This window comes from Anopheles coustani, chromosome 3 (assembly GCF_943734705.1).
Source record: "Anopheles coustani chromosome 3, idAnoCousDA_361_x.2, whole genome shotgun sequence".
Taxonomy (NCBI): Eukaryota; Metazoa; Arthropoda; class Insecta; order Diptera; family Culicidae; genus Anopheles; species Anopheles coustani.
In genome coordinates, this window is record NC_071288.1 from 82,267,193 (window position 1) to 82,382,993 (window position 115,801).

The window sequence follows — 115,801 nt, forward strand, 5'->3', positions numbered from 1 at the left end:
TAAAATAAATCTTTTTCGTCGACAAATGCACTGGCGAAGATTTTCTCTGTTTGCTACTTATGTTTGCATTGCCGCCCACCACCGAAGAAAATCTCGACCCTTTAAACAACTACGATCAAAGTAGGTTGCTCGAAAATTTTCATAAACACTAAATTTTCGAAGGAACAAAATCTTTCCGATACACTGTTTAGCTCACCACAATCTGCTCTCGACGAGCAGTTGGTCACGATTGACACTTCATCTGTTATAATCTGTTAGTGCTACCTCGATTTCTGTTATTTTGGGCAATAGAAAAATCGAACCATGAGCTCGAGATCCGGGTAATCACCAAACAAAAAACGGAGCTTGGTATCTCTCACTTATCGTGTGCACCGATAACACGAGAAAATTACGCGAGTCTTAGAAATCCGTGCGCAATGGCGTCGGGATTTTGAACGGAAACGGAACCAAAGGAAAAGCGACACACTCAAGAAGAGAACTGCAATGAACTACCGGAGAACCGAACGCGTTGCGCGTCGCTTTGCGAATGAAGGACCTCCGGTCGTTCGAGTCACTGCGTTGCTGAGTTCTGTTGCGCATGCAGTGAGTGCCGGGCTCCCGTGCGCGTACAGCTTGGCGTTAGAGCAGGAACACAATAGATCATGTGGATGTTGATACGAAAAGGTAAGCGACATGTATTGCATGGTGTGAGAACGGGAAAACTATAGAGCTCTCCGTTTTACAGCGTCTAATATCGTTGTTCCGTTTCTTCTCGCCTGGCGCCTAGTGAGATGCACTGAATGCATTATTGTGATTTCACTTTGATTTCATTCTGCTATGTTTTTCCCAACATTTATCCCGTTACAATTTCTAAGGAAATTTTACTTATTTTTTAAATGGACCCCGAATTCTAAAAGCATCAATCGCAAACAAGTATTTAAACGTGTAATCGGCAATATTCAAATAGTCTACAACACGAAAAAATCGTTTTCGATCGAGTAAAACAAACGTACTACATGTGCACCAGATAGCTGTGGAGTTGAGCCGGTTAGTACTCGACTCAAAAGGGAGTTTATTAATGTTTTTCCTTATATTATTACAATTTGAATTCCCACTAGAAACAGCGATTTGTCCCATCTAGCCATTTATGTTTTTTTTATATTAACAAGTTACATGTTTTTCAATGTAAGTAAAAAGGTTAACTAATGATTACGTACAACGGTTGAAACACTGGAACGAATCGACCGCTTTGTAAGAGGGCTAGCGATTTTACTTGTGTCTTCATTCTTAGTAACCTTAATGAGATTATTCTAACCATACCAGTTTTGCTAGTAAAAAACGAAAGAACAATCAACTAAGTAAGAAAACTGGTTCAATAGGTATAGAGGCTCATAATCAGCCTCAGCACGTACTTCTATCCAATTAATCCGATGGAATCGTGCTGCCAATTTTCATGCATTTTGCCCAAACCCAAATGTTCGGTTTCTTTCATATGATATGTTTGAAAAATTCATTCGATCATTCGATGATTCATTCGATGGAAGTACTTCTTAGGACTTAGCTAGGAGCGTCTAAAAGGAGGTATAACGTATAGGTTTCGCAAGGAGTAAACATATCCTTGCTTGTTTTATTGGACATAGCAATGAAAGATAGAAATTTTATTAAAGGTTCAAATATGTTGTTAATTTGCACGATTTAAAATAAATTTGCAACTGCATAACTTGGTTGTGTATTATATCATTCTGTTATAATGATTTTTTTGAAGGCCTCGTCACATATGATGCCAAAAATCCTCCTAAGTATCTTCCTCTCGAACTTGGCTAAGGGGATTTCGTCAGATTTGGTCACAGTCCATGTCTCGGAGGCGTATGTGAGCACTGGTACTATGTATGTCCGGTATAGTCCCAGCTTCGACTGTCTTGACAGCTATCGTGAGTGGAAGAGTTTTCTCAGACTGTAATATGACCTGATCATCACTGGGAGCTGCTAAGTTATGAGTTGTGTAATTAGGTAGGGGTTTACGTTTTATATGTTATTTTGTGGTGTATAAAATAGGTTACTTTAGATAGTTAAGAGGAATAGGGATGATATTGGCGAGGTGAGTATTGTTCAACCAACGACTTTAGTGGTGTATCTTATATCACTTTGAGCGTTGGGGAAATTTGAGAAGGCAAATATTGCAAATGAATAGCAAGAATTACATGAAGGTTATGGAATTACTTTAAAAATATTTCACTCGCCTGTTTTGCCCTAAAAAGTTGACTATTCAGCAAAATAATGCGGCAGTCCGTACTGGTAAAGTAATGAAAGATTGTTTCAATTACAGTAAAGTCAATCTCTTAGGCTCGCCAGCTCCTTCATCGGCATAGGGCATGCTATATCTATATAAAATTCAATCTTAATAAACTAAGAAAATTAACCGTGACATACCCAGCGTGAAAAGATGCATTGTGCTGATGTTTCTATTTTTTGATATAGTTTTATGATTCATGTGATTATTATAGTGAACCTTCAAATTTAAACCGAGGAGTTAACGATGTTGGCCCCTGCGCAACTAAGTGGCAACTGATAAGCATTATCAGCTGAGTCAGGATGGAAGTTTCGGAAGAAATTATGCGACTAATAAGAAAAAGCTCTTACACCAACTTTGACACTTTCTTTAATGTATACCGGGGCTATGCCAAGCTTAAGATTGATTACAATGTATTGAGTGTGTAGAATAATTTCCTATTCCGAACGGTACAACATGTTACGACCTAAAAATCAATTTAATCCTCACGAAAATTTTAAAATCATTAAAAACACCACCGCGTCCACGATGAAACCAACAATCATAGCTTTATAGGTTGATAGAAAGACCTTACCGGTGATAAACACGATCACAAACTGAACCCCGCCTAGCGTGCATCTTATCAGCCCGACAGAGGCTACAACACATTTCGGGGAATTCCCTGCATGATGTTACTTTTCGTACAAGGCTGAACACCCAAGCGACTTGAACTTTGAACACCCAAGGGACTTGAACACTTAACATTGCGATAGTTAATCGGTCCCAATTTTCGCAAGGACCCAATCCATGTAGTGCGATATGCTCATCGCTGTACTCGTTCTATTGTAGTGAATTCCACATTTGGGGCCCGAAGTGACCACACCGACCACGTACATCTTCTTATCATATAGCCACACAAGAGGAGCACCGGAGTCACCATTGCACACATCATGCCCTGCTGTCACACCAAGCGTACACATAGTTTTTGAGTTCACAGAGTTTTCACATTCACTCCCAGCAATGACATTCAGCCTGACTGCTCTTCTAGTGTGGGATAGTACATCTGGGTTGAGAAAGGAAAATTTCATAACAAGAATTCCATCAATTTTAGCGCCTCTGGACGACTTACCGCCACCAATGTCACCCCAACCGAATGAAAGTAGACTAACACCAGTTCCATCGTCTGTTCTCGTCGTATTTAATGTCTGTTCGTCGTATGCAATGTTATGAGGCAGACAGATTGGTTCTATTGCGCGGGCAGTCGTGTTCAACGGTTGATCAAACCGAATGATAGCAATGTCATTATTCTTTTCATTGCTGATATACTCATCGTGGATGATAAACTCGCTTGGTTTCCGCAGCAGACACGTATCCTCCTGTAGGCATTTGTCCTTCTTTTGCAAATCATATATCCCAAAGTACATGGTGACCCTGGAAATGATCGATCGATATAATCGGCGCAGAAGCAGGACTTCTCTATCAATTCTAACTTACTCATCCTTTAGCTTATTGTCCAGACAGTGCGCTGCCGTCAGCACGTGACGATCAGTGATCACCGACCCCACGCACCGGTCGCTACCTTTAGATCCCAAGTCCAAGAACACCGACCATCTATGGACAAGTCCCCGGTCCTCCACTCCACCCCGAACCTGATAGGTGAGCTTAGGTAGCCCTCCACATGAAGAAGGGAGTACATCGGGCTTGACAGTCGTCGTTGGAGTAGGTGTTGGAAGGGGGAATGCCGGCGATGCACAACATACCTTAAACAATAACAAAACATCAAACCATGAGCAAGCACTACACGACTACGCAAGCTTCACTCGGATAAGAAAACACCAATACTAACCAACGAGTCTGTGTTGGCTGTTTCTATGGAGCTTTCGCAACATTTCAAGTGGGCCAACAATTTTTGATAATCCTTCGAATACATTGTACCGGTACTGTTCGCTAAAGCGTACATTTCAGGACATTCTTCTAACGGAACACAACGTCCTGAATGGGAGTTTATCGTCGAGCACGGTTCATTCCTTAAGCTCGTACATTGCGCACACACCATCGACAATACAAAAATACATGCAATTGGTGGACCAACGTGCATTGCTACGTAAATGAAACGATCTATGGTTAGACCTATTTCAAACACATTCGAACTCAGACTGAACTTTTTGTCGGAGCCGCTTTAGAACTTACCCGGTTTAATCAGTAACTTTGGCGCAAACCACAACCAGTACCACACACTGATTCACGCATTATCAAATAAACTGCGATTGGATGAATATTTCTGTGTGATCGACTCACTGAAACAAATACTAACACACAGCAAAACAATCCTTATAAAGTGCTTTGTTCATTAATGTACGGATTCTCTTCATAAGATTCTGTATGAAAGTGTATATTGGAAAATAAAGTTCAAACATAGAATAAATGCTGTTCTATGTGCGAATTATATTTTATGGAATCTTTTTCTATAAATCTTGGTTGTGAGAGAAAGAAACCCAGACTTCCACAACATGAGTACCACAATCACTTTCAAAATGGGCTTATCGTCGAGTATACGGCGAGTACAACTATAATTTGGGAAAACCCAGCCGATAAACGTATTTCTCATATGTTCGGGTTTGCAGTTCATTTTCAATACACTAAGGGGTTTGGAATTTAGCTTACAACGCTAAATTCAACAGCCATTATTGTCCATGTACATGTGCAGTGATACTCAGACTTTCAATGTATTATTCTCGAACAACAAACAAAATTTGGATCAAACTGCGAACGGCTCTCAAAATTAACCCTGATCGTGAAACCTTGTAAAAGTTTAGCTATTCGTTTTCGGATTCTGTCCGTTAATTTTTGAAGGTTATCTATTTTGATTTAGGTTGCATAACCAGCACGCGAAAAACATTCTTTTTGTATTTGTCAAGGAACTTTAGACTATTCCGCTTAAGCAATAGTTGGCAATAGTTTCCAATAGATATAAGCCTCCAATTTCCCCAGGGCCATGTTTTCCACGCCTAGAGCAATGGACTCGGTGCAGTGCAAACTTAAGCGACTCAGAATCGATCCGACAGCTGACTTATCTGACACCACTATCACCTAAAAACCCGTGAGCGGACTTGCGGCATGCACGCAATCCTAGAAGTGCGATATACTCGGTTTTTAAGGTTGCATTCCACACATGGCACCAGAACTTACCACACCGACCAAGTACATGCGTTTATTATACAGCCACACAAGAAGAGCGCCGGAGTTTCCATCCTGTCCATTTATCACACCAAGCGTATACGTAGCCTTGGAGTTGATAAAAGCCTCGCATTCGTCACGAACATCCCAGCTAATTGCTCAGATAATTAGTTGCCGTAAGGACGTGATGATCTGTGATCAACGAGCCTACGCAGCGGACTCGCCTACCAGTACCTAAGTCCAAGAACACCGACCATCTATGAACAAGTGTGTCCATAGAGCAGAGTTCAAATTTTCTTAGCAAACCAAGGCAAAGCTTTCAAAAATTATACGTGACATACCCAGCGTGAAAAGATACATTGTGCTGATGTTTCTTCGTGTTCTATGCGGGATTACTCGATACATTATTGTTGTTACTGTGAATACTATTGCGATAAACGGCAACTGAGAAGCATTATCTAATACGAGTATTGAGAAAACACTCTTACTCCAACATGGACGCTTGCTTTAAGCTATAGTAGGGCTATGCCATGCCTAAGATTGGTTTCACTGTATTGCTCGGGAAGAATAAGTTCCTGTACCAAGCGGTAAAACATTGTATGACCGAAAAATCAGCCAAATTTAACCTTTTGATATAGTCACACAAGATGAGCACCGGAGTCACATGCCATGCAGTAAATCTCCAGTTTGTAGACTACAGGCACCTTATATCTAGGGGTATTCGTGGGAGCCGCTTTAGAGTTCAGCCGATCCAAACAGTAAACTTGGGATAATGTAGCAAACGAGGCAACCTCATGCACGACTCACCATAAACTGATGCATTATCAGCCATGGATTGTCTATAAAACATCGACTAAATAAATATTAATGTTGAATCGACGCAATGAAATAAATGCCAACACTAACACACAAACAAAAACAACACGACCACCACAAAGTCCCTCGATGACCACTGGTGGAGCGATTCATCAATAGCACAGCCGAGAGCAAGAAGCATCGCTTCGAGGAGTCGGATGAACAACTGATGGAGCAGCTACCTCAATCGGGGGAATCACCGATCTATAACACACCGTCTTTCGGTCACAGAAACTCTCTTCGTGTCACATAAAAAAAAAGTTGATGATGTGCTCCCACTATATTTGGACGAAGTCACTAGTCCCATCAAACATCAGAGACAAAACAAAGCAGCTGGTAGTAATGGGTTGGTAGCGGAACTATTCAAGATAGGTTCGGTAGAGCTTGCCGTCAGTATTCACCAGCTAATTGTGAAAATTTGGGATCAGGAAAGGATACCGGAGGATTGGAAGCTGGGTGTCATTAACCTAGTGTACAAGAAGCTTGACAGAATGGATTCGAGCCATCACAGTCCTTAATGCTGCCTCTAACATCCTATCCCAAATTCTTTGCAAACCCACTCCCTTTGCTACAGATTTCATCGAAAGCTACCTAGCTGGGTTTGTTGGAGGCAAATTCACCACCGACCAGATTTACACTCTACGGCAGATCGTCCAGAAGTGCTGAGAGCACCAGATCCCGATCCACCACCTCTTCATTGACTTCAAGGCGGCCAACGATATCATAGACAGGAAGGAGTTATGGAAGAGCATACGCAGACCATGATCATAGCTTTCCCCAAAAAGCTTGTACGGCTGGAGGCCACAATGGAGGAGGTGCTGTGTGAGGTAAGGATTTCGAACATACTATCAGATCCGTTGGAATCTCACCGGGATCTGAGGCAAGGTGATGATTGGGTTGATGATTGATTAATGAAAGGTACCTGCTCGACGGTGGCTGCGGAGCAATGTATCAGTGGACGGCGACGATCTTGAGGTATTGTAGAAGTTTTGCTACCTCGGCACTGTCGTAACTTCGGATAACAACGTGAGTCGTGAAATCCGGAGGCGCATTGTTCAGCGAAATCGTGCCTACTATGGGCTACACAAACTCCTGAGGTCCAGATGGCTTCTCCTACGCAAGAACTGTGCCATATACCGCACGCTGATAAGACCGGTCGTTCTCTGTGGGAATGAATTCTGGACCCTGTTCACGGACCGAAGATCCAACGAGCCCTGCACGACTAAGAGGCAACTATAAAGTATTATCTGCTAAACCAGGATGGAAGCTTCGGAAGAAAAAATACGTGTAATGAGGTAAAAAATATTCGTTTTTCATGTGGTATGTTTTTATGGTGGGCAAATCTTTGTGCCTCCTTCAAATCGTCCACGATTGTTTTTTTTTCTTTTTTAATAGGAGTTTCCCGTTGACAAAATATTTTGAACACTGGAAACTGATTACTAATCGAGCTGAATTTTACTCAAAATCCAATCCGTGTATTGCTGCACATTGGTGGAAACGACCGGAAACTTATTGCTGATCGCTCCAACGCCATAGCTGATGACACCGATCAAGAACCACCTCCCGCCCTTATGGTACATCAGAGGACCGCCGGAATAACCCGCGTAGGCATCGTGCCCCGAAATAGTAACGGTACAGATATTGCGCTCCGAAACATCAGCTATATCGGGTTGTCTCGAGGGCATATTGCTGAAACGCTCCAGGCAGTCTTCGAGGGAAATACGTTGCAAAGTTACCCAGAGCTTTGTGGTGCTCAATACTCCTGTGAACAAAAACAAAAACATCGCAGACCAAAGGGTTAGTCGTAAATAGCTTAGTGTTTAGATTGATCTGACTTACCTTCTGCGTTGTATCCCCAGCCGAAACATCGGAGCGCGTGTCCGACGGACGCAACCTCGTCGTTAACAGGGTCCATCGGTACACAGATTGGTTGTGGCAAGCTCTTACTCCCAAAAGGAACGCTTTCGTTGAGGCGCAGCAGGGCTATGTCATGGACGAGACTAGTTTCACTGTAATTCTCGTGCACTACTACTTCCTGAACGAAACTAGGTTCCACGTTGGTCAGGAGTTTCCCAGATGAGTCCTTTGACACGTTATATGCATTTACGAAAAGCGTATATTCAGCCGGGCTGCGCCAGAGAACCGGGAGTAAAACGAGAGTTAGATTTTCTTTTCCCACAGCTCAGTGTTTCGGATGAACCTACTTCTGGTCTGGGGCGCAGTGAGCTGCAGTGAGGACGTACTCGTGTGTAATCAAGCTTCCAACACACCTAAACTTCTTTCGCTTGCCGATCGCAATAAATACTCCGAACGAGGTGGTTAACGAAGATGCCCCCTGGAAGTCGTTTCCATTATCTAAACGATTTTGAAGGCACAACCCGTCGGAATACGGGGATTTCTCGGGGCTTGGAGTATGGATTATTGCTGGTGGAGCAGTCGTGGTGGACACTAGGACAATCTCAGAATTTGCACAGCAGAATAGCTAAAGGGGAGAAAACTGGTGATTTTCTAAATAATATAAGTTGTTTGTGCAGCAGTAATCACATACCCCTGTTGAACAGGCATTGGAAGCACTTATTAATTCATTTATATCTCTCGGACTGAGAACGGAGGCATCTGTTAGTGACTTTATTCGCGGGCAGATTTTATCAATAACACAGCGACCAGCTGTTCCGAATGACGTTATGCACGATTGTTCTTGAGATGCACTGTTCGCCATTGCCATAAGCACAAACAAACACACCAACATACACATCCATTTATGTACAGCTGCGTGCAACATGTTGATAGTAATTGGATCTCAAGGATTATGGGCAATATAATTCCTTAGAATCCGCACTTCTACTGACCCTGTAAGGTTTATCGGGATAGGCAACCGGAAGGTATAATATTATACGTTGGTTTTGCACCGGCCACTCCGCCTTTGATCACTTAAAATCACATCATATACTAAACCCTTGCGCAGTGGAACTGAACCTTATGTTTACTCCTGTGTGTATGCTGACCGTGTTGAAGCCCTGTTTCAATTGGGTGTATGTTGTACACCCCACAGCTTTTGAGTGAGCGGTCGTGTCTTTGAATTACACGACCACAAACACATTCCCGGTAAGCACGTTTCTTATCAGCTCTACACGGTAGAGCAAAGTCGGATTTCAAGGAATTCCCTGCGTGCCGTACATTTATTTTCGGAAAACATTTGGGCTCAACGCTGTGGTAGTCAATCTGTCAGTGATGCTGAGAGTGTTATCAATTTAACGCATTGCATTGTGGTAAACATGAGCTATTCGTCGATCGACGAGTTCTACCACAAGCCAAATAAATGTAACGAGTCATCAGCATAGTTCCATGTAGTGTACCCATGTAGCAATAATCGATGAGCTGAACATTTAAACGAAGAGCTGAACGCCAAAGCATGGATTCGGAATTGGACTTGTTTGGCGAGCGACCGTGGGTAGTTTCGGATTGAGCTTCGGCAGGACAAGACCGGTCAGCGATTGTAGCGCCACATAAGCCCAAGAACATTTATCATCGGTAATCCATAGCAGCGCTTCCTTCGATCAAACACCACCAATCGTATCGCTTAATGATATAAATAAATAAAAAAAAAATAATAATAATAAATAAATAAATAAATAAATAAATAAATAAATAAATAAATGAATAAATAAATTAATTAATAAATTAATTAATTAATTAATTAATAAATTAATTAATTATTTAATAAACAAACAAATAAATAAAAAAATCAATAAATTAATTAATTAATTAATAAATACATAAATAAATAAGCTATTAGACGAGGACTTTATCTGTCATAGTCCATTCTTTATGTCATTCCTCTTACGAGGACATACCTTCCTCAAAATCGGAATCGGGCACGAAGTGGCGATTTATTTACTTTTTGCACTGTTGTTTGTAACAGATTTTGTTCATTACTCTAGGATGAACAATATGCTGCATTCAAACATGAAAATGATCAAATAACTGTAAAACCCATTTTGTGGAACTTTGAGTTATTACACGAGCGGGTATAATTTTTATGTCAAACGCCCTGCCACAGCCTACTTTGACAGTAAAAGTCTGGGCAAAGATGGCAGATAAAATCCTTGTCTAATAAGGGCATTTGAAGTGGATTTTTACTGCCTGGAAATTTGCAAGGATCTTGCTTGGAAATCGTGATCCGTCCGAGAGTCATTAATGCGTTGCATCATCGGTTTATGGCAGTGACTTGGGTGGAAGCACGCGCCATTGATTTTATTTTATTTTTTTCTTTTTGTTTTAGGTTTGATTAGTTCTTACGTTTTGGTCTAATCCTTATTACTTCATTGGCTTACATCCAATGTGGTCGCATACTTTTGCCATCTTGAACGTAGGGATCAATCATCTTTGATCTATTACCGCTCAGAAGTTCAACGACCGGCCGAAGGGATGTTGTTTAACATCATTCACTTCTCTGGAGACCCTTTGCAGAGGTGGCTTGAATGGAAGGTGGAAATTGAACCGGGGCGAAGTTTTGCTCACTAGAAGAAGATGTTTTATTCCATCGCCAAATCGTATCGCCGCCCTTTATTCCACGAAGAGATCTCCCTTTTTTCTCGATCTAACGCGGTGCCAGCATGTCCCGGTTGAATCTGGGTGCGATTGCCAACGTTGATCCTCCAAAACTCCGACATGGATCAGCCGGGGCGTGGGCATCCTCCAGCGAGGTGCCGATCTCACGAACGATGGTCTCGCTTTGATTGTATGAAAGTATGTGCGTGAGAGTGTGTGTTTGTGTCTGTGTGTGGCCTATCTGCTATGACCGATCGCACCCATTCGCCCGGGGGTGCACGTAAGGATGGTTCCGTTTGTTTGTTTATTTCGTTAGTACAACCCGATCCATCTTTCATCCCATCATCGGAGGTAAGATACGGGACCTACACTGGCGCTCCAGCTCGAAGTTGCAGCCTACATTAACCGATTATCGGAAACCACTCTTGTTGCACACTTGCTCGCCTCGCCTGAGTCCCAGGTCCGGGGTGCTGGAACCGATCATCGGATCTTATCCCTCGTTTTAATGTGACTTTGCAAAGTTCATCTTCCGAGGACAGGAACGGGTAACGCAATTCATTAAAGAAGAGGCAGAGCTGGGGAAATGGACACACATGGCTTCGATGGACCGATCATTGTAGTCGTGTATTACTTTGCAATATCCCACTTCCATCGGGTACAAGCCAGCATTGCCAGAGGATCTATTATGTCTATTGGAGATCTTATCTAGTCGTGGGTGCGCTCGTCGTCTTCGTGGACAAGTTTATTCGCATTCGTTTGCTTTAAATACTTTTTGGCACAAGTTGTTCTCACTTATCTTCAAGCAAATAATTTCTTTTGATTACTTCAAATACCATAAGTACCACAATAATTTTCACCAAAGATAGGAACCCTTCTCTCGAGCGATCAGACGGAGCACATTCAACGACGCGAATAAAATCCTCCAACAGCCGTTCTTTCTCGATGGCTAGGGCACCTGATTTGAAAGTTCCGACTCGATTGCCTCAGGCTGTGCCTATATTTCCTTTTTTTCCTTCATTTAAACCAATCTCAAAAAGTGGGTGGAGACTGCAGATATGCACGATCGAAACCCGATCGAGTAGTGTGGGCAAATAAAACTGGAAGACTCAACAGAAAAAAAACGAAACCCGATCGGTTGGTATAATCTTCCGATCGCTTGGATTTTCTTCAGGCTGCGCAGAAGGCAAAAAGCGAAAAGGTGAACTACAGACACGTGGAACTGTTGACAATTTGGGATATGTGGGTAACTAACATATTCGTAAAAAATTCACACTTATCTTTGTAAAAATGTAATAATATAAAAAACAACAAAATTATGTTTGAACGCTGCAGGTAAAATATGCAAATTTATGCTTTTCTCTGTGAAAGATAACGTTGTTGGTGTTTTTGAAACCATATCTTTACAGACATCGAACGAAAATAAGATAAACTGCACCCACAAAAAAATCAGATCTAATATAGTATCCAATATGTTGCTGGTGTAAGGGCACCTGCAAGAAAAGTCCGACCCAAAGGCCCGTGAACCGATTGCGTGCTACTAATCGGCGCCCTGCTTTTTGTTGTATTTGCGCAACTTTGTTGGCCGCACGTAAACTCGCACGAAGGCACTGCAGCGCATAGGAATGTCGCTTTTGCACGCACGGGAAGCTGTACAAAGCCCTACAGCATCGACCTGGTCGGCTCCCCGGATTTATGGTGGCTTTCGTACCCTCCTTCCGTACGCTAATTAAGCGCAAACAGCCATCAAATTATCCCCACCTGGTCTGGGCTGGGCTAGACTCGCTCGGTTCGTGGGCTAGGATGGATCGGTGAAACAGAAAAACTGATATGCAACCCAATCCAACAATCCTACCAAACGCGTATGCCCTCACACTCTCGCAGAGCAAGTACATGTGACCTGAATTTGAAACGGTAACCAAATTTTCTAACCGTTGTTACGCTACCGAAACACATCGACCGGATAATAATCCTTGGGATTTTCGGTGCTGCGCGTTAGGTAATGTTTAAACGACGTTGTCTAGACCACAAAAGAAAACTCCTCGCATAAAACTCCTACGTAAAAGAAACAAAGTGTTTTAAAGAGGGTCTTTGGATTGTTTGATTAGCGTATTATTTGAGTTGAAGTTGATTTTGGATTATATTTGACTTACTCTATTTTAAATCAACCGATTTGTATGACCGAGTATAACTAGATTTTCAAATTGTGTCACGAATCTGCGTTGATGTTTTCGTTGTTTACGATGCCATATTTTGTTTTTTTACCTGTCTCAATCTATCTAAACTTTCTATATTTATTGGTTTACACTGTTGTAGAATCTCCGAATTGTGCTATTGAATAATATTTTCCATGATTGTAAATTCATCCTTGATTCAAAAACGCTACGTCTATCATTTATTATTCCAGTCCATTTATTTCTTCACACAATAAATCTTAAATGGAACATGCAATATACAAGATGTCCTTATCTTTACTTGACATTGTTTAAACATTTTTAACATTCCAGCATAATACATCAACGATCATTAAATCTATATAATAACTTCTTGATGATAAATTTCTCTCTAACCCTTCGAATTGTTCCACTTCTTAAGTCATTAGCATCGGTATTTTTTTAAATCTCTCATCGAAAAAACACACATGGAGGACCTTAGAGGTGCATCCATAACCGAGAGGCTGGCGGGTAGCAACATTACCGAATACCATTAGCGTAAACGTTACCAATTTTTCCCGTGGAAAAGTACCCCCGAAAGTGAAACTCCCTTCACCACGCGCAGACTTCACACCGGGGCATTTCTCCGGCAAATGGTTCGTTGCCGACGCTGACGACATGTGCGAGACCCGGTGCAGTGCGCGGCGCAGTGGGTTCCGGAGCGGAAAATTATGCTGAATGTCTGTTCTCAAACAAAAACATACACAACATAAAACATCCCCAGTTGCGCAAGAGAACCTCCAGCGACACTTCCAACGACATCGCAGGAGCACGTTGGCCCCGAAAGTGAAATCGGCCACGCGACATTGCGTTACTCTCGCGATGTACCTACCTAGTAATTTCTAATAATAAAACGAGTAATGACACCGCCTTATAAACGTCCTAGCAGCAATTGGTTGGACAATTGGCACTATTAGTAGCAAACAAGATGGGATATATTTATCGAATTTGTTTGAATAAAGCTTTGCTAAGTTAAAACTCGTCTTCACCTTAATATTGAAATGAGTCATGGGGTCCGGCCTAATAAATATCATATCTTCAATCTTAACGCTTTCCCAGCAAAAATTTGCAATAAGGTATGGTATATGAAATGAAAGCGATATTTGAAAATATTTTCAAGAGCAAAAGATATATAGATACCACCACGATAAATAGTTGGAATAATATACAAAGTTGGAATAAAGTACAAATTTAATGAAAGTTCGCCATCCAGGAGTTAAACAAAACAAAAAGAGAAATTAATGTGAATGATTTTCAATTCCTCACAATAATAAAATATGTTACTGTAATTCGTGAAAGGAGCAACCCTTTAGAAAATATATAAAAGCCAATAAGCATTGGAACGCAAATTTCCTCACGATTTAATCGACTCTTACTGAATCAAAACCACCTCCTGGGGCGTACAAAATGGATGGTTTCGATGAAAAACATCGGATCCGTTGAAGCTAGCATCCAACAAACCAATTAAATACAAGAAAAACCATGCTTGGGAAGCATTCCAATTATGAATTAAATTAATTGTCGAAGAATAAGCCCCGTCTTTCTAGCCGGGCCTGTTGGAATGAAGTTTTGGTGTATCCCGTAGCGCCAACAGAAGGAATTTACCCAAGGAACTGACGTGCGATAACGATGTTCCAATCGAAATCACCAAATTGATGCCATTGAGTGAAGGAATACATCGAGCTGCTCAGCAGACGGGAAGACGCCGTGTTCTTCGGAACCTCGGAGGAGGTCCTTTAACAAATGGAACGTTAAAAAAGGACATTTACACGGTCCTGCATGCCGAGCAGTTCTCACGGATCAAAGCGAATGCAAAAGACTGTCTTCGCGGCTCACTCCGTGCCATTCGACAATCGCGTCCTGGCGAGGACTCCAGCCGCGACAATCGCGAACTCTCCGTGGCATCACTCTTTCAAGTTGTATCCGTGGACCGGTCACGACTGCGTCACGAAACGTCAAACGATGTCCTTGGCGAAGGGAAACTTGGGAAGTAGAAGTTCCCCAGCCCGAGCGGACGTGAACAAGCCCTCGTCCCTCGGTGGGAATTCGATATATTAATTTTGCGTGTGAGTATCGAAGGCCAAAGACCACACCGAGCGCACGTAAACAGGGCTGGACGCCGTACGGAAAGGACAAAAAAAAGTTACGCTCGATGTGAACCGGCAAACGTAAACATAACCTCAACTGCATTGCATCGATTGATCGAAAGCATATCGTTCGATATCGTGAGCAAAACTGAGCGAACAGAAAACGAGGACCTCCCCGGTGCGTGAACGTCTTCCTGTGAAAGAAAAGGGGGAAAATGCGAAAACGCACCAGATCCGTACGGTTATTCTGGAGCGCAACCAAGGACGACGGGAAATCGATCGAATCTTGAAACGTTTCCCCTCGGACGGAAGCAAGTACGGATCCGCCGTCGGACTGCATCGGATGCACAGCAGGAGCCAGAGGGCTCATGAACTGGAACAAACTTAAGGCGGTTGCGTCACTTCCCATTCGGTGAGGGTCTGAAAAGGAAGCAGAATAAGCCAAACCCGCGTTGATGCTCGAGCTGGATCGATCGGTGCGCTGCTCTCCGTTCGCTACAGGACAGTGCGGGAAATCGATGGCACCGGACTCCCGGACCGACGTAAGACCGATTTCCCCCGGTGGACGGGAAAAGCAAAAGCAAAACCCCCGGTCACACACACACACGGGGACAATAGAATTTATTTTGCCCAAATGTCAACCGGGGCGATACGTCAAAGTCCTCAAGAAGTGAAACTTGAGAATCAACCCGAGTCATCGAGGACTTGGTGGTTAGATAAGCTTTAGAACTAGAACTCTCGACCTCGAACGCAAGGATCCTTGTTCGGGATCAAACCACCGCCAAGTGACCTTTCTCAGTTTTCATTTCTTCGGCGCATAGGTTGGTGCCTTGTTGGTGGGCAAAATTTTTGCGGTTAATGTTTGGGGTCCCGCATGTCGAACTTGAAGACATGAGTTTAATGGTCATACAAAGGAAGTACTGCCAGGGGATGGAAAAGATGAGGATGAGATGAGGAAACGATTTACTAGAAATCAACAAGAAGGGAATAGTAGGGATTTATTGGATTTTAATTTTTTCCCATTTAATTTCTAAACATGTTACAGTCATCTCCTTCAAGGAGTGAAAGGAACTTGAAATTTGCCTTTAATGCGATATAATTTGTTTCATTGGTAAGTCAAGTGGTGGTAAAAAAATGAACTATCGAAATTTTGCGCAATCATATTCCATAGACCGGATCCTTTGTGTACCGGGTGCCCATGTATTGATGGTATTGATTAACCATTTTCACATCAACGGAAAGATTTATCACAACACGTATTTGTTACTTATTTAAACTCTACGCCTCTTCAATATAATTTTTGTTACCTTTTCTTGATGTTCTACAACAAAAGTACGATAATTTTGAAATACATCCAGTACATATGTTTCGGGGTACATCCATCTATAGTTCTCTAATTTTTAATAATCTTCGCTGTCAGCATTCCTCGACGACTAATGAAGGCGTTCGTTGTCCATGTTTGACTTCTATCATAATCGCCGTTCCATCCCTTAATTAATTGACGTAATCACGTAACAACTCTACATTCTTGTTCGAATTCCACCTAGCTCTGAAAAAGATGTACAACTAGAAATCTAACACTAGTAACCGTTTCACCAGCGTTTTTCGTTCTATTTCTGGTGGTGGAATTGATGGCAGACATCTTGACTGGGACTTGCACTAATTGCAAAATTCTTCTTGCAAGCAGGCCTCCCAGCTTGGGAAAAAATGAAGCTCGCTCGAAACGCCGCCCGTCTTCAGATCCATATTGAGCGTATCACGGAACGGTGTCGACCTAAATTCTCCGAATGGGAAGTTGGAAGTATAAGGCTAGCAAAAATAAATAAATCCAACTCCGAAGAAATTACCACCCGGTAAGTGTTGCACTTGGTCTCGCCATCATCATCATCATCATCAGTGTGGTCATCTTCGATCTTTCCCGTCGGAAACGGAACCGGGTGGACAATTCGAATTCCGATCACGCCGCTTGATCGGCATTATTGACCGCGCGTTTAAGAGAAAGGGGTTCAGGAGGGTGGGAGTCTGGAAGGTAGCCACGACCATGGACACACCTCATTCGGTCCAGGGCCGATCCTTCCGTAGATGGACGACTCATCAGGAAGGGGGATTTATATTTTTTTCCCTGCACTTTGTCTGACCGCCAGGATGGTGATTAATCGTCGGTGAACGAAATTCCTGTGCGCTTCGACATCCAAAGCAACCGATCGATGATTAACGCCGCCCGATCGGGGCTTAATTCCTCTTTGCTATGTTGGATTAACACATGGTGGGGTGAGTGGAAAGGGATTGGTGAAAGCAGAATCAACAGAAACCATTGGACGTCTGGAGCGTGCCGGTATTTTTGCTTCGTTATAAATTAATTTAGCAAATATCGTTAATTGGGTGTGGAATAGTTAAGCACAGTGTAGAAACGCTCAATATACTGTGAAAGTGTGTGATTTAGACGGCCAGTCAGATTGTCTAGCAAACTCTTTGAAGAGATTTATGAGATGACTATTAATGTTTGTGAAGGCTTTATCGATATCAAGCTAACAAAATTGTGATTTGAATGAAATTATATTTTTGTGAATAGTTAGTTAAATATTACCAGCGTAAATTAAGTTTTTATCTTAAACACTTGAAAACCCATTTTATTCATCTGGAAAACTCTGCAGACTAAAATATTGTTGATTTTTTCATCACTTTCCATTACAATATCAAACATATTGAGCTTTGATATCAAAGCTGTGCTCAAGAATGAGCTTAGTAAAACCAATTATATTTTTTGTAAAAACTTCTCACTTGAAGTATAACAATAGTTGTAAACTTGTAGTAATTTTATTCCAACAGAAACATTTATCGAAATGTTGGTGTGGAAAGTACTTTTACAATAAAAAATAATAAAACATTAATTTAAATAATAACATGTTGAATATTATAAAACAAAATAATAGACTTCAAATGGTCTTATTGCTGAACTTGCACAAATAAAAAGCTTAATCTGAATAATGATATGACACAAATAATGAATTTAAAATGCAATAATCGTGTATGTATTAAAATTGCTTACAGTAACAATCAACAGGTTTGTACAACTAATCTTCCATGAACTCAAAATTAATAGTTTAAATTAAAAACAGACAGAAGTTATTTTAAATTCTGACTCTATCAACCAAACGTGATACGAAAATTATTTTAATTTAGCAGACTTGGAAAGAGAGAAGGTTCCTTAAAAGAGTATAACTTTCAACAAAATAATCTAAATCATCTCGTAAACAATGTATGCATAAACATCATACAACAATTATATCACTGATAAAACAAAAACTAACTACAAACTCGTGAACAACAAAATAGATGGTTTTATAAATCTTTAAACCAACATTTTCAAAAGATGTGCATTTCCTGCCGCCGTTCGTTAAGTTCTTGCAGACCACAGCCGGAGTAAAGATTACTGCCAGAAGATAGCGCTAAAGTAAATTGTTCATCTTGAGCTGGACCTATCGTTGGATTGACCAAGGACCACCGAGTGCGTGGGTGGCGTGGAGTTCGTTTGATCGCATCCCTTCGAGCCTCAACCAGGCTCACCAATCGGACTGCCCTAACGGAATCGATTACGCTATCTATCCATGGGGAAGGCAAAAAGACCCAACCCAAACCATGCACTTGAAAAACACCAGCCCGTTCTTTCCTGAGTCGGGCGGACGCTCGATTATCACCGTCAGTGCATCGGATATAAAATAATTACTTTGTTTACTCGAGCCCATCGAACCCGTGGCCCACGTCGCCCACTAAACGACTCTATCTCGGTCGACCGGTCTGCCGGGGTCGAGTTTTGGCTGGAAATCAATCGCTCATCGAACTCATCCGTCCGGTCCGGAACATGGTATGCTCGATATTCAACCGACATTTGAGAAGCCGCAGGAGAAGAACGCCGTCTCCGCCGAGAAACGCCCCGTTTGCAATGCAGAGTGGGTTGGTTTTGCAGCGCATCGGTTCTGAACCCTTGACTAGCTTTGCGCAAACCAAATCACTTTAAGACCGAAAACACATTTTACATTTTGTTTCTCGAGAGTGAAAATAATTCGCTGTGCATAAATACTACAGCACTGATGTTCAAAAACAGACACTTTTCTTAAGGGTTCATCCTATAGTTAATTGATTCGTCATTGAAGGGTTATAATACACCAACGATAACGAAGATGAGCACGCGCATTACCATGGCTCACCATAAACCAAGGGCTACCCTCTACCTCAACTTGTCCACACTTTCCTATCAACCCGGTGGTCGTCCTGGCCTACGCCTGGCGCCTGATGCCGGAAGATGGCGATAAGAAAGACGCCAGCAAATCGCCTCTCGACCCGCAGGAGAGGAAAAGAAATGGTCGAAAAAATCCTTCCTCACCATCCAGCCATAGCGCACCGGTAAAAAAACCGCTGGAGGAAAGATGAGCAGAAATTAATCTAGATAAATTACTTATAGCACTGCGAGGGAAAGCACAAGTTACCGAAACTTCCTCCCCGCGGCGAGAAAAGATATAAGCGTTGGTAGATGCAGCTAAAATTTAATAAAATCTGCCATCGAAAGTAAGAAAGAATGTTGTCGCACTGTATGCATTTTTTGCACATGACGAAACTCAAGGTTTTTGTGTCGCTCTGAATTATCGACTCACGGTAATGGAAATGAAAGGAAAAGAGAAAGTCTTCATTATACTGACCATAGCTATACATACATTTAATCCTGACTTTTCACAGGTCGTATTTCGAGGATGTGTTGTTTGAAAATGATAAAATAAGCACCACTGTCCTGCTTCAAAGTTCTACGATTTATACATTACGAAAAACTAAACATTTTCTCAGGAGGTAAAAATTTCGACAGGCATGTGATTTATTCGTATGTTCATATTATCATTTCTTCCGTACGTATAGCTGTGATGTCATAAAAATGTAAACTGCGGAAACATTTGTAAAAATAGTGTGTCAATTTATTAGCAGGAGGGAATCAAATTCCACAAAAGTTTATCAAACTTATCGTTGAAATTTTTTGTAAGGTCCGAAACTGCGTCATTGTAAATCAAACTCATCATTTTGCTAGTTGTTCAACGTTTCAGAACGGTACAAAAAAAAATTGACAGTGGAATAAAAATGAAGTCAAAGGAAATCCAACTCAATAATTTATCTCCCGTCACGACGCTCAAAGGAAGAAAATCCTCAATAAATCTCACCCAAAGGCCCCTTCATAGCAAGCCAGCAAATGGGACGGTTGCGAAGAGGTAGCACGTGAAAGGAAGCGATCGATGCATCTCATCATCATCGAAGATCGGAATCGCTTTGAATCCGTGAAATTTGAATCGTCCTGCTGGTTGCATGTCGTAAACTGTCAAAGCGACTACCGGACGGTCAAGAAACAGTTCTCGCTCCCTGTTAACGTCCTTTTGTTTTATTATTCCTGCGGTTGGCAAAAGAGTCCCCCCAAAAATCAAAGCCTTCCGAATACCGCTTTGATGAATGGGTTGAGTGTTGGAATGAAACGTTTATCATCCTACGATACCAACCGCAGATCGAGCACCGTTCCCGGTGGTTTGGTGCATTTTGTCGGAATTTGTTCGAACGCTATTGAACATCGATCTCCAGCGGATCAGGAATCGAGTTCAAAAATAAACCGCAAAGAAAAATATTACCGCCGTGCATATTCACCAGGCGCGGTTGACTTGTCGTAGTCTCAACGAAAGGCTAAAAGCAAATCCCATAAAGTTTTCTAAGGGTCGGTGGGTCTTTCAGGGTTCCTGCCTGCGCTGTCTTGTGGATGAATTGTTTTGTTTGAGGTTTTCATACTATGCATATCAATGCGTATAGCAAAACATTAAAAAGGCAAATATAACATGGTATGAAAGTGTTTATTTTGTAGTGCGAGTATCGCTACTTTATTGTACGTGTGCTTGTTAACCAAGTGCACCTGCTGTTTGTTGAGAGTTGTAGTAAATGTACTCCGGTCAAAGAACCCCCTGTCTTACGTTGAAAAAAGGTTTACCTTTTCTAGAAGTTATCGATCATTGTACATTGAATTTTTATTTCAAAACAATATTTGCTTTGAAATGCAAACGTACCAATAAGAGGTAGATTTTAGAGACCATCATCAAGTAGTTTTAATTGATTGCAATGCATTAAGAGGCAGCTTTACTTTCATGGGTGAAATACACTGCAGGTTGAATTATTTGGGCACCCTGCAGCGCAGAATATAAATGCAAGTGACAAAATTCACATTGGAGATGAAGTAAGTTTGCATTTGAAACGCAAAAATGTAACTAAAAACATAACTTACAGGGTTTTTGGAAATTTAAAAAATCTCAACTGCGAGAACTGTACAAAATTGATGTGCAAAATAGGCCTAAAATCTAACAAATAACAAACAAAACGTAATTTAGTCAAATATGAAAATTTCCTTGAGTTTGTTATTTTTTTTAATTTTAGCGCAACAAAATTGATATTTGAAAAATCGAACCCGTAGCATGTAAATTGTATTGAGAATAGGCGGGATGTTTAACGAAAACCAAACAATAAATCATTAACCAAATTTGAGTTGCTCAGGTTCCTTTTCAGATCGAAAGTTCCCAATTCACCTGATCAACCATCTCCGGATTGAAGAGTAAACCAAAACGTTTACATTTTAAGATTCATCGATTCTACTTGTTCTACTTGATTTCGGCTTTGCCTTTACCCCCATTCGGGTTTGTCGTCGCTGGTGAGTTAAATTAAAGCAACATATTATTTTTGCTCAGCTTGTTCGTTGCTTCTGGTTCTCCAGCAAATTTCTAGTATAATTTCATTCAGTGCTGCAAATGTGGTAAGAAAAGAAACGACAATTTTTGCGACAATGTTTCAAACATTCATTTGCCTAAAGCTGCCCCGCATCATCCCCTAACAGTAATAATAGAAATAGTAGTTCTAAAAGCGATACAAAACTGCCTCGGAAATGCATCCCCATGCGTTGTACAGTGGGAATGCGTTTCCGCGTCCATGTCAACCTATTTCATTTGCGCACCATCTATATCTTCTGTACTAACAAGCGTTCATGTCTTTTTATTGTACCTATTTTCATACCTACTGCTCCTCTTACGTCGCCCTATCTGAAATTTCTGGCAGGATAACGTTTCGTTCGTTCGTGCCTGGAGGGCTTCGATTCTGCTCCCTGCTAGTTCCCATACCTCCCACACCTGTGCCACGGTTTCCTTTCCCTAGTCTGGTCACAGTCATCGCCTACCGCTATTGTTAACATCGAATGTTGTTAAGTGCATCTGGTTGTGTTTGTTAAGTTTGTATAAAACAGCTAACATCGGTTAAAAACTAGGAAAGCACATCCATCTAAATAAGTCCACTCCGGGCGAACCACAGTGCCACGAAAGATAACCAACCACCCGGTCGCCCGGTGGTTCGTTCCGCCTCGAACGTCCTTCGTTGCGGTACGGGATTTCGTTAATGGACACCATTGCTGGTCTACGTTTTTCCCATCGTAGGAACAAACGTCCACTGCAGCCGGCCCGCTGAGCTTTCGTGAGTGTATTTGTGTATGTGTGGGTGTGCGGATGTGCTCGAATGTTTCGGTTTCTCTAACGGAACTGTCCTGCAGTCGTCGTCGAGCCGTGCGTCTTTCGTCGTACTGTTCATCTATGCATCCACCGCTCTAGTTCAGGCGCTCGAAGCTCACGATGAATCCTTTGGCCGCTAGCACACCGCGACACTTAATGTGAACCTGGTAGCGGGACGTCCAGCCAGCACAGTAACTGCCGAGTTCCAGGTCATTCAGAACATCTCGGGGTAAAAGTTCTAGAAAAAAGAAGATGAGATTGATTATACACGTCGGTTAGCTTTATTTTGTAAAACTAACTCACCTTGCGGGTCACTGTGCGTGAGGAGTTGAATCTCGTTCTGATTGCAGTACACTTGCAGTTCGGGCGGTACGACGCAGCACGCGGCCAGATTAATTTGAGCGATCGATGGATGTACCGTCGAGGCGTCGTACAACTCCTTCAACGAATCGGCGTCCAGATCGGCAATGCCCAGCTGGCCAATCTTCCCATCGCTTGCGTAACGCTCCAGGATGGCCCACAGCTTCTTGAGGTTACCGACCGCATTGTCGCTACCGACGGCCCACTCGATGACGCCCTCCTTCACTTCGACCTCCTGCTCTTCGTCCCCCGCTACATCACCATTGCCATTTGTGCCCGCGACACCAGTTGGATGGTACGCCAGTATCAGGTTGTCCAGGTAGGACACATTCAGCGTGGTGAACAGCTTCTCTACCGCCTCGGTTAGCGCCGGTTCCGAGAACCGGTTGAGGAAAATTTTCGCCCCGATCTTAATGTCCGCTCGCGGATGTTCGCGCACCTTCTCGAGCAGATCGTTGTTCCGGCGAGTGATCAGACGGCGGTGCTGGTCGTTTTTAGTACTTTCCGCCGGCTGCAATTCAACCACTTCCGCTTCGCCGAACGTTGACCGGAGGCAGTCGGTGAGCTGGAGAAGAAAAGGCCGGAGGACGGAAAGGGAGACATAGTTAAAATCTATCGAAAAAATATGCCCTGGCAAAGGGCCCAAACATGTCGGCCCTGTGTCAATCCCGGTGATGGAAGGTTGCCGGGGAAATTTATGTTTTATAAATAAACCGTAGGACACCTTAAAGAGAGATGCATTAGGCATGCATGCACGTGCTTTGGAGCGAAGCGCGCCAACTAGAACGACGGATGAGCGACAACCTTTTTTTCCCGCCCCGATCGAGCTATTAGTTGAAGCATGTGACTTCCCTTGATCGTATGGTTGCGTTATGTTGCCAAAGGGAAACGCCGCAAAATTGTTTTACGTCCCTGGACACTAAAAGGTTAAGCACCGATTGATCAATATCGAAAGTTATTTAAAAAATCCTCCAACTGGTCGGCGCAAAAGAAGTGTAAGAAAATCTACACGTACTTTGCGCTGACTGTGACTGACGCATGATATTTCACAACGACAAAACATTGCGCCATACGTGTATTTAAACCTTCGTTCGGAAACGCAAAGATCAAATATCAAATTGTCAGATGTAAGAAAAAGGGCACACGGTTCGAACCCAACCGGCAACCTAAATTGCAGCATAAGCAACAGATTTACCCGTCATTGCCGTTTTGCCACAAAACACGCCCCAGAACGGAGAGGTTCTACCAACGGTAATTGCTTTACATAAGAGTGGTGTAGGTTGTTTTTTTCATATTCAAAACCGATGCAATCAGCCTTAAACGATGGTTGAACTATTAACGAACAGTAAAGAGAAATAAATAAGTGCAAAATGCTTTAACCCGTAGACCGTATGTCGAATACAGCTACAATGTTGATCAACAAAACATTTTTCATAAGAAACCTTCAGTACATTTTTAACTTGGCGACATAAGACGGCAGTTCTAGTGTCTCCAAGAAACACATTACTTGCGAGACCTTGATTTAGATCGCCTCCTAACAACGCATCTAACCTCTGTCCGACCGCGAGCTGACCTCAACGCTGTTATCGCACACTGCTTAAAGAAACCATCTACAGAATTGGACCGGGTAGAATAGAATAAAAAAAAACAGCGGAATAATTTAGTGTACAAGCAAAGCACTCACGACCCAGTTAGGCCGAGGGTTGCGTTTTACACCACGCAAAAATTACTCATTTGGGAATTTCTTTTATTTTTACATCCTTCCGAAGCAACGGAACAGTAAGCCGACTTCTTCGTGCTGCCGTATAATTAGTACGCAGCGTTGCATTAGGAAAACAATATGTGAAGAAAAGTGGATACGGCACATGGCGACCACAACACGTCCCGTCGTCCCATGTCTTGCGTGTGCGAGATGCTGTCAATCTCGGAACGAAACAAAACACCGTATTTTTTTCGTTTCTCCTCACGGTAGTCCCCGGCACCAGGGGACATATTTTTCTTCACCCAATCATCTACTCAAGCATCAGTAAAAGTTAACCCTTCAAGGCCAACATAAATGCACTCAAAACATGTTCAAGTTTAAGTTTTTTTTATAGAACCAAAATTTCAGGACTTGTAGAAGATTTAGACAAACGTTGCACTCAATTTAGTTTTGACGTTTCATGTATCTAGATTTTCTTAAATTTGTTCGTTTACTAATCGAAAACCAGAAAGATTTATCGATTCTTCGATATGATTTTAATTTATAGAAAAAAAACGTAAAAAAATTCTAATTTTTAAGTAGCACTATAATTCGATCACGGTAAAACATGATTATCTAAGACATCACCGTTCTTATTGAACAAGACATTAAAATAAAATACAAAAGGCATAAAAATATTACACATTAAATGAATAGATTAACGTATTTTTCTCATTCCCCACTCAATTTATCACAACCTTTGTCACTAACGACAATAGATACGGAAATGCAATATAATCATTTTGTAGCATGACGACACATGCCGAAAAGATTACATTCAATACACACTCAGAATTTACCAGAACGGTTGCGGTTACGCTCATAATCCGGTCATCACTCGGTCCCCCACCGGGTGCATTACGTACAAGAGATGGTGGCTTACAAGTTGATGTCATTTTTAAATGGTACGATTATTTTTTTACCCGTTCCACCCTCTTATCATACCATTCTTCCTTATCTGAGTGTCCCGTTGTGCGATGGCACCATTCGACCGCCTCCGGTGGTACCATTTCCTTGTCTCATTGGAGGAGTGCAAATAGTCTACCACCGGAATGCATCGTCACGTTCCATGTAACTATAGAAATTGGCGACACGTGACGAACGCTAGATATCACCGGTGGAGGCGGTAGAGCTACAATGCTAGAATATTCTTTCACTGTCTCATGAAAATGTTTAACGCAGAGAAAAGTCTTTATCGATCCGTAATTTCTGGTTTTAGGTCGTTAGAAGGAACTAATGTGAGATACATAAAACTGTTGGTAGTTTGAAAAGCCCGCTAGGGTAAATAATCCAACCCGAGGATATTTATATGAAGTACACCATCCGTCCGATGCAAACAGCGTATTGTTCATGCTTGAGATTGCAGAATGAGAGCAGGTGCAAACATTGCAACGATGTAGATTGCTTGGTGTGGCATGTGCATATCATATTCATGAGCTTTACAGCTGAAGCAGGAGTGTGCTGCTCCATTTTAGACAATCCCATTTTTTCTCGTCATAGTAATTGGAACAAAATAATAGAAGTAATTTTTTCAGAACCTGTATCTATACAGTTTCGTTTCAAAATGGTTGGTAAATAAATGTCTCCTGGTACAAACGTGGTAAAGAATGGGCTTTGAGAACAAAAATGATTCTGTACTGCGGTACGAGAAAGATCCAAACTGTTCCCTTACATCCTTTGTACCATAACGGAAGCCTTGTGGTGACGTCCGGTGCAACCGGAAATTGATGCCAACCCTTGTGTTTTAGTAGAAGCATTCCTGGGAAAATAGTGCGACCATTCTGGAGAATGCAAGCATACATTCATTTTTAATGCCTGCTTTGATTCATATGCATTTTTTTAAGGTAACATCCCTTGTATTTTCCACATGACATGATGACGTCGCAAACAGCGATGACGACATGCCCGGCACCGACGAGGACGCCACAGTCATTCTATAGGACCATTAGAAATGGTTGGCAACGTGACATCATCGGTAGGGTTTCGAAAATCTGCAAGTCACGGTGAATCCATGGTTTCACCACTTTTCAACGGTTGTGCAATGGAGAACATCACAGACACAAAAACAACCATTGACCTTGATCGGTTGCGATTTCCTTTCTCGCCCAACCATGATTCTCTTGAAATAAAAAAAAACATGTGTAGTGTAATCGAACCCGAAATACCCACTAGAATAAACATCGATAAATCGAATCGTTTCAATACCACAAGTTCAAGCGGAACGAATGAGCTCACGATCTATTTCTTTCGCGCGATTATCAGGCGCCTCTGATGGCCATGATTTCATATCAGGGACTCGAATATTTCCATTCCTTCAAGTGTGTATCTTCACACCAAATGGAAAACGCAGATCGTTGTGAAAACGGGAATAATGTTATAGCAATATGCCACACTTCTTTTATAACTCATCAATGTCAAATCAATCAGTCAGTACTAATGATCATTGTACAAGCGTATCGATTGGACCTATTTCTGTAAATAACACAAACATTCCCGAGCTCTAATTGAAATGTAAATGTTTACAACGTTCAATCGTGAAATCAGTACTGAAATCAATGACCGAATGTGTTGGTGAAGAACGCGTGTGGTGTGGTAGCTTTAATTTATTTGTATTACAAACATTACTTGTTACAGTGATAACGATGAAACCTGGAGGAACAACAAAATGACTTAAATGTTTATCTCTTCTAAACTCACCTCATCGGTTGGTTTTTGGCCAGCTTTTTTGCGTAGTTCGCTCACATTCAACACGTTACCGGTGCTGACGATCACGTTCACGTCCTTCAGCAAGTGGGACAACATGTTGCACGTCTGCTGAACTTGGTTCTAGGGGTTAATTTTGTAATTTCCTTCCTTCCCGATGGGGAAAACCCGATGTATCAGAGGTACGAAACCGTAGAATGATTGCGAGGAGCCGTTCGTTCCTCGTATGTTAGTAGCAAGCAGTTATCAGCTAGACAAATCTATCATTCATTGATTTCCTCGCGACCGTGAAGCCAAAAACCACTAACTGATGGATGTGTGTTCTCGGTTGGCCTTGACCGATGATCGCTTTCCGAATACCAAGAACAGCTGTCCGACCACTTTGGCGGACGATGTTGATTGCACACACGCTTCCCCGGACTTGCGCTACAGCGCGATAGTACTTCCGATAAGGTGCTACGAGCACAAATAGAAACACAGGCGGGATCCGGGATGGTAAATCATAAAACAATGAGGAGCTGTTTGAGGTGAGGAGTGATTTACACAGTAAAAATGATGTTCAATTGTAACAACTAGCTTTAACACTAGGATCTGCGACGTTCGTGCGTTGTGCCCGTTTTATATGCAACCTCGTGACTGACCCGGCCTCGACGGTGGTTTAACAAACACTGCTGGGAAATGACATGTCAACTAGTGTTGGCAGAATCAGGATTCGGAAGATTTGAAGATTCGATCCCTAGACGGATTCCAAAGATTCGAATCCCATTTGACGGATTCTAAAGATTCGAATCCCATCTGGCAGATTCGATTAGGATTCGAATCAGATTTGATTGGTTTGGGACTCCATATTGATGCGATTCTGACTTGTTCCTAAACTGTTTGAATCGACTCACAATGATTTGAGTCGAATTAGTCACATAACTAGTCGATCTAGAGACAATGTAATTGATTTAAGTTTACTCAAATCGAACGCTGGGTAGAATGTCCAATGGACATCGATTGAGTTTTTTACGCGATTTACAAGTTGGGCTCTAGAAAAACTCTTGGAACCTATTTTTTACAAAGAAATACAGTAGAATGTCGATTATCCGAGTTGTTCTAACCAACCAAACCCATTTCTTCAGGACCAGACCATTTTTACCGGATTCTGAATCGGGGATTCAGATTAGGATACACAATTTCCAGACCGACATTGATTTGTTTACATGATGATGATGATGATGATGATGATGATGATGATGATGATAATGATGAGTCTCACCGCTTACCCCTATATAGGTTTGAGAGGGACGAAAGTATCTTGCGATATTAAATATAAATCATTAAACGAGAGGGAGCATTGGGGCATTTATCTCCAGAACAATCGCATCCAACTCTGCTCCATTCATGCAACGGTCACCATCGATTGCACAAGGGGGTGCATCTTAGATTTCCCAACTGGCAAAAGGGGGCCATTTTTCGGAGTAGGGCAGGTATTTTCGCTCAGTTTTGGTTAACACCGCCAGCTATCAATGGTTGATAATGTGGTGAAACCCACCAGTACTGCTTAAGGTCAACAGCGCTGACAATTGGACGTCGATGCAAGCTCTAACACCCTTGGGCGTCGATGCAAAATCCAACAGCTGCACTTTTCTACCAATCAATATATCATATATATCAAAACAATAAAACAAACAAAAATATTTTCCTGCATGAAAATAATTATTATGGGAACGAAAAGATATCCTGAACTCAGCTCATATAATCTATTACGAATGGGTATACGGTTTTTGCGCGTATAGTCAAAAATAGGTATTATGAACGCACAGTCACGGCAAAAGCGTTCTCTTTTGAGGCGTCCCGCAAGTATAAAGAGAGTTGTTTTACCCTTCTTTTCAGAAGTCGGTTTACGCCTAGATTGCATAGGAAATCTGCTGCAAAAGAAGGGGTAAAAGAATTCTGAAAAGAAAAGCGGGCAGTTCTGAAGCGAATTCTTTTACCCCAAAATAACACCAAAATTTCTCGTTGGGTATCCACTGCTTGGACTGTTCCGACTGTTTCTTGGATTGGGATTTGGATTTGGGGATTTGGTTTACCCACCACTAGAATAAAGCTGCAGCGCGCCAAAGTGATTACTATCCCCACCTTGGGACTAGGTGTGCTGCCCAAGATTGCCAAAACGAAGCAACACTTGCCAGTCGAACGAACATTGCTTGGCTTAAGTAACCTTGGTACGATTGAATAAAATGACAATCGACCAAACTCGTCGAACGTGTGTATCCAAATCGATGGAGCCATTACTTTCTGATAAAATAAAAATTAAAACAGTCCCAACAACTCAGATTGGGATGATTCAAAACACGGCGGTGGATGCAATAAAGGTATTGTAAATAATCTAAGATGCCTTTTAAATTTGTGAACATACAACTCACCTTCGTTAAGCTTGCGACAGTAACGGCACCAACACATTGAAAAATAAAAGCAGCGATTGGATATCAACGTTCAATTCTGCTTTTCGAACTGTAGATCAATCGAGGCACTCCGTAGCGGTCGATCTCTTCGGACCTCAGTTGTTAGCCGCGAACAAAGCAGAAGTATTGTTTCGTGTATGTTTTTTTTCTGACGCTTTGTGTTGGATTATTTGGTGAAGCTGCAAAAAAACGGAAAAACTTAATTCCTACATTGGAGCATTTTATTGGGTCGTGTGGCATAAGTTGGGCATCAACACTGAGACGAGTAAAATACAATGGCGACTGCTAGCATCGTTAAACTGCCGGATCTGATAAACAGATGGATCGAAGTACAGAAGAAAAGCTGTAGTTTGGAGCGCACGGAGGTAAGCTGAAAATATAATAAAGTGTTGAAATTTAAAACTATGATCGTGAACTCTGGTCGTTTTTTCTACGTTTGTGCTGGAACAAATCTTTGATCGCTGCGACAATGCATCTGATTAGTATTCCCTCACTGTGCTGTGCTTCCCTATAAGGAGACAGGTGTATAATGTCTTTACCAAATAACTGTTTCATGCTTTCCATTTTCAGCCACTAGACATTGACGCAATCAACTTGACGCTCTTGCTCAAATCGATGGGGCTGAGATTGCAGTACCTGGATTTTGAAGCCGACAAAGGCAGCACCGACAACTTGACGGTCACCATCAAGTGCAACCGATCCGGCATGCGGGCGGACCTGTCGTATGAGCTGGTTAACTGCAGCTGTCCGGAGAAAACAGATTGCGAAAGCTCCTTCTGGGAAGTGCAGGCAACTGGGCCGCAAGTTTTCTCAAAGTTTAAGAACAACACTTCCTCCAACCTGCTGCCGGACGTTTCAGAAAGCTGCGCGCTTGTCTCGAAGGCGATGCTATCGAATTTGCTTGACTTTTACCAGTCCAGCATTCGCCAAGTGAAGGAGGGAAAGGAGCAAGCAATGCTGCATTCTCCTCTTAAATCGCCCCGTGGGAAGGTATGCGTCACTAGTCCAGGTTTAACGGTGCAAAGTCCATTTTCAACACCACCGGCGGAGGGAAAATGTCTGTCGAGAATCGAAGCTACCAAAGAGTGCGGTTTTTCGAACCAAATTGATAAAATACCGCAATTGGACGTTGCAGAATGCAGCGACAAGCAGCAGCAGCAGCAGCAGAAAGATACCGAATCGAAAAACGAACCTACTCCGAGGAGGAGCGCGTCCTGTGGATTGTCAGAAGGACAATCTGAAGCAAAATCAAATTCCTCCGCCGAAAGTGTCGGCATTAACAATAAGACTCATGAAATAGCACACTCAGAATGTAACTCAGAAAAGCCCGTTGTGGAGGCTGCCCAAAGCCCCGAGCATACTAGCGTTCCGGACGAGAAAGCTTACGAAGCCATGAAAACCCTCGTCACTTCGAGTCCAAATGAAAAACGAGTTCACTCTACTCCTACTCAACTCGAACAGCAGCATGATCGTGATCTTAATGTAATTAACTATTTGAAGCAGGCGCGCTCGCAGATCGATATGGCACTGCTGCTGATGAAACTGAACACTACGCAGGACATTACTGATGGTTCGGCAATTACGATCACGCCGCAGCATACGACGGCAATTTCAAGAAAATCACTATTAACACCCAAATTTCTTCAGCCCCGATCTAGCTCCTTACTGAGCATCGAAAGACGACGCCCACCGGTGGACATCGGTGCAAAAAAGAAATCTTCCTCTAACAGCTCACTTAGTTCCACGGCCAAATCATCGATCAGTGGTAACTCGGGAGGTCGGGCCGATACGCCTAGGCCGTCGATCGCACAAGTTAAATCAGTTGCCACGCTTCGTAAAACCGTCTCCATGCCGCACTCGGGAGCTCTGGGATCGGCAGGACAACTACCTCCGACTGCTAGCAAAAAATCGACCGCGAGCACGCTAGGTACTCTTGCCGCTCAGCGTAAACTCCTTCAGCCAAGCACTCCAACTTCGACAGGCAGACAAATTCCTAAACCACCAATATCTGCTCGACCAATGTCTAGCTTGGCTTCCGGACTGATTCAACGTTCATCAAGCGCTTCAAATATAACGAAAAAGTAGTACCAGTTGTGTTCAACCGTTTTCAGTTTGTTGGCGGTGTAATGAATTACATAAAAAAATAATCAACTCTGTAATTTCGTAACGAATAAATATTTCTCTCACAATCCAAAGCTTATTTTAAATAGGTCAGAATTGTAAAATAAAAAATCATTTATGCAAATAACAATTATAGACCTCGCTCTTATTCACTACAAGCAGTCGATATTAACGCCATTTTTTTCAACCTCGAACATATGAAAAACGACGTTTTATGAAACAAAAAGTAAAAGGAGGTTTTCTTTAATTTTTCTTTATACAGTCTCTTACAGGTAAAATTTTGAGTAGTCACCAGCAATTTTTTAAGTTTTTTCAGAATTTTCGTTGTTGTTTAGTGCAGAAATTTTTTTACTTTTCATTTACTTTTCTGCTAAAAACGGTGCAAACAAACGATGCTAGTTTAAAGTTTTTGCCAAGGTTTTTTTAATCAAGCGCTACGTTATGTTGAAGCTTTGTTGGACAAATCTTGTTTGTTTGGTTAGATAGTTTTGTTGTTCTTTTTGTTGTTTAACGAACGAAAAGAATGTCAAAAAAGAATTGGCGCTAGACAGACCGGCTGTTCAGTGATAAAAGTAACCCCATAAATTCGTGCGCTTCAGATAGCGTAGCGCGTGGATATAAGATCTCAACAAAACGTTCCATAAGCGACAGGTTTTTGGTAGCAAAATGCCGAAAAACAAGAAAGCAAGTTCATCCGATTCCGAGTCGGGCCCAGCGGATGTAAGCACATGCACTTGAATTGATCTCATTGAGAATAGAAACGATAGCATTTTCGTTCGAATTTACTTGCAGCCTACTCCAGCGAAGAAAGTCAAACCTACCAATGAGTCCAAGGAAGAAGCCGAAGAGGGCTTCCCACTAAATGACAAGCGGCGGGTGACGGTCAACGAGTTCAAGGGTCGGGTGTACGTCAATATTCGCGAGTATTACGAAAAGGATGGTAAAATGTTTCCCGGCAAGAAAGGAATCAGTTTGACCGTGCCCGAATGGAAGAAACTGCTAGAACATGCCGATGCCATCAACGATAAGACGAAGAAGTTCTAGACTGGTCGTTGGATAAGAGCACCGTTTGCTTTCATTCTGACAAACATGTTTGTTTTGTTAATAAATACCCTCTCAGGGCAACAGGTGTTGTAAGTTGTCTTCATTCATTTATTTTGTACATCCACTGTATGCTAAATACTATCTTTCTAAATAATTCGTTTCAGCCTCGATTCATGCAGGTTACATGATGTCCATTGGTAAGATAAACGCAGTATATCCATAAAAGAAATGGATTTGACGTTGATACAGTTTTCGGTAAGTCTAGCAGAGTGTTAATTTCGATTATGCGCATTAATACCCCTGATACCGCGATACGATATTAACCGATTGTAATCTTGGAATACATGGCCACTAGCCCGCAAATGATAAGAATAATGATAAAGGGCAACCATGTCTTAAGAAAACCACGCACCCCTACATATTTGCCTCTGAAGAACATCCAGAACGCTAAAACCACCATGTTCCAGTTGGTGTACTCTTTGTATCGCATCAGGGCGAGTGCCATTCCGACGTGCGAGTGACAGTTGTCGCAAAACAGATTGTGCATCCGGGCACCATACGTTGCCGACGCTTTGATCACCGACTCGTCCCAGTTTTGTGAACCACCGAAAGCGTTTGAGGGATGAAGTCGCAAATATCGTGTCGGTCGTCCGAAGCCCATGTTGTCCTCGGACACGTAGTACGGTCCAGCGAAATCTCGTATTACACCGTTCGACATTGCAATTCCCATGTGGCCGATGAACGGGAAGAACCACGTGAGCACTGGTATCGGTGTCCATACGATACAGTACGGATATTTGTCTTCAGCAAAGTTGATTGAGGGCAAAACCATCCCGGTGGATCCTCGGGAGAGGGTTTCCGAGGTGTCACTGTCCAGGGACATATCTTGGTTGCAGCTCAGAGTCGGACCTTTTGTGGGCTGTAAAATAAAGCGCGAATGATGGTGTTAAAATGTATGTTAAAAATGGTGGAATTTTAAGATTCTACTACCTATATTTCGTCAACCAATACCGTATCGATAGAAAAGGGAATGAGATACAAAACAGAATTTGTTTATGTTCGTTTTGCAAATTTTCATCCACAATTGACGTTTCGATAGCGTCGTGTAAACAGGAAGGTTGGTTTCTTCATCGATTAAAATCGGGAGTCGCCATAAATTTATTAACGACAATTTAACGCGATCATCGATTAACATATTCGTAGGCCTATTCGAATTGTCGGTTGGTGCAGCTTAGTGCATATGAGAGCACACCAAAACAAAATTGAATACTTTAATGAAACATAATTGTGTTAAACAATATTCTTTGAATTATTCACTACAAAGCTGTTTAGTTTATTTCTTTATTTTTCTCTCACCCCTGCTGAAATGTGTATGTGAATGATTATCCAAAAAAGTAGTTCAAGTAAGATGACTCATCAAGGCTTTGATATAAAAATATTGACAGAATTGCTCAAGTTTTTAAATGAGTGCCTTTTACCCAATGTTACGAGTGGTTTCGAGTTGCCAATTGTAAGTATCGAGGCCCAACAATTGTAGTAATCAATAAAGCTCCACGAATAGATTAGCTCACATTGCTTATATACTATACTCGAGCTCATAGCGAATGTAATGGTTTTTTGGATCGTTGGCAACTCGTGGGTAGCAGGCGACGATCGCATCCTGTGCTTCGATATATAGCGAATTGTAAATCTTCCAATAGACATCGCGTACCTTTCGAGATGGATGGAACAGTCCCTGGAGCGTGTACTGAAGGATCCTTGTAGGGCCAATTGCAACCAGCAACCCTCCAACCGCTTCTCTGAACGCTTGCACCATATGCGGTGACGTTTCAAAGATGTTAGGCCACACATAGTTGAGCAGGTGGTTTAAGACGTCGTCGCATCCGAATCCGTACACACCAAGTGCCATGTGCTTGATGGTGGTACAGGCAGTCTGCCGATGTACCAGATCGCGTTCCATCAGTGCCTGTTCGAGCAACGGACAAACGGTATAGATGTAGTCCTTGGCCGTCTCGCCGATGTACTCGAAAAGGAAGGAGAGCGACTTCAGTACGCCGTTCTGCACGTTCAGTTCCGGCACGCGGTACTCGTTCATCAGTAACGGCAGCACGGTGAATGGTTGGCATATTTCGGCGACGATGGCAATAGCCACGGTTGTGCAAACGCGATTCTGACGCTCCTGCACTTTGAGGTTGTTGAGCAGCGTCACCAGAACGTCGTGTGGCCCGATTGCTTTCGTGATGTACCCAAACGTGTTGACTGCGGCACGCCGAATCGCCTTCTTGTGTGCCTTGAATAGGTCCAGCAGATCAAAGCAGGTGCGCATCCACTGGCGAGCCGAAACGTACTCCGCCCCGCGATCGGCGATACGTCCAACCAGATAGACGCAATTCTCCTGTACCTTCTCGTGGCGGTTCTTCAGGATCGGTGTGAGTCGTGGCAGCAGATCGTTGATCGGTGGCGTCATGTTCGACATGCCTATTAAATTCACGATTTCCTTCAGAGCGCCCAGAATCGATCCGAGAACCTCCGGGTACTCCTCTCCGAGGGATTCGTACAGCACCTTTCCGAGATGGCTCATTTGCTTATCTTCTTCGCACGTCTTCATCACGCCGGCGATTCGCGATATCATATCGGCGGCCAGCTTGCGCACTTTGACTGATTTGTTGTTCAGCAGCCAGAGGATAATGCCACAAATCTGCGGCAGGTACGGCTTAACCCGTTTGCCCAAGAGGTTCACGATCGTTTCGAATCCGTTTAGCATCACCACGTCCTCGGTCGTTTGCTCCTGAATCGCGTACAGGGTGCCATCGATAAGCTGCTCCTCCAAATGTGAATCAAGGTCAGCCGCACCAATTTCGGCTATTATCCTTGTGATCGTCTCCATCGCCATCTTTCGATACTGCTCGTTATCGTCCTTGAGATCGTTCACTATACGGTCGATTACCTTTGATGCACCGACCTTATTCGCGATCTCCACCGTCGTGTCAACTAGTTGGAGGTAGCTGCGGCGAGCGAGCGCCATCCGATGCTTCTTCCAGAAGTGTTCGAAGAAATGCGACAAGATTTCCTCGTTGATATACTGCGCATCGACACCGTCAGTGGCGCAGCACTGTTTCACCACCTTCAGGACGATTATTTTCACCTCCTCATCAGGCGATTGGAACTCGCGGATAAGAATGGGTATCACTTCGCGTGTGTAATAGTTCGCGTACTCAGCGTCCATTAGCGATATGAGATAGCCGATCACCTTCAAAAATGCCGCCAAACCCTTGCCACTCTCCTTTCGGATGCCTCTCCACAGCGGTTTCAGCACCGAATCGAATGACTCGATGCCGTACGGGGTGGCCGCTTCGGCGAGCGCCGACAATGCCAGCGCCGTGATGATGCGCACCTTCGGCTGCTTATCCACCAACCCATGCTCTATAATCTCGACCAAGGACTTCAGGTGGGGCAAGATGGCACAGCCCATCATGATGGCCATCTGCTGCACGATCCTCATACCGGTGTGACACGCTTGCCACGAATTCTTGCTCTTGCACACCGCCTTAAGAAAGGGCAGCAGCGAGGTAATACCGCATGCAGTGGCGACCACCGCGAAGGCGCGAGCCGTTGTGTTGCGCACATACTCGTCGATGTTGTCGATATCGGGACGCATGGTGGATATCATCGTCGCCAGACCTGCCGCCTTCGCCAGGTTGGAGATGATCTCGCGGCCCACGACGCGCGTGTAGTAGTCCTCGTCGATGAGCAGTGGCTCGATTACGACCAATATCTTGTGCACGTAGGGGCGCACCAGGTCGTCCAGCTTGTACAGAACGCGGTCTATTACTTTCACCAAGTAGTGGCGCTCCTGGTCCTCCAGGGTGGGGTTCATCAGCATCGGCAGAATCTGGTTGAATAATGGTCCGGCCCCAAACTCGCGCGCCTTGTCCGTTATCTGCCGTAGAGCGACCTTGCGAATAGGTGCTATTCCGTTCTTGATCTTCAGCAGCAGCTTTATGATCTTGCGCTCCTTCTGCTCTTGGAGCGTCAGTGTCTCCTCGTCTACCTCGAAAAGCAGTTTATCGAAGTGCTGTTCGTCCTCTGGCTTAATGTACGGTAGATTGCCTTTTGGCTGGTTGTCTATGAACTTGGCCGATTTGTTCTCGGTCTGAATAAAAAACCCGGTCAGCGTCGGTGTAGTAATAAGGTGGCGTTCCGGCGGAATGTAGCCAAAAGGTGGTGGCAAAATCTTGTAGTCTTCCGGGAACATCAAATCCAGCTCCTCGTCGGTGAAGGGCCAATTTCGTTCATCGATTTCCTTCTCCCAGCGATACACCTGCAACTGCTCGACCGTCATAGCTGCTAGGTGGCCAGGCGTCGGCGTTGCCATCGTCATCGCTTGGTCTCCCACTGGAGTAGAGCCGCCTGGTGTAAGAAGCGGCGTCGCGTACGCTCTGGGTGTCATCGCCAACGTAGACCTCATTGTGGAGGGTGTCTCGTCCCAACGTGAGGAGCGTTTTGAGGTGGGGGTAGTACCTTCCAGCAGTTCAGCTCCCTCCCCGCTCATGCGTTCAGCACGGGGTGTTTTACCCCACGAATGTTCGGCCGTTTCGCGCTCCGTTTTTGGGGTCTCTTCCCAACGGCTTTTTTTGCGACGGCTCGTGGGGTTCTCGGTAGACGTCTTCTGATCAGCAGCCGCAGCCACTACGTTCGCATGTACCGGAGTCGCATCCCAGACGCGCACCTCCTGCGTCCCACTCTTGTGTTCCGGCGTTTCATCCCAACGATGCCATGCAGGTGTTTTCTGTAAAAAGAAAAAAGTTATATAAGTATTCATATCTAGTAAACATTTTCTAAATGCGTCATGAGCCTCTTTTTTCACTACCAAAGTTTGAAAATCGTGGTTTTTCTGCATTTTCCAACAAAAGCTTGTTATTTCTATCTTTGTAGCTGTTCATTTGAGAACATGTATTTACATTCTAAAATGTAGAATAATATATCTATATTCTTAAAATGAACCTTTTCTGGATACTGAAATTGAAAAAAAATTGAATTCGTTTTAAACTGACGAAATCTCACGTATTCAAAATATTTTTTTAAAATACCCTTTTAAATTTTTTAACTTTGGCATGCCTTAAAAATGATAATAAGGCTTCTTTTTAGTTAAGTATCAATTTTTTTATGTGATTACCATTTAATGATAATCACTCATTAACATACACAAATTTTGATTTTTGCTAAAATGTTCGCCTCTTATCCCACCGTGCGTGGGTTCGAATCCTAACCGAGACCGAAACTTACCCTGTACAAGAGGACTGACTATCCGCGTACTTAAAAGAAAATAAAGTCTAATAAGCCATTAACGGATAGGCATGACCGAACGATCGGAACGGACGATCGTTTAGCCAACAAATAGAAGAAAATCCGGCTCGGTGAAAGGAAGAATATCTGGTACAAACTATATATTAGTGACGGCTGAAGACATCCATCTTCAAGAAATAAATACTTAACGACGATTGTTTCAAAAATGCCACCCAATCACCTAAATAAACTTACCTCGATTTCCCATGTCGCCGATATCGGCATAGAAGACTCCTTTTGCGGTATCGAATGCTCCTCCAACGCCTGATCCAACTGCGAATGTTGCTTATGAGGTCCTTTTGAACTAATTTTAAGCGTCCCGTCCTTCACTTTCTCTTGGATCTTCCTACGGAGCTGGCAAACGGTAAGCGAAAGGGAGTGTGGAATTAATTGAACTATAGATTTATCGTCCGAGTGCAAATATACCATACCTGTTCTTCTTCGCCTTTCATGATCTGCTCGCGCCTAATTTCCATATATGTTCGGCTTCCGACATCAAGCGTTTCTCCACCTGATAAAATCGAGGAAAAATCATAAGAATTTTAGAATCAGGTTTTCTAGTGTTCGCTCTTGCCCGCCAATATGTACCATTTGCAAACGGATCAACTCTCTCAGGCGAAATAACCAGACGTCGACGCTTCTGGTGGTATTCATCTTTACTTTCCGCTACCGTGGGTCTTCTGCGGTCTGCAAATGGGTCGTAGTCTTCGGCCTGCAAAAAAAATACGAGCAGCAGCGTGTATATACTTGTTTCCTGAAAATGCGTTTTGAGAAATAGAGAATGTCTTCTTACTTGTGCTGCAATTTCGTTGAGCAACGCCGGTGGAGCCGTAAGACCTTTGGCACCGTTATTCTTTCCAACTGCTAGTAGCTCGTCCTCTTCGTCGTCAATATCGTAATTCGGAGTGATCGATGGGACGTATTCGTCATAGTTGTTCTCTTTATAAAGATCCATCGCGTATAAATAGTTCTGTGCAGTTTCGTTAGCGAACTCCAAATGTTACTTCTGAAAATCTGAAGCGGAACACTGGAAACTGGTGAAAGATGTTGAAACTAGCACGATTTTTTGTTTATAGTAACAGGTTAAAATGCTATTGCACAAGCATTTGCCGTGTACCGCATTGAGCCGCCAAGTCGGCTCTATAAACTTTCATGCGGATTTGAAATATTTAAACTTATTTGAAACCGTTCGTTATGGTTTCTATCATTTGATAAAGGGTAGGTGGTATTAATATGCTTCAGTTTTTGCAGTTTTAATGTGTTATTGGAAATGTTGTGAAAACGGTTTTGTTATTATCGGTCCGTCAATTGCATTAAAAATTTTGAACAATAAGAAAAATACATTAGAATGAAATTTGTTTTAAAATCTATAAAACTACAAAAATTGTCTATCCAAAAAAAAAAAAATGCTTCTCCTGTTGATGATTCATATGGCTTTAGTCACACGAAGATGAAGACGGTCGGAAAGAATTCCCCACACAACAACCTTCACTGCACTCTTTTTCGTTGTCACGCACAGCCAAGCCGTGCTCGGCATGCGGATGGTTCCCAAACTAGCTTCTTCAACGCATTAAATTACAGCTCACCCTGCAAGTTGTATTGTAGACCTACAGTAGGAATTATTTTGATGAATTATCAATTCATCACAATGGCGAGAAAGGACACGATCGGCATAATATGGAACCGGCGTGGAGGTCAAGTTCTGCAAGTGGAGTTTGAGTTTGCCTGTTTGCTTGTGCAACACGACGCTGGCTGCAACTCGCAAACGGAACAGACCAACAGTAGTCTCCCGAGGTGGAAAGGAAATTAATTTTTCCTTTTTTCCAATTGAACACGATCGTATTATGATTAGAACGATAAAGTTTTATGTGAACCAAAAAAATGTTATTTTCGACGGAAAATTGGTTCTCGTAGATGATGATCTACGTGCGAGGGTAGCACCGAGTGGATATAAGTGGCGAGCATGCATATATTACTTTTATGGTGCTGTTGCACGTGATCTGCGCACATCCACCTTCCAACGATCAATGGTACTACCAGTCAAGTGTCGCCAGACGCACCCAAGGTGCATATTAAGCAGGAAGATATTGATTCGTCCACCACCGCGGTGTTTGAGTGAATCTTCGGACGAGTTCTTCCGAGCGACATTGAACGTCGGGTGCACACTGACCTACCCTCACCGATCGTCAGCTGATTGTATATGAATTTTTAAAATATAAAAGTCTAGTTGCCACCCAGAACGACCATCAGTCTTCGCCGGAACGTAACGTGAGCTGCAATCGGCATCGGAATGAATCGTTACTGCTTTCTGATAGTACTGCTTGTCGCCACGGCGGCAGCCCAGTACCCTGCATCCGGTTGGCGTCCGGAAGGGGCACAGTTCCGTCTTCCGGCAGAATACGGCGCTCCGTTGCTGCTTTTCCAACCACAGCCGCAACGAGTTCAGGTTCAAATCACTCGTGAAGATGTCCGTTTTGCCGGCCAGCAAGTTGCAGAAGAACAACCAAGCACCACCACCCCCACAACCACCACAACCACTACCACCGTGGAGCCCGTGACCCAATCTAACCCTTCCACGACCGCCACAACCGAGCAGGTAAATGCTTGTTGAATGTTTTCTATCCCTTTACTAACCGGATCGCCGCGGTGTTTGCTCCTCAGCCTGAATTGGACCCACTGAAGATTCAGGGTTTGCCGTCCGATCAACCAAGGGACTTCCAGCAACGTGCAAATCTTCGCCAACAGCCCGCCGCCATTCGTCAGCTCCCGACAAACTTTGGCCAACGTCAGTTCTTCCCTATTAGTGGCCAGCTGCGTGTCCTTCCCCCCGTCGGTACCAACGTATTTCAACAGCAGCAGCAAGTTGTCCAACCTCAGACCGTAGAGCAGCCGCAACAACAGGCCACTCCCGCTGAAACTTACGGACCACCGGAACAGGAACCAGAACAGCTCCCTGTTACAACCGAGCAACCGGACGTACAGCAAGAGGATGGCGAAGATGATTACGACGGCGATGAAGAACGCGGCCCAGTAGTTGCTGTTGCTAATGCCTTCTCCGGACAATACTATATCCTGGCGCCAGATAACACCCTGCAGCGTGTCGTGTACAGCACCATGCAAACAGATGAAGACCGTCTGGTGAATGGGTTTTCGGCTCAGCTGAAATACTCGCCAGTCGATCCGATTCGCGATCCGGTTTACACCTACAACGAACAGGGACAGTTGATTCGAATCTACAAGAAGTGAAAACGCAGCAGCTTATTTAGCAGTTGTATGATTTGGTTCTCTTGCGATTCGTCGATTTTCTGATATTATGTTAGGTCCCAAATTAACCTAGTGGCATATTTGTACATAAAACCTTCCGCAAAATTGTTGTATTTGTTACATCGTCGTTAATGTCTTGAAATAAAACATTACTATTCGCATACAAAGATTAACGAAAAATAGGTTCCCTGAACCGGCACTTTGAGCTCGATGCTATAAATTCTCTTTGCATTCGATTGATTCGCCAGGACTAGTAGTACTCGAAACTGTAATATAAACCACAAATGTCAAACAACTATCAAACCAAACATCGTCGCCCATGTGTACCTTCGTTCGCAGTTGATTTTGCCGGTGTTTGGCTCGTTTTTAAATCGTTTCCTGTCTTGCTGCCAGGTTTTCGTTGGAGTTGCGACAATGGAATCTAAAAAGGCACTTTCCGAGCAGGAACGGCTCGAGTTAGCCGCACGGCTGGATAAAGATCTTGACGCTTTCATCAGCTCACTGGAGAAAAGACGTTACACGGAAGGATGGCCGGAAGACCGCTGGGAGGAAGAAATGGCCAAGCATCCGTTTTTCATGAAAAAATCTCCCGAACCGGGCGAGAAGTTGAGCCCGCTGATGGAAGGGCTGGCGCAACTGAAGTACGATCCCGAGGAAAACACGGAGCAGGAGCTGGCGGACACTTACAAAGAGGATGGCAAGTTTTACATGCAACATCGTAAGTTCCGGCTCGCTGTAATGAGCTACACAGAAGCGCTGCGCTATAAAGTTGGTGATGCGTCTTACAAAGCGACATTGTACAATAACCGGAGCGCTGCTAACTACATGCTACACAACTATCGTTCCTCTCTGCAAGACGCACAGAAGGCTGTGGATCTTAAATCGGATTACGATAAGGCGCGATGGCGAGCGGCACAGTGTGCTTCGGCATTGGATCGATTTGAATTGTGCGTGGAATTATGTGACACGATACTGCAGCGGGATCCAACGAACGGCCAGGCTATCGAGCTACGGAAATCATGCCTTTCCCGCAAATCGGCAAAACAGCGGAATGAACGTAAAGAAGCACGACAGGAGCGAGAAAAGGAAGACCAATGGAACCGCACCGTTGCCGAGCTTCGCAAACGGTCGGTAAAGTTTGAGGAACGCAACGCCCTGGAGGATGAGCGCAAACTAAAACCACGACTAGCACCGTTGGAAGATTTTACGGTATCCTGCGACAAAGATGGTATCCTCTACTGGCCAGTTGTTTTCTGCTATCCCGAGTTCCAAACGACAGATTTCCAGCAACAGCTTTCCGAAGACACCACGTAAGGCAATTCTACTGTTCTAGTATACCCAATCTTTACTGTTATTTCTATACTTTTTCAGAATGATCAGCGTCCTAGAGCAACTTTTCGAGGAAGCACTAGATTGCGACAGGCAAGGCTTATACCGACCAAACAAAGTGAACGTTTACTACGAAAACAGGATACTTGGATTTGCATACCTTGTCGATACGAAGAAGACGATCAAACAGATCCTGACGGAAAAAACCTTCGTCGTTTATCAGGGAACACTAACGTTTTACATTGTGGTGAAGGGTTCTGAACAGGAACAAGCATTTGTCAACCAAACAAGGATACCAGTCAAAATAGAATACTAGAACATGTAGCGTTTCGCTCGTTTCGGAATGGAAATTAAATAAAAAAAAGACGATACAACCTGGTTCATCATTAATGAATTACACAATGTTTTTGCTTTTATTCGTATTTTTTTGTTTCTTTTAATATATTTATATATATAATATATGCGCTTTTATGATTACTTTGAAGAAACGATTAATCAAAGGAAATAAAAAGAAATACAAAATCGATGCTTTCTAGTAAAATCACAATGAAAGATAGCAGAACCGTTAAAGGTGTACGAAACAATAAAAGAAAGCACTACTGTTTCTGGTGAGTAATGTTGCGATTTGCTTCCTTTTCGGCCATACAGGAACTACCTACAGTAATCGAACAAGATGTGGGGGATGTGCGCGGCAAATGTTTAGAAAAAGTTAACTGTTATATGTTAAGTGAATTGTAGTGGAACAAACATAATTTAGTTCCAGATGGAGATGTTGAAGACGTGATAGAAAAGTGAAATGGTAATAGTCTTGAATGGCTGGTAAATAAATAACGGCCAATGGAATACACCTTTGTTTGCGTTGGAATCTTGGCTAATCCTAAAGGCAAAGGATGGACACGCTATGAAACGAACTACGGTGAATGGGTTAATTAACGAATAACAGGAACAAAGTGCTTCCAGAAACTAAACTGGTGTGATACACGTGTCTCATGTGACACACGCAAAAGTAGTTTGCATGAAATTTCACAGCATCTTCTTGTCGATAACACCGCTAGCGATCATTTTCCTTATCATCTTGGTCACTCTACCACGATCAAAGCCGACGATGATCGTGGACGAAGTGTGTCGCTTTCTTCTGGTTTTTATCCTTCTGGAAAGATTTTAAACCCTTTTGTTTCAGTTCGCTACGATATCTCTCATTTTTTTTTGCTTTCGCTCTGTTTTCCTAAGGTTTCGCCATTTTAATTGTTTGGTGTGTGTTTAAATGTTGTTATTGAAATGTTATTGTTTTAGCTCCGAAAACGAAACGTTTTTTTCTATTTTGTGTTTTAATAAGTATTAATTTTTCTAACGTTTTCTCGCACACCTGTTTCGTTTAGTGATTGTTACTTTTTACGCAGGTCTTTTCTTTTAAATTTCTGATATTTCTGGGTTTGGGGGTTCAGCTTCACAGGAACACATTCGTTTAAATTCTATTGTTGTTTTATCCGAGGAGACCTCGGAAATAGAAAGAAAAGGCTTTCTGAGGACATGACTCTTCTTCATGTGTCTGTGAATAATTGAATACTACAGAGATTTCCCTTTTTCTGCAGAAACAATACTTCAAACTTTATATAACAACGAATTCTTGTATATGTTCCTTATGTGCCATTTGCAATGCTGGACGTTTGTCCATACCGTGCATGGATTTCTTATATCGTTCGTGTCCTGAACCGGATAAAGCGCCGAATTCATAACATCCTACTATTGTTTTGGCAAATGCTCCTTCTTTTCGTATAGCGAACCGTTTGCTTCTATCTTAGATGTCAGCTTTGTTATTTGAGAGTATGCCGTTGCATGATCTTGTTTGTTATTCATTTTACTTTCTAACAAAAGTATTTGACTTCCTTCCTCTATTTCTTTCTTTCTTTTCATGCTTAATATTGAGACCAAAGGGATGCTTTTCCCCGCCAATAGAGTTTCCTTTTCTTTCTTTTGTCTGTGAAGAAATCCTCCACTAACTAGAGCCGTCGCGAGTGTCGTCTTTGTCTGGGTGTCAGATGTTTTTTTACATTTTAACTTTAATTATAAAATATCACAATGGTACATTTTTCCTCGCCTCTCGAGTTCATTCAGCGTTTCTAGCGTTTTCACAAAAATATATTTACTTTAATATGTTAATACCCTCCTCGGAAGAAACGTGTGACAATGACCTTTGATGGCGTTTCATTGCCAGCTAGTGGGTGGCAAGCGGATTCTTTCCTTCTATTACTTTCTCTCTACGCCTTTCTTTCTGCTCTGCTTGCTGCCTCCACCAAAAAATATCACCAGCGAAATTTGTTGTTTCATCTTCGATCAGCAATTTGATGTATAATTCTTTTGTTGATGCCATATTTCCAATCATTTTTCGATAGGTTACGTTGTTGCTGAACGCATTTGTTTCAGTACAGCATCAACTTTAAATACTTCATTCCCCTCTTATTGTTTTTTTTTAATTTGCTGAATCTTTGGGGAACACATTTCAGTTAAACACATATTCCCTTTTCAAACGCCACTTTCCAGTCTCAAATTTAGGAAAGTAGTACCTTGTTCCTGTCAGCTGCTGTTCTTTTCTTCTAAACCCAATGAGATCAACGGGATGTGTGAGTTATTTCTAGTAGAATATTTTTGGGCTCAGCTTTTTGACGGTCACCAAACCGACCATCATTCGCTGAACGGCATCAAATTCGGCGTCAGTTCGTACTATTCTTCTGTTTCTTGGCATCCTAGCAAAGTAACATGTTTAACCTTTCTCGCTTGTAACTGTCCCCCGTCTTCCGTTTGCTGCTATTCGTGTTGTGCAATTCTTGCTGCGCTAGCATCTTATGTTTCTTTTTGTGAAAACCTTATTCGCTTGTTTCTGTTCCCCAGAGACCTTTCTGAAAGCCGAAAGAACACTTCTGCTTGTTCTGGAGCAGAGGATCGGTTCTTTCACCGCTTTCGCATTAAATGTATTATTGGCGATATCTTACTGTTTGTTATGCATGTAAAATACATCGTAACTCACTCTATTTTTCTGCTGGCATTTTTTCTCAGCAGACCATTAAGACACACATACGCACCCGCCGCATGCTTCCACATGAAACACTGATTGGTTCTCTTTAGTATTTTTGCTCCAATTTCTTGTGTTTTCAGATAGTTCTTTGCACGGTAATTTTATGTTGTCATGTTCTTTAATCCTGAACAACTAAGACCTGCATTGTTTGACGGTTCTTGAACGTATTTGTTTATGGTGCAGCATAGAAGATAAAACAATTGCTACTTGAAAAAACACGCTTTGAAAAATGTTAATATTACTAGAAGTGACATTTTGTTTTCCTTCATTAGTCATTCGATCGATAGGCAGCACAAACCAGAATCGTAGAAGTTCATAAAGTTTTCCAATCAATCAACGGATACGGATGTATGTCCGGGGGTTTATGTTTTGCGTTCTCTTCAAGGGATCGTTGCGAGTAACAGGTATTACGCATATCAACTATGACAGTTTCATCAAACGGCTTCCTTTTCACACGTTTGTCCACTTTTATCACAATCGAAGGAATTGCGGTAAATTTTATTGTTGAATACCGGACTTGCTCTATTAGGGTATTATCGTGCCAGTGGTTGTATTTTGTCCACTTAAAATCAGTCATATAATTTCCCCGCGTTGGAGGTGAATTATAGCTTGAAGACGTGTTAATACCTGTTATCCCAATTTCGTAAGGAGCGTCAGCAACGAACTGCGCCAGTGTGTGGTCTCGATGATAAATATTTTCTTTTGACATTCTTTTTAGTTTAGTTGCTATGTAGTTCCAGATAAAAAAGATACTTAAATCCTAATCAAAATTCCCCTAAAACCCTAGGCATGCAATCGATTATTTTGTAGCAAAAGATGTCACATGTTCGGGACAAGAACATTTTCCAACACCCCTCTCTATTTCTGCTGCTCCCTCTTTGCGGTTTTTCACTCTGATACCAAAACGCGAGTTTCAAAAGCGGCACAACATTCGCCTTCTGCCTCTGCCAGCATCATTGGATTTTGTGTGTAAATCGTGCTTTGGCATGGCCTTTTCAGTTGGTTTTTATTATTTTATCCTTTTTGTCGACGTCCTCGACCGATCGTTGCTGTTTTGAAAATGTGCAAACTAAAGAAAAAGAATCATGCCAATTCGAAAAAACGTTAATAGTGACATCATCGGGATTATGATAGTAAAATTTGCCCGGTTACCATTTTTTTGCAAGGCTAAGACATTAAGTTTCATTTTTGTTTACGTTATCTTCAATTAGCGCAACATTATCTTATTCTTATTAATGTTATTATTATTAATGCAGCAAGTTGTAAAATTACTCCATCACCTGCTTGGATTTGTGTCGATCCTTTTAATAACTCTTTTTGTAAAGATTAATAAACTGAAGCTCGAAGCAAACGAGTCGACCAGATTTTACATATCCTGTACGCACTCGGTTGTATATTATGGGATTGGAATGGAAGGAACAAATTTAAGAAATTGTACGTTCAAAACCTCTTGTGTGATTCGTGAACATTTTTCCAATACGGCCTGACATTTTTGTTTTGGAAACTGAACCATGGACCATACCCTAATCTACACGTTGCAGGTTTATTCATGAACGAGATGATCTTGCTTCGAGCGCAAATACAAAGATAGACAATTAGTTGCTTTGCCTTCTATTCCCATTTTTATGTGGTGGAAAAAGGTTACATCGACTTATCTATTTTATCGTGAACTTTATGCTTAATATAACATTGTTTCTTCATAGCGCACACAAACACACTTATGCTTAGTAGTTAGTATAGGTAGATAAAAATTGATGAAATAAGAAAAGTAACAAATTTATCATACGACAATTTCATTCTACTTTCTTCGATTCTCTGTTGTTTTGCTCCATTTTTCTGGTTCACACATGTTTTGTTTCTCGCCAACACGTGTTTTATTTTGCTTTAAAATTTCTTCAAATGGTTTTTTGTTTTTGTTTAGCTCCTGTTTTGTTTTTGTCATGCTTTGCACATGTGTAACAAGATACCTTCGAAGCGATAATACTATTACACTTGGGTATGGTTTTGTTTGTTGCTTCCCACTTCCCTGTTCCCTATAACTCTCTCGTTATCATTTTCAGTGGTTTTGCGTTTTGAACTAGGACTTTTTAACTCACGCGATAAAAAGCTTCATGTTTTCGGGATAAAATAAGCATTTTGTAGCTATCTTAACATCGTTCCGTGGCTTAAACAGTGTGTTTCAGCAGACTAAGTAACGGAATATAGGAAACGGTGGCGACTGCAGGTAATGTTTACTCTGTTTAAACATATGAAAATACTGGTTATCACTTAGCACTACGCCGTATGCATCTGTCTCAGTGGGGAGGAGACATTTTAACATTCCATGGTTTTGATGCTATTACCCCACGTATGATATAAGTGAGATTGTTATCCTACTACCAGTTCTTCTCATAAACGATCGAGACTGCCGTACTCTGAACGTTGTCAGATTTTTGCATCTTTCTTATTGTTTCGGTTTTGCATGATGGAGAAACCCATGAGTTCTTTTACGTTTCGACCATGCAATGTTTCATTCTGGTTATAAGACAAACTCACCAATGCAAAAATGTATTCATTCCATTTTCCTATTTTACTTCTGCATTTTCAGTGTGTGAAACAAAGGTGAGCATTACGCTTTGTCCACCTGCGTTCGCTTCTAAGTGAGTTTGCGTTGATTATTCTACCCCAAATAATTGCTGAATATGCCCTGTATTAATATTCGTAATGAATCTACGATTCCTGCAAGTAGTGAGCTCACGACTTTCGGTAGTTTTATTACAGTGAATTTGATTTTTTCCGATCGCAATAATTATTAAAACGATGAAACTAAACATAAAACTAAATGTTTCTATGCAAGGGAGAGAAAAATATGTATTGAGCGAAACGTAACTTTATTAGTGGAATAAACATAAGGATAAAAAAGGTCGTTATCCTTGATTTCGTGGCAGACTCTAGCATCACATCCGACAAAAGAACTCGGCCGATGTAAGAACTGACGTTGGCGAATTTTGTCACCATTATGTATGGTTCTTCCATACATGTCCCGCGGCTGGTGCGATGTAAGCTCGCGTGCGCCTCCCCTTCGTTTTGTTCTTTACCTACGCGTTACACTTTGGTGGGATTGTTTCGTGCTTTAGTCGTGAATTTCTCTCCTAAGCAATCAGTCTGTGAGAAATTGTCAGTTGGACACAAAAGAATTCTCCGATGCCGAAAATAAATGGCGGGATGGGATGTGCATTAAAAGGCAAGTTTACTCAAACTGAAAATAACTAACTAAAAACTATGTATGTTTTGTGCCTAATTTGCATTCGAAGGATAAACTTAAAGGCGTAATACAAATCATGTACGGCAGAGGCCGGCCTGAAAGCAATAGCGACAAACTCATTGCACTCATGTTATTTGTCGTGTTTGGCCAGGAAAAACGTACCTCATAAAAAGCATTACCTTTCTCCTACATGGGGTTTCTTTTCTAGGAGAGCTTTGTTCTAAGGAACGCGAGATTCGATCACAGTTTACAGAAGGCATTTCTTACTTATTGGTGGTAATGTTGCCCCGTGTTGTCACCTTCTCCTTTCTAATAACCTTTGCAGGTTTCATAAATAATTTGTCCCTTTTGTTTCTTTGCATCATTTCACTTGCGACATCACCACCATTTTCCGTGCATTCCAGACAAGAGATACTTTGTAATGCATCTTTGGCTGAAAACCAAATGTTGTTTAGTAATACTTTACTTTCACTTTAGCGGGCCTGAAGGATCCAGAGAGCCAAAGTAGAATATCACGTTAATGCTGCCCATGGTGCTTTTTCTATTACTAGTCCCAGTTCGACCTGACTAGAGTAATATTCGTCACAAATGAATGCCACTACGCCATGCGCTGACACCAAAGCATAGTTTGATCATAATGCAAACGGTGTCAATTGGTTGTAAAACAAAGAAAAATCGCAGCAACGGGAACGAATGGAAAACTACGATTAGAGAATGAATGCTTGAAAACAAAAACGTTGAACGATTGACCACTCTTCTCTCCCGTCACGCAAACGCGACGAGAAAAATGATCTATATTTCCCCTTCCTGCTTCAAGGGCCAATCATCAACACGAGCAGGTACACACTGACTATAAGGAAGGTTCAAATATCGTTTGCTTACTACAACTGATGGCAACAACATCGGAGTGTGCGGGGGAATGTATTCATTTTCTTTTGCATATTTTTGTTTAGTGTTGCAGCAAGGAAATCGTTTCCCTGACTTCTTTATTATTTTTAAGCATCTGATCTTTCTTTAAACTTTACCACGCTTATCAGAGGGATGATGAGATATTTTTAAAGAGTCTAATTTTACTCAAACTTTCCTCCAGTTGGAGAATATTGTTGAAGCGTAAGTTTGTGTGCTTTCAAAGCCTGCAGGCCAGGCCTATGAAATGACTTACTTTTTCGATTTTGTATGTTCACATAAGCTGTTTAGCTTTATGCGGGAGATTCAGTTCGTAAACAAATAGTAACCGCAATCGTATCCCGGGTACGGTGTGATAACGGGGAAAAGAGTAAACTAACTAGATTTATGTTTTGGCAATCCGAAACCATCTCATCCCATCATTATAGCCGAGAGTAATTGGTGTCGGCTCATTTTTCCCCAAATAAAAATGCGCGTATGCATACGGCGGCAACATGGTCCACATCCAAATCTACACCATCCGGTCACCAAGGACCGCCGCCGGACAACGGAGAAGAGTAGTGAGAGAGAGTGAGTGTGAATAAGTGGCAAGAACCAACAAAGTAACACCCTTCTTTCAACTTCTTTTGGCCACCTGCAGTAAAAGGGGGAACGGCGGTTCGACTTAAAATGCTTTTCCACTAAAACAATCAGCTTTTGGACGTTTTTGTTCGAGAGTTACGTTGTATATTTTCGTTTTTTCTGCTATTTGTTCCTGACTTCTCTTGAAATGATCTAATCGTCGGTCATATGTTTCAAAGCGTTCGCTTTTCTCTGGTCGCGAGCCTCTTTTCCGCTGTTCGTAGAAATTCGAATGAGCTTTCGTATGGATAAATTGTTTTCTATACTACCGACATGACCATATAAACAAAAAAAACTGGTGTACGTGACCGCACACCTGACAGAGATCCACCACACAAAAACTTTTTTTTCTCTCCCTCTGTGCGGCGCTGTCTCTATAATCATGCCTTGTTATACGTTTAAATGGGGATTATTATACTTTGTTGATAAGAAGGAAAACACGAAATTCAAACTAACCTAAGTAAATCTTCTCTGTAATTTACGGTCCCAAGAAAAAAAAACGATTACAATGTATCTGTGTATACGATCTTTGATCAGAAGAATCAGCAACGCAAGCTTCGTATCTTCCCGCATATCGGCCGGTCTGTCTGCCTTTGGGAGACTGGGCTACGGTAGAGTTTAAATTAAGGTAGCTAAACTATGGCTCTACCACAGATGTGTCAAAGCCCAATCAAAGAAAACTTAAGTTGGGGACCCTCCATCAGTTTTCTTACGGTGCGTTTTTGGGATTCGCTCCGGCCTTGGTGCTGATGTTTTTTTTAAACAGAGAAGAACATTGTTCGTGAATCTTTTACAGGAAAAAAATAAAGATTCAACATACATGGTTGTTGCGTCGAAAGAAATATTCGATTCGATGTGGGTATTAATAATAGTAGTAGTAGTAGTAGTAGAGATAGATAAATTAGGAAGATGCTAAAAACTAACCTTGCTTTCTCTCTCCGATCGTGTATGGATGTTGTGTGTGAAGATGTTCTTCTAGTACTCGTTTCGTAGGCTCGCTCTACTGCTGGACCGGCGGAACAACCGGGGCCGCCTGTGCCTGTGGTGGTGGTGGTGGAGCCGTGGCCGCCGGGTACGGATAGTACGTGGCGGTGGCCGCCGTTATCGGATAGGAGGCCTGATACTGCAGACCGCCGGTCGGATCGAATCCGGTAAAGCCGGCCGGCGCTGCTGTTGGGATGGTTTGGCCGGCGGCGGCTGCGGCTGCGGCCAGCTGCGGATATTGATGGTTCGGATTGCCCGGTCCGGCAGCGTAGCTATTGTTGTACTGCTTCGGTGGGTACGTTCCGCGTCCGTTGTTCGGTTTCGGTGTACCGTCCATGTTGAACTGGCCGCCGTTCGGGTTGTACCGGCCACCGGGCTGGGAGCCGGGTTGCATACCGACCGGGCCTCCCTGGTGTGCCTTGTTCTGGTAGTATCGCATACCACCGCCCGGAGCAGCCGCAGCCGCGGCCACAGCGCCAGCTCCGCCAGCAAACAAGGTGGCCGTGTAGTCGTCATACTGGCCCGGGTAGATATTCTTCGGATGGTAGGCGCGCATCTGCGCCTGTTGCGGCTCGTACATCTGTTGACCGGAGGCGACGGCTGCCGCTGCTGCGGCGGCCGCGGCCTGCGGGGACTGTGGCGAGTGCGACTGGTAGCCACCAGGGCCGCCCATCATCGCCGGTCCACTTGGGCCCTTGTTCCAGTTGTTCTCACCGCGGTACATACCACCGTCGCGGTATTTGTTCGGTGGTCCACCGAACTTGTTACCGCCACCCATCATGCCGCCGTTCTGCATGCCACCACCGTACTTTGGGGGTCCACCGAATCCACCACCACCGTTGAAAGGCGGGCGACGCTGGTAGCTGTTCATGCCACCACCGTTTCCGTAGCTGCCGCGCGTCGAGTAGCGCAGTCGACCACCTTTTCCGCCCGGGGCCGACTTGGCCATCTCAATCAGCTCTACCGTCGGCTGCTGGCCAGCCTCTTCCAGAACCCCGAGCAGCTCTCGTGCCTGGCGTCCGTTGTTTGGTGTGAAGAATGTGTACGCAGTGCCGTACTGCGAACAGCGTCCCGTGCGCCCAATACGATGAATGTAGTCCTCCGATGAGTTCGGGTAGTCAAAGTTGATGACGTACTTGACGTCCTCCACGTCGAGACCGCGTGCTGCCACGTCCGTCGCCACCAGGATCGTGCTCTTGCCGTGTCGGAAGTCTTGCAGCACGTAGTCCCGCTCCGATTGGCTCTTGTCACCGTGGATCGACGTCGCCCCATAACCGTCACGCACAATGTTCTTCAGCAAGTCCTCGACCTTCTTCTTCGTCTCGACAAAAATGATGATCTTGTTCGAAGCGTCTGAGGTGGCGATCTCCTTGAGCAGCTTCAACAGCTTGCTCTCCTTCTCGTTTTCCTCGCACACGTCCACGATCTGGTGGATGTTGTGGTTCGCCGCGAGGCTCAACGATCCGATGTTGATTTGGATGTATTCACGCAGGAAGTCTTCGGCCAGCGTTTGCACCTCCTTCGGCCACGTTGCGGACCACATCAGTACCTGACGGTCCGGCCGAATTTGTTCGACGATCTTGCGGATTTGGGGCTCAAAGCCCATGTCCAGCATGCGATCCGCTTCGTCCAGTACGAGGTACGTGCATCGGCGTAGGTTGGTAATGCCACGCTCAAGGAAATCGATCAACCGTCCCGGAGTAGCAATGACTACTTCAACACCGCGTTCCAAATCGCGAACCTTTTGTGGGAGAAAAACGGAAACGAAAAATTTACAAAAGTGCAATCCTTTGATAAGGATGTTAAATCAATCTTATTTTTTAAGGTGGGGCATAATATGAATAAAACAAACCAATCAGCTTCGTAACGATCTTTAAATTTCTCGACTTGTAGAATCGCGTTACATTAAAGGCAATGTTTTAAATGTTTGATCATATAAAAAAATTGAACTTTTTCCCTCAATTGAAACGAGTTCAATTGGTATAAGAGTGTAATCCAATAACTGAACCATTTAGTTCCACTTTTGAAAGTGAAATTAATCAAAATCAGAAAAGGAACCAGGTGGATACTTCTCTGCTATATGAAGATTTGAAATGTTGTGTATTCTACGCATTAATTAATATTAGTTTAAAAAGTAAAACAAAGTGTGACTTGCTGCGATGTAAATTGCGTCCGAGGAACTTAATGTTAAGCTTAATCTTCCGAAGCATAGGAAAAATTAATAAACTATTCGAATGATAGATGTTAGAGATTAACGAAACTCACCTGTGGTCCTTTCAGCGCTCCTCCGAAAATGCAAGTGTATCGAATGTTCGGCTTCGAGTGATTACCAAAGTCCCGCACCACGGTCTGAATCTGCTGAGCAAGTTCGCGTGTTGGTGCAAGAACCAGCACGATCGGACCTTCACCGCGGCTCAGCGGCTTTTGGTGGGAGATATGGACCAAGCCTGGTAGCATATACGCCAACGTCTTGCCAGAACCCGTCTGTGCGATACCAACCATATCGCGTCCACTCAGGGCAATTGGCCAGCCTTGCGACTGGATGGCGGTTGGCCGTGGGAAACCTTGCTTCTTGATTTCGTTCATCACGTACTCCGGGAAGTTGCCCTCCTCAAAGTTCTGACACGGATGCGGCACATTGTTGCCCATGACCGTGATCTGCATCTGTTCGCGGAACGCCTGCACCTCCTCCGTCGAACGGCCCATCACGACCGGGTGTGGCACGTAGAAGTCCTTTTGGAACGGTTCCAAGTTTTCCCACATTGGCTTCATCAGGTTCTGTCCCGGGTACTTGGCCTTCAGCGACTGAATCTTTGCTCGGTCGTCTTTGTTGAAGCCGTTGTAGTCCGAACGCGGCCCGAAACCATTACGGTTACCCATGCCGCCACCATATCCGCCACCCATGCCCGGGTTCGAGTTATGGTACTTCTTCGGTCCACCGAATGTGTCGAACGGCTTATCGTCGCCGTACGGCTTGCTACCACCGGGACCGTACATTTTCGGGCCACCAAAGTCCTTCTTCGGCATCATGCCACCGGGCTGGCCTCCAAACACTCGACCAGCAGCGCCACCAAACTTGTTAAATCCTCCCGGGCCACCACCGTTGACCGCATTCTGCTGGTACATTGGCTTGGGGCCACCGAACGCGTTCGCGTTGAACGGCGGAATCGACGGTGGTCCTTGTTTGTTCATAAAGTGCGGAGGCTTGCTACCCGGCTGACCGACGTAGAAGTCGTTCTTTTCCGGGCGAGGCCCACGGAATCCACCCTGGTGCGGTTGTGCTGTGCCTTGGAATTGCATGATTTCTTTTTTCCCTTCTTTGATGGCCTGACTTACTTTATAAAAAATCAGAAACTTCCTCAAAAGGTACTATTTGCGAAAATCTAGCTTTTATGCAGCGAACAAATTCTAATGCTGTTCGCTTTACTTGTGCGCAATCGATTATTAGGTTGTGGTGCTCTGCTTTGGGGCCGTCGTTCTTCTTCCTAGTTTTTCCTTCCTACTCTCTGCCGTCTCTGCAACTAATGTACTGCAATGGCGACATGTTGGAAAAGCGAACCCTAAGCACGGTGAAAAAATTTTCAACTCCGGTTATACTCACATAAAACTTCTTCGATGAGGTTTCCGCACGCTAATTCGATAGTTTTATGTATGGGCTCTCGTTTAAACACCGTTTCGCTGCACGGGACACTGGAAAATTGCAAATATTCCAATTTTTCGTTTCACACCATACTACGGAACACCTTTACGACTCGAAGAGAGAAAGCAGAGAAATCAAAGTTGCTGGATCAGAAGGTTAGCTTGTCGGTACTACCGCTTGACAGTCAAAGTTTGACGTTTCCATCGCATCATACTTGATTCGAATCGTCCGTTGTAACAGAGTACCGGAAAACAGCGTCCGCAATAAAAACGAGTAAATTGGTTCATCATATGTTTTTGTGTATTACAAAACATTGTTTCATAAAAATAAGTTCGAGGAACATAGCTTCACACCTTGATCTTCGAACTGAGAATTTGCCACGATTGACAGCAATGGAAGCACGTATGCAGCCGTATCGCCTACCCAAAACATAGGTACGCAGCCAGCTGACTGCTGCCAGAAAAGTCAACAACAAAAAAGTGCGATGATCGCATTGTCGGTAAGTTGTTGGCATCGACCGATGAAAGTTTGCAGCTCATCCACCGAAAAGTTCCGGAAAGTAAACAGCCTATGATGCAAACAAATCGTACCCATTAAAATCCCACGATTGGCATGCTGGGGGTGAATTTGGTAAACAAATAAACAGTATCTAGAAGGTTTACTACGAATAGTACATCTTTCGCAATAGTTTGTGTTCCGGCAGGGCACTCCTTCCCGGAGCGCCCGAGTGTTTTGTACCATTTTTCTCCCGGGTGGAGGATAGTTGAGCATTTTGTCTGTGCGCTGCTGTAACATGGTCGTTCATCGAGCAGCATGGCTGTTGCTATGCCACCGAAGTCAGGTGACTTATTATTGCTCGAATCATCCTAAACCCGTGGCAGGCATTGAACTAATTCGATCTTCTCGTTGCATGCTTCTTACGAACACCACAGCTGCATCTAGCGCCAATGAGAAATTTTTCACTCGGCTGCTCAAAGATGCACGCGTGGCTGGATGGCGTTCCTGCTGGGCAAAAGTTGCACACGACAGGCATGAGCTATGGCCAAAGAAATTTCTCCGTGTCACGCATCGTCGATCGCAATCAGTCGAAAACAACTGACGATATACCGGAAAAGGCTGAAGGTGAGCGTGTGAAAACGGTTACACCAACGGAGCAGCAATCAACCCTAGAAATCGATACGAAGCATGGCAAGTTACTGGTCAAAACAACGATGGCCGATTCAAAATTGCAGGAAATTGTCATCGAAAAACCAAAAATTGAGTCAACAGACAATGCCACGACAGCCGCGGGAGCATCGTTGCTAGCTGGATCAAACAAAACTGAGCTTTCCTCGGGTCTACCCTCGACACTACCGGTGTCACTTACCGAAGCGGAGCTGAAGGAACAGTTGGCGGAAAAAAATCGTCAGCTAGCTAAGAAACGTATTCGGGTCGATTTTTCCCGTTCTTCGCTCGAACGAAACTTCATCACTCCGGTGCGGGCCTTGTCCGACTTCCTGCTGAAGCCATCCGACCTGGAAACGTTACCAAAAACAAAACGGAGATCTCCGTACGAGCAGGAACCGCCAATCACGGTTTACTGGCGGAAGGATGTCGAGGCTAAGGCGATAGAAGTGTGGGGTTCTCGGGAGAATCTGTTGAAGGAATGCCTGAAGCGGGAAATCGAGAAAAAGATGCACCAGCAAAGTGAGTTTCACGATTTGGCGTATCTTCACAGTGTTGGTATTGAATAGAATTAAAGTTCCGCTTATTGTCTGTTTTTGCAGATATTTTTACCGTAAAACGTCGACTACGGGACTACCGTCGGGAGATTGGAAGCCGCACCAATGTCGTCGATTCCGAGCCGGGACTGTTTGGAAAGTCGGGCAAAGTGGTCCTGACGGCCATTGCAATGTAAATGCTCTCCCGATAGCACGCGTTAAATGTTCCAATTCTAAATCTCCCTTTATTAATATTCGCTCAAAACAGTAACGCAACGAATTGTTTGTTCAAATTTGGCGCCTGGCTGTACACCGGCTCACACAGTATGTTTGCGGAAACGATCCACTCGCTGGCGGACACGATCAATCAGCTCATACTAGCGTACGGCATCCACAAGTCCACCCAAATTGCCGACTCAAACCATCCGTACGGGTACGCCAATATGAAGTACGTTTCGTCGCTCATTTCTGGAGTCGGAATCTTCTGTGTCGGAACAGGCTTATCGTTCTACCACGGCATCATGGGACTGGTTGATCCGCATCCGATCGATGATTTCTTCTGGGCGTTCTTTATCCTCGGCGGCTCACTGGTGTCGGAGGGTGCTACCCTTTTGGTAGCGATCAACAGTTGCCGGAGCGGTGCGAAGGCCCTCGGCATGAGCTTTAGGGATTACGGTAGCATCACTAAAGCTATTCCAATTGTTTTGTTTGTAATGCCTTTCTTTCGATGATCGTTTACAGTCGTACGTGGGCAGGATCCATGTGTGAACGTTGTACTTACGGAAGATGCCGCTGCGGTCATGAGTGTGGTGCTGGCCGCGAGCTGCATGGGTCTTTCGACCTACACAGGGTCGCCCATACCGGATGCGGTGGGATCACTGCTTGTCGGCTGTATGCTAGGCGGGGTCGCATCCTTCATCATCTATACGAACGTGGCAGCCCTGGTCGGCCGCTCGATTCGGCAGGAGAATCTCGACAAAATTAATGCCGAGCTGGAGAGCGACATTATGATCCGGGCGATCCATGACGTGAAAGGAATCGACATGGGAAACTCGTTGGTTAGATATAAGGTAAGCAACATTTCCGGGATCCAATGTTGTGGGTGGCTAATGTATCGTTTGCATCGTTCCAGGCGGAAATGGATTTCGATGGGCGTGAGTTGACGCGAGTGTATTTGGATAAGCAGGACTTGAACACGCTTCTAGAGGAGGTTCGTACGTTCCAGACGATCGACGAACTAGAAGCGTTTCTACTGAAACATGGCGAAAACATTGTCGATCTTATGGGTGGTGAAATCGATCGGATCGAAATGAAGCTAAGGGTAAGGAAGAGCCAAGAAGCAGGCCCATCCATCCGTTCCTTCTATCTTCTAGAGCTAACAGGATTATTTTCTTTTCATTCGCAGAAGAAGTTTCCCGAAATAAGACACTGTGATTTGGAAATATTGTAAGCTATAAAAAAGTCGTTTGCTTCCACAATGCATACTTGTGATCACGGCACATTCGCGGCCGTGGCACCATAAAGTCGTCATACGGTAAGGTTAACTGAAAACTGTCCAAGAGCACACGCTGCTCATAGGTGTGTAGGTTGAGGTACAACTTTATGGAAAAACCACGATAATGAAATAGATAAAGTTTTTAACGACGTTCAATTTCGTCGTTCGTTTTTAGACAATATTGTGCTACATTTCTAGAGTGAATAAATGCAAAGCAAGATAAACCGATATATTAAAGTCTTACTAACGTCAGCACTAATCCTAAAAAAGAACGGAATGTAACGACCGAACCCTTACAGGCACAACCACAACAGACTTTTAATATTTTTCGAAACATCATTAACCCAAGAGCTTATATAAGCTTTAATGAAAAACCTGATGGGTTTAAAAACGATTCAATTCATTTATTTATATATATTTTAGCCAATGAAAATAAGAATCGCGATAAAATGTATGTATACTATGATTCTATTAAAAAAAAGAGCCTAACAAGTAATTTTGTCGGTAAAAGTTGTGTATTTTCTACCAAAGGCAAAAACATTTTTTTTTCATTACGGCTTTTTTGATCACTTTTATTTCAAAACTCCATACCTTAAATATCGTAAAATTTCAATTCTTTCATTTTGCTCATAGTTTCAATGCAATATACTTGTCCTTTTTTGAGTCTTACCGTTAACGTGTGCCTTTAAGGGTTGAATATTGTCCTAGTCACGAGATTGCCGATGGAACCAACGAACCGAATACTCTTAATCATTATTTTGTACGTTTATCTTTTTGTGTTACACTCACGAATTTTTACTTGATAAAACTAAACGTTCTTTTCTAATCCAAGCTGTAGCACCTTAGAAAACGAATTCACTAATTGCATCAACACGTGGCAAAGGTTTCTATGTTGTTGAAAAGAGAATACTTTAATGTTCTTTAAGGTTTACTTAAAATAGGCCGGCACGCGGTCACCAAAATTGGTGTCAGTATTAAACGATTGTTGCTTTGTGAAATAAAATGAATTCCCTATCGTCAAGTCTTCCGATATATCCTAATTATCGCACAATGGCACTTGTTTGAAGGCTAGAATGCAAGTGATCAAAAATGCGCGACTCGTTTGTTCTATTTCACTTCAGAACACTTACATTTTACAGACTTTTAAATGTTAAACGTAGTTCTATACGTCATGGTTCGTCATATTCAAAGCGGACAACTTCCGGTTCTAATTCGTCACCAAAGTTGTGCCACGTATAGTTCCAGTGCTGTGGCTCGCCGCGTGGATCATCCTCGAGATTTGCCGGTGGAACCGCGGTGCTATTGTACGCCAGCAACCGTGCCAATAGGCTCTGAACGATGTCTGGATGTTCGTCAGCGAGATTGTTGTACTCGCACGGATCGCTTTCCAGATCGAACAAGCATACACCCTCCATAGGCTTACACTCGTTTTCCATGTTGGCCCCATAGCCACACGCGACGGTTGCGGCACGCCGTAGATGGATAATTTTTTTCTTCGACGGCATACCATCGTACGCTGTCAATATACGGCCCACGGGACTGTTCAGTACGGCGTCGATCTGGTAGGCAGATTCCTCCCGAGTACCTGACGGTCCGTACCATCCGTCCCAGCTGCCGTTGTAGTGCGAACCCTTCAGGAGCTTCCATTTGCCAATCCTTAGGGCCGCACTGCCCCAGATGTCGTCTATGTTGTGCAGTATTTCGATACGCCCTGTCGGCTCACCACTGCTCAGCTCGTTCCATACACTGATACCGTCGAGCTCGTCCGGCAGCTCACTGTTGAGAGATAAGGAGAAAAAGCGCATGACCCCATTAACCAATGTCCCGATACGATGCATCCTAGATTCCAACCGAATCATGTATCGTTTTACCTAACATTGCCCCCAGCGGCTTCGTACAACGTTGGAAGCCAATCGACCACCTGCATCGTTTGATGTGACACGCGGCTCACGTTGCTCAGCAAGGGACTCCAGATAAAGCCGGCTCCACGCACACCACCCTCCCAGAGTGTATTCTTGACGCCCCTCAGGGGCCAGTTGGATGCGGCATTACTGTTGAATCCGTCCGCGGGCCCTCCATTATCGGTGCTGAACACGATGATCGAGTTCTCCAGCATGTCGCGGGATTTCAGTGCCTCGACCAAACTACCCACCGTCCGATCCAACTCGACCATCATGGCGGCGTACTTGCGCCGGGCATAGTTTTCGATTTTCCCCAGCTCCATGACGGTGCTGTCCGGTGCCGGAAGGAAATCGTACGGGTTCGCCGAATGTACGGCCGCATGCGAGACGTAAAGGAACAACGGTTCACTGGTGTTGTGGTTCTCCACTATCCGCACGGACTCGGAGCTTATCACGTGCGTGGTGTACTGTCCATGCAAATCGTACGCCACGTCATAGCCCCGGCGCATGTCGAGTCCCCAGTGCCCATGCTCCACGGCCGTGTGGTCGTTCATATGATGATGCCCGGTCCAGAATCCCGTGTGGCTATCGAACCCGCGCTGCAGAGGCGTATACCGAAGCTGATAATGCCCGAGGTGCCATTTGCCGACGATGTGATTAGTATACCTTTTGGAAAACGAGAATCATCGAAAGGAATTTTTGTGGACTATTTAACTCGACAAGGGGAGGACTATTTAACTCGTCAGCATTTACCCCAGATTTTTCAGGTACTCGGGAAGCAGTGTCTCCGACAGGGGCAATCCTCTCGGTTCCATCGCGTACAGTACGGTATGTTGCATACCGGTATGAATCGGATACTTCCCAGTCATCAGTGCCGAACGCGAGGGCGTACAGATAGGATTGACGTAGTACCCGTTGAGAATAATGCCCGCGTACGCCAGTGCGTCCAGGTTGGGCGTGGGAATCTGCGACGATCCATGAAATCCGACATCGTTCCAGCCCATATCGTCGGCCAAAATAAAAATTATATTGGGTGATTGACCGCTGCTGCTGCTGTTGCTGCTGTTATTTTCCGACGCTTGCACTATTTGTGATGATAAATGATTGAGGATAATGAACAACAGGGTGGTGTAAAAAGTGCACGATTTACGGTGCCACCATACTGGCGACGATCCACTGAGCATTTGTCTCCACGCCATGTGTTCCATGTTGAATCGCGAAGAGGAAGTGACGGATCGCGCGGGAAAACCACGATAGATTAATTCGGTTCGTTATCTTCGGCACCCACTTCGACGCCACGGAATGCAAGCCCTTCCGAAGTTATAGTTTTCACTAACTGAACAATTCTCGACTGAGAACTGAAGTGCAAACCGGTTTCGATCCTTGGGACCGTTGAACTGGAACAATCTCTATCTCCACTTTTTCGTTGCCAAATTACATTCTCACTTTGCCGTCCGTTTGCGGCCAACGGGACGACCAAAATCACCGAAACTCGTTCCTCTCGGCACTGATGGACTGGTTTCGTCCGCGGACCGATTGATACTGAACTGTTGATCACCTCCCCCCGAAGTGCCGTGCCGGGTGTAGCAAACCTTGAACGACAAACGAACGCGTGATTAACCAACTATCATGCTGGAGCACCCCTCCATGTGGTTCACATAATGTCTACGTTACCGAGCCGTCGGCAAACGACAGGATACTACATGCTAGCCATTTACAGTGTGTACACAGCGGCGTACGCTAGGCAAAAAGGGGAGAAAGAAGAGACAACAATCGCTGGCGTTGTTTGCATATAACTTTTTTTTGTTTTGGTAATTACGTTATGTAGTGTGAAATTCGAGAGTTGAATTGTATCAGCAAAGTGAAGATAATTATTGTTGATCATCATCATACAAAGTGAAGAAAAGTTCAGAACATGTTTTTGTCATTCCCAGGAAACTAAAAACATGCATGGTGCGTTAAAATTGGGAAAAAAGGTGCCACAGCAAATAAGTGCATAACGTTTAAAATATACCACGTTGGGTTATTTAATTTGCTGAAGCAACGTTGGCCTTGAAAATTTGAATTTTGTTTTACTGTCAGCTGTTTTTGACATTTGATTCCCGGTGCTTTCTTTGTTTATGTCAGTAGACGCGCGTGAAAATGTTGGTCAGACGGGTTTTACCATTTGTTGTACCATCTCGAAGGAAATCAAGTTTAATTCCATTTACCCGTACGCTATCAACGGAAGTCAAGGTTGGTTTCTGGGTAGGAGAAAGTTATGCCAGACTCATCCTTGTCCTTAATTACATATTTCGTAGGCCACATCATGGCCAAGAAAGGTGTTTTCTGGAGTGCAACCGACCGGTGCACTGCACATCGGAAACTACCTTGGCGCAGTGAAACGCTGGGTGGAGCTGCAAGAAGCCGGTGAAGATGTCACCTACTGCATCGTGGATTTGCACTCGATGACTATTCCGCCGGTAAGCGTTTGGTGTGCGTTTTGAGGATGGTGCTGCGGTGACTATTCTCGGCCTTATTTTTATTTGTAGGACCCTGACACGTTACGTCACAATACACTGCAAATGACGGCCACGCTGCTAGCGTGCGGAATCGATCCCAACCGGGCAACCCTGTTTCTGCAGTCGGCCGTCCCACAGCATGCCGAACTGTCCTGGATTCTTGGGTGCCTCACGACGATGGCTCGGCTGACGCATCTTCCCCAGTACAAAGAAAAATCGGCCAACATGAAGGAAATCCCTTTGGGACTATACCTGTACCCGGTGTTGCAGGCGGCAGACATCATGCTGTACAAAGCAACCCACGTACCAGTGGGCGAGGATCAGATTCAGCAGCTGCAACTCGCCCAATCACTTGCCCGTGCGTTTAACAACAAGTACGGCAAAACGTTTCCACTATGCGAAACGCTCGTAAACGCCGGCAGTCGGTTGAAGTCTTTACGTGATCCTTCGAAAAAGATGTCCAAATCCGATCCCGATCCGAAGAGTTGCATTATGCTCATGGACCCGCCGGACGTGGTACTGCAGAAGGTTAAAAAGTCGGTCACCGATTTCAAGTCGGAGGTCACGTTTGACCCAGAGGAACGACCGGGTGTGTCGAACCTCGTTACAATACATTCGATGGTGAGTGGCAAAAGTACGGATGAGTTATGCCAGGAGGCAGTGGGCAAAAATACCGGTCAGTATAAGCTGGCGGTGGCGGAAGCATTGATTGAACACTTGCGACCCATTCGGGAGCGTATTGAACAGTATTCCCGTGACGGCGCTTATCTGTCCAGTGTTATTGAGGAAGGTAGCGAGCGGGCGAGAGCAACCGCGGAACGAACGATCGATGAGGTAAAGGAAAAGATTGGGGTAAACTGTTTCAATGTAGGACGGTTACGTTGGCATGTACGGCGTGAAAATAAGTAAATTAGGCAGTATCCTAGTTAATGATATCCAATAAAGTCCATGGAATATGTAATAAAACGGATGTTGTGAGTTTTAAATATTTCTATACGTTAGTTTTTACACCTTCTATAATGGTGCTCAAACTGGTTGGATAACTCTGCTGCTGTTAACTGTGCAACCATCGCATTCGTGCACGGCGCATTCGTTCATTTAAATTTAGAATAGACCGACTATTAAATAGAAACAGTTTAAATAAACTAATTTAAAGCTTTGATATTTTTCGTTAAAAACTTGCTACGACCAATTGACAATCCCACTCATCAAAGCACGCTTACTATTCTTAGCAACAAACAGTTTTGGTTGGAACTTCGGTCTTGTAGTGAAAAAAGGCTAAACACAAAAAATCTAAGCTAAATTATTAATCGAAGAAAAAACCCATACCATGGCCCAATCGAAAGCGATAGCAAAATTCTGGATCGCCACAAGTAATCAGATCGAGCACGTGCTGTCTCATGAAAGGCTTGTGCAAACGGTCGAGCCAACTAAAGACGTACGGGTAGTTCACCGGCTTGTGTCCGATTTGTATTGTCGCTATGTGGGTCTGTGCCGAAGTCTGGATCGGTGCTTTGATCAAACGTTGCAGGTGCAAAAACGGCAAGTCATTAAGGGTCTACTGGAAGCCGCCAATGTACGAATGCTCGAACTCAGGACGAAGCTACAGGATATAGAGCTCAGCGAGTTTGTCTACGTAGATGGGGCGCTACAGGAGCTTCATTTGATTCCGGACGATGTTGAGGCCGTTCGTCCGTGCTATATGTCCGCCAAGCGGCCAGTGGAATTACAATCGTTGATCGATTCGCGAAGATTGAAAAAGATCGATGGAGGGAATAGCGACGAGGAGGACAGTGAGCTGAGTGAGAGTGACCAGGACGTGGAAGAAGAGCCTGAAAACCCCATGCGACCGGCGGTGAAGCGTGATCGAAGGAAGGAACGGATTCAGGTTGCACTGGCACTAATTTTGGCGCATGAAAAAGCTCGCCAAGCGAGGGTGCGGCAGACTAACTTTCGTCTCCATCCCGATCGATACTACCCGAAACCAATTGACGAAGAGATCGAGGATATTGAGTACGATTTTTCCTTTCGACCGGGCCAGCAAATGCTCTATCCCGTCAAGCGTACCGTATATAATTGGGATTTTCAAATGAAGCAGAAAAATGTGGTCAACTTTGCGTATTACACACCTCCGGGGTACCAACCTCCGATCACAACCGAACTTGCTGCAAAGGATACTGGTTTTAAGAAGGCTTCAAAGATGCCTCAGGTGGGCGCGCTCGAAGAATGGGCTGAAAGTAATCGTCTAGAAACAGACAAACGGCAACGTTTGAATGATGCTGCAGCCACAATCCAACGCTGTTGGCGTCGGTATCACACTAAAAAGGTAGCAAAAAGGGCACGCTATGAAAGGTCAAAATTCCTAGGATTGTTTGACGCACTTGAGCCAATCGAAACCAATTCTACCACCGTCGACGAGATCCGTACAGCTCGAAGCGAAAGGAAGCAAGAGTTCGATCAGGCGTTTCTTGAAGCAATCGCGGACGAAAAGGCAAGAATTCTGCGCACACGTGGGGCAGCTCTGCTGGAGGATATTGGTGACGCCGTCAGGGCTTGGTTTCGTCAGTGGTACGACGAGGCCCATGCGTTTGATGTAATACCGGAGCTTTTTGAGGGTGGGACGGTACTTATCGTGCGCGGGGAAACTCTCACCCCGTTAGAGTACCTCGAGCAGGAGCGCCAAAAGCAGTTAGACAAGTTAAAGTCTGCCGAGCAGCGAAAGAAGGAGGCCGAAGCGGCAAAAGCCGCCAAGGAACGGGAACATTCGAAGAGACGCGAGGAAAAAGAACGTTTGAAGGAGCTGGCCCGGGAGAAACGTGCCCGTGAGAAAAAGGAGGGCAAAACATACGATTTCACTGAACCGGAGTTTGTGAGCAATGCTTACGGTAGGGTACCTAAAAGGGAAAAAAGTCTTCTTCCGTGCAAGTCAACAGCGGACATACTCAAATGGGAATCGTTTTTCCTTTTCAGTAACGCTGGAAGAAACGATTCGTCGATATCGGAGGGACTGGGAGTTCATCAACGAGCTCGAGGAGAACTGTGACGACTTACCCATAATGGAATGGATTACATTGGAAAAAATGGCCGAAGTTCATCAGGAACTGCACCACGAAGTCCACGCGTTACTTAAAGCGGAACGAGAGCTGCTTCAAATGGCCTTATGCAAGGACGAACGGAAAAAGTACAAACCACCGAAAGCCAAAAAACCACCACGTGCGAAAAGTAAAGGTAAGTCAAAGCGAAAGGAACCCCCAATGGATACCGCAGAATGTCGTACCGTAGAGTCGATGTTCGATGAACTGGTGGACAGGAATGTCCTAAAATCTTATCGCTCGCGAACGCTCGAGGATTTTGTTGGCGACATCAGCTATTGTGCCTTCGAACGACGCAATCGGTTGGAACAGGATCCATTCCCGGGAATGGGAGAGGTTCGAACAATTCTGCGTTCTTATCTATACGGCATGGGTCCACTGTTGGTACCGAAACCGAAATCAATATGTCTCCTTGGCCCCAGTGGATACGGAAAAACATTGCTTTTGGAAGCGATTTGTCACGAGACCGGATCCGTCCTGTTTGATCTGGGCGTGGATACGTGTGGTCCCATTCCACCATCAGAAGTTCCGGCCTTCTTGCAGCTTGTACTCGCGGTCGCCCGCCTTGTTCAACCGTCAGTGATCGCGATCGAAGGCATACATCGAGCGTTCTACAAAAAAATCCCAACGCACGAGGAGCAAACCGATCCAGGAAAACTTGGAAAGCACTTGTTCAAGCTGATCGTAAAGCAACTAAAGCCGGAAGATAAGATCCTGCTCGTTGCCACGTCCGACGCCCCGTGGCTAGCGAAGGTGGCCCCATTGAAGAAATGTTTCGAAAAGTTCCTACTTCTACCACGACCGGACTACGGTTCGACGGTGTTACTTTGGCAATACGCACTGCGCCGCTTTGGGGTTGGGGTTCCGCGAGACATTGATCTTTCGGCGTTGGCTACCGTTACGCGGGGCTGCTACTCGGCCGGGCACATTTTGCACTGTACCAAGGAAGTGCTGACGATTCGTCGGCGCATGCAGTTCGGACGCAAACCGCTGGAGGTAGCTGAACTACTGGAACATTTGCTAGAATCTACGGGAGTGTGCCCAGTCAGTGAGAAAGAGTACGAGAAGTACGTCAAGTGGCACAGCAAGGTGGACAAGCTAGCGAAAATGCGAACCAAATTAACACGCGAACGACAGCAGCTGGCCGAGCAGACCAAAGCGAAAGAAACTGGCACAAAAAAATAATGGATCGTGATACTCTTTATTTCTTGCCACTCATAATTCGCTGACCGGGTTTAAAAGCTTCTTTTGTGTTTCTTAATTGGTAGGTTTAGACAAAAATAAAGAAAAAAAAACAGAACAAATGTAAATATGATAGAAACCAAACACGACCTACATAATAAATTGAATGCTTGTTCTCGCTGGCACGTAACACACCTGACCGACAGGCTGCTGAGCATTTACAGGTAGACCAGGAAATCTTTCTGGCCAGTGACCGATTCGGCAAACAGTCTGCCACTCTCCGTCGGTGCGCCAAATGCGATTTCCTCGGAGCGCATCACGTACCCGAAGATGTAGTGCCGTTTGATGGCCGTCAGGAGCGTCCGACCGACCCCGAGTCGTCGATATTTGGGTGAAACCCAAATCCGTGATATACCACATCTGTGGGAAAGTAAATACGGAACGAGTTGTTTGAGTACATACATAAACGTTACGGAGTCAAAAGTTAGGGAGCATCACGGGGCACTTACTTGGCGGGATAGAACTCGGTCGAATAGCAATCGATTGGGGCGCCGTGCAGTCCGTCGATGGTGATCATCCGGTTGGCATACTGCAGCGGCTGGACCACGCAAACACCGAGCACCGTCGAACGAGCAATGGCCAGATATACGCAGCCACCCTCCGGGAGTTCACCGTACGTGGCGAATCCCAACTCAGTATCCACTACCTCCAGGATAGATTGTACCTTCGCGAGCCACTGCCGGCTATCAACCTGCGATACCACTATGATTCGGCCCGTAACGTCCCATTCTGGGACCTGCGTTACGATGTGTTCGTTGGACCAACCGGCAAACGTGAGTTTCGCATGGGAGCGATGGAAATTGTCATGGATTAGCTCCTCCTCTGGTTCGTGTCTTGAGTAGGTGAGGCCACATTCCGTGCACTGCACCGCACCGTACGCTCGCTGACCAGCATCGAGTTGATACTGGTCCACACCGGTCCCGTGCCGTTGTTGTTGTTTGTGTGCGCGATCCTGCTGCCGTAGGGCATGAAACACGTCCATCTGGGGCGGATCACTCGTGGAAGATTGCTTCTCCTGTTGCCACAGATCCTTCACTCGGTCACGGTAAAAGATGGGATAATACATCGTGCTGCTTTCGTTGGTTGTGGTGGTGGTGGTGGTGGTGTTCGTCGTTTGCAAAGTATCTTCCATGATCCACTGGGTTTGGGTAATCTGCGGCACTAATTTAGGAAGCATTCAGTATAGCAAACAAAATAACAATACAGTGGCTACCCAGAAAACTAGGTTCGTCGTAATAAATTAATATAAATACTGCTGAGTGGGTGAGGTCCTCAGTTTGCGTTAAGCCTGAAGTTTTTTTTTACATTTTTCGCATAAATTGTTTGGTAAAAGATCTTAAACACAACAAGTTTTCGATAAAACAATCACCAAAACTGGGTAGATTTATGTGCCATCAACAATCCAGCACTAAGTGTACGGAGTATCGTCCCAGCAGGTTATCTCTAACTCCGTATTGAGTAATGCGTGAATTGATCTGGACCAGGCACAAGCAAAAGAATGTCCTTTTATGCGCCAACATAGATCGCAATATGGCGTTTCTTATCTAATGTTTATGACCGCGTGTTTCAAACAGCCATTGTAACAAACGGTGAGACAAAGTCCCAGGGTATTGTGTGTGTCAGCGAACGTTATGTACCAAAACAAAAATTGAGTCCATTTCATGTTTTGGGGAGTATGAACAATTTTTTAACCTTCGCAGCTATTCTACATGGACTACAGGTCACGATGAGGACATCGTTAATAAATGTCGTACAATCTGCTGACTGGGGGTCCGCGACAGCCGAGCGGTAGCGCCGGTAAGAAAATCGGCCCATGCAAGATGCAAGATGATGAATATATATTTTCAAATCAAAAGATGGCAAAATAATCCATGCACTGCATACAAATATTTTATGACACAGATTTGTTATAAAAACACAGTTTTGAGAAAAACAATAGTAAAACAAGACGGATGTTATACATACGGTATACCCACAATAAGCCGATCTTATAAAAAAGAATGATCGTGCAATTGAAGAATGTTGATTTTCGAATGAGTTCGCTATAGAAGCTCAATCCGAAAGCAGGTCTTGCGAGCATAAGGATTGAAAAATGCAATAAACAAATGGAAATGGTGTGTTGAGTGAAGTATTAGAAATGTGAAACCAGAGGTCTTAATAGCAAAAATAATTTAAATACATATTTTCATGTATTTATGCTTGTATTGTGCTTGCCACGGAGTGTAAAGATAAACCACCCTTCACTTGAGTCTTTGCAAGAGAATACATCTCTAGATTCATCTAAGCTAATATGAACATTTTTAAGAGCATAGAAACTTGGAAACAGTTGAACTTGCTGTGCAAAAGCAATGAAAAGATAATATCCATTTTCACTCCTGATGCAGGCTGCCATTGCAGAAACTATCAACATAGCGTCAAAACAACGCCACTTCTACATTGGGTTATATTTATAATTTATTTGGGGGTTGTTGCCATAGTCCTGCAGGAACAATAAACTTCTTACAAGATTGCTTGCAAAATCTCAATGTGTTCCATACACTGGAGGAGTGTGTGAAGATAACGTGAGCGTCGTTTAGTGACTCCGTCCTAAGCATTAGAATGGGATGTTTCGTCTCTAAATTACTTTAAAAAAACAGAAATGATGTTAAAGTTCATTTCTTTGTAATGTAACAACAATAAAGAAAAAATTGAGAAAGTAAATTATTTTACACGACAACGTATTGCATATGACATTTTGAACATTGAACAGAAGCTTAACTCCAAAATATTATCTACGCTACATTATTTACCTGATTATTACTATGAATAATGATCACAATAATCACCAACCCATTAAATGAGCTTAGTCCCAATGAAACTATATATATGCTACATAGTATTGATATGCTATATAATGTTAATTAATTTTAGTTTACTTATATTTACAATTCTAAAGTTACAATGTTTTCAAACTTCTAAGTCGGTATAAACAAATGTGAGTTAATCATGTTTGTAAAAAAAGCTGGACTTACAACCATAATCGGCACAGTAGTCCACGTTCATAGCCGAGTGAAGATTAGCATCGTTTTGTGCAACCATCTGGCTGGGATCATCATGCCGCACGATGATGGTTTGACTGCTGTGCATCGACTCCTCATAAACCGTCATACTATCCATTTGTGTCTCATCTACGATGTAATCGTCCATCGTGACGTAAATCACGTTCGATTGGATTGGTATCGGTTCGTCGTCACCGTAATTGATCGCATCCTCGTTCTCAATAATAGCTTCGTGCGGCTGTTGCTGCTGCTGATAGGCATAGTCCTCCCCCTCTTGGGCGTAGCTCCCACGCTGGTCGAGTCGGTTGATTAAATCATCCACCTCCTGTTGTTCGGTCTCAAAATCAAAGTAATCCTGCTTTTCGAAATCCGTCCTGCGACGCTTGGGAGTCTGGGGAAAGTCGATTAGCTTCCGCTTACCACCTTTACGCACCAGCAGCGAGATAGAGTTGAAGTGATTGTACACTTTACGCTGATTACGGGACCCACTGCGAGAGCGGAAGAATTTACGGTTCTGCCCTTGGCTCTCTTCCATATCTGAATCTTCGTCTTCCGATGAGGACGAGTCAGCTTCTTCTCCGCAGGATTGGGTCGCTTTGCTCAGATCTGTCATCGATCGTGTCATCGACAGTGGACGAGCCCGTTGCAAACGGGTTTGACCTTGCTCGAGCATGTCTTTCACGCGCTGTAGCTTCTGGATGAAATCATCTTTATCCAACTGTTTCTCCCCGGTGCCTTTCGGTGTTGTCGGGCAACTTTTCGTTCTACCGGCAATCGCACGATTTTTTTGCGATTGCTTACTGTTTTGTTTCTCACGTTTTTTCGATTCTTTCTGGCTTTCCTTCGGAGACGACTTCTTAGATGGTTTACGTATCTTATGGACAACTCCCCGCTGACCAAGGCGCGGTGCGTTGGATGAGAACGATTTCGAACGTTTGCGCATAGAGCCCAGTTTGCGGGGAGTTTTCCCGGTAGGGACAGTTGGTTTTGTTACGACTGCCGGCGGTGATACTTCTTCCGCGGTGCGTTTCACCTCCGTAGCGGACACCGAAGTGGGCTGGTCAATATTTTGTCTGTTTTCACTCATCGAAGAAGCATAGAACGATTTTGTCGGTATGGTCTGAATATCGTTGAAATGTAAGGCTGTGCGCGCCTTAACAGCGGATCGAGTGGAAGTATGACAACGGTGCACCGGAATACTGGTGTTGGGTGTGGCATCATTTGTACTTTTTTCTTGTTCGTTCGTCCTGCGAAACGAAGGTTCGACTGATCGCACTTGCGAACCTTTTTTCATGGAATTGCGTGTCGTAACACCGGGCGTCCGGAGTGTCCGTTTTTCTATTAGATTCAGGTCGGAACTCATCTGGACGGATAAGGAGTTAGAATTGCTTTCATCGAGAAGTGCACTCTCCTCAGCACTAAGCCGCCCGCTCGGCGTCGCCGGGATGCTGTGAAACGAGAAGCGTGTCTCTTCATCGACCGCGTGCTGATTTTCCTTATCATGCCCCTCCGTAAGCAGCTCGTAGCGCCCATTGTTTGTATACCGTTGGGCGAAATCGGGAGACAAGGAACGTTCACTTTCGGGAGATTCGTTGCCAAAGAGATTTCGGAATGATGTGATGTTATTCAGAGTAGTGTTTGCTGTAATTACAAAATACAATCCATTACAGATTGATATGAAAAGTACATACAGCTGCGAGGTAGCCAACCGTCCTTCATCGTGAACTGTGCTAAGCCAACTTACGTTTAGCAGTGTTTCGGTTACTGCCAAATCGAAGCGGAGTAATCGGTCCCAAATCAGATTCATTGCTATCATCCTTTCCAAAGAGAGATTTCTTTCTGCTGGATAATTTCGGTGTTCCAGCGTGTGGTCTTAGAACTCGGGTTACCGAACGCGGAGTCTCCATTTTCACCAACTTTCATCGAATATCGTTCACATTCAATCGTACCGACTTCAGATTGATCTTCACAAATTTTTTTTTACATCCTTTTATTAAAACTCTGCTTTGACGATGCAATAATTACACTCCAAAACCAACGCATGTTTCGATGATTTCGCAAGTAAAGAAGAATGATCTCATTGTGAATGTAAACAAACGCGCTGTATGTTTTGGCGGTATATTTTGACACTTACAACACTACTAGTTATCCCCGTTTGATATCAGAGGGCGCTCGCATATGACAATTTGATAACTAACAGCAATACTGTAAGCTTGCAATGTAAATAAAATTTCTTAGCTGTTTTTTTTTGAAGATGCACGCTTTCATGAATGTTAAACTTTTGGTCCAAATCAAATATTCTTTACGTTCGTTAACGTCAGAAGAAACTTATAACTAAACCGATTCAGACGAACTTATAATAAACCACAGTTTGATCTTGAGTCGCATGCCTTTGGTTCGTATCGCACCACATTCGCGCTTTATCACCTTTCCATGGCTTTCACCTGCTCCTCGACATATTCTAACTTTTCACCCGCCTGCTCGATAGCCTCGTACTGGTAGTTCAGGTGCTGGAAGATGATTTCCATCTTCTTGAGATTCTGAATGCTGTTGTCGACGGTACTCTCATGATACGCGAAATTCTTTGCTGCCTGCATTAGGATTTCGTTTGATTTAGACCCGCGCACGATCTGACGAGCTACTGACGATGCATTGTTAACATTCACTGCGACCCGTTCGGCCAGCCGCCGTTTGGAGTCACTGAACAAATTTTTAGCGCTGCTACTCGATGCGGATGCCATTGGTTCAAATGCGGATATACTGAGAAAAGAAAAGACAGACAATGAAACAAGCGAAAAAGAGAAACGAATATCTAACTTATTTGATAAATTACCTTCACAAAGGAAGTAATTTCTCACGTAAATTCTCGCAAAACGTTCACGCCCAAATCTTTCGACTTTGTTTGGATAGAGTATGGTTTTGTTTATATTTTTTTCAATGACAGATCATTAAGTGACAGCTTATTTTTGAGCAAGAATGCTGTTAGTTTCAAATATTTAACCCTTAAGTGAAAATGAATGAATTTGAAATACTCGTTATTCATAATAGAAAAAAAAGATTTTTGGGTAAAATCCCAGATGAAGCCCCCTCGGCTGAAAACACTGTCGTGGTTACACCATTTGTGAGCGAATGTAAATTAAAGATATGCGCTGGGTGATACGCATGCCGTTGTGTGAACCGTTTGAATTAAAAATGTGTCGTTAAATTAACGATTATGTTTATACTGGACAGGATGTACAACATGAACTACATCATGCATTGCATGATTTTGTTAGAAAGATAACAGCATACAATTAACTTAAATTTTCTTCGGTAAGTAGTTGTAAGTATAGTTTATAGAGGCTTTGGGCCGTGTGGCTTCTTTCGCCTCTTTCGGTTTCTTCGGTAAAATAAACAAACCTCGGTTTGCAAAAAATTTCAACAGACAAATTTTATTAAATAAATAAAAAATTAAAAACAGGAACACAATATGAAAAAAACAGGTATTTAAAGATCACACATACAATAAGAAGGAAATTTTAAGAAAAATGGTCACCGATGTGACATAACTGGCTTATGTTTCGGACTTTTTCAACCAATCCCATAAGCACGATAGGAGTTGCAGTTACAAGGGGATGATTGTTTCTCGCTGCTTCTGCTGGCCTATTTTCAAATGAGTACGTACTTTGACTTTTGAACTCCTTTCACGGCGTTTAGAGGTGGTATGATAAATCGACCTTCCAAATGCCGCGGTTGGTCGTAATCCTTGCCGGTTTAGCACGACAGGCTGTCGCTGGCAACGTAATGGTGGCGATGATCGATGATTGATGAAAGGGCCTTTCTCCTCTGGCAGAAAAGGGAGGAATAGTAAAAATGGTTATTGTAAATTTTGTCCAACCACGACATGATCAGCTGTTTGGTGTATGAATGTTGGTTGTTGCTCCTGATTTTCCTAAATAGGACAAAGTATCAGACGCGCGCATGCCTTCATAACGAAGAATCGGTCAACAATTACGGTAGCCTAAAATTTCACAAGTGAAGACTGCGATGGTGAAACTTTAATGGAGTTGTAGTATGCAAATGTGCACTAGACTGGGCATTCATAAAATAGTAAATTAAAACAACTAGAACTAAAACTTAGTTGTGTTATACGGGATCTGCAAGAAGAAAAACTACTACATTCACGAAAGTTTCTTATATAAACCATTACATCTTCAGTCAAAATTTGGTTTTTGACTGCGTGACATAATTGTACTTCTTGGACCATACTGAAGAAGGCAGGCCATCTGGAAGTGTGAGTTTATGTAATTTACTTTCGGTTCATACGCATTTCGGCAGTTCAGAACTAAAATACTGAAACATTAATTATTAACTATGCACTTATTATGGATTCTCGCACGAATACGAATTCTCGAATAAATTGATTGCCAATGAAATCAAGAAACAAGTATCTCTTTCAATTCAAGTTAAACACGCCATAGACGGGAAATTCCAAACAATAACAGTTCAGTGATATGAGCAAGCTCTTATGCCTTCTGTTTGTCCGAAGTATATTTTTAAATCAATCAAAGTCGTATTTCACTTCCGCTTTCTTAGTAGTTCAAACAAAAATTATGCTGTGTCGTAATTAGTAACTCACGATGGTATTTATTCAAAAGCAATGGCTTTATCTCAGCTTTTACTTTCCCAAGAACCCGTCCGGGGTCGTGTTGCACGTAATACGCGTCTCGTAGGGTAATTAAGAAATTTATTCGATAAATACATCGTGCTATTGCGCCAGATATAAGCTATTTACAGGTTAAGAGGCGTGAATCAATAAATTAGGGATCATGAAACTTTCACACTAGGGTAAGCTTTTAGTTATTAGGATGACTCAATCTATTTATTAGGATTGCTTGCAGTAGATAGCTTTTGCAAGATGGCTTTGAAGTGGTTAATTTTTTTTTGCAAGAATTTTCATAAATTGGAAAGCATTCATCATTCGAGCGTGGACTGTGTTTTACGTAAAACACGTTTATTTACACTAGTCAATTTGTTTTCAGATCGCTTGAGGGGATGCTTTCATGATGTTATTTTTGTACATCGCAAACATGATCCATGTTAGGGTTGCAATAAAACAAAATCACTAACAAATGAACACATTTGCTATGCCTCCACTCTTGCATACTACGAGCAAGTGACATAAGTTCAGCATGCCGTTCGTGTCTTCGTACAATGATATCAAGCAATCAGTTTTCTTTTCCATCGCACTGAAAGGCAAATTGCTCTAATTTTTCTTGATGTAAGTATCACACGAAAAGGGTAAAAAAAGTATAGCAGAACCCGAGGGCAACGATGCACGAAAATTGTCCGAAAAAGCGAAAATTGCAGCGCGCACGTGGTGCATCGCCTGATGGACAATTATGAGGCTAACTTAAGCTCCATTGCACGTTGGCCTACGATGTGACATTGAGCATAGCGTGCTCAGCCAGGACGCACTGGTAGAAGCCGTTAACACTACTGCGGGTGCTTAAGGTTTTGCGCCATTTTGTGCTGGTGTTTTAGGTACGGTTCGGGGATCGTTTGTTCGTTTGCTTCGCGTTTTGCGTGACCGCGGCACTTGCTGCCCTGAATAAGGTTTTACCCACACGAGACGTCCATTTTGCATGACATAAACACGGTCAAAGTAGGAAGAGGGCATACGCTTTACGGCTGGGAGTGAGGGAAGCGCAAAAAAGTGGCAGAGAAAGGATGCGGAGAATGGTAATGGTGTGCCGAGCAGAACATAATGGAAAGCACCCTTGCGCCCAGCAGAAGGTGATTATTATCGAACAAGCGGTATCTATGTCACGATAAACGATCTCCCGCCATCAAATCGCAGCTCGAGTCGAGTCGAGCACCACATTTGCACATGCACCCTAGGGTTTAATATATGCAAGTAATTGAGCCACGAATGAAACGGTTCGATATTAGATAATTTCCTTAATGGAGCGGAAAATTGTCATCGGAATGCGTAAAGGTGGTAGCTGAATTCGTTCGCAAAACCAACCTATTCGACGTTGCGATTAAATAATCAATCAACCAGCAGTGAAGTGTAGCTCGAGAATCAGAGACGCGAATAACATGAACAAAACGTTTTTATGAGTATAGGAATGTACGCCTTGTATTGTTGTACGATGGTAACCATCCGATGGTGATGGAGTCGGTTCTTCGACGGATAGCATTTTAATTAAACTTCAACGTCAATGCTTCTGGAATCGATTTTTTTTATCGCACGTGGAAGATTAGATGCAAATTAAATAAATAAGAGGAGAGAGAACTGTTTAATTACAGTGATTGTTACCAGCTTTCCGCCTAGGTAGAAGAACTGCAGATCATGACGCCATTTGGGGTATAAATCATTATGCATTCTTCAACGGTTTCCGAGTGAAACCGATAAGCCCAGCCTTTTCCGTCGTTTGATTGCAGATCGTCGACTGCAAGTGGAGGCTGCTTGCAATCTTCGGATCCGTTCGGGCTGTCAGAACGTGGGGGAGTCCTTGGTCAAGGCGGAGCTCATCTTCCTTCTCCGTGCGGTCAGTCGTAGGCCAATTTACGAGTCGGGCCCTCGACTGGTCCCGGATGGAAGATCGTCGATTGTGGAGATCACGCTTACCGAGCGATAAATCATAAAACCGGCGTTTGCGGTTGCACTTGCTGCGCAGAGAACGCCTCTCTGTTGGCTTCTTCCCGCTTGGCAAAAGTTATCGGCCCAATCAAGAGGAAGACCCGGCAGACCTTCGTGCGGATGATCGATCATGGCGGCATCGATTATGCTCGAATCGACCGATAATTCAACGAGTAATCGAGACAAGTGAAAAGATTGTAATTATTTGTTTTTAAAAAGATCGTATTGCCCGAATATAGCGTTATTGTAAAATGATATCTCTAAAACTATATTATAAAAAATGTGTATATGTTCTGATTGCTGTTATTTATGATTGGTTTAAAACTAAAACTATATTTCTTTTATAACAGCCCCATCTTCTTCTTCTTCTTCTTGGCGTAACGACCTCTTGGTCATGCCTGCCCGTTAAGGGCTTACGAGACTTGTTTCCCTGTTGTAGTACGTGGATAGTCAGTCCAGTAATCTCGTACCGGGGAGGGTCCGGTCTCGGTAGGGATTCGAACCCACGCCGTCGAGGTGGTGAGCCCCGGCGCTCATGGGCCGATTTTCTAACCAGCGCTACCGCTCGGCTGTCGCGGACCCCCTATTCAGCCCTATCTGAACAAGTTTTAATTTTCGAATTTATTCGTCTTGATACACGGACTCATACATGATTATGTTCAACACATGTACAAAATCGATTTGTCGAAAGTGACTGAATTTCTTTTAAGAGATTTAGTAAAACGCTACCAAAATTAGCAGATAATTGAGCAATTATCAGAAATAAAAAGTATGTTTAAACATAAAATACTTTACCGTTCTCAAAGCTACTTCAAAACTTGCAGTTATATAGCAATTAACGGTTATCTAATTTCAAGACCTAGATAATTTGAGGAACGTATAAAATAGAGTTAATTTTATTCAACACACTTAAACTTTGTGCTAATCAAACAGGTTCAGGGATTTCAAAGGGTGAAATGCTAAACCTGACCAACTCAGCTCAACGAGTTCATGATTCGAGCAAGATAGTTTTAAAACCATCCTCAATTGTTTACGGTGGTCACCTAGTTTCGTAAAATAGTTACATGTAGTTACTTCAGTCTGCGCGTGGGAAACTTCAGCCCTTACGTGGAGCTTTACGATGTCCTTTAATTGCACTTTGCGAACCGTTTATCTCCCGTGCTAGATCTGGCCTACCATAACGAGATCAATTTTGCCCATATCAGCATACCGTCAATCAATTATACATGCACAATTTGCCATACGGCAAAACGGCTATCAGATGAAATCGAGCGGCATGCCGACCTACCTCGCAAAGGTAGGCAGCAAGAGTTTGTCATTCGATTCGCAGCTCCCAACTGCCGGAGGTGGTCCTTGTTCCGGCGCACAAGAAATGGCAATCGGTAGGAAACGAATTTTACGACCGTGGGACGCCTGGGATCGCTAGGAAACGAATCTGCTCCGCCGGCTGAGTGGAGGTGATCGTGAAATCACTCTCGCTTGGCTTTCGACCACGCTCGGGCGGCGATGTCTATAGGAGGGCCAGCCGGCTCGGACAATCGTCGCCCACCCGAAGGTCGGAATCGGCGTGTTCGACCGTCAAAAATCGTGCTCACATATGAATGGCCGGGGAACTACTGCGGCAAATTGGCTCGGCTAATTTGTTCTAAATTGAAAACATATTATGTCATGGCAATAATTGGAGTGCGCTACTACCTCCTTCCCGGAGGCGGGGAACGGGCAAGCCCAGAGGAAGGCCCGACTGGCAGGGAGGATAGTATTGATCTATGATTAATGATCCGAGGGATTTGGCTTCACCATGCGTCACCATCCCTGGTCCTTGGACTTCGCTGAGCGAGTCGAGCGATGAAAATGGTTCTGACACTGACTTTGGCAATGGGCAAGGTTTTTTTTGTTTCTGTGAGAACGCACCACTGGCCCACAAACGGTCGATTATTTGTGTGGTGTAGCATGTAAAGAATTCCAGACCTCAGAACTTGGGCTGAACGCAAACACGTAGACACACTGCTCTGTTGAAGTGGCCGAGGGGCAGACCTTTAAACTTGAACTTCAACAAATTCGAAAGAAAAAAGTGCACCACACCATAAGCCGGATGGGAATGGTTAGCCCGCGGAACAAGTGCCCACTTGTGCGCTAGGACCGCGACTCGCGGATCTGGGGTGAATTTTTGGGGTCAACCTTGGCGGAAACGATCAAGCTGTCGCACGGCAGGCACTGAATGGGGCGTAGCTAATAATCGGACGGCAAGCGGACGACGACGTTGGTCTATACGACTAACGTGTGCAGATCGAAGTGTTAATGGGGATGCATGCTGCGTATGTTCCGGCCGGGGGTCGGGTACGCAGCAGGTCCATTTGACGACACGGGTTTGATTGGCGATTCGAGCCACTCACCGCCTTTGGAGGCGGTTTCACCTTCACCGTGTGCAATGTGCCCACGGAAAGCCTTGGCAGTGACAGAGAGCAGGATTTTTCGGAGTCGCCGGGCTGTGACGTTTCGCTTTGTTTGCGCGCTTCACAAGGACCCGGCTGAGGGAAGTGTTGAGAGAATCCTTTTATGGCCGCGTGCTCGTGATTGCCTCGATTGAAGCGAAAATTGTTTATCAAAGGCTCTTCAAGTACAATACCGATCATTTGGAAGATATAATTTGCCGATTTCATCCTTCAGAAGATCAAGGTTTAACCTAATAATATTTTGGAATGGATTAATAAGACATTCAGATTTGTGTCTAGGAATGCAAGAACAAGTCTTCATTAATTCAACTTTGCAATTTTCAGGCTCTTGCAGATGGGGAAAAGTCCGTGTATTATCGTGTAAATGTATCATAGTAGTCTTTGCAGGTTATTTTCGTCAGTTACATCCGAAATGTCATCGCAGAACCTGATCCGTCCCGGTCTGACGACACCTTTCACCGGACATCTGACACAAATAAAATTGCGATTGCGAAAGAAAGTGCCCAGACTCACCGCAAACGATGTCCGGCGTGAAAGAATTCCCTACTACGAGGCCATCGCCAGCGAGCTGTACGAGGAAGGGTATGTCAACGCGGCCTTCCTGGTGCTACATCTGATCGAGTACGAGGACCAGTACGTCCGACCGACATCAGACCCTTCGGTTGAGGACCGGCGTCTGCGACACTCACGCCCATTGCTGGATTTTTTCCGCGACTCGCTAGCAACGGCCGAAGCGAACAAGCAGCTGGAAAGGTTCGACAGTGAATTGAGTGAGCTGCTGACGATTGCGAGGAAACTGGTACGGGATTCCGAAAAACATTGGTTGGCGCAGCAGTTCTTCCTGATCGCACTGGATCGTTGTATTGATTGCTGCCCGGTGGGGCGTGTTAAGTGGGATGCATTGGTGCGGTACTACTATGCGGGGTTTCTCATCAAACAGCGGAACCATCTGGAGGCGATGAAAATGCTGGAACACGCAACGACGTCTTTGGAAAAGGAGAATATGGAGGAAACGTTGACAACTTTGGATGAGAACGGCGAAAGGTTGATCGTCGCCATCAACACTCTACTGTTTGACGTCAACCGGCAGCTTGCGGAAGACTGCAAAACGGCTTCAGCGTGGATACAGGAACAGTACATCCGTGACGCTCATACGGCAGCATTGAAAAGTAAACCCACGAATTTTACAGCTCGTTGGATAACGTTCACAAATTATCATCTTGCTTTCTAGCTTCAAAACCGTCCATCATGGCGGAAGCGCTTTTTGCCTATGGAAGGTTCCTATTCTCGAAGGGCCAGTACCGGGAAGCGCTGGAAAAGTACAACCAGGCGTTCCAACAGGCTGAACTGGACGGAAAAAAAGAGGAACTCCTTTGCTCCGTAACTCTTGCCCGGGCAGCGACCTACCATCGGTGAGTAGACGCGGTTCCGCTGCATGGAAGCATCATAGATCTAGAGGGCATGAAAATGGCAAACCAATCTCCATCGTTTGCTTTCCCGTGGGGTTCTCTATCTTATCAGGCTTAAGCAACCGATGAAGTGTGAAGCAATGTTTCAGCTCGTCGATCGGCGGACACGAAGCGAGCAGGTGCCGGTTCCGTCGCTATGTCGAGCGAACTACTACTACACGGCGGCCACCCTGGAGCTGGAGGATGACCCAAACGAGCCGGAGCGGATCGAATGGCTAGCGGACCGGTTGCGTCAGGCGGCGAACACTTTTCGGCACTTCGGCCAGGAAGATAAGACCGTCGCGGGCCGCTGCCTCGAGGCGCTGGTGCGCGGGGAGAGGACTTTTGGCGTATACGCGACCGAGCTGCTGCCAGCCGCCGCCAGCACTTCCGACGACGCACTCTTTCGAGTGATCGATTGGGTTGGCTTTTAGGTTGGCTGAACCATTCCAACCGGGACTCGCGGTCGCGGTTTGGGAGTTGTTTTGTCTACGACTTTACGATCGCGACCAGATGTCCATCCAGAGTGGTGGGCAGTAAAGTTCCACTCCGTGCCAATTAATTAATCAAATAAGATCAACACCTGGCACAGCGGGAACCTCGTCGGTGGAACTGTCACTTCAAGTCCTCGAGCCGGCTAGTTCTGTGCGTGTTGGGGAAAACGGTACCGGACCTTACCTTTCGCCCACTCGATTCATCTCTAATGTTTGGAATCTTTTTCTTCACCTTCGTTCCTTGTTTCAGCACCAGCACCTTCTGATACCATCGAAATGCCGCCCAAAGTGGCGGGTCATCGATCCGACGGGGTTCGATCGGGTTCATGCCACCCGCCGTGCGCTTTCCTCTTCCCTTCCCCGGGACAAACCGATGCGAGCGTTTGGGTTTTCCTTCCTAACATCCTTGACGACGTTGGTGGCATTTTCTAAGTTGTCTTTACTGTTCCAATTAGCATCGTGCCGGCTTGGAACGATTCCGCTTTGCTAATTTGTTCTCTGCGGCGTAGGCTGAACGGTGCTGATGAAGATGATGAAGTTTATGATGTTGATCGCGATTTCCTCCCACCTCCCTTCTCCTCGTCACAAGGTAAGTTTGGGATTTGTAATGGCCGGAATGTGATGGCACGGAGCGATGATGAATCAATCCTTCCCCGTCGTTTTGTTTTTAGAACGCGTCCGTCGTTGGATACAGAAGAAGTAATTAGCAGATTTCAATCTAATGCGTTTTGCTGCGAGACCGGGTGTCATATTGATGGGATTTATGTATCCGCCGTAAAAGGTAGGTACTGGTTACATGTTTTGCTAACTATGTGGAATGAGAGAAAATTTTAAGTAACTAACCAAACTAAAGGAAAGCAACGACACACAGTTGAGTGGCTCGAATTTTAATTTAGACACGGTTAAAAATAATCACATGATAATTTCGTCAATGAGTTTTCTCCATTTATCGCAGTCTGATTGTCCCTTCTGTAAAAGCAAATCGTTTATTTAAAGTAAAAAAACAAGCAAAGGGGCTATATTATGTCATCTCACAAACGATCACGCCGTGTGCATTATCGGTCCTATATCGAACGTTCCCGTCTGGAGTGGCAGTGTGGTGAACATTGGTCACCAAACTCGATCACGCCCTGTCCATTCATCGCATTTTCGAGTCGTTGTCATGTTTCGCGTCGCGGACACCACGCTTTAGCGGAGGTTTATTTTTACGGTATTTATATCTGTGTCCCCCGGTGTCCATTACGGGTGAGGGTGCAGTGTGCGCTGTTACGTATTTCCAGCGTCGTGAGCGAACCACGTGGCCAACAACCGTGGTCGCTGCATTTTCAATGCAGTGCGCCAACTGCATTCGCGTTTGCAAGGGCGCTCCGAAGGGCGGCAACGGAGGCCACACTATGCCGTGGCACTTTTCGGTTTCTTTCGCCTCTTCAGCCGCTCCAGTTATGCTGAATCGAATTATTGTTGTGGGGTGCATGGGCCGGGTACGAAAAGAAAGGGAAAACAACTCATAAGCAATGTGCAATAGTGAGCCGCAGCGCAAACATTAAAATCACGACCGTTTATGCGCGCCCTGTAAAGGTGACCGATATTCGGGAACCCTGGGCTGATCCTCTGGGAGGGGCTGAGGTTAACTTCTAGAAAGCCTGTAGCCTCCCAAACGGTAACGAATCCCTGCATGAAACGCTGCTCGTAAGTTTCAGGATTATGTTTCTTTTATTCACCGCGCAACTGGGGGCATTGGCAAAAAAAAAAATTAAAAAAAAGTAGAGTCCCTATTATCCGCGGTAAAGAGTAGCAAAGTAAATGCGAATAGACCAATTAAGAGGATAATGCGCTAAAAGTCCAAAAGATAAACAACACAATATAAATCAACACTTGACTGTTTCATCGAAAATACTAAAGTAAAATTTCCACTTTTGGTCTGCTTAGTGGAGGGTCACCACACAAGAAGTCGTTGCATTCATTATATTATTATATAACGATGAACTTGGTATGGCAATGTAGAGTAGCTGTCTGAGCATGCAATAAAATACATATTTTTGAGTTTGTTTTATGTTTTCGCTGAAAATTATCAACTTCCTATTTTTTGTCGCTATTTTGGGCCACTTGGTTTCAATTTTGGCACATCTGTGTACCAGGTTTTGTCCACATGTGTTGTGTGGTGTTATTAATATGAATGTAATAAATGAATGTTGGTGTGTTCTTTAAATTAACTTAGAAACTGGTATTTACTTTCACCATTGTTAAATAAGAGAGATTAAATGTTTAATCTGCTATTTTAGTATCCAATTTTTTGCACGATGAACGCAGCTGTCAGTGTAAGAATGCATAGAAATTTCGTTTCAGTCCAAACCACATTTCCTTGCACCTATTTTGTTCCACTTTTACATCGAAAGTAAAATAATTTTTCGTGCTCAAAAAATTCAAGTAACGTTGATAATTCATAAAAAACACTCTAAGTTTAATAAAAACATTACTTCCGATTTTTTACGCAGTGTTTGCTTATACTTCAATCACTTCAAATGCTTTTAGTTGAAATCTGCAAATAAATTTTGTTATAAAATACATCTTACTTGCTGGAACCACATAGTACCAGCAACAATTTAAATTTCTGTCAACCGGGATAGGTTTAATGGGTTAATGAGATAAAAGTAGGTAGTCTTTTTGTACCTTGTCCACCCCTATTCTACAAAATGTTATTTTACTGTAAGTAAACGGTACGTCTATAGGTTCTAAGTGATGTGATCAGCATTTTAACTGTTATTATGTTTCTGTTTAGGAAATCATAAAACGTAGTTTTTTTAAATTCATTCATCATCGAGCACATTTAATGGTACAAATCACAGCGTGGTGTTACTAATGTGAACATCAAAATAATTTGTGTAATAACATAATAGTACATTTTCGTTTACTAAAATTCTCAACAATCAGAATAGCCGGAGCGTGGGATCCAGTTCCGATCAAGAGAATGTTCCCTATTCCCGAGTAGATTGTCTGTCCACTTGCAAGGTGACAAAGTAATGTAAACCGTGGTGAAGAATCAGAAAAAACTCTAGTTCAGATTAAGAAGAAGATGAAGATCGGCGACTTGCCCTTAAAGATTTGTTTGTGTGTTTGTTTTCTTTACTGTCGATATCTACCGTTCTTTCGATCTTATCTGCCGTAGAAATCCACCTTAATTTTAGTGCAAATAATCCTTGAGCAGTTAAATCACGATAATCGCTAGCGAACGAGATTCCCTTTCCAAAACCAGCCCCACCCCTGCCAAATGTGTGGGAAATAGTATTCGTGATCGGAAGAAAATCGCAGAACTAAAATTCAACCTCACTCGAGGGCTCGATTGTAATCGAACGTAACTCTCTGGCGGGTATTGCTTTCTCGACTTGCCGTAAACCCCCATTTGCTAGATGAAACCTCCATGGTAAGCGTCCGGTGCTTTGGACGCGAGCCAGATATTACCGGTATTATTAGTCTTATTGGCTCGTTTTACCCCCAAAACATCTCATAAAAACGAGCTCGCCCGAGCGCGATGGATGGGGTTGTTGAATCTTATGCAAATTTATTCAAATAAACATCACTCACCTGCCGGCCCCGGTCACCTCGGCTCGTCCCGCCCGTCCATCCTTCGCCACGGGCTTAGATCTCGCGAGAATCGGGAGACCTACCATCGAAACCGATCGCCTCGGAGACGGCGGTTTGTTTTTGGTGGTGGTATTTTATTTAACGCAAAATTCAAAGATGGTACCTTCCCTGAGCCGCTCCGGACGCCATTCGTCCTGCCTGGGGTTTATCAGCATCCTCACGGACTCGAACTGTTCAATTCAGTCGGCTTCTTATCACCGCTTTTTGGAGTTTGGTGCTACAAAAAGGGGTTGTGGTTCGATTATGTGGTACGTCTTAAGGCTGGAAACGTTTGTCGTTGGTATTAAAATCAGCATGGACTGCGTAAAAGAAGATCTAAAGCAATTTATACAACAGACACACACAAACATACGATCGATGTTGGGAAACACAACTGAACCTCTCTACCAAAGGAGAACGATTTGAGCGATTTGTAAAATAATCTCTGTAACTTTTCGTTTTATTGTGAATTTTTTAATGTTTTAAGTTCATTGATACTTTTTTTCTTCACTTATTGGCCAAATAAAAATCTCCGAAATGGATTCAGATAAATGAAAAATAATTTCCCCTTCATTCAAACATGGCAGCCTACAAAAAGGACATGCCACGGTTGGGGTAAAATTAATGGGTTAGGATAAGCAACCAAAGGATAACACTTCGGAATGTTGCTTCATTGGAGAGTGATTGGAGCAAAGAGGTGCGTCAGAAGCACCCTTTCCTGCAATGTGAACCCTAAAGTTGAGGCACCGATTCTACCAGCGATAGTGGTCGCCACGTTGTCAAACCGTCGCCAAAATGTCTCCCGATGACTGATTTCTCAGCCACATGTTGTGACTAAACGCTGTCGTTGATGTGCTGTAAACTTTGTCTGAAACGTTTTTATGCTATCTTTGTATCTTTTTAAGGACCAGTTTTTTATAGCTCCCGAGCTTGGCGCGGGGTTTTATAGCTGGTATGTGGCGAAGGAAACATCATCAATTGGCATTTGACCACTTCTAAGAAGCCCTCTCTATTGGTCACCCTATGGGTTGGATTTTCCCTGGCTACGCCGGTCGATTGGTCATCTCGTTTGGTTTTTTTCCCCCGCTCGCTAAGCTTTCTTCGAATGTTGAGCTGCTAGTTTTCATCGCATCATCTGCGCCGACAGAAAATGTGCATCATTTCGCAGAATTAATTGTTCATCCACAGAGAACCACCGGACGGCGATAGCTGGAGCCAGTTTTCCCTTTTGTGCTGTGGTGTGCTGCGGGGCAGAAGAACATCCCGTCGGCGGCAATGTTGGCCGCGGTGTGATGATGCTCTCCCCATGTTGGGGGAATGATGTCATGCTGTGACAGTGCGGGCAACATTTTCTGAGCCAGCGAGTTCGCTGTTTTGTGCTGTTTTGTTCTTTTACTTTTTGACTGCTATGTTTTTTCTTTGTCGTACAGTAAAAAGAACCGTCGAAAAGGGAAAGAAGTGTGGCCGCAAAAGAGAGAACGAAGGATCGAAACGAAAGCTTATGCGAAAGCAATAAAATGTTTATCAGCTTCATTTGCATAAAAATAATTCTTACCGCTCCGCCGGTGTGTGGTTCGTTGCCTTTTACTTGTGGAAGTCGTGGATCTCGTTGGCTTTCTCGCTTTTTTTTTTATTTGTTTGGTATTCGGTCATTCAGTTCTCTTTCATTTGTAATTTGAATCTGTTCAAAATCGGATCGGAAAAATTTTTCTCAAGCATGCTAATTTTTTAAGAAAATGCTTAAGAATAAATTTCAGTCTCATGTTAAAAATTATCACTAACAAAATTAAGTTTGGTAAATCACCGGATTTTGAAATGATATTTTTTATGCTCCCAGAATTGCGAAGAGTATTAGATAAAACAATGTTGTGTGATACTCAATGCTCCTTCTTTCCAAGAATCACGACGAAATGCAACTTATCCATTGGTGGAAAACCAAAACAAAAACAAAAATACAGCTTGTGTCGTAATGGAATCCTAATGAAATGTGCAATTCTTAGGAAGCTAATTCTTAAGAAGCTAATGGTAGCAGTAAACCAACTGTATCTAGTCATAAATCCATCAATGGGCAGAGCAGCTGACAAATTAGTCGAAACTGAGATTTAAATGCTGTGCCAATGTTGCCGTTAGCGGACGAAGGCGCTTTTCTAAGAGATGAACAATACTACTAGGATCAGGAAACGAACACCGGCAGGTTGATGGATGACGGAAGCGCTTTGTACAAACGACCTAGCGCACCCATATCGATGGAGATCGGTTGCGATGCAGGTATCACCTTCACCTTTGGAAGCCACATCATTTAAATACGGGCGGAAGTTTGATGAACGTAGATTTAATTCATGTTGCTCGCCAGGCAGCCGAAACTGGGACGGTTTGCACTAGAATATACGAGCGATCGAAAGAACTGAAAAACTACCGCTAGACCGTCTGAAAATCGTCTCAAATCGGCGAAAAGATTAGCTTTTGATAATGAATGATCAGAATGCATAATTATATACTTTCTTCGAAAGCGACTAATAATCGAGTTCGATAGTGAAGAAAGAAAAGTAACAAACATCTACTCTGATTTAAATATATTCAGATCCGTTTCCCATGCACCACTCAATTTTTAATATTGGTCGGAAAAATTAGCCTAAAACTTATTTCTAAATCAAAAATATTGGTAAATCCGGGAGTAACTCAAGCTTAACCCGGTTTTCCTCGAAACAACCAGTCTTAATTAAGAATAACGTCATTTGTTTATTGCATTTACTCCAGTGGCTTGGGAGCGGAGACAATTCTTCAATGTGTTAAATTTTCTGAACTTTTATAGTCTGACGCCTGTAACAGTTCATTTTCATAAGATACCGCAGCTTGATTGGATCTATTATTGACCGTAAAAAAGACCTTGGGAACATTATACACTTATTGAACTGAGTTATAGGAAAAATAAAATTATTTTTATGCCACAAACTATGAGCTAATAACCCATTTGGATCACTTACCGAAAAGCTCCGTAAAGAAAACAATCCTAGGGCAACGTGTTGAACTGCTTCCTTTATTGGCTGCAGCGTGAGTGACCTGTTTCCAGTGCCTAAAGGACTCCAACAGTGCGGCGTTTGATGTTCGCCAAATCGTGACTTGCGAAAAGGTGCGAGGATGGGGTTAGTATGCATACCGACAGCTTAGATTTGAGGCGCAATAATGATCTCGTTATGTAAAGCTGCTTGTTTTTCTCGCCTCCGGTGAGAGTGTCACACCGCGAATGAAATTCTTGTGAAAGATGATGTTACCGGTTGCCGGTTTGTTGGCCACTGAAGATGGCGTCACGTGGTGCGTCGCATTCGTTTGGGTAATGGTGCAATGCCAAGGACTATTTTTGCGCACCAAATGATTCTTACGTAACCGCATGTAGTGTGTTTAACTCCATTCTGTCCTCGATGTGCACAGTTTAGAAAATTGTTATTTGTTTATTGGGTCATTTTCCGTGTTTTCTCAAATATGCTCGACTTCGCTTTGGAGTCAGAAAGTTTCCATTTATGCGTTGTCAATCGCTGTTTGTATTTAGTGTAAATTAAATTGTCAATGCTTAGCGAACTATTCACCACAGAGTTTAATCAAACTGGCTGATACTTTTCAACAATGTTCTCGATTAATAATAGAATTAGCAAATGTTTTAGAATGATATTCCAGTCAACAACAGAAAGGCTGCTTATCATACAAAAATCTAAACCGATTCCCTCCGACATAAGTGTAGCATGAATACAATCTGATGCCAGATAGATAGCTTACTAATTGACTCTGAAGTTATAGATAAAAACTAAATTCTTAGAACCCTTACAGAGGGTTTTTGGTGTTGATTATGATTTTACCTTGTTTTAAACGAGAAACTCTGAACGAGATAGGTTTTTTTTTATAGCAGGCAAGAATTTATAAAAGTCTCTAAAAATGTTTTTCCTCTTGTTTTATTTAACTGCTGGATTTAATCTAACCCTGGGATGGCTTGAAATGGATGTTATGTTTTAATATGCATGACATTTTAGAACAATTTTACTATACAATAACAGATTATCATAAGCTAATGAAACTACTAGGGACTTAAATGTTTCTGTTCGTTTCTAGTTGATAGTTTAAGATGTGTCTATTATCACGGTGTCATGTTCCGTTGTCGGAAGTTTACACACTATCGGATGCACGCTAAAGGCCTTACCGTGTGCGATACGGAACATGATTGGTTGGTATCGGTAATTTCTCGATATTTTTAACAAGCTTACCTCACATTGATGTGTTTATTTTCGCTGCCCCCTCGGGACTTGTGGTGAGGTTAGGGGTTGCTTATTTTTTTCCTTAGCCAATCTCGTCGCTTAATGCTGATTAATCGCCTACGCGCCACATTATTGCATCGCGATGCTTCATTTGTCACCGTTGTTGTTGCCGCATTCTTAACCGCCTCGAGAGATAACCTCCTGTTCGTTCTTCTGTTGCGGGGATCCTGTGAGGAAGCAACTCGTCGTAGTTGGTCTTATGCATAACACACGCTATTTTGCGCCAACCATCCATCATCGATCATTAGGTTTGTGCTAATGGGCCCGAGATACATCGACACCGCGCGGTACCCCTGGGTTGTTCCAGTGGGCGCCATACATCATCACCGAAAACCGCTTTCGATTTCTAACTCACACGCCGCTGATGTGCAAGCATGCGAGCATATGACTTACACTGAGGCGTTTTCGCGATTTGTCTATCGGTTTGTGGCTGGTGATATCTTCCGTTCCTGGCTCGAGCGTGTTTGCCAAATAGTCCCCACAGGGGGTCTTCTACTTCCGCCAGGCGACGGTCGGGTGCGTGAACTGCGTCGCGGAACGGTTTGACCGGTTTGGCCTGAGTTAACTGGTCATCGTAGTGGGAGGATTCGTTTTCCGACCACCCGAACGACCTTCATTAATAAACTACTGATAAATCTTGATAAGCGCGAATTAATCATAGCAACCCGAGCCGGGTCCATTAGAGACAAAATGGCGATAAAGTTACCGGATGGAAGCGATCGCCCCGGCTTGTGCGCGACGCTCGAAATGGGAGACTCATGTTCTTGCGCCGTTCGCCGATTTGCATGCCGAGAGCCAGCCACAAGCGACGCGATAAGATAATGTTCTATCGGCGGCTCCCGATCGGATCGAGCTGGCGATGCACTTGCTGCACTTGCACTTACCGGTGGCACGAAAGGGGCACGTATTCATATTTGCGTAATGATGTGCAAATGTGCCTCCCGGGCCACTGCCCCGTGGCTGTTCCGAACTCCGAACGTTGGAGTGAGCACAAGTCTGAAAACACACGACTTCCTGGGTTTTGTGAAACAAATGAATCTTGTTTACGCCCTGGCGTTGGCATGGGCGAGAAACTGTGCAACAAAGGCACGATAAATCGAACCGATAAGTAAAATCTATAACATCTCTATCAACTGGTTGATTATTTAATGTTACTCTTCTAACGAGAAAATGTTAACTGTGCCCTTAAACTGTAGTTACAACTGTTAAGATCGTGTTCTATAAAGTGACTTTTGGGAAATAAGAATTTCTTTTTTCTTGTCTGACCCTTTCCACTCGAGCGGCGCCGATATGGCGCCCAGCAGTAGCGTAGCACCGACTCGAGCGCCGCTGCTACAGCGCCAAGCCGGTTGAAGCTGGTGAGCCGATCAAGTCTTGCAGTTCTTTTATTCTACAATCAAGAAGTTTACAGGCTGACTCCTCGAAATTTGATTTTATCAATCTTGTCTAACAATTCTCATTCAATAGTGTGAGTAGAGAAATTATATAGTTTTTCTTTACAGATTAAAATCCAGATATAAAATATTCGGTTAAACACGTACCCCGTTTTACAAAAACTAACGGTTTTTATTGGAAATATTTTGCAGCTTTTTCAAATGTATAGAAACACTAGCTGACCCGTTTGATGTTGTTAAAAATTGGTTTAACGGTCACATTATATTTCTTAAGTACATTAATTTCATTGTATTTACACTTTTTACGTCGTAAAAAGCTTATAGTGAGGCTGCTAATGATTATCATCCTTATTTTGTTAATAATCAAGCAGACCAATTGAATGAACGATGTTTTATGTACGCCTGGTAAGCCATGTATGACGTACATATTAGTTTTCTAAATTGGGTTTCTATTAGAGCTTTTTAAGAATCTGCTAAGGTGTATTGCCGATGTCTAATAACTGTTTGGAGAAAGTAAAAGCTGATGGATCCTGTAGCATTTGGACGCGCCTGTTTATGCTTAGTTAAAGTTTTTCAATATTGCTCCACAACACCGATGAGTAAGGCAAGTTCAGGTGATCTTATCAGCATAGGTGGATCGTGGCACTACGGGAAGAGTTTGCCTGAAATCACCTGAGAGGAGAAACACAGTACAGTTGGTCTCCGCAGTACGCGAATGTTTGGGACCGAACGCAATAGCGTATATCGATTCGCGTATTGGGGATTTCCTCTGCCATATAGTTTATACTTCATATTGAAGAGTTGACACTGAGAGGGAACCGCTTATTTAACATATCTTTTATCCAAATAACTAATAAGTGTTCCATTTTTTCCATTGTTTCATTATATCTCTGTTAAAAAGTGCATATTAAAAACTTCATTCTACCAAAACAAAGTAAAACTGACTAATAGAAGTCGAGCAACCCTATGGGCTGTCAGTTGTAAAAAAATCTGTATTGAGAATTCGCGTATATCGAGAATAGCGTACTGCAGGGATCTACTGTATTACTGGAACAATCTTTATTACACTTCACGTCTTTGAGTGTTCTGTACAGCGCCTCAAGAGAATGCTTCTTTGCCATGGTGCATTCTTCCCAGATAATTATTTTTCACTGTTGCATGACCTAGGCCATGAGTGATTGATTTTTGTTGTTTCATACGGCTTTTGTGTTCCTATTGATGTTTCAAAATATCCTAAATGATGAATGCGTCGTTCTACCTCCATTTCCAGCTACAATTCCAGATGAAGCAACTGGTATTGCAATGTCATTGTTTGCTCGTATTTTGGAAAGCAAGAGCGATATGAGAAATGTTTTGCCAGTTCGGACTGGGGCATCCAAAAAAAGATACCACTTTGGGGGGCATCCAAAAAAAGATACTCCCGTTGATACTGCCATGATAATGCGTTCGTACCCAAGTAACATTTTAAGTTTTATCATGGTTCTAACGATGTTGTTCATGCTCATCATTAAGTTCCATTTTAAGAGTAAAATATCTTAAAGGCTGTGATAAAACCTTCATAAACCCGTTTTAAGTGTAAGAGGGCCCACTCTACAGAACGTTGTCAAAACCATCCCTTAAAACCTTTTCTAGACCAAAAATCACTGATTGGTTTAAAGAGAAGGTTTTAAGAAGGACTTAACAGCGTATTTACAGACTCTTCAAGTCTACTAAGATTTTAGACTTAATGATCGGTTTTATAGCTATCCTCAAAAGGATGTCAAAATATTAAAACTATTTTGCCTGCTGGGAAACCTCTAAAAAACCAATTGGACTTGGTACACCCATGTTAAAACATTGATAAAACTTGTAAAAGTCTATTAGGTTTTGGAAATGTTACTTGGGTAAACATATGCTTGTTCATCAGTCAATATTGATACGTTGTGAGAAACGATATCCAACATGACTGCAATATTATGCTGCAGTTCACGACTTATTTCAGTGTCCATCAAATTAAATGCACTTCGATTCGGCGAACCTAAAACATAACAATAACTTAGCGGTAAATTTTTAATTACCATGCAACGATCCTCGATACTAATCATAGCTTGTCGGACTAAATTCAGCGACATTAATGTTTGAACATACGTTTTGTTCTATCATGACTATGCGCCGCATTTTGTCCTGGTAACAGTAAAACTTACGCCACGTTGGATTGCATGTAAACGTGACGAATAAGCATGCTCGTCCCTACTCGCGAGTTCATAGCCTCGCGAGTGGTAACTATACTGATATTCGTTTTCACAACACTGGTAAATGAGAAGGTTTTCTCACTGCTCTAAGCAACAATAATTTGAACACATATTCTACTACCACCAATTAACAACATTAGTTATTATTACCAAAAATTAACAAAGATTTTACTATCGTCACTTATATGAAACGACTTGTTTGAATTAAATTCACCACTTTTGTATTAAACTCACCACCACAGTATGTCAAAAGGCATGTTGCTGTGTCCGTTTATACTTGTTGTAGTTCACTTTATGTGTCATTGCTGAATGTAAACAAAACAAACAAACCAATTTATGACGATAGAAAATTGTAATTAATTAAAAAAGTATAAAATTTACAGATATGAGACATAGTTAAAAACCTATTCTCATACCTAAGGAACGTGTGTGCAAAGTTTGAGTTTAAATGGTTCAGTCGTTTAGGAGGAGTTTGAACACTAACACCGTGACACAAGAATTTTATAGATATAGATTTAACAGGACATGTCAAAAACACATTGCTTGCATTGAAACTGCCTATGCTTGATATATTCCAAAATTCTGTTGGTTTTATGCAAATGCATGCTTGTTTCCAATTGATACTCTTCAACTCTGATTATATACTGAACCATCCTTTTATTATTTCGTCATGGTTCTTGGCGAAATGTTATGTTTATAGGATGCAGTAAAATTTTCCATTATTGATCGGTTATAATTTATTACTTGTCGATCTTTCAAAAAAATCGATGAAGTCTATAGAATTTTTGTGTAAGGATGAAGGGAACCCTTGAAGGTTCTGGGCGAGCACCGCGGCCGCTCAGTCCGCGCACCGTTAAATCCGCCACTGCGTTTACCAATGTTGTCAATTTCGATTCGAGTTGCTGGTTCGCGTAGGCGAAAACGATCTCGAGCGCGAAGGGTTAATCGCGTCGAAATATGATAGTAGGGTTAAATATTTGCAGTACTTTGAATGTTTAAATATTGGGTAAACTTGTTTGAAAAATTGTCTTTTACACTGAACTGTATTTGATATTTTTATATCCAAAATATCGTTTCAGATGAAATATTTAAAAAAGATTTTTTTCATAACAGCAATGCCACACATGATTTCAATACCAGAAGTTTCCTGACAATCCTGATAAATTATTATTATCTGATTCACGGATAAGGATCACGGTCTATCCCGATGTTATAAAATTTTATGGCACTCAACGATAAGAAAAACTACTACATTCTTTAACTGCTCGGTAAGAAGGCAAACCATGAATGGGGAAAATTAGTTCATCAAATGTACCGACTGTTGAATTATTTATCAGAGAACAAAATGTGACGACTGTTAAAATACCTTCTAAATGACTATGCGGTTGAAAACTTTTTTGTACTTATTGAAACCAGTAAGTTTTCCTCTGGTAATTTCTTTTTCCGGATGAGTTTAGTTTTTCACAAGTGAATGATGGTTACAGCTACAAAAACAACGCCAGGACGAATTTATTTAAGCATTTTAATCTACTTGGGGTACGCTTACTTCAAATTTCCTTAAGTACCGATGGTTACCAAGAGTAAACCGGTAAACATAGTTGTCATAATAATTCCAAGGTAAATTTCATTTTCTAGTTCAAAGGGACAAACTAATTCGCTCTCTTTTGAATGAGACTTAACTCGTCTGGCCTGAACAAGCCGTGGTTAATTTATTAGCATTATTATTGCGAGCCCTTCTTTCTACTTATGCTGATTTATGAACCTCCTAGTGTGATCTGTTACGCAACGGAGGAAAGTTCAATCCATTCACATTTCTTCTACAAAGCTCAGGCCCTTCATCCCTCATATAGGTAGAGCATGCCGGCATGGGACATTTCTTTGATCTGCACCATTCCGTGTCACCCGGGTCGATGCATTTCTCCTCCGACACACAAAGGATGTGTGTGTTCGAGCGCATTGGGTGACGTATGTCTTAGCGAGCCCCGTGGGACTTAATTTGAATGCTCCCTCACCGTGCAAATGTATAATACGACGACGACGACCGGCTGAGACTCTAATTCGATCAATCATTAATCATGATGTGGTTATGCTGCTCTCGAACGCTCGTTGTCCTGCGGATCGGAGTGACATAAAATAATCGTGTGCGTGTATGTCGGCGTTGGCCTAGCATCGACTTCGAGCCCATTTCGTGCATTGTCGTTGGATGTAATAGATTTAATAATTTTCTCCCATCCCGGCACGCCACAGGGCAGCATTGGAATGCCCTGAACCAGCCAGCCACATAGGCCACCCGGTGCCTCCACCCATGCGCAGGAAGGTGGTAGGGAACAGCCCTCTTTTATGCTAATCGTAGGCACCATCGTCTGGCATCGGCATGCCGGGCTTTGCTGGCGGGAGACAAATTGAGGTCCAGTTGACACGGGCCGACTTCTGCCGCGTTGCGCTTCTTGCACAAGACTAGATTAGTATCTCGCGGGCGTTCCGACGGCACTTATCGTGTCGATATTTGCGGCAAACTGTTTCGCTTTACGGTTCAGGTTTTCTCCAACGGTGGAAATCAACACCACGCTCCTCCGAATGCGTCAGCATACCGCAACTGCCTGCGAAGTGCGTCAAATACCTAAAATACGGTCTATAATTTGGGAGCATTAATTCGCAGCGTCCGCGTCCGTGGTTTGGTCGCGCTGCAAAAGCGTTTGCAAAATTGAAAAAAATACGTTCCGCCCGATCCTAAATAAACACTGTAATTTATCGGTGTGTCTTTTCGGTTTCGCTCGCAGGTGTTCCAACTTCTGTCGGTTGTTGTGTGCATGCGAAAATGATGCTGTTTGTCCAGACCACGGGACGGTAGGCCAATGAGAACTATAATTTGTGCGAATCGTTGCGGTTTACGTCCGAGTTTAGATTATTTAAATGATGTTCAGAAAAAAAAAACAACTTGTCAGCCCAAATGACATTCTTTGGCAAAATTACCCAATCATTCAGTTTTATATCGTCACATTCACTGATTTACGGGCCATTTCGTTTACGAACAGCCCGCTTCCCCTGATTTAGTGCGTGTAACTAATAGATCGCTCGCGTCAAACTCCCACCGCTCATTCCTCCCACACCGGCAAACCAATCGATCGTGATCAATTTAATGGTCCCGTTTAAGTCGGCCGTGCCGTAAAAACCCATCACTAAAACGGCGCCACTCATCAATCGGCCGCATCGAGACACCCACCCGGGAAGACCGCAACGGGAGCATGGCCCGAGGGGTCGGGCCTTACCCAGCGACGGGAGCGAAGAAATTGGATTCACTTTCCTCCTTGGTGCGTCGCATGTTGTCTTTCTCGCTTCGGCCGAAGAAATGGCAGCGGATGGTATTATGCCACAGCACGTTTGACGAGCGGCAACGGTCGGTGTTTCGTCTCGCCAGCCGCCAACTTCGATGGATAATCGACATATTTACTTTCGACCCCGTGACATGTGCGCGCCCTGTGTTTCTTGTCGTGCAGCTGGGTTGCTTTTCTCTTGGCGATTTTTCTTTCTTAGTTGTCGGTTTTCAAACAAGAGGTTCCATTACACGACTAGTAAGATGAAGGCAAGTGTGAAATGGACGCTGGAGACGCGATTCGATTTATTTATTCCCAACGAATCGGCGGGCTGATCGCGGCTGAAAAAAGGTACATTCAGGTAAAAGTGTTTAATATTGCTTCACTTCCATCTTGCTCCTTACGTAACCGACGTTAAGCCACCAGCAGCAGATCGTACCAGTTTTGCTACAAACAACAGTGACTAAGTTGTTGTCCTATTTTCCCTTTGTATTAATTTTAAGACGATTTTTATTTTCTCATAGTAAAGGAGACCACACGTTCCAGGTAGTTTACATCAAATCTTGGCTGCTTTAAATGTCTTGAAAAATACAAATTCCCGGCTTCTCTTATTCGATCGGGAAAGAAAAAGACATACGGTACCGTGTTGCTGCCCTAGCGACAAGACTGTCGACAAGATTCGGAGATTCCGATGAAGAAACAGCGATAGTTCAGCGGCTGTCAAGCACAAAGCGACAGTATGCAAAACCTGAAACAAGGACGACGGAGTAACGGAGCACCATGGGATGGGGATAGAAGGTGTCCGGCGAATCTCTGGATCGTATTTCGCCCGCGCAAGTGCTCTACCATCGGCCAGATTTCCCGTCAGGGGCTGGAAGCTTTTATCCCATTGCTCGGACACGGTCCGCTTGATCGAGAATCTTACGTATGCTTACGTGCTGGATTCCGAGTATCGAGCATGTTTCGGAGATGCTGCGATATCACGTTGATGTTGGTGCACGAAAAATTGACGGATAGAGAAGAAAGGGTCGGCTTCGGTGAAAATGGGAATTAGGGAAATTGAAAATTAATTGTTTGGTCGTGATGTTTGCTATTGCCCTGCGGGGGAGTTTACCGCTATGTTACGAGAGTTTTGGTGCATAATGAGTTGCATAATATACTGTATTTTATTGCGTTGTTAGTAAAGCAAATTGACATCCTGTTTGAACAATAGTCACGATTACAATTTTATATTGTACAGAGTATATGTACTTGTTATTTTAAATAAAGTACAATTGGAATAATTTTTACCATACACTTGCAATTTGTTCCTGGACAAACGAAAACTGTAGTAATACAGGCTGACTTATTTATGTAAAAATTTTACTGAATTTTAAAAAATAACTAAATATGAAATTTCGTAAAAAAAAGGCTATGATATAGTTCTATACTACAATATCAATCTACTTTTTCAAATTGACGCTTTAAATGTTTACTCAGTGTTAAGGTTTCCAGAAACTATCAATTATATTATTTAAAAAATGCAGACTGATTGCTAAAAAATATAAAATATAATTTATATCATCCGGGTTGAAATTGATTTGACACAGTTGTTGATTAGCAGCTAATCGTAGATACTTAACAGCAACTGCATAAAAGAATACATAATCCGGAAGTAGTTTAATTAAATGCAATAATAAACACATTTTAAAAGGTTATAACAATCATAAGCATCCCTATCAACTAGAATAGAGAATAACATAGAAAATAGTTGTTAATCTAGTCCAAGTACAGCACTGTATTAAATCAGGCAGCAGGCAAAGTTCAACGCGCTCACGGAAACGCGGAAACAGCTCAATATCAGTTTCCTACTAGCGTCTCGCTCACCGGGAAGATTTATCTTGCGATTACCGAAAGGTTAACAAGGTAGTGCGAGAGTGACTTCGATGGAAAATTGCAGGCCTCAAAGCCCAGCCCGGCGCAAGGTGGAAGTTCATCGTGCATTGCATCGAGCGTCGAAGGAACGCAAACTTAATTAAGCTAGTGCCGTAGCAGAAAAGCTTTGCACTATTCGTGCGCGCCACAGCAGAGCGTTATGAGATGTTGTCTGGAAGCGACGAACCCCATACCTATCGATTGTTTATTTCGTTCGCAAGCTCCTCGCACACCTGTCCCGGAGGGAGGCTGTAGGTGTTGAAAGATTTTATTTATTTTGTCTGCTCGCTCGTGGTTCCCGCATTGCATCGGATGCAGCGATGCACGCATCATTCTTCCATACGAAAAACACCACCTGAAGTTACCTTCAGAATCCCATCGAAAGAGCATTTCCCACAGCACAACCGTGTAATTTGAGTTTGAGCTGCCCGTTTAATGACAGGCATTTCCACAAAAAAGAACCGATGCGAAATGGAAGCCACCCTGGTTGCACGAAACGGTAGCGGTGGCCTTCCAAGCGTCGTCGTCCGGAGTACCTCACAGCATTCGGAGATCTGACGGTGGATGGATTTTTGGTTTATGCTTTATCGTTTCGACGAAAACGCAACACGCGTCTCTCCGCGAGCGGCAACAATATCGCAAGCAGACAAAATTAAACACACAGGAAAAAAATAAACCAAACAACAGCAGACAACAACACAATCCGCATCGGTTGAGCAAATTCGCAGCCTCCTCCGCTTGGGATGGTTTTCGTTATTTGCGTGTGTCGGCCGCTGGAGCATTGCATGCTGTGGGGGATGCAATTTCGGCCGACGGCGTATGCTGCGGATTAGGCAAAATCTTTGCCACTTGGTCGCCGTGCGCGGTGGATTTCCGCCGTTAAGTAAACCGTTTGCAATGCAGCGCTGCCGTTTTCCACTGGAGATAAATTCGTGCGTATTTCCTAAGCTGACAAGAAGTGGCGGCCGAGGGACGCTGGTTCGTACGCGTTCGTGGGTGTAGATCATTGAGGTGAGTTGCAACGGTGGAAATTGGTAAGGAATTTCTGAAACCGTTCCATTAGACGCGCAGTGCGTTGGTGGTACATGGTGCAAGTGTTAAGCCGTGGCGTCGTGGTTGAAAATTAAACAAACAAATTTACGATGTTCATTGGAGCCTTTTCCACCGATGTCAACATACAGATCTTGCGCGGAGGATTGTTGCAAATAACACATACCTGATGTTACATGAAACGATGGTGTTATAACGTATTATTAAATGACTTCATATGTCACATGCGGAAATATAATTTATGAATCGTTCCAAATGATTGAAAACATAAAACACTGATCTCGATTATCTTCGGTTTTGCAGTAGATAAATCACTTCTCCTGTTGGTGTGTAAAATAAACCAAGCTTTAACTCGCGTAAAGTATGCTCCAATTGCACCGAACTGCTAACATGTTCCACTTTGCAGGGGGTTCCCTTTCACTGGGCGCATTGAAATCTTTTGATCATTGGCAGCCGCTACGTGGGTACGAACGACCGCGAACGATCCAGCTGGCCAGCAGACGAACGTACCCCAAGCGACCGATAATTTACGGAACCGGAAGAGCAATTCCCGAGCGCGATCGCAATCGCAAAAGAACGCCGTTCCTAACGCGGCCGGTTGTAGCGGGTAACGCACGTTCAGGGGGCTCGATAAAGTGTAACAATAAAAAAAATTGCTCACAAAATGGAGCTCAGCGTTGGAGGGCCATAAATTTTCGCGCCATTTTACGCCGGGTCGGTCCCGTGGCGGACCCGTTGGAGGCGAAAGTACATTAAAACGTCACATCATAAATTGTTTTGTAATGAGACCATGATTAGATTGTTGGCCCGTTCGCCGTCTGCAATGATTCACCGCTCGTTGCGAGTGTGTGTAAGCATAGCGTGGGACATATGTTTCAGTTATTGTGCATATTGGCGTCAAAATAGTGACAGCTTCGAAATGGGATTTGGTTGTGTGATCGGCGGACGTTCGATCAACGAAACTGTTTTATGTATATATGACTATGATCGGTGAAGGTAATTTAAATAGCAAAAAGGTAATAATTAATTTAACCCAAATAGTGGAATAATAATAATAAAATCACATCTGATTTCTGTACGGTAAACTAATGAAATTTTCAAGTGCTAAGCACACCTTCAAAACGCTAGTAAGCTGCCATCAAATACGTTTAAGCCGTATGTTACATCATGTTATCGTTTGTTAACCCTATCTACCTCTGACTTCGGCTCTTCTAACTCCGGCAGCCGCGATTGAATCGGCTTTAGGTGTCAACGAGCTTTGCGCAAAATGAAAAGCGATTATTTTCACACAAATTTCACGCAGCTTACTTTTGCTTCTTTTCCCTTCCAAAGCCAAACCAAACGGATCTTTCACCACGAATAGCTGCAGACAGCTTGACGATTATTAGTGGTGCTAATCCCGGTTGGCGAGGTCGTGATTGTCACCGGCGTTTGCAGACCTCGTGAAATGCGCCAGTGAAGGCTTTGGCGGGAGGAAAATTACTAGGTGTCCGTAGAGAAATTGGGCCCATGGTGGATTAATAAGTCGGTGAAGCCGTTGACGTTCGTTTTGTAGCGGGAATTATACTCGATGATAAGTCACACAAGTTTCACACGTCGAAAGTAAAAGCTACAGCTCTTATTGGAATGATAGCTTTGCGTAAAGTGATAAGATCATGTCGAATATTTGCCTGGAATGTCTGGTTGAGGTATTTTTAAATAGATTTTTTACCATTTCGTTTGATTATTTTTTCTATCCTCAATTTTAGAATTAGAAATATGGAAACTTCCTTCATTAATCCCATACCACCATTTTATTTATTTACTAATCATATTAATCTATCTTGCAGTTCACTTCTTAAATACTGTATTTAAGATTTCCTTACCATTGATCTATTTCTTTTCCGTCCGCTATGGTATTAAATTGGAAAGAAGCTGTAAGAAAGCCCATTAGCTATTGGGTTACATTTAACTTGTTCAGATGTTCCGGAAGTTCGATTAGGTAATGGAGCTCGACTTTATCCGGGAGCTAAGTGGAAGCGTGCACATTTCTCATTTTCTAGCGCGTTAATTTATTAGTTGGCCCATTCCATGCTCCCGCTGCCAAGCACCGTACGTCCTCCCGGTCCTACGATCCTCTCTCCAGCGCCGTCGGGCTAAGTGAGAAAGTGTTTCTTCCATGTTTGAGAAATGCCGCTGCGTTGGAGTTAGTTCATTCTCCACCCACGAGATTTTGAATGCACCGTTTCCTATGGTTTTACCTAAAATAATAGTGAATGTTCGTATGATTTAACTAATTAACTCGAGCACTGTTCGCTTCTCAAAAATAATTAGTCGACTCGCTTTGATTCTATTCCAAAGTTATTTTGATTGTTTAGAGGCATGAAAGTGGATCGAAGATCGCTGAAGATCAAGTACGTGCCACGTGCCAAGGCTTGCCATTAACTTCCAAGGCTTTGCTTTGATTCCGTCGTGATTAGCGAAGCGTTTCTAGTTCCAACCAAGGACAGATCGAAATTAGTTTTGCTCAGATTAAGGTGTGCGAAAGAAATTATCTAACCATTCGGTGCCTTTTAAACTTTTAGCAACACCATATTTTCCACCAAAGATGTCAAATCCGGTAGGATCAGTTGTCTAGAAACTTGATGGTAAAAGACGGGCAATAGAAAGGAGCGGGACTTTTATTCCCTTTACTCCGTGCACTCGTTCTTTCCACTCGAGTGCACTGCATCGAGCTGTGCATAAATATGCGCTTCCGCAGCGTTGTGCGATGAGGCTGATCGTCACGTTGTCCACGTCGATTTTTCGAACTGCACCGTTTGGCGGCTGAGCGAATGCGACCAAACGAGATGGGAAAAGAGACTTGCTGGATGGAGGGTAATGAAATGAGACCGCAGTTTGTGGGTGTACGGTGATCCATTATCCGCAATGGTTGCTCTAGTGAACCCATGCGCTGACGTAACTTTTTCGCCAAAGGGAAGCGATCGTGCGCGGGGATTGGTGAAGGGAGCATAAGATGTTTAAATGATCTGGAACGGAAAATCATTCGACCGGTAGTGAAATGCGGTGGCTAAGGCAAGCGCTTAGATTGATCTGCGTGGGCGAATGCGATTTTTTCATCCTTAGAGTATGCAACGAATATCAGTATGAAAATTAATATAAATATAAACATAAATTGATACCGATAATTATTTTTCAAATACAAGTAAGTTAAATTGCCACTTTAATATTTTTGATTATAAAAAAATAACCATACTTAATCGGAGAAAGCGCTTATATATCCGCGAAGCAGAAATGATCCTGCAGGCTAAAAACAGAAAAACCGTTCCCTCCGTATGGCTTTCCTGGGAAAAGCACCCGTTTCTTCATCGTCACCAACGCCAACCGTCCTTCTAATGGGTTGCTGTAACGCGATGTGGCCTAAGCTAAGCAGAGCAGAAATGCCTCGGAGCCTTCGGCAAACAAGGTGACCACGGCAGCCTTTATGGCACATTGATTGAACCAAACCGGAGCCTTTTTCCACTTCCTGTTCAAATAAATGGCATATCTGGTAAGGTGCTTTCCGAACGGCATGGGCTCTCGGAAAGAAAGAATCGACCCCGGAGGGTGGCTGTTGGAATAGAAAGGATAAACATGCTGGCGCTCCATAAAACTGCGAGCGGCGTTGGACAAATTTCCTTTGTCACGAAAGCGAACAAGTCGTTGACGGTACCGGGACCGTACCGTTGGTACGCGAGATTTCCCTGTCGTTCCGTCACCGGCGGCCACCAGAAGCCGGTTGGGGCTTTTCGATTGCGGAAGTCTCTGGCCCACCAGTCGGTACGAGCATTTTGATGCGGGTGGCTATCGGTGCCGTGCAGGGATTTGCTGATTTGCCCTGCAGAGAATGCACCGAAAGGAATTGGCTGCGTTTCGTAAATGATGACCTTTGTTGCGGGGGTTTCTCCTGATCGAACACTATCTGAACGGCACTGCAGCTCGTGAAGGAGGTCGTCGGGACTACGTAAGCACTGCGAGATAATTTGGGCCCACCAGTGAAAGTGCATTCATTTGAAGCTTAAAATAAATGACAGTCTGTTTTTGAGTGCATTCCATAAATTGAATGCATTTTGTATAATTCTATAATAATTCTCCTTGAAATAGAAACCATTTTTCCTTGTTTGGTGCATTTTAACTCGCAAAATCATATTTAAGAAAGAGAGAACTGAACAATTTTTGCAGCAAACAAATGAAAAAGGTTCGTTAGACTGTCTTTGCTTCCATGCATTGATAGTTAGATAATTTAAAAAATCATTGAAATTCTTCCATTTCGTTTACTATTTATTAAAATGTTGAACTATTTTAACAAATATAAAAATACTATTAAAGTTATCAAAGCCTTCTACAACTGTTTAATTGATATTTTAATAACTCTGAATTACAGTCAATTATTGTAATACTTAGTCTAGTTGCTTCTTTCAATTTCCAAATTATTTCAATGATATATTTCAGATTCTGGCGCAGATAAAACATACTTTAGCAAAATGTGTTTTTTAGTTTAATATGTGAATAATCGAGAGTCAATTAATAATTGAAATTCAGTTCCGCAAATTAAATGCATAAATTGAATGCATTTTGTATAATTGAACAATTTTTGCTGTTAAAAAAGGTCTTCAGATCGTTTAATTCTGTGCCGTAAGACTGTCCTTATTTTCATGCATAAAATTCTTTCGTTTACTATTTACTAAAATGCAAAACTTTTTTAACAAATTTAAAAATGCAATAAATGTTATCAAACCCCCAAAGAAATGTTTAATTGATAATTTAGAACACTGAATTCCAGTAAATCCGCTACTTAGTCTAGTTGTTTATTTCAATGAAATATTTCAAGTTTTAGCGTATAAAACCTACTACAACAATGTTTGGTTTTGGTTTAATGTGTCAATTAATTCAATCGACGGTCAATTAATAATCTGAGCTTGAAATTCAGTTCCGTCCATAGCAACACCTCAAAGTAGATCGGCTTACAAATACTCTAAATTGCACAACTTCTAACACGATTGTGAAAATAATCCTATTCCAAATCAATGCTGCAACAATCTAATGGGTTCATTATCGCCGACTGAACAGATTCGCAAGTTGTAAACAAGTCTGATCGAAAAGGTCAAGTTTAAGCCTTACAATAAACGTGCGTACTATTTTTCCAACGATTTCAAAGACTTAATGCTAGCATAAAGGGGTTCGATGATTGCTTCCTCGTGCCTAAGACAAAGGTATCAACATAAGAATCTTAGGCATCCGATTAGAATTTACTGAGCCGTGGTTCTTTTCCGTGTTTGTAACAAGATTGACGTGCCCCTGGGTATTCGAACGGTAGTGTTAACGATAGTCTGTATATTTATTGGTGTTTACTCACACGCTCACGAATTGGATAGGGACTGGCACTGGTCCATCTCTTAGATCACCACCGTCCTGGCCGGGTGCTGTTAATGCTCGTCGATGGTTCATAAATTCATCGCGAAAATGATCACCTCAAATGCCAGCTCTCCGCGAGACTCCGGAAAATGATCCAATCTTCACCTCCCGAAAGAGACAGGCTAAATTTGACGACTTTACGGCAGCCAGCATCATCATCATCATCTGATCATGATCGTTGTTGTGGTCATCAACGTTCCGCGTGCTGCCGTTTTGGAGTCTGAGCTGAACATCAACAGCAGCACCACAGAGAGTGGCCAAGATGTCACCGAACCTTATCGGAGCGCGAACCTTATCCAGCTGGAGATAGGCCGAGCAGGTCTCGTCGCTTGAGGATGAATCATCCCCCGAGACTGACCGAATCTTCCAGAACGAGCCCCCAGCCTGTGGGAGACAGACTGTCGGGAGTTTGAGCCCGGGACTGGGAACAAGCTCGAGTCGGTCAACGTCGGACTCGGTTGCGGGGGCTCGATCGTAAAGATCGTACGGATGGTGATTTGTGTCGAGACGAGATGGGATTCCGTTCGGTTTCTTTCGCAGAACACCCTTGCCGAAGGTGTGTATAGGCAGACTCATAAAATCAGTCGTTGGAGGAGGGCACACTTTTCTCATTTGGAAACGATCGCCAATTAGGTCTCGCGACACTCGAGGCAAATGATTTTGTGTTCGTCGCTTGGTCCATCCAATTTTTGACGATTTTTTCCCCAACTCTTCGATTCATCCAACTTCATGACTCACCACGTTGGATTGTTCGCGCTGAGGAGTCGGAAACACAAAACAACACTCTCGGTGTGTCAAGTTGATAACAACACGATGGTCCGAGTCGGCACCGGTGCGATTGCTGGCATCGGTAACCTGATACCCTGCTCGATAATGGGCCCATCAGACTTACAAGAATCTACGTGAAATACTAATAAAACGATTGACAAACCGGCCCCACCAGGGTGGCACGGTTCGCCGGATGGGTTCCACTTACCCGAGCCATGCTAATGAGCGAAGTTTGCGAATGTGTCTGCGACCAGTTTCTCGGGTTTTGCACCCAAACCCTTGGGCGGAAGCGCGACATGCCCTTTCGGACAATGCGGGCGCTCGATGGCCATTCGCGCAAAAAGAAAAAGCGTAAAGATTGTGTCATCACGATCGGGCGGCGATCATCGGGACATCGGTGACGTGCTGGCGACGTTCGACGCTCGGGAGGAAGTTTGCGACTCGCTGACCTACACCGTCGCCTAACCACAGGACGCAGAATCTTGCATCCGATCGGATGATCAATGTTCCACTTGACCCAACGCTAACCTGCACGTCCTCTGCGTGGCAGAATACGGGTGGTTGGATTATGATAGCTTCATTTAAAGAGCTTCAACGTTTCTCCACACCGGCAGTAGGGAGGCGTCATTGTAATAAACTTCAAATGGAGGTCAACACTAGACGGAGTTGAGCGCACAATTGGGTATGTTTGGGTTGACTTTTGGTAATTACAATTTTCCCCTTTTAGTTCTTCTTGTAGTTCTTCTTGTTCATAGAAATCCAATTAGATTTGTAATGATCAGCCCAATTATATTTGAATCTCTCTTCAAAATATTATCGTTTTAATCAATTGTCGCTCTGATGAAAATAATAAGAAGCAAATGTATTTCCTTGCGATAGAGACAATTATACTTTTAGAATTCATGTGAATATAAACAATGAAAAGGACAGTACATATAAATTCTATTCTTCTCTGTATGTTGCGATCACTTCTAACGCGACCGTACTGCTAAAAAACCGCATTTTTTCCTAACACTCTTCACTCTTATTTCTGTAATTTATTAACAACTTTATTTTAAAGTATTCGTTCATTGCTCATTTAGGCAGAATGAGATGTGTTAGCGCTAGAGTTGTGTGATAGACAATCACATTCATTAATCTGAATGGCTCGTTGCTTCTTCTTAGATATTCATTAATCTTTGAATGAGAGATTCAATAATTCGAAAGATTCATCATTGTTTAAAATACAGATTAGTTAAACCAAAAAAGTAACTGAAATTAGAAGTGTATATCCTCCTTTTTGATGGGGTAACCCACACTAATCGAAGAACCATAAAGATTCTTTAAAAAATTGCCATTGAAATTCATGAAAGCAGATTCATAGATCATTCTGGATGAATCTTCGGTGAAAGATTCATATGAATGAATCTCTTCAAAGGGTTGATAAGTCACAACTCTAGTTAGTACATCCTAATTTCGAATGGTGCCTTGTTGCCGACGTGGTAACGCTAGTATCAAACGAAGCACCCGATGGCTATCGATTGGACAAAACAATTTGCATCGATCACGATCAATTACGATGTGTCGTTTCTAGGGGGGCAATCTTGGAACGTCCCTTCCTCTCGGAGGACGTCTTCGCCTCTCGGTCCCGCTGTCACTCGCTGTAGTTGCTTGATCTGCCACTATCGGAAGGCCTGCGGCGGAAGGCAAACGTCGGTGAAGCCCCCTCGAGGGCACTTGCTCGATAGTTAATCGATTTATCTTCTCTGGAACGCTCCGATCCGGGCGGACATCTGATGGCCACGGATGCCGCGCGGATCGCACGAAGCCAACCGGAAATGACTGCCGGTACCCGGTGCCCTTTACGGTGGGCACAGAAGGACAGAAGGAACCGTAAATGCCCCCGGATGCGACCCACCGGAGGGATGCGAACGACCACCCGATTTGACCCGGCGTGAAGTGGACGCAGGGCGCAGATTCGGTCAGGGCCATCGCTCGACAATCTCCACCCGGATCGGCCCGGTGCGTTCGCGTGCCGATTGATCGTCGATTGTTTCGATACGGTCTTTTTTCCACCCCTTCGTCACGCGGCTTGGAAATAACAATAAAAGAGAAGTTAAATCCTTCGCCCGCATCGCAAGAGATTGAAGCTCCTACCTCGTCGGTTCAAAATAGCCCTTTTAAATAGCGCCCCTGTCCGAAGGGAGGTCACCTACGTGTTGGGTGCCCCTTTGCGCCATGAACTTTTACGTCCTGTACTAGAGCACGAGCTCGCTTCCGGATCAGTACGGCCGGTCGCGTCGTTGAAGACCCTTTCGTACTCCAACAAGCTGGAGTTACTAGTTTGTGGTCATGGGATCCGAAAGAAATCTCACCAATGAGTCACACTCTGCCTTCTCTGGGGTGTTTCCTTTTTTCTGTGCTTTGAACACAATTCTGTGGTATGGACGAAGAGGCTGGGTGGGTGGCGTCGGGTTGACATTTTAATTTAAATAATAATACAGTTTCAATTTATGATAATGTTATGCCGGGGCGAAATTGAAATGAGGCTTTTCGGGCGGAATAGATAAATTATTTTCGTGGTTTGGCAGCAAGGCGTTTCTTTTTCTACTTTTTTATATTTACGAACGGTATGAAATTGATATGTTTATGGCGAGGAGAACGCTAACAGCGATGACACAGGACGGTTTTGGAAGCGTTTCACCGATCGAAACGTGATTCATTTCGTGATAATGGGAAGTACGCATTGTTGGTCTTATCAAATCAATGTACGCCATGTTTTGCCACTGTTTAAATTAATTTCGATCACCATTTATCGACCGGTGTATTAATTAGATTAACTCGTTAAAAAGGGGTCATTTTAAATAAAATACTTTCTTGTGAAAAATTGTTCTCTCTTCATGTTTCATTCGTTTGCAACGTTGAGTGAATCGTTTCGAGAACTGTTTTTTATACGAATTAATGAACGAAACAAGAACACGTTTCGTTACGTGACTTTAATTCATAAATCCTACGAACTGCTGCGGCAAAAACCCGGGTTTGCGCAGAGTTCAAAAGGGATGAGCCCATCAGTTGCTGCCCCGCCTCGTTGAACATATTCTCCCGATTCGGGGAGATGGTTTTGGTTTATTTTATTTTCATCTTGCAATCCCCGTGCGTAATTTATGTATCCGCACAATCTTGGACAACACATATTCAACGATGGCAAACGGGGTAGAAACAGATGTTCCTACTGGATAGGGGGGAAAGGAGCATCATGTTTTGCGAATGTTGAACCGTTTATGTTCCTGTGACGATGCTGTAGGCCACACGCACATAAAGGATGCTGCACGGGACCCGGAGGACCGTCTTCGCCCGAAAGAAGCGATCCCGATTTTTCCCCGTTTTCTCGTCCCAACACCCGGTTTGTGGTCGGATCCTTCTCTTTCATGTCTACGGTTTGCTCCAAAACAAAGAAAAACAAAGAACATACGACGTTTGTTGGCCTTCCAGCGGGTCGTAATTGATTTACGGTGCCGGTACGGTTCTTTTGAAGCATAATTTCGCATTCTGGCCAGCAGCTAGGGTTTGGCGAAAGGCGTTCACACCGTCGAATTCATTGGTGGGCCCACGGGGGTGACTCCTTTCGCAGGGGGTTTCGCGGGAGCTCGAACCCTTATCTTCGCCTCCCGCTCGAACGGGACAAGGCGTTCGAGGTTGCGCCTTTGATTACGTTTGTGTTCCGCTTTGGTGCGCCTCGAACCAGCTTCGCGCGAGACTTGCGTATGCTTGTCACAAACGGGTAAATATGTCGACCCCTCCAAAAGATGTCGTTGACCGGCGAGAGAAGATTGAACTTGGTTGAACTTTTTTTTGCGGAAGGTGTTAGGTGATTTTTTGCTGCAGAATTTATTTGTACGAAAATAACTGTTATTTTGCACATATTTAAAGTCGGCCCAAACCCACACAAAACAAACACAAAACAAAGGAAAATAAACAAATCCGCACTTTAAATTTTGATATTAATGATATTCAGGAAACACATTTGATTTTAAGGAGGTGCGCTTGTTATAACTTTTCCGTTCATTTGACTATTTTGCTAAACATAGAGCTAATTAAAGTGTTGGAAACAAACATTAACCTTTACCTGTAATTCGAGATCACTTCGCGGTAACGGTTGTGCACCAATAAAGTCTTCATTTCTATGGCCCACATTCTACTACTTTGCCAGTTCTAACTCCAACAACTGTTCTGTTGCGAATCGAGGAAGAAGTTTTTTGGTGACCTTTCTGAGTACGGTTTTTTTCTACAAAACAATCCACAACCCGCTACGTCCGAAAACGGTTTAATGGTCGAGCTTTTCTGTAACGGTGTTGCGCCCGCACAATCATTCCGTGCCGGTGTTTTCCACCGATAGCCCAAACCCGAGCCCGAGTGTGGCGTATCCTTCCCGCGTCTAATCGCGACGATTAACGATAATGTCCGGGGCGACCTTAGCATTTGGCTCCACCTCGTTGTTGACACGAGCCAAAGCGAATTCAATAGAAAAAAAAAAAAACGCACACACCCATACACAGGCAATCGTACAACCATCAAAACTATCATGCATCGTCCGTTTCGTTTGATCGCACGCGGTGGGCAGTAATTTGATCTTGATTCCAATGCCAATGGGCGAAAATTAAAACGGATTGTCCGGTGGGAACAGGTTGAGTGAGAATAGATGCTAGAGCTTTTTTTTTCTTCAATTCCTAAACGTTTTACCAATGTTCGTCTTTGCAAAACGCCTAGACGAAAAAGGTGCACAAAAATGGTCGATCCGATTGGGTCGTTAAAGAGCGGTTCTATGAGCGGGATTTTGAGATTGATGGCATTCGGTGGCTAGGAGCGTCTCCATAAAAGATACAAAACGTCATAAATCTTTCATCACGCACTAGGAATGGCTGTGATTAAGGCAGCTCCAGGATGAAATGTCATCATTATCGGCACGATTGTGGCAGAAATGGGCGAAAATGGCATTCGCCAGCTCAAATGAAACATATTGTTTGCTTCTGCCCGAGCTTGAGCGGGCCACGAGGCCATTTTAAAATGTGATACAGGCGAATCCTTGACGGGTCGTCCGTGAAAGACGGCCTTATGTGGCTCAGAAGGGCTCTCGTTGCTTGAGGACCAACTTCTTCTAATCTTAGTTTTTCCTCTCTTCGCCGGCAACGATTTTGTCAGGGCTTTTCACACCCCACTCGATTTGCTAAGGTCAATTATGCGAACGATGAGGTTGCGGTTTATTGCATTTCGCGATAAATTTGATGACCTGCCGACCACAATGACAAGCGAGCGGCAAAGGCGCGGGCTTGAACATTTTATTGTTCGTTGTGTGCGTGTGTAAGGAGATGAAAGCTTTATTAATCGAAATGCCTCACTCAAAGTTCTCACCCTTGTAGCGAACCAAGGGTAGGATGATAAAATTATTCTCAAATAAATCATTATTCCGAAACTAACTAATCAACAACTGTGCCGATGCTCAGGCGTTTTGATATTCGTGTTATTTTTTGTGCCAAAAAATGTCGAAAACAATGTGGTACCAACAATTAAATCAGAGGCAGTCGTGTTGAAAAACACTTTTTAAGGAGATGAATCCTATCTAAATTTTTAGATCTGTTTTGATCGAGCTTCAAGATTTAATTCTATTTTATAAATTACTTCTTCACCGATACATAATTTGATGGTTGGGTAAAATAAATAAATTTATAACAATTTTTCCCTGTGCATTGTAAAAATTGCCAAAGCAATTGATGTTTTAATAAAAATGAAAACATGTTTCGTTTTTTTAATGTTTCAAATTAAAATAAAAAAACAGCTTTAAAAAGGACCTCTTCATTGTATAAATATTATTGATAAAAACCCTTTGTCGTACAGAAATACTGTCTTGTTATTTCTCCTTTCATTCAGGCATACAAACATTATACCTGCAAGGAAACAAAGAAATTAAAATGGGCATTCAAAACTCAAAGAGGAATACAAAAGCCACTTAATTTGCAATAATATAGACAGTGGCAATAACGTCAACCAGCAATGTCAGAACTTGTGGCTACAAACAGTAAATTACAGAAGAAGAAATTGTCACTGAACATACGTTCCCCGCAAGGATTTCTTACCCGCATCAACTTCCGTCCAGTAAATTCGTATTTATGCCTGTTTACATTTCCCTCCATCGAGCCTCACCTTAACCGGTTTGCTCAACTGACTAAACAAGCGATTTTCTTGTCACCTATTTCAAAGTGTCAACGACAACATCTCGTCAGCCTGGGAGTCTAGCACCCCTTCGGCGGTTCATGAATCACTCGAAGGGTCACCATTGTGAAGATGACTGCGATGAACGTTTAGTTTCCGGTTTCATTGGTTCGTCGGAGAATGGAACTATCGATTACCCTTCGGGTGTAAGGGGTTGTGGTTTGTTTGTTAGATATAAACTTTATCTTTGTTTATTGTTCTTATTTGAGTGAATTTATTTGTGATTGTTTCTTGGGAATAAAGTAAGTTTCACTGGTGGCTTCAATTATCGCCGCATGTTAATCAACAATCCAACCCTACACCGAACGCCTCAACACATGTCGGCGGGAACCAACAGACAGCCCTGTATTACCCACATCTGTCAATAAAGAATTGCGCTTTACGCAAAACCTTCGCACCGGCCGCCCATCGATCATGGGTTCGCACGCGCTGGAATCTACCGAAACCACTTGGCGGAAGTAGCTTCTTCTCCAGCCAACCACCCACCACAGGGGGTGGTGTCGACGGATGGCTGTTTGCTTGCGGTCACTGCGCAGTTGAGTCGTTCCGATGCGCAACCGGCGCCGTTGGTAAACGCAATTGTACTTGACTTCTCGCTCGAGGAGAAGAAGACTCTGGCTGTAGAGTGCCAGGTTTGTCACAATGACGCACTTGGGGCGGCTTCACGATGGACCATATGTGTATCATCCCGCCGCGAGACAACAACAAAGCGAAGTATTGTGTGACGTAAATTCGGAATTCCATAATAAAGAGTTCTTCCGATGAAATTTCACAGCGCCGTACGTGATAAGTCCGATGTTTATTTTAAAGTAACGGTCGAATGTAAATGGATTTTATTGCGGGGGCAGGGTTCGCGGAAAATTAAAATAAATATTATGACGGATGAAGCTGCCGGACATTGTTTGGGAGTGTTTCCTAACAAAGTTCTAGGAATTTTCGAGTCGAACGAAGGTGACAAATGTGTTTTGCAGACATGTTAGCCAGGTGATGGGAATCCCGAATAATGTTTGGGAAAAGGCTCAGCGCCGAAGAGTTGGTTCAGTGGAATAACTCTTTAATTACACATTCATCAAGAATTTCTTAAAAGGAAATTCCAGGCGCACACATCAAAAGATCAATTGAAAACACCAAAGCAATCAGATACCGTTAAAAATAAAAATAAACCCGCCAAAATCAAAATTAAGAGCATAAATCGTGGCTTATAACACTTGATTGCATCACATTTGTAGTTTGTCAGCGTTAATGCCATACGGTGTCAAGTGAGACCCACTGTCGCCGCTAATCAGTCACAGTTTTTTCTCCCCCGATCCAGACGGAACAGGAAATCCCGGCCATCAATGCGATCGATTTCGGGTACCGGCCTTGGCCGGTGACGTGAAGCGTTCATAAATCATTCAACTTATGAGCGCTGTACGATAATAATCGCTAATCAGTCGCTCTAAGTACCGGAGCGAACCCGGGAGGAGTGTGCATCGCAGGAAGGAGCGCTCGGGAAGTGGCCAATTAGCGCGTGCCATCTATACCGATGCGCACGGTAGGCGGTTTGGTGGGCAAATAACGAGCGACCGGCAGGGTTCGTCGCTTAATTTTGTTCGCGCGCGTCAGGTGCGCTGCGTTGAAGTCTTTCGATTGATTGAGTAAAAATTTCATATCCGCCTCGTGTGATGGATGTCTTGTCCGTATTTCGACCGAGTGTGTGTGTGTTTTTTTTCCAGCGGGCAAATGGTACCAGCCATGCAATACCTTATCCGTGCGATTTCGTTGATTTTTGGCACACGGATTGGTTTCAAGTCCGTTGTACTTGTGTTGTTGCTAAAATTCTTTTTTTTTGTGATTTTTTGTTTCGATTGTTTTGTTTGTGCCTCTATCCATTCACCGATCCAGAACACATCTCCGGTTCGCATGCGTGCTTTTTCGTGCCTTTTGAAGGAGTGATTTATGGTCCGCACCGCACTCGGGACGCGTCGTTCGATGATGGATCGCCAACGGGAGCCACGACGAGCGTCGAGGACGAGCGCTCGGGAAGCAGCTCCACTGCAGCTGACCCCGTTTGCGGGATGCCGACCGGGGCTGGGGTGTTTGAACACGCGAAAGCATCTCCATAAATCTCCATTTGCAAAGAACTCTTAAAATTAACATGTTTTTGCTTCACAGCGTACAGAACGCGCCCAGCAGCCCGGCCCCCGGTTCCATTCTCTCGCCGGGGCCCCAAGGAACCATAAATCTCGTTCTTTCTTTCCCGCGCGCAAGCTCCACCGCAGTCGCTGGAGCCGGAACGCTGGGTTTCTCGTTTGTTTTTCCCAATTTGAGATCTCCACTGCCCCTGGGGTAGGGATGGAGCGAGGTGGTGGTCGAAACTGTGACACGGTAGACTTTCTGACGGTTTCTCGTCCGTTTGGATATCTGGTGCCGGATGTTCTGTGGGTGGCAGTGTTTTTTCACAGCACTCGAATGAATTCATTCATGGAATATTCATTGAGAAATTTGCCCACCAAGAAGAAAACGATTCGATTTCAGTAATTTCGAAAAGAAACAATCAGCAATAGAAATTAACAACTTAAAAATATCGTGTGATTATTTTTATGATACCGTTGCACAAGAAATTGAATATAATAGATTAGAACAGAGAAAAGCAGTAAACGAGCTTAATGTTAGATTGGTGTAATTTATAATACAGTTCGATATAATTAACGTTATTGAAGAGAATCTAAATTTATGATACTGTTGGCTGTCATTATTTTAATCACTTGCAATAGAATCTAAATAATGGGAATAATTATTTGCAGTTACAATATTTCATATTTTATCGACAAGTATCACATTCTTCCGAAAAGCCGAATCAGTACACACGATCCACGGCTTCGGTGATTAACGAAAGGCTGTCAATCAGTCAACCCGGCGTAGAGACGATCGCTATCCTATTGCGAACCTGTTATCCTACGGGCCCATCATCCCATACCCACCTCGGCACATCCCGTTGCGCCGCTGACGGCTTCGGCTTGCGGACGGTTGTTTTTGGTAATTATTTAAATAGCAAACAGCAACAGCCCACGGACAAGCGCGGACGGGCCATTTACATTTCAAAGTGATCGTGCAAAGCTCGCAACGCCGCTGCGACGATGCGCATCCGTGGCCAGAGCCGCAGCACGGCTAGGAATGGATAGGTTTTAGAATAAACATTTGCTTAATTTGATGTGCAAATTGATCCAGCATCGATCCGGACGGGATTTTCGCCGTGTTCGTTTTCGCTCCTCTTTCGCCTGCAGACACTATTCTCCGGTGCCAGAAGCTGGGTTGATGTTTAGCATGTCCGTTCTGCGTGCCGTTGGGGGGATGCGACTGGTCAACGCCTGTTGTACGGCAGATTGGAGTCGGTTTCTTAGAATTTTTCTACGAACGTTTTCAAGTTTTAATTTTAACTCGTAATCATTCCGTTGGAGAAGCTTATTAACTAATAAACAATGTCCGACAAGCTGATTATGATCGGAATTTCCCCATCCAAACATCTGTATTGCATACGAACGACATTAAAACTTCGGAAAGGTCATACCGCTCCAAATTGAAACTCGTTCGATGCTTTCGCAACATAAAAAAGCCTTCCAGTTAGCGGGCAAGAACACGGCGCATTAGTGGACAGCAGTCTTTGTTAGAAGGCTTTTCTTGCGTGTGCTGCCTAATGTGGAATGATGCAACTAAGAGAGGAAAAAAACAAGATGCCCCAAAACTCAATGCTCATCTCGCGAAGTGGTGGTATTTGCGGTTGGTAATATTCCGGCGTTTCTGTTTTTGTTGAACCGACCCATCCGAAACCATCCCGCAAAGGTCAGTATGTCGGAGGGCCGTGGTGTGAAAGTGAATGTGGGAAACAATATGTATTCAATTTCCTCCCTGACCGCGCACGGGTACGGCAGGGAGGAGAAGGAGAAAAACATAAATTCGCCGTGATTGATTCGCGGGGTGATTTAATAGGCTCGCGTCCATCGATCACCGAGCGTAAAATGGGGCATATGGTGCAAGG

The 115,801-nt window shown here is 43.5% G+C and overlaps 16 protein-coding genes across 17 annotated transcripts; 8 read left to right on the top strand and 8 right to left on the bottom strand.

Moving 5' to 3' along the window:
* Positions 1 to 3,021: 3,021 nt before the first annotated feature.
* LOC131267695 (clotting factor B-like) lies at positions 3,022 to 10,664 on the bottom strand. Its single transcript, XM_058270632.1, has 6 exons — positions 10,615 to 10,664; positions 8,120 to 8,409; positions 7,740 to 8,042; positions 3,743 to 3,827; positions 3,378 to 3,679; positions 3,022 to 3,311 (listed from the first exon to the last, which is right to left on the bottom strand). Exons 1-6 carry the CDS (start codon positions 10,662 to 10,664, stop codon positions 3,022 to 3,024), a joined length of 1,320 nt encoding a protein of 439 aa, XP_058126615.1.
* Positions 10,665 to 20,998: 10,334 nt separating this feature from the next.
* LOC131271158 (glutamate--cysteine ligase regulatory subunit) lies at positions 20,999 to 28,138 on the bottom strand. The gene is made up of 3 exons (XM_058272550.1): positions 27,492 to 28,138; positions 22,997 to 23,618; positions 20,999 to 22,931 (listed from the first exon to the last, which is right to left on the bottom strand). The coding sequence occupies exons 1-3, from the start codon at positions 27,594 to 27,596 to the stop codon at positions 22,789 to 22,791; spliced, it is 870 nt and encodes a 289-aa protein (XP_058128533.1). The 5' UTR covers positions 27,597 to 28,138; the 3' UTR covers positions 20,999 to 22,788.
* A 1,874-nt stretch (positions 28,139 to 30,012) lies between these two features.
* LOC131272201 (uncharacterized) lies at positions 30,013 to 32,136 on the top strand. Of its 2 annotated transcripts, XM_058273860.1 has the most exons (3): positions 30,013 to 30,312; positions 30,518 to 31,037; positions 31,083 to 32,136. In XM_058273860.1, the coding sequence occupies exons 1-3, from the start codon at positions 30,223 to 30,225 to the stop codon at positions 32,030 to 32,032; spliced, it is 1,560 nt and encodes a 519-aa protein (XP_058129843.1). In that variant the 5' UTR covers positions 30,013 to 30,222; the 3' UTR covers positions 32,033 to 32,136. The 2 variants fall into 2 exon arrangements, with proteins under 2 accessions (XP_058129843.1, XP_058129842.1); XM_058273859.1 differs by having other exon boundaries at positions 30,518 to 32,136.
* Positions 32,137 to 32,590: 454 nt separating this feature from the next.
* Positions 32,591 to 33,205, top strand: LOC131271678 (RNA polymerase II transcriptional coactivator). The gene is made up of 2 exons (XM_058273185.1): positions 32,591 to 32,788; positions 32,861 to 33,205. The coding sequence occupies exons 1-2, from the start codon at positions 32,735 to 32,737 to the stop codon at positions 33,110 to 33,112; spliced, it is 306 nt and encodes a 101-aa protein (XP_058129168.1). The 5' UTR covers positions 32,591 to 32,734; the 3' UTR covers positions 33,113 to 33,205.
* Positions 33,206 to 34,191, bottom strand: LOC131271677 (transmembrane protein 222). Its single transcript, XM_058273183.1, has 2 exons — positions 34,103 to 34,191; positions 33,206 to 34,031 (listed from the first exon to the last, which is right to left on the bottom strand). Exon 2 carries the CDS (start codon positions 33,993 to 33,995, stop codon positions 33,432 to 33,434), a length of 564 nt encoding a protein of 187 aa, XP_058129166.1. The 5' UTR covers positions 33,996 to 34,031; positions 34,103 to 34,191; the 3' UTR covers positions 33,206 to 33,431.
* Positions 34,192 to 34,688: 497 nt separating this feature from the next.
* Positions 34,689 to 39,413, bottom strand: LOC131267703 (splicing factor 3B subunit 1-like). The gene is made up of 5 exons (XM_058270644.1): positions 39,252 to 39,413; positions 39,047 to 39,170; positions 38,890 to 38,969; positions 38,654 to 38,812; positions 34,689 to 37,901 (listed from the first exon to the last, which is right to left on the bottom strand). The coding sequence occupies exons 1-5, from the start codon at positions 39,411 to 39,413 to the stop codon at positions 34,689 to 34,691; spliced, it is 3,738 nt and encodes a 1,245-aa protein (XP_058126627.1).
* A 1,335-nt stretch (positions 39,414 to 40,748) lies between these two features.
* LOC131259197 (putative mediator of RNA polymerase II transcription subunit 26) lies at positions 40,749 to 41,812 on the top strand. The gene is made up of 2 exons (XM_058260638.1): positions 40,749 to 41,054; positions 41,120 to 41,812. Exons 1-2 carry the CDS (start codon positions 40,749 to 40,751, stop codon positions 41,702 to 41,704), a joined length of 891 nt encoding a protein of 296 aa, XP_058116621.1. The 3' UTR covers positions 41,705 to 41,812.
* On the top strand, positions 41,732 to 43,425 carry LOC131267711 (DNA polymerase interacting tetratricopeptide repeat-containing, protein of 47 kDa). The gene is made up of 3 exons (XM_058270656.1): positions 41,732 to 41,739; positions 41,971 to 43,032; positions 43,094 to 43,425. The coding sequence occupies exons 1-3, from the start codon at positions 41,732 to 41,734 to the stop codon at positions 43,365 to 43,367; spliced, it is 1,344 nt and encodes a 447-aa protein (XP_058126639.1). The 3' UTR covers positions 43,368 to 43,425.
* An 11-nt stretch (positions 43,426 to 43,436) lies between these two features.
* Positions 43,437 to 61,823, bottom strand: LOC131267723 (arylsulfatase B). The gene is made up of 4 exons (XM_058270667.1): positions 61,369 to 61,823; positions 60,586 to 61,281; positions 59,911 to 60,490; positions 43,437 to 50,371 (listed from the first exon to the last, which is right to left on the bottom strand). The coding sequence occupies exons 1-4, from the start codon at positions 61,821 to 61,823 to the stop codon at positions 50,318 to 50,320; spliced, it is 1,785 nt and encodes a 594-aa protein (XP_058126650.1). The 3' UTR covers positions 43,437 to 50,317.
* On the bottom strand, positions 50,969 to 55,630 carry LOC131259076 (uncharacterized). The gene is made up of 3 exons (XM_058260495.1): positions 55,481 to 55,630; positions 54,145 to 55,408; positions 50,969 to 53,620 (listed from the first exon to the last, which is right to left on the bottom strand). The coding sequence occupies exons 2-3, from the start codon at positions 55,177 to 55,179 to the stop codon at positions 51,896 to 51,898; spliced, it is 2,760 nt and encodes a 919-aa protein (XP_058116478.1). The 5' UTR covers positions 55,180 to 55,408; positions 55,481 to 55,630; the 3' UTR covers positions 50,969 to 51,895.
* On the top strand, positions 56,015 to 58,942 carry LOC131259077 (proton-coupled zinc antiporter SLC30A9, mitochondrial). The gene is made up of 7 exons (XM_058260496.1): positions 56,015 to 56,360; positions 56,452 to 57,205; positions 57,286 to 57,412; positions 57,488 to 57,894; positions 57,961 to 58,289; positions 58,352 to 58,540; positions 58,625 to 58,942. The coding sequence occupies exons 1-7, from the start codon at positions 56,313 to 56,315 to the stop codon at positions 58,667 to 58,669; spliced, it is 1,899 nt and encodes a 632-aa protein (XP_058116479.1). The 5' UTR covers positions 56,015 to 56,312; the 3' UTR covers positions 58,670 to 58,942.
* A 934-nt stretch (positions 61,824 to 62,757) lies between the features above and the next one.
* LOC131258432 (tryptophan--tRNA ligase, mitochondrial) lies at positions 62,758 to 64,228 on the top strand. The gene is made up of 3 exons (XM_058259750.1): positions 62,758 to 62,850; positions 62,916 to 63,077; positions 63,147 to 64,228. Exons 1-3 carry the CDS (start codon positions 62,758 to 62,760, stop codon positions 64,023 to 64,025), a joined length of 1,134 nt encoding a protein of 377 aa, XP_058115733.1. The 3' UTR covers positions 64,026 to 64,228.
* Positions 64,229 to 64,446: 218 nt separating this feature from the next.
* LOC131260657 (IQ and AAA domain-containing protein 1-like) lies at positions 64,447 to 67,512 on the top strand. Its single transcript, XM_058262443.1, has 2 exons — positions 64,447 to 66,001; positions 66,087 to 67,512. The coding sequence occupies exons 1-2, from the start codon at positions 64,447 to 64,449 to the stop codon at positions 67,391 to 67,393; spliced, it is 2,862 nt and encodes a 953-aa protein (XP_058118426.1). The 3' UTR covers positions 67,394 to 67,512.
* LOC131260658 (N-acetyltransferase eco) lies at positions 67,397 to 72,524 on the bottom strand. Its single transcript, XM_058262444.1, has 4 exons — positions 72,233 to 72,524; positions 70,462 to 72,129; positions 67,900 to 68,611; positions 67,397 to 67,810 (listed from the first exon to the last, which is right to left on the bottom strand). The coding sequence occupies exons 1-4, from the start codon at positions 72,393 to 72,395 to the stop codon at positions 67,609 to 67,611; spliced, it is 2,745 nt and encodes a 914-aa protein (XP_058118427.1). The 5' UTR covers positions 72,396 to 72,524; the 3' UTR covers positions 67,397 to 67,608.
* A 131-nt stretch (positions 72,525 to 72,655) lies between these two features.
* Positions 72,656 to 73,408, bottom strand: LOC131260659 (BLOC-1-related complex subunit 7). The gene is made up of 2 exons (XM_058262445.1): positions 73,322 to 73,408; positions 72,656 to 73,248 (listed from the first exon to the last, which is right to left on the bottom strand). Exon 2 carries the CDS (start codon positions 73,227 to 73,229, stop codon positions 72,912 to 72,914), a length of 318 nt encoding a protein of 105 aa, XP_058118428.1. The 5' UTR covers positions 73,230 to 73,248; positions 73,322 to 73,408; the 3' UTR covers positions 72,656 to 72,911.
* Positions 73,409 to 79,978: 6,570 nt separating this feature from the next.
* LOC131259631 (uncharacterized) lies at positions 79,979 to 81,448 on the top strand. The gene is made up of 3 exons (XM_058261170.1): positions 79,979 to 80,735; positions 80,798 to 80,978; positions 81,088 to 81,448. Exons 1-3 carry the CDS (start codon positions 79,979 to 79,981, stop codon positions 81,446 to 81,448), a joined length of 1,299 nt encoding a protein of 432 aa, XP_058117153.1.
* Positions 81,449 to 115,801: the final 34,353 nt, after the last annotated feature.

Bases quoted from the DNA above. Each gene is read 5' to 3' on its own strand.
- LOC131267695 (XM_058270632.1), bottom strand. From the start codon at position 10,664: ATGATTGATCCCTACGTTCAAGATGGCAAAAGTATGCGACCACATTGG. The intron at 8,043-8,119 runs GTAAGTCAGATC...TTTTGTTCACAG, and splicing joins CTGGGGATACAACGCAGAAG to GAGTATTGAGCACCACAAAG. The intron at 3,680-3,742 runs GTAAGTTAGAAT...GATCATTTCCAG, and splicing joins GACAATAAGCTAAAGGATGA to GGTCACCATGTACTTTGGGA.
- LOC131271158 (XM_058272550.1), bottom strand. From the start codon at position 27,596: ATGTTGTCCCACTTGCTGAAGGACGTGAACGTGATCGTCAGCACCGGT. The intron at 23,619-27,491 runs GTGAGTTTAGAA...TTTCTTCTCCAG, and splicing joins GCCAAAAACCAACCGATGAG to CTCACCGACTGCCTCCGGTC. The intron at 22,932-22,996 runs GTGAGTTAGTTT...TCTTTTTTCTAG, and splicing joins CACGCACAGTGACCCGCAAG to AACTTTTACCCCGAGATGTT.
- LOC131272201 (XM_058273859.1), top strand. From the start codon at position 30,223: ATGGCGACTGCTAGCATCGTTAAACTGCCGGATCTGATAAACAGATGG. The intron at 30,313-30,517 runs GTAAGCTGAAAA...TTCCATTTTCAG, and splicing joins GTAGTTTGGAGCGCACGGAG to CCACTAGACATTGACGCAAT.
- LOC131271678 (XM_058273185.1), top strand. From the start codon at position 32,735: ATGCCGAAAAACAAGAAAGCAAGTTCATCCGATTCCGAGTCGGGCCCA. The intron at 32,789-32,860 runs GTAAGCACATGC...ATTTACTTGCAG, and splicing joins CCGAGTCGGGCCCAGCGGAT to CCTACTCCAGCGAAGAAAGT.
- LOC131271677 (XM_058273183.1), bottom strand. From the start codon at position 33,995: ATGTCCCTGGACAGTGACACCTCGGAAACCCTCTCCCGAGGATCCACC.
- LOC131267703 (XM_058270644.1), bottom strand. From the start codon at position 39,413: ATGGATCTTTATAAAGAGAACAACTATGACGAATACGTCCCATCGATC. The intron at 39,171-39,251 runs GTAAGAAGACAT...TTTTTTTTGCAG, and splicing joins TCAACGAAATTGCAGCACAA to GCCGAAGACTACGACCCATT. The intron at 38,813-38,889 runs GTATGGTATATT...ACCGTTTGCCAG, and splicing joins TGAAAGGCGAAGAAGAACAG to CTCCGTAGGAAGATCCAAGA.
- LOC131259197 (XM_058260638.1), top strand. From the start codon at position 40,749: ATGAATCGTTACTGCTTTCTGATAGTACTGCTTGTCGCCACGGCGGCA. The intron at 41,055-41,119 runs GTAAATGCTTGT...TTTGCTCCTCAG, and splicing joins CGACCGCCACAACCGAGCAG to CCTGAATTGGACCCACTGAA.
- LOC131267711 (XM_058270656.1), top strand. The intron at 43,033-43,093 runs GTAAGGCAATTC...ATACTTTTTCAG, and splicing joins CAGCTTTCCGAAGACACCAC to AATGATCAGCGTCCTAGAGC.
- LOC131259076 (XM_058260495.1), bottom strand. From the start codon at position 55,179: ATGCAATTCCAAGGCACAGCACAACCGCACCAGGGTGGATTCCGTGGG. The intron at 53,621-54,144 runs GTGAGTTTCGTT...CTCCCACAAAAG, and splicing joins GAGCGCTGAAAGGACCACAG to GTTCGCGATTTGGAACGCGG.
- LOC131259077 (XM_058260496.1), top strand. From the start codon at position 56,313: ATGGTCGTTCATCGAGCAGCATGGCTGTTGCTATGCCACCGAAGTCAG. The intron at 57,895-57,960 runs GTAGCATCACTA...GATCGTTTACAG, and splicing joins CATGAGCTTTAGGGATTACG to TCGTACGTGGGCAGGATCCA. The intron at 58,541-58,624 runs GTAAGGAAGAGC...TTTCATTCGCAG, and splicing joins GGATCGAAATGAAGCTAAGG to AAGAAGTTTCCCGAAATAAG.
- LOC131267723 (XM_058270667.1), bottom strand. From the start codon at position 61,823: ATGGAACACATGGCGTGGAGACAAATGCTCAGTGGATCGTCGCCAGTA. The intron at 61,282-61,368 runs GTAAATGCTGAC...GTTTTCCAAAAG, and splicing joins GAGTACCTGAAAAATCTGGG to GTATACTAATCACATCGTCG. The intron at 50,372-59,910 runs GTCCGCTTTGAA...AAGAAAGATCAG, and splicing joins ACGAATTAGAACCGGAAGTT to ATGCTTAAAAATAATAAAGA.
- LOC131258432 (XM_058259750.1), top strand. From the start codon at position 62,758: ATGTTGGTCAGACGGGTTTTACCATTTGTTGTACCATCTCGAAGGAAA. The intron at 62,851-62,915 runs GTTGGTTTCTGG...CATATTTCGTAG, and splicing joins CGCTATCAACGGAAGTCAAG to GCCACATCATGGCCAAGAAA. The intron at 63,078-63,146 runs GTAAGCGTTTGG...TTTTATTTGTAG, and splicing joins ACTCGATGACTATTCCGCCG to GACCCTGACACGTTACGTCA.
- LOC131260657 (XM_058262443.1), top strand. From the start codon at position 64,447: ATGGCCCAATCGAAAGCGATAGCAAAATTCTGGATCGCCACAAGTAAT. The intron at 66,002-66,086 runs GTAGGGTACCTA...TTTCCTTTTCAG, and splicing joins GTTTGTGAGCAATGCTTACG to TAACGCTGGAAGAAACGATT.
- LOC131260658 (XM_058262444.1), bottom strand. From the start codon at position 72,395: ATGGAGACTCCGCGTTCGGTAACCCGAGTTCTAAGACCACACGCTGGA. The intron at 72,130-72,232 runs GTAAGTTGGCTT...TTGTAATTACAG, and splicing joins TAACCGAAACACTGCTAAAC to CAAACACTACTCTGAATAAC. The intron at 68,612-70,461 runs GTAAGTCCAGCT...TTCCTAAATTAG, and splicing joins CTACTGTGCCGATTATGGTT to TGCCGCAGATTACCCAAACC.
- LOC131260659 (XM_058262445.1), bottom strand. From the start codon at position 73,229: ATGGCATCCGCATCGAGTAGCAGCGCTAAAAATTTGTTCAGTGACTCC.
- LOC131259631 (XM_058261170.1), top strand. From the start codon at position 79,979: ATGTCATCGCAGAACCTGATCCGTCCCGGTCTGACGACACCTTTCACC. The intron at 80,736-80,797 runs GTAAACCCACGA...CTTGCTTTCTAG, and splicing joins TCATACGGCAGCATTGAAAA to CTTCAAAACCGTCCATCATG. The intron at 80,979-81,087 runs GTGAGTAGACGC...CTATCTTATCAG, and splicing joins CGGGCAGCGACCTACCATCG to GCTTAAGCAACCGATGAAGT.